Source organism: Diadema antillarum, unplaced genomic scaffold (assembly GCF_040938485.1).
Source record: "Diadema antillarum isolate AM-2024a unplaced genomic scaffold, OU_Dant_1.0 seq00001851_RagTag, whole genome shotgun sequence".
NCBI lineage: Eukaryota > Metazoa > Echinodermata > Echinoidea > Diadematoida > Diadematidae > Diadema > Diadema antillarum.
In genome coordinates, this window is record NW_027272523.1 from 143202 (window position 1) to 287380 (window position 144179).

Consider the following 144179-nt stretch of genomic DNA (forward strand, 5'->3'; position numbering starts at 1 on the left):
GTTGCTGTTGTTCGTGTTGTTGTTGTTACTGTTATGTCTTTTGTGTTTGTCATTTTTGCTGTTGTTTGGTTGTTGCCTCTTCCAGTTGTCGCGCGTTCTTTTCTACGAAACTTTCTGATCTCACACTATACGTCTCAGAATCGCCGCCTCGAAGTTCTATTAACATTGTGCCCCACCACCCCCCCCCCCCCAAAAAAAAAATAATGATAATAATGTCAGGGCTATGGATTGATATAGAGACCTGCCAACGGTATTGACCTACATTCTTACCCTCCACTTTTTTATATTTTAGAACTAAGAAGTAACATTTCAGTTTATATGGGAGAATAAGCCAGATAAAATTAATAGGAAACAAGTGGTTGGTACACATGAAGAGGGGGGTCTTAGAATGCCAGATGTTAAGTATTTTTGTATGTCATTAAAACTGACATGGATTTGAAGAATGGTTTTAGGAACATGTAATGATGTTAATTATTTAATGCAGTCATTTATAACAAAGCCATCTGAAGTAGGGTTTGACGATGAATATTTGTTAACTTTATCCCACGAAGTTGCAAATTCATTTTGGCAAGATGTATTTTATGTCATGTCCTTATCATGTCGTTCAGAGGGATCCGATTTTTTAACTTATCCATTGTGGAGATATAGTTCAATTCAAATCGGGCATAAAACTGTATTTTTTAAATCTTGGCATGGAAAAAGGTATCAGCTATATCAACGATTTGGTTGATAACAAGGGAAATTTGTTGACCTGTGAACGGAAATTTTGTTTGAAACTTAATTACCTGTCATATTATTCGGTAAGTCAAGTACAAACATGTTAAAATACTTCTACAAGAATTAAACGGATGTAGGTGTATTTATAAAGCTCTTCTTGGAAAAACAAAAAATGGGAACGACATTTGGATAGTCCCCCTGAAACTGAATAAAAAAATGGAAAAGTATCACACTATGATATTTCGTTTTACTGTGAACATTGGATTGACATATTTTCAGTATAAAATAGTAAATAGGATTTTGTTTAAAATAAGCAACTGTACAAGATGAAAAAATTCAGTAGTGATAAATGTTCGTTTTGTAAAGAAGAGTTGGAAGATATTGTACATTTCTTTTATGAACGTGAAACTATTAAGTCAATCTGGAATGAAACTGAAAAATGGATAAATGAAGGTTCTAGAGCACAGATAAAATTTAGTCTGGAAAATATAATTTTTGGTTTTAAAGAAAAGAGAAATGATGCTCTAAATTGTGTCGTGATTTTGATTATATAAAGCAACAACTGTATGTGCAAAAGTTAAAAAACAAAGTCCCCAGGTTTAACTCTATGAAGAAAAAAAAATATTCAATACTATGTAGATGAGAGATAAATTTATTCTGTTTCAGGTACTCTCAAACAAGTTCAGTTTAAAGTGGCAGTCACTCCAACATTTGTTTAAATAAATGTTTACGAGAGAAATGTTAAGAACAAAAAAGAGATTATGGTTGAATATTTTGAGTTTGTATTAGTTTGTATTACGTTGATATGGAGATAATAAAATAGTCCATGGAGGACTAAAAATGTTGGGAAAAAAGAGGTAACATGAGTAATATCCAATTTGCTTTCCATTTTCTCTCCAACAAAATAAGGAGAATATTATGAATTTTTTGTTTTGTTTTCTTTGTCACGTTTATACTAATTGTGCTATTATTATTATTGTTATCATCATCATCATAATCATCATCATTATTATTATCATTGTTATTGTTATTATTATTATAATTTTTATTATTATTATTATCATCATCATCATCATTTTCATAATTATTACAATTATTATTATTATTATTATTATCATTATTATCATTATTATTTGATGATCGATGTAACAATTTTTGATAACAAAAAAAAAACAAAAACTGCAAGCAAAGTTTGATCAGGGGGTGAGACAACACCCTGGCTAGGTGAGTCGAGGAAAAGTTGATGTCACATGCAGGTGTTTAAGCATGACTATAATCATAGTGACCTGTGACATTTTGGTAATGCCCCTTGTAGATATTGCACAAAAATAGTGTATATTTTCAATTTCGTGGGTATATGGTGTAACCAGTAACATCCTCAGGCCATAATCTTCCAAATGGATGGCTGTTGCTTGATTCTGATCCTCTCCACCTTTTTTTTTTTTTTTTTTTTTTGGTAAATACAGAAATCTGGAGAGAAGAGTTTAGTCTAAGTGATAGATGGCCCTACAATGACAGTTTATTCTATATCATTCCATTACCATGGCTCTCTTCTCCCTTCTTCTCTCACTTCTCCTCCTCCCACACTTCTTCATCATCATAATCATCAACATCATCGTCATCATCATCATAATCATCATCATCATCATCATCATCATCATCATTCTAATCGACATCATTACGTCCTCTTCGTCCATCTCCTCATCAGCATTACTGCATTTTCTAGCAAACACAATCATTTATCTCCTGTTTTTTCTGCGTTGTCTGCTTCTCTTTCTTTCCTTATTTTCTTTTTTCACTGCTAGCATCAGTTAGATAACCGATACCACCATTACTATTGCTACTACTACTGCTGCTAATAATAATAATAATCATAATAACACTACTACTAGTACTATCTACTGCTACTACTACTACTACGACTATAATTACTATACCCGTATATACCATTAATTCCACTACTAATACTACTACTAATACTGCATTTACTAGCTTCTCCTACAATTACTGCGACTACTCTTGCTGCTGTGATTATTGCTTGAACACCTTCATCAACTTTTCCTCTTCATATTTTTACCCCCTTCTCTCACCCCAATCCTTATTATCACTCTGATCATGCATTCACTGACATCATCAGACATTTACAATACCCGCATGGCTGTTAGTATTATTACTTTCATCATCATCACCATAGAATTTATTTTTGTCCTTGACCTCATCTCCATCATCATCCTTACCAATGCTGTCGTTATCGCATCGTAACCCCGTTATTTGTGTCATCGTTCCCGTTGGTGTCATCACCGTAGTCCATATCAATCGATCAACAGAAGCAGCAAGGATGATTACATTATCGCCATCACAACTCTCGCTTTATTTTTCTCACTATTCTCTCTCACTTTCTCTCTCTTTTACTATCTATATATCTCTCTTTTTCTCTCACTATTCTCTTTCTCTTTGTCTCAATATATTTCTCTACTCCCTGTTGCGTGTTCGTTATTAGCAGATGAAGATATTCATCCACCCACGCCGCACATAACGACGCTCAAATCATACTTGGCATAGAAAGTCTTTGCAGTTATTGACATCGTCATAAATGTCTACCTTACCCCTCTAGCAATGAAACACTGGTATTGCGCAAGTGTGCCCCCATCAAAATATTTTCTTCTTCTTCTTCTTCTTCTTCTTTGTCTTGTGTCATAGGCCGTATTTTTCGTCCGCTTCTTTGATCTTTGCATGATGACGTCCTTTGCAACTGCTCTTACCCTAGTTTTACTTCACGCATGCGCGAAAACAAATGCATTCTACAGGTTGGTGATGTTATAAGACGAAAAGACTAGAGAAGACCTCACACAATGATCCCAGCATTGAGGCAGCCAACGCTGATGATGTACGTCACTCTCGTGCTGTGCGGCGAACTTCGTCATTATAACAAATAGAAGAGACAATGTACATAGCGTACCGGATTATGCTCTGCGTATAGATCATGGAATTTATGTTATCGTCAACTACAGATAAAGGACCATTAGAAGTATTATCAGTCACTTGTGGTAAACGGAAGTAATATGATTTGTGTATTGGAATCAAATTGATTTCGCTGTGCCTGGGAAATTCAGGAAATATCACATTCAGTGTGGTGATGATGAAGATGACGCTGACACATTCTGCAGAGAATCGACCACATCTGGGCGATTACAAAGGTAAATTCATGAGAGCGAAAGCATCCCGCACAGTTTTGGTGGCAGTGTTGATGCCTGATTGGATGAAGATGATGTTTTTGTAGCATGGTCTTGTTAAGGTGGCGGTAGGAAAAAAACACACAACCATTTGTTGGAGAATTTAGGAGCTCGCGAAGTGAGAGGGATGAAGATCTAATCTAATCGAAAGAGAGATTCCTGTTTATGAAGATGGCATCATCGTATCAGTGGCAGAGTGGCGTTGGGTGCACTTACTCAATGAACCTTACAGTCGATCTGGTCGGTGGGTTCTTGTACGGGAAGGGCCTGACCCTCTTCTGCGTGCTCGTTCTACCACTGGTCTTCGTTGTCGGCCTCATTAGCAACATGGCTTTCATCGTCGTCGTCATACGCGTACCGCGGATGCGCAATCGCACCAACTGCTACCTCATCAATCTGGCAATCACCGACATCATCTTCTTACTGTCCATCGTCGGTACGGACATTTTGGCCTACATACTATCCCCGATAGCCGGAGATACGTCCTACCTTGGATGGCAAGGTTACATGTACCTGATGGTGATCGTTCACACCGTGTACTTCGCGTCGCTGTTCTTCATCACTCTCGTGACCATCGATCGGTTCTACGCCCTCTGTCGACCGTTGAAACTCCGCCACGTCAACCAGACGCGGCAGACGGCTGTCCTGACGACGACGTCCTGGCTAGTGTCCTTCCTCATCGCCTCCATGCTCTTTGTGCCCGGTTGCACTTCCCGCTACATCTTGTGCATCACGTGGCCAGACGTGGAGCGATTCTCGAACTTTCCCTCGCACGTGCTGAGCTCGTACGTCTCCACGTACTTCCTCGGCTTCAAGGTCGTGCCGTACGCCGTGACGCTCGTCCTCAACTTGACGCTCTACGTAAAGATAGTCAGCGGAGTGCGCGCCTCGGGCGCCCGGCTGCGCGTCCACAGCGACACCAGAGACAAGGATAAAGCCCAGGTCATCCGACTGGTGATCGTCAACGGGGTGGCCTTCTTTCTCCTCCTTGCTCCCTTCGAGATCAACGCCACCGTTCTTGTCATCAAGACCCTGCTTGGAGACTACTCCTACGCGACTTTTCACAAGGTCGTCAGCTTTTTCGCTCTCACCCTGACGTATATCAATTCGGTGGTCAACCCGCTGATTTTTGCGTTCATCAGTAAATCCTACAGAGTGGCCTTCAAAGAAGCGTTCGGAGTATCGAAGTGGCGTCAAAAGAGGAATATGTCAACCTCTACACTTAGTAGTTACAAACAGAACACCAGCGAAACCGTCATTGCGCCCAACACGTCGTAAACATGGTAAAATTTTACCACCTACGCGATGTTTCAAGTAGTAGTGGATATTGACAACTCGATGTAAATTTGCCCTAAAGAATGCTCTTATATCTGCATGTTGTTGACAGGGCATGCGCTTGGCGTTTGACAGAGCTTTCTTAATCATGTGTACACATTAATGTATATACCAATGTCAATTACTATTTAACTGTCTGTAGGTTCTAGTATTTATAGATATTGAGTTCAATCAAAGTACGATTCCACATCAAATTCAAGTTAGCATTGGTTTACGTAAAATTAAACAAAAAGAACTATACTAGTTTCATCCAGTGGACCTAAACTAAGAAAGTTATGAAGTCTTGAAATTCCCCGTATTTTACAAAACATTGATCCTGTTTGGCTAATTAAAATGTCTAGCGTCGAAGTGTGGAATCCAATTCTTGTTGGATTCTGAACAGATTTCGTTTTTCTTTTAATGGTATGATCATTTTGAGACAGTTGTGTATTGTCTATATACGTAAAATATTTTGCAACATTGCCAATGCAAGCTGAAAAAGCATGACGTGCCTATTATTGTGATACTTATATACACGACAAAAAAAAGTAACTCTCACCTAATCAAAAGAGATTAACTTTTTAACAAAATGTTTTAAGGTGAATAATTTGGCTGGTTTATATCTTCATGAAACGAGTCACGATAGGTGTGAGGGGGTCAAACGATGGACGATAAACGACGACGGCACTTGAACATACACTAGAAACACAATGTTTCACAAGCCCCTTGAAAAGTACCTTTTGGACTTTTGGAAAAGTGACCATTTTTTTTTTTTTTTTTTGGTCTTTCATGTGTGCTAACTCATGTATTACTAATCGGGTTAGTCTCTCTTTTTTCTTTTTCTCTTCTTTTTCTTTTTTTAAGCCAATAAGTTAGCCAATAAGCAATGTGTAAAAATACCCCTGCTAAATTATTTGTCTCCTAATCTTTTTTTCCCGTAAGAAAGTTACACTCTATTCATAAAAGGAGATTTATTATTATTATTATTATTATTATTATTATTATTATTACTATCATTATTATTATTACTATTACTATTATTATTATTTATTGTTTTTATTGTTGTTCTGTGCATTTATACTTTCTCATGACAGTCTTGCATGTGGTAATCGATAACGAAGTAAGAAACTCGGAAATACCATTCATGCATCATTTTTCGTCAAACATTTCATGGCAGGTCCATGCTATGTTCATATCAACAAACGAAGTGATACCAAGCAAACCGACCTTAAACCTTTATATGGTAGCTACATTAAAATTAAGACATCACAAGGGTAACATTGACCTGAAAGGAATCTTTCACAAGATATTTTAATTCATGCCATAAAAACTGGGAGAAAAACTCCCACTCTTCCTACCAAATCGTCGTCGTGGTGCAATGATCCGTCAATGACGACTTTTAGCATGAAATGGTCGTAATTACTATAGCTAATTTAAAAGTATTATCTGTATGTTGGTTCGTTTGTTTGTTGTGGGTTTTGTGGGTATTTGTGGGTCCTGAGCTAATGGCATCATAACCTTTAGAATTGTATAATGCGATTGTGACCGATATCATTATTCGCAGAAAAACATCTGAAACTTTACATTTCTATAAGTTTCTTGTTTCTTCAGTGATATTTTGATGAAATATCTATCTGTTTCTCTCTATTCATGATATTTGACTATATTCTATCGAAGTTAACTTGAAAATCGGCGACAGATGATTTAGACTGTCTTCATGGCAAAATGTTCAGGGGAACCTTCTAAAATATATGATTTTATCATCATGAGTGTTTAAACGCACTATTTTAACAACGTTTCCCGTTTAAAACTCTCCGCTGCATGATCATGCCACGGTCTGTGATGTTACGTAATTAATGAAGCTATGGAAATGTATGGTGGAAAATAAATGCTACGTGCTTAAAAATGGCAATCTGATTTAGCAACTGAATTTTCCATACTCAATATTTACATGAAACAATAAAGATGTTGGAATCAGCAATAGGATTAATGGTTTGTCAGGATGGTAATAAAGTATGAGGTCAGAAGGGTTTGAAGATTTTGATCTCAGAATGGATTAAAGGGATTGTACACTTTTGGTTTAGACCTAATTTCAGGTTTCTAACATTTTTTGATGAGATAATGAGAAACCACTTATGAAATATGAAAGGGCATGTAATTCTATGAGGAATTCAACGTTTATTTGATGAAAATTGGTTTTGAAATGGCTGAGATATCCAAAAAGAGCGATTCTAATAAAGTGTGGGACCCACACTTTATCACGATCGCTTTTTTTTTTACTTTATTTTTTGATGTTTTTGTCATTCCAAACCCGACTTTCATCAAATAAACTTTGAATTCGCTATCATAAGTGTTTTCTTGGTATCTAGCAAAAAGTTAAAAGCCCAATTCTCATCTCCACCAATACTGTACTATCCCTTTAAGTGTCTTTTCTAAACATTTTAAAGCTATTTCATAATCAGACAAGAGCAATATACCTTTCCAATGATACCTCACATGTTACATAGCAAGGAATATTTTCGAAGTTATACAATTAGATATGTCCAATTTTCAAGCAGCTTTAATCCCAAATATTTAAACTAAACAAGAAAGGAGTTAACTTATTTTGCAATCAATCTCTTCATGTTTATAATTATGAAATATGTGTGTGCGTGCGTGTGCGTGCGTACGTGCGTACGTGTGCGTGTGTGTATATAAAACTGAAAGAAGATGGCATAATTTAGCATTTTATTCATATTGATCATATTTCATGAAGAGTTTAAGGGCTCTTTGGTACGCATATCAATTTACTTCAATTCATTTCAATTTAATTCAGTTCAATTCAATTACACTTTAGCTCCGTTCAACCAATGATAATGCAAAGTACGAAGTGTTGAAAAACAATTTATATAAGTCACAAATTACATACTTACGCATGAGTGTATACTAAGGAAAAGGATGCATATTTTGAAAATGCCTCTGTGCAAGCAAAGCTGAGAGCTGCCAAGTCTTACCGATTCTATAGGAGGCTCTCTGGTCCAACCGTTGTTCCTCAGTGGGTGAGATGACGGGTTCTAAATCATGACGTCTCTGGTTCGAATCCTTTTTAAGTCATCTTGCAATAACTAACGTCTGATTGTTTGTATGATATGTACTTATACAATCTAACTGGTCGCGAAAATTTCAAATTTCTTGAAGGAGGACGAACGATGAGCTTGATCTGTCAACGTGGCGCAGTTTACGGGATAGAAGTTAAACAATATATTAGATTCTGCGGAAATCGAAATTCAAACTCTTACTTCATTCTGTTCAACCATTTCTTCTGATCATGAAACCAACCAAAAAGGACTCACACGATAAATGTCACACACACACGCACATCCTCACACACATATCCATATTCAAAAAGGGCCTGAAAGTGACAAGCCGCAGCTTCAAGCATATGTATTTCCTTTTCTTCACAACGCAGAAGTACACAGTACTGGGTGTTGCTGCATGAAGTCTAGGAAACACTTCCGTGTGTTTTCGCTCCACTTGTTGCGTGCGAAGAGGTGGAAGTGTCGGCGGTCATCACGTGAATGCGGAAACGTAGGATGTAAAATTAATTTCGTCATACGCCCTCATTGTCTGGCTGTGAATTTCGCGGTAAATTTCTTGCATTCTTATGTATGATAAATAGACATTTCTTAATTTTGTCACTCTTGTTGATGCTATTTCAAAGGAAATATTTGGCACTGATCCCCACGAGTAAACCTTCCGTTACGCATAATTTGATACTACGAAATTTCGTGATATTATGTTAGACTGCTTGTTGAATTGACTGACTAAATGGTGTTTTATTCACTTGCAAAATACCGAGTTAAGTTTCAACTTTTTCACCTGTTAATGGGTAAAACTCTGCGATTCCCCAATGCAATTGATAAGGAGATAGACAACAGGTGGTATATTTATGGAGTTGATCAAAACAGTTCAAAATATTTCCAGACGGGAAGAGTAACACGTTCGAAAGACTGATGTGAAATGTCGGCCGTATTGGTGGATATAACGGATTGCCTTATCGATCAATGGATAAGATGACATCACCGTTACGTCAGATATGGAATCGAGATTACGTGATTAAATTTCGGCCCAGTGAACGGGTGAAATGTGAAATGTTAAATATCAGTTCACATTGATCTGTGCATGAGATATTATAATATCAAACTGTTTTTCTTTCAATTGCTTTTCTTCTTCTTTCTTTTTGCGTTCGCGTTGGAAACCTTTACTGTGGTTTTTTAAATATGACGCAGAATAAAGACGGATCATTCCGCAATACCTACACGCAAGAAGTTTTTTAGCTACTTAGTAATTGTCCTGGTTGCTACCAACACATGCAACATTCCAGACAAAATGATGGTTACTATGGGAATAACATGTGAGCCCCCATACCGTCAAAGTTACAACAATAATGTAAATGTCTCAAAGTATAGTACATTTGTTTGATATCATGAACAGGTAGAGTAGTTCCCACAATATTGGAGGGGGTAGAGAGAATGCGGTGGGTACATTTATTTTCCATAACAAACCTGTATTTAGGTTTGTTTGTTTTTTCTTTTCTCTTATTTTTTTTTCTTTTTGGATATTGGAAAAAACATGATTACAGTGTCATCATGGATAATATACCCGCTTATGAAAGACCAATAGATTTTGATATTTATGTACAGGAAATGACGTAAATCATTGAGTTGAACTTTTTTAGAGATAAGCAATGAACCCTACAGAGAACATCGTTATTTTTGATCACCGATTTTATGTGCAATACTAAATATGCAGTCATGTTACCGGTAAGTTAACCGCCGTTCGCATAATCTTTACTACTAGTTAATGACTTGATTGCGAACGACATGGGAGCGGCGTCATTTTTGATAATCGTCAACCGAACTACTAATGAGGCTTATGGAAAGGATGATCTTGCATCGTAAATTCTGAGAATCATTCCATATCACAGACGCCCTGACGCTGCAGTACATTTATCAAGATGCATCTCCTGTATGTCGTTATCTCGTGTTTTATTATTATTATTATTATTATTCTTTTCTGCCTCCTCCTCCCCATTTCCCTTCGCTTTCTCTTTTTTCCCCCTCGTCCTCTTCCTCTTGTTCATCTTTCTTCCTCTACTTCCACAGCTCTTCATCTCCCTCCCCTTCCCTATACCCTGTTTTTTTTTCTTCTTTTTCTTTTTCTTCTACATAACCGCTGCTGGAAGTTTGATATGCATTGGATGTGATTGTAAAAAGTGCAGCTGTGCTTATAAAGATCTAAATAGCTTATTTTGACATTTTGCCGATAGGTGAAAAATGGCGGGGGAGGGAACATAAATGTTTCATCTAAAAAGGTTTGAAATTGCTTCTGCCTGCATGAAGGCAGTAGTTATGAATCTTGAGACGAGGTTTCTGGATTTGTATAACTGCCCGCCATCGAGAAACCACTTATCCTCACTCCTGAAATGCTCTAATGTTTCAATCATACACATACACACATACACACAAGTGCACTTACATAATCTTGCAGCAATATGTTTCTGCTCGGAGTCTCGAAGATGTTGTATTCACAACAGTCGTGACAGTAGCAACGAAAAATCCGTGTAAGACATAGTTTTAACAACCACGTCTTACACTTTATCCTTTACTACTGTTTTGAATGTATATATGCATATATATATATATATATATATATATATACATATATATACATATATATATACATATATGTATATACATATATATATACATATTGTACATATATATATATATATATATATATATACATATATATATATATATATAGAGAGAGAGAGAGAGAGAGAGAGAGAGAGAGAGGGGGGGAGAGGGAGAGGGGGGCGGAGAGAGGGAGGAAAGTGTTTTTCACGCATTCGTAATATCTGTCCTATTTCTCCGTTTCTTGCAATATCCACTTGATGGCGTCATTTGCAGAGGCACAGGGGGAATCCCCCATCGCTGATAGAACTTTTATTGCCCGCTATGGGTTATGAGGTCGCCCATTCCCGCCCCCCCCCCCCCCCCTCCACTTCTCTCCCTTTCTCTCCCTTCCTCTCCCCCTCTCTCCCTCCTTCGCACTCCGGAAAACTCCCCCTCGTCTGTTGCACAATTGAGCATGTCTCCAACGATTACTATCTCATTTTAGATATTACTTTTTTCTACCCCTACCCCCCCTTCCCTCACAGACACAGACACACACGCACACACACACACACACACACATACACACACACACACACAAACACACAAAATGAGCGACCCTAAACATCACAAAACACAAAGAAGTTGACAAATAAATGCCACGGATTGGGGACTATATATACCGTAAATTCCATGAATTGATTCTGTTGCGTCTTCATGAAATATCAAGCCTCGAAACACTCGGTGAATCCCAGCAAGTTCAAATGTAAATGTCGAAGGTATTCTGCTGACAATGGGTCACGCATGATTCTTTTGAAATTTGCTACAATCATACTGCTGACAGGAACAACCACTGGAGATCTGTGGGAGTTGTGAAAATCACCTGTGCAGTTTGTCTTTGTTTTGTTCTTTGTTTTTATCCACTGACTGACATACGTTCACACCACTGGATCCCATTCGAGGTTCTGTCATGACGACACGAAGCCATCAACAATACAAACTGCTGATATTTCTTATGGTGCAAAAAAAAAAAAAACACCTTAAAAAAGCTTCACATTTTCTCCTACTCCTAACCAAACACTATTTAGTAAACTTTGACTTAATGTACTATATCTACGTTACCACATCCTACTCCAGCTTAAAGGGCTTGTATAGTATTGGTTGAGGTGAGGATTCAGCTTTTAACGTTTTTAGAGATACTAAGAAACCACTCAATGGAATGTTAAGGAGCATGTGATTCTAAGAGGGATTCAAAATTTATTTGATGAAAATTGGTTTTGAAATGGTCGAGATAGGGCCTATCCAAAAACAAAGTAAAACGAAGCAATCCTAATAAAAGATAGGTCCCACATTTTATTAGAATCCCTTTGTTTTGGATATCTCAGCCATTTCAAAACCAATTTTCATCAAATAAACTCTGAATTCCTCTTAGAATTACAGGTTCCTTCATATTTCATAAGAAATTTTTAATTAACTCACACAAAAAAGTTGAAAACCTTAAGCTCCTTCTCAACCAAGGCTATACCAGCTCTTTAATTAATGTTTTGCCAAGCGAAGCGGTGTAGAGAGAAATCACGGATGACTAAAACTTAAAGGGGAAGGCTAGTAACTGATCAGTGGGAATCAGTGGAAATGCTGGGAGATGATTGTTCCAATCCTTATGGGATTCATTCAAGAGTTCATTGTATATCTATTGTTGTGTGAAAATGATTTGCTTCAGAATGGTCTCATATTCAAGTAATGTGCAGTTTAATGCTTCCAGGTTAGCGTCCCTGGTCAGTGACGGAGCATTAATCTGCACATTACTTGAATATGAGACCGTTCTGAAACAAATCATTTTCACACAACAATAGATATACAATGAACTCTTGAATGAATCCCATAAGGATTGGAACAATCATCTCCCAGCATTTCCACTGATTCCCACTGATCAGTTACTAGCCTTCCCCTTTAACACTGACGTCACACTCACACGCACTTTTTTTTCTTTCTTTTTTTCAGCTCACCTCCCTTGAAAAATATCTACTGGTATACGGAGGCTGTATCACCCGCACATATCAATTTCAATAACATTTATGGCAAAGTGGCCATGCAAACCAATCATTCTCAGCACGAGAGGCACGATTTTAATTTCAACAGCTCTTTGTAACCTAAGATGGATACACTCAGAATACACTCAGCAATCATTCTATACATTTTTACCTTCTTCTCTTTTCTTTCTAGGTCTTGGTCAGATTTTTAATTTGTTGCGAGTTTCTTTCTTCTTCTTTTTTCTTTTTTCTTTCTTTTTTTTTGCACGGTGACATCATGGAGGCGGGGTCCACCTCCTATTGTGACATCATTACTATAACCGTGGGACAGTCCTCGATCTTGGCTTAGTGTCACTCAACCTTTTGACTGTGCGACCCTGATATTGAGGTGTTCATCCTGTTTTCGCGGTTGGACTACACAGGAAGCTTGCCCCGCTGGAAAGAACAACAATTAGAATCTGGCTTTGCTATATAAGCGTCGACGGTGTCAAAAATTCCTCGGGGACACGATGCATGCATAGGCAGTGGTAGGAGTGAGGAAAATGTGTTTCTGAATTACTTTCAATACTCAAGTACAAGCTGACAAGCGGATTATTGAACCTCAGGTATAAACCGGCAACGATGTATGCGGGCGAATTTATTCAACTTTATTAGGGTACTGATTGTCCAGGCGAAGAGATCTTTAGCTACTGTGCCATTTAAAGTGCGTTTTATATCGGAACATTAACTGAATTTTTATCATTGTAAACTGTGGCCATAGTGAGAAATGGATTCAATATCAGACGGAGTTTATGGCGGAAACGTCACTGTTGTTGAAGATGCTATCTGCCACGCATACAGAAATGTCACTGTAGAACAGCTGGACCTGTGGCTGTACGGCCCAGGTTTGACGTTGTTCTGCGAACTCATCTTGCCCATCATATTCACAGTCGGTCTCCTGAGCAACTTGGCATTCATCTACGCAACCCTGCGGGTATCTCGAATGAGAAACCCAACGAACTGCTACCTCACAAATCTGGCGGTTACAGACATACTCTTTTTGCTGATCCGCGTCGGGTCGGACATCTTGGCGTACATCATCTCGCCTATATCAGGAGATACGTCTTACCTCGGTTGGCATGGTTACGTGTATTTCATGTTCGTCATCCACACGGCCTATTTCGCGTCCCTGTTCTTCATCACCCTTGTGACTTTCGATCGGTACAACGCCGTGTGTCGACCGATGATCACTCGACATACGAGCAGAAGGCGACGTGCCGCCATATCGTCTACGTCTTCATGGATCGTCTCGACCCTCCTCTCGGCAACCCTCTTCATTCCCGGTGTCACGTATCGATACTCAATCTGCCTGACATGGCCGAACACCGAGACGACGAGGAATCTGCCGCATGCAATCATCGACTCTTATATCTCAGATTACTTCGTTCTCTTGAAAGTCGTCCCATTTCTTCTCGCACTTGTCCTGAACACGACCATGTATGTCAAGATAGTCTACGAGCTGCGGGCGGCGGCGTCAAGACTCCGCGCGCACGGGGACGTTAGGGAGAGAGCGAACCGTCGTGTTATCAGAATGGTGATCGTTAACGGCATCGCCTTTTTCGTCCTGCTCGGGCCGTTCGAGATCAATGCCACAGTGCACATAGTTGCGAATTTCATCGGGCCATATCACTTTAGACCCGCGTACAGGGTGATTAATTTTATCGCTTTTACGCTGACCTACCTGAACTCGGTGGTAAACCCATTCATATACACTATCATGAGCAAGACGTATCGAGACTGTGCAAAAGAGGCGTTTTGTCTCAACAGGTGTTGTGAAACGAGAAAAACGGTGGAACCAGTCGCGGTCTGAAGTGGAAGCCACACGAACAGAATCGATGTCTTAGTATAATGTATGACATTAATATTTAACAAACTGAAATGTGTTACGCAGCTTTCGTCTGTATCATCATGTTGTACTTCCAGGGGCAGCACCCAGCAAACTGAAATACAGTTTTTATCTGAAAAAAAAAACTAGCAAAAAAAAAAACCAAACCAAAATACCTTCAGTAAGTATTCTCGAGCGTGGTTCAAACAATTATAGGCATATTATAAGTTAGCTTTGTCCGTTTATGAGTAATAGATTTTTGCCGGTCTATTTCATATCAGTGAAATCTTGATGCATAATAGCGTGACGATCTACCTGCCACTGCTGTTTCGATTAAACATGAGTTATGATTTTAACAGGTAGATTAAACAACAGCAAGTGAGGATGGTATATGGCAGTCTGTAAGGGATTAGGCAAATGGATCCACGAATTAACCCCTCGTGCGCTTTGAGTGTGGATCGGCACAGAAAATCCTAAGCCATTGTACACACTGCCCAAAGTCCCTGGCACAGAAAGTGGTAAGTTCTGAAACCAGGAATCATATTTTGTTTCGATCAACAGTATGGACGTCAAAACACAACAGATTTTTTGTTTGACTAAATAATACTGTTGTCATGAAGCATGATTCTTGTCTAAGGATTCTGCGATCTTGGAGCTATTCCGATTTCGTGTTAGTAAAGGTCACACAGTCCAATAGAAAATAATGAGGTTGCACACCCTCATTTCATTCCATAAGAAATGTAAAATATTTTTTCCTCTTCAAGGTTTACACTAAATGGTGCTAGATAACATAACATTTTTCGAAAGAAGTTTAATGTATAAACCAAGCATACATGATGTGTTATTTAAAAAGCGGTGTTGTCTCACTGTTTTCCAAAACAATCCTGTGGATTGTACGAGGGAAAGAGATCTTAAGAGATCCTAAGAGACTAATGGCCTGATGCACGGAATGCTCTCCCTAATCATCTAGAGCAAGTCACATCTTTTTTAAACCACTTTGATAGAAAATTAAAGGAAGCAATGATAAATAAATATTGTGTTTAGAACAAATGATAAAACCTATGATATATTGAAATACATGGTGTATTGACAATTAAAACAGGAACGCGTATTTCCATATGTTAATTTATGTTCACTTTAAGCATAAACACATTACTAGTAATTATTTTCTTTTCAGGTAGAATAAAACCTGGCCGCTCGTGAATCTCTCCCCCCCCCCCCCACGCACTTGCTCTCTATTCCTTTTCTTTCTGTAAATTCTAGAGAACAGTTTTTGAGTCGTTTTGTCGAGAGGAAAGGGCGGTCATTTCATCATTGTGCATGTTTATTATCACGGCCCACGTATGTCTCGGGAAAAAAAAAAACATGTCGAAATTTACTGTATCTTGTATTCATTTATTGAATTTGCTTATGAAACTTGATTTCTTGTAGGAACTTCTTTGTTATTTTTGTATTTTTGCTTGTATACAATTTATTCTTGGCAGAAAAAGTTGCTGAAATATATAGAAATTGGAATCTGATATTTCACGTGATACAATAATGCTAATGAATATCACTTGACTTAAAAGTTTGTCATAGCCTTTTTCAAGGGCCCTCTTGTTTTTATCACTGACAATTGTGAGTGAAGAGATCCCGACCACGTTATCTCTCGCTTGGGTTTATCTCTCGGTTGTGGCTGAACTCTGCGGTCTCACTGACGACCCTCTGTTCAGGGCCTTTGACAAAGACAAATTTTATCGACAAGTCAGTCGATTTTCTAGACCCAAATTGTGCACTAACATCATGTATACACACAATTTTGAGCATTCTATTATTTTGTCTCTTGTGTTCACCATTTAACTGCAAATATAAATTCATTTCTATTTGACAATGCATACAGCTGATAACATTTTCTGTTTCGTATTCTGCTTTTCTCTCCTACATACTAATCCGAAGTCGAATACATGTCTATGTTATGTCTTCTGATTCATTTCGTGTTATGTATGCCGAAAAGAAAGAAAGAATGAAATAAATGAAATGAAATGAGATGAGATGAAATGAAATCCATGGCAACCAATTATTTCTCTTCGTAGGTCCTAGAGCATCTTGATAGCATAAAACATGACAACATTCAACGAAGAGTTTTGCTCTTCAATGTGAGGCAGTGGTTATTCTTTCCTACACTCTTCCGATATTAATATATATATATATATATATATATATATATATATATATATATATATATACAATATTTATATATATAGAGTTTGTTTGCAAAAACCGATAAGTCCATATTTGCCAAATGGAGATATTTGCGATTAAAGGTCAAGAAAAATGAAGAGAATAATAAGAAATGTTTTGCTTCTTTTGACCATAACTTCAAAAATATACCTTTTATGTACTTATCAATATATCATTTAAAAGGTATTATTTTGTACTTTATGACAGAGATCGTACTTCAAAATCTTCAAAAATGGACTTATCGGTTTTTGCAAACAAACCCTTCATATATATATATATATATATATATTCGTCTCTTTGACTATTCACTACGTACGCATCCTTTATACATCTTGTCCAAACTTTGGGCCTATATCCGTCAATCGATTTGGCCATGGGGGAGAAGATCCTTAAACCTGAGTTTATCTTCTCTGAGCTCTTTAGTATCTAGGTCACCCTTAGATATTACCCTGGTGTGTGTGTGTGTGTGTGTGTGTGTGTGTGCTCTTTATTGCCACTATCCAAAAATACCCAATGTCGCTTTACATTACGTTCTCGTGCTGAACTGAAATCCCAATAAGTTCGATCTGTTCGAGACTCTTCCCCTCCTCGATCCACCCCCATCACTTTTTGTCTTCTTTATCATGAGAAATGTTACAATCAAGAACCATCCAAAACCAAATGTAGAGGAATGAGTCATTAATTTGACACATATCGGTCTCGTTTTTCCATTATTATTTCCTCTAAATGTTTCATAGGTTGAAGTTATCTCATGATTCATTTCATTTCATTTCATTTCATTTATTAGGTTTCCACACAAATCATACAGTGTTGCGTTAACAACATCCATCAATGACAATGTAAAGTGACATAAAAATTCTAAGTTATAAGTTCCCCATACAAAAAAAAAACATTTACATAGCACAAAATCTATCAAAATTATTCTAAAGGGTACATTCTTGACGGATAAATAAAATTGTGTGTGGAGGTGAATTGATCCCCTCTGTGAGGGTTTTTTATTGTTCTTTTCATAATTCTTCGTTTTGCTGGCAGAATTTGCAAAGCCTTTCATAATCGCTAATTTTTACAAATTAATGCATTCTCAGATTGGCAAAACAACTCAGAATATCCTGTATTCATAAAAGGAATGTCTTACGGCGCTCAAAAGTCACTTCCAGAGCCTTTAATATTAAAGCCCTCCTTCGCTCTATCTCAAACAAGTTTGAAACAGCCATGCAGTCACATCTGTAATTGGTAACTCATTCACCGGCACCTGAGCAAGGGCACCCATGATGATTAGTGACGAGCGCAGCAGTCTAGGAAGGAACAACAACAATCAGGGAGCAATTGGGAAGAAAATAAATGCAAAATGCGGAAGTAACTACCCTACTGCCTCTGAATCACAGTAACCAAGTGAAGAGTCCAACCGAAAAAGGAAAATTGGCCGCATCTATTCGACATCAGGCGCGGAGGGCGGGAAGCGTGACAGCCGGGAGAGGTGATATCTACAGCGGTGCGTGCCCCCACTTGACTTCGCAAAAGGGGAATAACCTCGAATAACAACATCGATAAACTAGCTGTAATGTCGATCTTGAAAAGGGCACGCCTCTCCCTCCCCCCCCCCCATCTTCTCTCTTAGGGATTGATGTTGGACAGTATATATGAGATGATGAATTACTGCCCTCGACGATTCCGAGCTGACAGAGTTAAGTGACATTTCCTTAGAGTTTATTGCGCTTGCCGTGATCGACCAACGACGAGAGGACGGTTGTGTCCTGCGCTTGGACGTTGCTATACATCTTGAAAGCCCTGAGAATTATTAGGATTATTGGAACATAGAAACATATTCCATAAATGACATGAAATATATTATATTCCATGAAGAGAGAACGTTATCATTACCGCAGAAGAAAATATATATATATCTTCATATTAATAGTTATTAGTCATGGAGATGCCACACTGAGGTTCGAAAATAACATTCTAAGGAGCAATAATTTGTACCATCTGATCCTATAGGTCAATATTTACAAACTTACTAACCATTTTCCCTCTCCTCTTTTAAAAACAAATCAATTCGTTCATATCCTCAATCCTATGAATTCCAGTTGCCATCGACTTTGAAATATTTTAACTAAATCTATGTTTTCCTTTTCTGACCCTATAGATTTTGGGATTCTTTCAATAACAGCATGAAAGAAGTGTAAGTGTCAATATTTCCACTTCTAAACTGTCATTTTTTTTCCATCCCTACATAGCAGAAGTTTTACATCATTAGTTGTACAAACCCAAATTTTAAGTCCTTATCTTTTTCCTCATAGAAAAATTGTGACTTATCTCAAAACAAAATCTTCTCTCAACACTTTACAGTGAGCACATTCGTCGTGTGTCTCTCTTGCAATGGTATTGACCCTTCAACTCCTCCCCCCCCCCCCTCCCCCTTTATTGTTAATGAGAGGACTGAAAATGTCAAACCATGCTTTTTCTTATAAATGTCACGGATTAAAATTATATTTCCGTTCTCTGAATTTTCCTTTATCACAATGGTGTATGTATTAATTGATCTTACATAACTATGTGCGATACATAGATATCTGACTCTAATTACACTTTTATTGGAAATGAAAATTAGTGAATAAATGAAGTAAAATGCAATCATGGCAAAACGGTAAAATACCTCTGGTATAATATTTCATAAACATTGTGCCATTAAGCTAGAATACGTCCCGAAAAATGCATTCCCACAGGTTTTTTTTTTTAAGAGATTCATCTTCACCAAACACGCTTCACCAACGTAGGCAATACTCTCTCTCTCTCTCTCTCTCTCTCTCTCTCTCTCTCTATCTATCTATCTATCTATTTCTGTGTATATGTGTATGTGTGTGCGTGTGTGTGTGTGTTTGTGAAAATTTGCGGAGTCTTGATCAGAAAGAGCGACAGTATGACTCATGATGACGAATTAAAGTGGAACATTGACTTGAGGAATATAGGCAAAAAGGGGAGAGAAACATTGATTGATGTACGTTAAAAATGATGTAATACACATAACAGTAAACATGATATATTTTCTATATAATGTATCATACATTAGGTCATAAGTTTGTGTCTTCATACGTAATAGCAAAAAAAAATGCTTATTTATTTATGTATTTATTTATTTATTTATTTATTTATTTATTTATTTATTTCGTTTTATTTATACAAGGTGGCCCCGTCAGTACTCAGTATCTATACTTAATATGTAAAATATAGTTATATTCATGTTTGTCTTCCGTTGTTTTATGTTTCGCAATTGCCAAAGATGTTCCGAAACTGTTATGTTGAAATCACGTTTTTCATTCTATTTCATTCCTCTGTTTAATTTTTATTTCATATTATGCTTGATTAATACTTTTACCTCATGCATGCACCTTGGTTTATCATGTTCATGTTCAAGTACTGACAGTGACTGACAATGAAGCTGAAACATATAGATACCAAGAGTCAATAACTTCAACCAATCAAGCGGGCAATATATATATAGATAAATGGACATATAAATAGATTAAACTTTTATCTTTATTACAGAGATAGGGAGGTGGCTGGATATTCAGATTTGTGAAGGAAGTGGGCATATATATTTATACCCAATGTAGATACAATATTTAAGGTCAAAGTCGTGCATATCAAGCTCTGAGACCACAATAAAAATACACAGATATTACGTACTTTGAACCCACAGTTGCTATGTTGTTATTATACTTCATGATATCGAGAGCTCCTATTTGAGGCCCACAGACAATATACTATAAAACAAATTTCTTTTTGCTCTTTTCGGCCTCTTCTCTTTTCCTGTGAAAATCGCCGAAGTATTAGCATCATATGAACGTCTAATCACTTTATATCTCCGACAAATCCTTGTCCTTGAGCATCGCAGAAAACAATTTAAAGAGGGAAATGGAGAGAGACGGAAAGAGATAGGGATGTAGATTGAAGGAGAGAGAGAAGGGACTTTTAAAGATAGAGAGATGGAGTGAGTGAAGGACAAACAGAAGAAAGGGCAGAAGAAAACCAACAACAACAGTCACTACAATACTTCCGCGAAAGCACGGACGGAGAATCAATCTCCGAAATGTCGGAGGAGACAACGCACAATTGCCGTAATAATAACCGCCGCATCACCATTACCCGCCACGATGTAACTCGGTTCATCTGGCTTTAGAGGGATGGCTGGAAAAAAAGTGCAGAGCACAGTTTGTGTAATCAAGCTTTTTCCTCTTTTTCCCCCGGCATTCTACGCGTCTTCTACACGGAAATGCTTGAAGACAATGTGACGCCACAAGCCACGACGATTACTCGACCAATCTGAAGAACTCCTAAAAACGCCAACGCCAACGTCATCACCCAACACGAATAACAGCAGCATCAGATTATATAAAAATAAAGCTGTTTATGACCGTTTTATTTTGATTTGTAACCAATATCTACACACAAACACACACACACACACACACACACACACACACACACACACACTGGCCATTGATCGGCACGCACAAACACATAGAGCACATTATACACACATTGACACATTCAAATACGATCTCATAACAGGTCGGTGTTCCACTATACTGCAAAGCGTCATCAGAGTCATCAACAACAAAATTGACGCCAATAACGAACAGCTGTCATTTTCGAGGCAATTTATTTAAGGAGGGCACGTTAGCGAACACAAGAACGGCCGCTTTTCCAGGCTCGAAACCATGAAATTGTCACGAATGTTTAGAGTAAGGTAATTCAAAATGCAGAACATTCAGTTTTTTTAAAACACAAATACTTCAGTCAGTCTTGTCAGGCGATATTATGAGTATCCATATTGTGCACATCGGTTCCCATAAACTCCGGTGTTAACCTCATTATGTGAGCAGGTAATGAGAAACTGAGCAATTCAAGCTATTAAAAGCGGTGAATATAAACGTGCTTTGAACACAACGATAAAGAAAAAGTGGAGATATGACAAAAGCTTGTATTAATCATTATGATCATCACCATGACACATTTTTCTGAACACTCACGATATGAGAAAAAGTGGAGATATGAAAACAGCTTGTATTAGTCATCATAATGATCAATTCGACACATATTTCTGAACACTCACGATATGAGAAAAAGTGGAGATATGAAAACAGCTTGTATTAGTCATTATAATGATCAATTCGACACATATTTCTGAACACAACGATTATGAGGAATAGTCAAGATATGAAAAGAGCCTTATTAAACATGATCATTATGATGAAACATATTTCGCAGAGTATAGTTTGCCCTGTATTTTTCAGTCAATCTCTAGACAAGTTGGGGGTGACACCAGCTGCAGCTACGGGAAAAGAAGCCATGGCCAAACGAGAAGGCATGGAAAGTGATTCTACAATGTGATGGCACACAGGCAATGACAGGAGTCGGTGGTTGAGCCAAATTATACACACCATAGCCCAGCGAATGATCGCTCATTCGGGCCCGACCTCTGCGAATGAAAGCACACAGGAGAATTAATTATTTTGTCATGCAGTCAGACAACGACAAAACGAATGCGGGGGAAAATGATCCTCCTTATCCTATTTTATATCATGTTACCAATAATAGATTCACTTACCAATACATTGGTAAGGAGATGATGATGATTATTGTATTGATAAGAAATTTATTTCATTTTTGTTTTGTCTAGACAATGTTGATATTATAATAAGATTGACAATCCGTATAGAAAATCATTGATAGTAATTATAGTAACAATGGTAAGCCTGCTTATTAATGTCACATGAGTTGATTTCAGTAATGCTTTGGGCAAATCATTTTTCAATAGGGTCATATGTATTTCATTCCAATAAACAACAATAAAAACAAACAGACCAAGATTGTGAATGAATAGAACACTTTATATACACTCAGCAAAAGAAAAGAAAGTAAACACTTTTTCCGTTACATATGTTTCATAGAAGATTTGGGTAAAATATTTTGGTGTTATATACCATATTAAAGGTTATTTATTAGGCTCTCAACCCAGTAGGGTGGTACAACGGGAAAAGTTTACGCATGAGTGAACACATTCGTTTTTGTATTCCAAGGCACAAAAGTAAAAATTGCAGAAATTTACATCTTGTCATTCATACCATATTATATAAATGACCTTCAAGATAGCATTGAAAACAAAAGATCAGTTTAACACAGAAGAGACATGAATGAATAGCAAAAAAAAAGTTTTTGTTCCCTTGTATCTTTTTAAATCCTCAAACAGAAACAAAGTGGGAAACTAAAGGGGAAAAAAGTGTGGGGGGGGGTTGTCAACTCAAATTCAAAAGAGCTATACAGGAGGTAAGCCACGAAGGTGATTAGATGGAAGGGAATTTCTGAATTTCATTATTTTGATTTAGGAACTTTAGAATTCATGAGACAAATTTAAAATCAAATATCATTTTCATTTTCCTCAATTTGAAATAACATTTCAAATTTCTACCTTTTTGTTGATATTGCCTCTTTTCTTATGTCATTTGAATTTGGATTTGACGGAAGATTCTTCCTTTTTTTTTCATTACTTTTGCCTTTCTTTATCTTTGGGGGCTACAAAATCTTTATAGAGATCAGTGTGTGATTTTTGCAAAGTAATTTGTGCTTCTAAGTGTGTTAAATTTGTTTTTGCTCTCATTGTTATATGGACAAGCACATACGCATGAATAAGAACTTGTCCATTTTTGCAATTTTTACTTTCGTGTCTTGGAAGAGAAAAACGCATGTTTTCACTCATGCGTAAAGTTTAATGACCTAACAGGTTTAATAGCCAAATAAATTACCTTTAACATGGTATATAAAACGTTAACATTTAGCCAAATATTCTATGAGAAATATGAGCTTGAAAAAGTGTTTACTTTCTTTTTTTGCTGAGTGTAGATCATTTCATTCGCAATACACACTTCGACCAATTATCGAATTACTGTAACTTTAGCTCTGCCCATCGTCCATCGTCCATATCGTCCATATAAAAATGAAATTTTTTTAGATCAACTAGTCAGCAGCGACTGATCTCCACATTGGGATTATCACTGTCCAAGTGAAGTGTCGAACACTAATCGTAAAGGCCAAAAGCTGCAAGATGTTTGTAGTCCCATGTATAAGGAGACATACCCAAAATGATGAAAAGGTTCGTTAATCCTACACACACAAAAAGTGCGCACCATGGACCGCGGGAATCACAAACCTTTGGAATTACGAATCTTGCTAGTATCTCGTTGTTTGTTTGTTTGTTTGTTTGTTTGCTTTGCTTTTTTTAGTTGTTGTTTTGTTTTGTTTTGTTTTTGTTTTGTTTTTGTTTTTGTTTTTTGTTGTGTTCACGAACCTTTGGAGTAACGAACTTTATATACCCTAAAAGTCATACCTTGTGTTTCGCAGTGTGTACCGTAGTAGCCTGAAAGACAAGTGCAGGTGTAGCCGAACCATAAATAGTCTGTGCATTCTCCGCCATTCTGGCACGGATTCGACGCGCAGTTATTCGTGTTCACTGGAAGGAGAAGAAGGATAATGTTCCATTAATCTCAATAATGTTTAATTAATCTGTAAAGTTCATTATAAATTAAGTGTCTCGTTTATGTGCACTGTAAATCATTTAATATGATAACGTTTGCTTGTCATTGGTTAAAGGGGAAGGCTAGTAACTGATCAGTGGGAATCAGTGGAAATGCTGGGAGATGATTGTTCCAATCCTTATGGGATTCATTCCAGAGTTCACTGTATATCTATTGTTGTGTGAAAATGATTTGCTTCAGAACAGTCTCATATTCAAGTAATGTGCAGATTAATGCTCCGTCACTGACCAGGGACGCTAACCCGGAAGCATTAAACTGCACATTACTTGAATATGAGACCATTCTGAAGCAAATCATTTTCACACAACAATAGATATACAATGAACTCTTGAATGAATCCCATAAGGATTGGAACAATCATCTTCCAGCATTTCCACTGATTCCCACTGATCAGTTACTAGCCTTCCCCTTTAAGACAGAGCCCGAGTAAACGAACTGTACAAACATAAGGAAACGTTTTTCTGTAAAAGTAAGTAATGTGAGCTCTAAATTATAAGCAGTGAATATTAAAAAAAAAATGATGCTCTGTGCATGCGTGAGGCAACTGTTTCCATTGTTTTGATATCATTACTATCACTTAAAAAGGCCTCAATCTTTTCATATCTTCTCTGGATGTATAGCAAGCTGTAAAATGATGACACTCGTCAGTTTCCTACGAAGCAGACAAAACTATTAAAAGAGGAAAAGTGAATAAATAGAGACAAGGAGAGAAAAAGATTCACATTATTTACTCCAGGGCTTTCTGTCTAGCCTATATTTTATATAATTATACAACGCCCCATTTTAGAGGAACGCTTCCATCCAAAAATCACGTAAAATATTTTAGTTCTCTTTATCAGAACATGTGTGGCTGTGTGTGTGTGTGTGTATGTTTTGTGTTTGTCTATTCAATTTTTCTGTATGTATATGCATGCATGAAAAGTGAGAACACATTTTTTTTTCTTTTTTGGTTATCTTTCTCACGGAATTCGCCTTCGCAATCGAAACCGTAGAAGCCTTCGGGACACAGGCAGTGGTACTCGGTGACTCCGCGCAGCACGTATTCCGAACACTCTCCGCCGTTCAGGCAAGGGCTTTGGTCACACGGACCAGCTGTTGACAAAGATCGGATGGGGGAGGGGGTGGGGAGGGTAATTAGTAACAACGTCAACTATACACCTTCTTTGCATAAAGTGCATAAAACACACAAAGAAAGAAAAGTTAACAGCGATGACGATTAGAATGATAACTGTCAGTGACAGTGACTCTTTTAGGGGAAAAAAATCCATTCCAAAATTTCATTAATTTCATAAGAAAGAGAAAAAATCCATGCAGAGCAGCGCAAACAAAATGATTAAAATCGGATAAGAAATACGGAAGTTATGACATTCCGAAGAAATGTGAAATTCCAAAATGTAATATCTTCTTCATTTCTTCTCTTATTTTTGTCATTTTTGGAACGTCCTGTAGGGTAGGGAATTGTTGTTGTTTTTCTACTTCTTTTAAAGTTTATTTATTTTCGGGGTGGATTTGTTTGTTTGTTTGTTTGCTTTTATTTCTGCATTCAATCAGATGCAATTTGAATGCAAACTTCAAAAAGTACAAAGACAAAGAATAACAAGTGCAGTGAAATAAATCGATAACAGTACATAAATAGATTCACATAGGTGATTGCATTGAGCAATGTAGATACACAGAAACATAAAATAAAATATACAGTATTTTTCAGTAAACAACAGAGATAATTGAATGCAGGAGACCACCATCATAAGCGATTAAGCTTGAAATGGATGGAGGCCTTATCTCAAAGGGAAAATTCTAATTTCGAGTAAAATTTTATTGAAGACGAAATGTTGTGGCTTTTTTTTCTTGGCCTTCGTTTTAAGAACTGATTCTTGCCCAAGTTGGGGTAATAAGCTTGTTCAGAGTTAGCTCCTCTTTACATATGTGTAATATAAACAATATTTATCACAATTGGTTCGACTTCACTCGCTTTCAAAGCGACATAATACGAAAGCCTGCGTATGCCCAACACGTCACATTAATGGTCCTGTTTGCCTTTGGGAGCAATGATTTGAAAAAAAAAAATAAAGATATCATATTTGATGCATATGCGTAGGTCTGTTGCACCACAAAACATCCTACCATATAAAGTTTTCGCAATAAAGCATAAAATATAGGGAGATATATATCAGTGTTTTTCTCAATAAACCGTAACTGTATACGGTATAATCTGGAAACATTTCAATAATAGCTATTGTTCACATTTTGTATGAATTATTTAACAATACTTAAAATCAATTCAACTGGTTCAAATTTTTACAGTGGTTGTTTCTATCCCTAACGCACATTTTGGAACTATTTTAAAGCATTAATGCTGGGTTTTTGTTTCATTTGCAAAGAATGGTGAATTATGCCTTTAAACATAACTTGAGGAAATGGCTGACTTTATTACTACTCCTACTTCTATTTCTATATTACTACAATTAATAATAATAATAATAATAATAATGAAATAATGATATAACGATTATACGACTACTACCATGACTATTACTTCTATGCTTGACTACTACTACTTTTGCTACTTACTATTGCTACTACAGCATCTACTTTTATACTATTTCTACTGCTACTCCTATACTACTATGCTACTGGTAGTACTTATAGAACTACTAATTAAATGACTAAGACTATACTGGTTGATTCTGCTGTCCGGAACAACTATTTGTACAATGAAACAAGTATCTACAACGTTTTGAAGAAGACCTGTTGGAGATGGGGGATAACAGTATACTTTATTTAACGAATGACCTATTCATACGTTACCACGTGCAGACTGAATGAGAAGGAATGAGCAGAAGGCAATGAAACACAGCGAGATCGCTCGGCTAGCCATCCTTTTCTTCGATATTTTGGCGACGATTCTGCTGAAAGATGATCTACAAAGTGTATCCGGTAAAGTTTGTGTGGCGCTTTCTTGATCGAGGTATAAGCAGTGACTGAGATGCCGAGCAGATTGTCTGCGCAGTTAAAGGGTCGAGAGCTATGCGGGGATGTAACGCGCGTAAACCAGTCGTGTATTGTAAACAGTCTGCATCATCAACCTTAATGCAATAATCCGCAGCTGTAAAAATACCGACTCGCATTGCAAATTTTATACTCGTGATTGTATATGTTTTAACAGATTGAACACACACAGATGGATGTTAATAATTACTTCGGAGTATGAATGTTTCACCTTTCTCGTGTTTATATCGATATATGTTTTCCAGTTTTATCGGAAGGCAGACGTATATAATCATATTGACTCCCGTCTAACGAAAACTTTTGTTGCATGTTTGAACATAGGCTCCCGTAGAGGGAGACAGTGCCAGTTCATTAAATTGTAACTGGGAATTCGATAATACTGGTCGATCAACGAAGTTTGAATTGATTTTTCTTGCCGAATACTTTTGTAGTGTTTAAGTGACGCATATCTCTTTACGATTGAAGAAAACATCAATTCTATACCGCCACGTAAGCCTGAATATCATTTCCACTTTCGAAACCGATCCAAAGATAAAGAAAAGTATACAGCGTTAGACTAAAACAATGAATGTTAGTTTAATTTTTTTACCACTCAATCGATATACATTATTATGATTATATGCACACACATATATGTATGTATATTATAGGCCTATATGTCTATAAGCTTTTGCCATATTCTTCACGAAGTTTGATACAAAGTAGGAAGAATAAGCCTAAATGATTTAAAATTTGATCTTTTGTCATCACATTTGACTGCTTTTTGTGAAACACATCCTCTTTTCAAATTCTATCTGTGTATACTGTGGAAAACTCTTGTACAATCGAAGAAAAACATTTGATTTTCTTAATCAAAGAAACCATCAGTAATGACAGCAAAGACAAACAAACACAAAACAAAACAAAAATACAAACTTAAAACCACAGTAACATGCATGACTGTAAAACAAGTTCCTAATTTTAAGAATCGGAGTGAAGATGATCAAAAAAGTGTATCGGACTATAATAGTTGGTTAATACAGCGTAAAATCTGTTCTGATAAGATATAGCTTGCATTTCATTTTTGAGGATAATGATGTTTCACTTTGTTATAGACCACTACCTCGCTAGAAAAAAAAAATCAACGAGCGTTTTTAATTTCGCAATCCAGCTAGAGAATTACAAAGTTTACGGCCTGTGTAAATGAATGTATTTTGAATCATTTAATTCCTTGGAAGAGGCAAAAGAAATGATACATTTTAGACTTCCTACGTGGATGTTTATTGAATTATTCATTTCTTGCTCACAGAAAATCCATCTGTTACAAAAACAAGAATGCCAATGTTGAAGGAATGACAACTCAAAATCAATACCTTTGTTTGCCGCCATGTTCCCGTGACGTGAGTGTAGTGACACGCAATATCACCTGTTATCGCTCTTTGGTTTATAAATTACACAAAAAGACTGCATGGTATGTCGTATTGAAAACAGGGTTTTGTTTGAGTTAATAATGATATGCAAAAACAGGATTGTGCACACATCATCTGCGTCATGAAACTTTGGTACATGTGCACGTGGATGCAAAGTTCTCAGCGCTTTTGTCTTCGTCATTCCATGGAGCAAAAACATGGGGGGAGGTAGCAGCAGTAGTATAATTACAGTAGTAGTAAATGTCGATTTGTATAAGCATTGAGTATATTTTAAAAAAAGGTTGTACATCAGTATCAGAGGAGGTACAAGCAAGGGAGTGGAGAGTGAGCACTGTCAGTGCTGGTTTGAAATAATGTATCTATAGTGATCGGGGTATGTAAAGGCCTTGAGCACTCACTCTACTGCAGAGTGGATTTAGCGCATTATAAGTGACTTGTACTATTATTATTATCATTACTACTACTACTACTTTTATAATTATTATTGTTATTATCATTGTTATAATTATAATTATCATTATTATCATCATCATCTTCTTCTTCTTCTTCTTCTTCTTCTTCTTCATCGTAATCATCATTATCAACATTATTAAGTGGAAAACGCATTCTGATATTATTATCTAAAAGCTATAGTGATCATTATTTGCACCTTGAAACCTGCTGAAATAGACCAAAACTTTCCAATCAAACTAACACACAACATGTATTTCAAACGGGTCTAGAGAAAGACAAAATGTAACGTCCATCTTGTTAACTTTTTCCAAAATCAACCGCTATACATTCATACTGCCCAGATATGAATTACTGCATAATAAGCCAGTTCGTCATTTAAGGACAAGCAAGTTCACCTTCATAGACATGTGGATTGAGGGAATGTAGCAATATTAGCAAAATACGTCAGTGAGAGTTTGAAGAAAATCGGACAATCCGTTCAAAGGTAATAATGAATTTTTTAAGTTTCTGCTCAGTCACTGCTGGATCAGAAGACTACTACCAGCTGTGATGTCACATGTATACTACAACACAAAGAAATTATCAAGAAAATCCAAGATATGTTCATTTTTCTCGCATAATAAAAGAACACGTGACTTAATCCTTTTTCAGAATGCAGATAGAATAATATTAACATGCGTCAGTGATATGTCGAGAAAATTTGAACTTTTTTTCAAAAAAGTAAAATTTTGTGAAATTCTCGTCGTATTTTTCTTATATCGTTGTACGCATGTGACATCATACACTAAAGTAGTCTTCTCATCAAGCAGTGACTGTGCAGATGATTTAAAAGTTCATAACTATACTGAACGGATTGTCCAATTTTCCCCAAGCTTTCACTGATGTGTTCTACTAATATTGCTACATTCACTCAATCCATATGTATAATAAGGTGGACTTGCCCTTTAACTCACATGCATGCAGGTTGGTCCATTGCTGGGATCGTTCTTTTGGCTTCTGGGTTTGGCTAGCCTCGCTAGCCACTTCACTTGTCCCCAAAGCATCTTAATTACGAAATTTCCCCGACGTAACAATAGGCGTTTTCACATCAGCCCGATAAAAATCCAAGCTCGAGAAATTTTTCGCGATTGCGAGTTTGCGCACTATTTCATTTCTTATTCACATCAGCCCGAAGAGAATCAGCCCAAATTTTTGTCGAGCGAATTCGACAGCTGAGTATGTGCAAATAGCATAAGTAATGTGTGTGCCCTCTCAAAAATTCCTCGTGATTTGTGTGCAGTTTGCCTCGATCGATCGGGTCACACACGCTAGGCATAATGGGATGCATCGCGCTAATTTCTCGAGTCGTTTTCACAATAGGCGTTTTCACATCAGCCCGATGAAAATCCAAGCTCGAGATATTTTCCAATTTCCCAAGTCAGAAAATAGCGCGCTATTTCGAAACATCGGGCTGATGTGAAAACGCCTAATAGGCGTTTTCACATCAGCCCGATAAAAATCCATGCTCGAGATATTTTTCGCAGAAAATAGTCAGCAAAATAGCGCGCTATTTCGAAACATCGGGCTGATAGGAAAATATTTCGAGCTTGGATTTTTATCGGGCTGATGTGAAAACGCCTAATTATCAAATAGCGCGCTACTATCCGCTACAGTCCTGTATTTCAGAAATTTCCCGAGTTGGAGTCGAGAAATTTTCTCGATCAGAGCGATACAATTAGCGCGTTAATTTGTGTTCACATTATCAAATAGCGCGCTATTTCGCTCTCGGGAAAAATTCCCAAGTCAGAAAATACCGCGCTATTTCGAAACATCGGGCTGATGTGAAAAGGCCTAATGTATAGATTAGGCCTACTTATAAGTAAATTTATAAATCAACGCGCTGTTGGTAAACAATTTTTTTTTTCTGCTCATGCGCTTATCGGAACTCCGAACTGGCTTAGGGTAACGATCACTAACAGATAACCATTGGTATTTTATAACTCTTCTTTTCTTTTTATTGGTATTACCATCACAAGTTTGGATTGTGATTATTATTATTATCATTATCATTAGTGGGAATAGCATATATGACCATTAGTGATATCACTAAAATATCATATTGATAAACACTATCATGAATAATTATCAATCAGCATTCGATTTCTTAGAGGCCCAAAAATGATTACAAATGTATAACGAAAGGTAAGGTTGCCTTATACGAGACATGCAGCAAAGAGGGCGCTGCTTTACTTTCAGCTCAACTTCGCGTTGCTGAAAAGAACAGTTTTCGTATAAAATCGTATACTATTTTCTGCTCGCAGAAATTCGTGACTTCGCGTGAGTACATACAACAGTCGAAAAGCAACGTTTATCGGTATAGTCATCATTACTCCATTACCACTGTCTCCTACGAGTTGTTTGATTCGTCTAGCCGACAAGGAGAACAAAGCTTTAATTGTACGTTAGTCCATTTTATTATTTTTTTTTTCAGGTAAATAAGGATGTATTGTGCATTCCGGCTTCATCACCTCGTGTAAGCCACAAACCAAGATACACATAGTGACTGTCATGCTGGACTGTGACTCTCCCTCTCTCATAACTGCGTTCGACAATGGAAGTGAAATGCAACTGCTCAGGGAAATCTAGAGAATATCATTTAAAAAATAGAAAAACTAGGAAAGAGAGGGACAAAGACGTCATTATCAAAAAGAAAGGTACACATAGCTGTTAGCGACTACACATTCAACCTTCTTCTTTCATACCCGGAATAAAAGAGAGTATTAAAATCATTTCAGCTCTGTAGAGGTAGATATTAGGTACGACATATTGAAAATAATTTATTCCACAAAACGACTTCAGGCTGTATGGTTGTGTTTGTCACATTTGTAACGTTTTTCATTGTGTCACATTGAACTTTGTCCTTGATTATTATATCTGTTAAGGGAAAGGCGGTGACTCTGATAAGTTGGGCATTGTCTAAGCTATTATACCGCCAAAACGTTTGAGAATATCGTATCGGACATAATATTATTGAAATGAGGTATAAACATGATTCCTACTCTCTTAAAAAAAATCGAGTGAAAATGTTCACTCTTAAAGGAGTGAATACATAAAAGAGTGAATTTAGAGTGAATTTGGAGTGAATTTGGAGTAAAAATGCTCATTTTCACTCGTTTTAGAGTGACCTCAGGGATCACTCCAAAATCTTTGAGTGATCCCTGAGGTCACTCCAAAACACTGGCGTAGCCAGGGGGGGGGGGGGGCGATGGGGGCGATCGCCCCCCCCCCCCCCCCCCCTAAGATTTGGACCGGGGATTTGGGAGGCGGAAAAAAAAAATGCGTGTATACTGTATATGCATGCACATGAAGTGGGTCTCCTTTGCAACCTTTCATCAAATAAGATATTTTTTGAATATTTCACTCAAAGTGTGCACCAGATCGTTGAATTTCAATTCAAAATATGCAAAATCTCTCGTGCTTGGGAGGGGGATACCCCCTCCCAAACCCTCCCCCTCTGTGCCTCTTTCCCTAGCTTAAACACTTTTTAGATTTACAAAAAATTATGAATAATTCTGAGTGCACAAGACTTATCACTTATATTCCGAAAACTCAAGGTTCCCTCATGTATAAGGGGAATTTCCCCTTTTAATCGACTTTTTCCTCCCTCAGCCCCCCCCCCTAATCAGTTGTGTGTGTGTGTGTGTGTGTGTGTGTGTGTGTGTGTGTGATTTCCCAAATGTTGATTCCATCAAAAATGCGTAGATGAGATATCTCAATTTCAACCTTAAAAAGGCAAAAGCTCGATCGGAAGGGAAGGGTAGGGATAACACTCGCCCACGCCTTCTCCCTGCTCCCCCGCCCCTCCCCCCTTCCACCATGCATAAGAAGTATAGACTGTGTGTGGCTATATACCCAGATCGCTTTATTTCAATTCTAAAAACGCAAAAGCTCCGCGAGCGGGAGGAGGAATCCCCCTTCCTCTATATACCTCACTAGACTTTATACATACACACAGATGGTGCACATTCGGAATAAGAGCTAAATTCCGTGATTTTATCACTTCGATGAAAAAGTATTGCACCAAAAATTTGCAACAGATCGCTGAATTTCAGGTCTGAAAACGCAAAATCACCTTCGTGTGGGAGGGGATATGCCGGCCCTATGAGTTCTACACCCTCGTGTGCATGCTTTTTCTGTTTGACTGCTGAACAGATGGTGTTCATGATATTCAGTGTAAGAATTAATACAAGAAGATTATTTAAATGATACCATTTTATAGGGAAATTGTTCAATAATAATATACACTAAATTATACTGCAACTTTAAACAAGTGGGACTGTTTCATCACGTTAAAACACGCAAAAAACATGCATCAAATTGCACCATTTGCAACATCAAAATGCAAAAAGTTCTCACCGTGGGAGGGGGTACACCCCCCTCCCACACCCTCCCCTCTCCCCTCGCTCTCTCCGCTCTCTCGGGTTCAGTCGCGTTCATGATATTCAGTGAAAAGAAGTAATACAAGAAGCGTATTTAAATGATAGCATTTTATAGGCAAATTGTTCAATGATAATCTACATCAAAATATACTGCAACCTTAAACAAGTGGGACTGTTTCACGTCGATAAAACGCGCAAAAACATGCATCAAATTGCACCATTTGCAACATCGAAATGCAAAAAGTTCTCACCGTGGGAGGGGGGACACCCCCTCCCCTCCCCCCTCGCTCGCTCTGCTCGCTCGGATTCAGTCGCGTTCATGATATTCAGTGAAAAGAATTGATACAAGAAGTGTATTCAAATTATACCATTATATAGGCAAATTGTTCAGTGATAATCTACATCAAAACATACTGCAACCTTAAACAAGTGGGACTGTTTCAACTCTTTAAAACACGCAAAAACATGCATCAAATTGCACCATTTGCAACATCAAAATGCAAAAAGTTCTTACCGTGGGAGGGGGACACCCCCTCCCACACCCTCCCCTCCCCCTTCACTCGCTCCACTCGCTCAGGTTCAGTCGCGTTCATGATATTCAGTGAAAAGAATTAATACAAGAAGTGTATTTAACGTATGCCATTTTATATGCAAATTGTTAAATAATAATCTACACTAAAATATACTGCTACCTTAAACAAGTGGGACTGTTTCACGTCGATAAAACGCGCAAAAACATGCATCTAATTGCACCATTTGCAACATCACAATGCAAAAAGTTCTTACCGTGGGAGGGGGACACCCCCTCCCACACCCTCCCCTCCCCCCTCGCTCGCTTCGTTCGCTCGGGTTCAGTCGCGTTCATGATATTCAGTGAAAAGAAGTAATACAAGAAGTGTATTTAAATCATACCATATTATAGGCAAATTATTCAATGATAATCTACATCAAAATATACTGCAACTTTAAACAAGTGGGACTGTTTCAACTCGTTAAAACGCGCAAAAACATGCATCAAATTGCACCATTTGCAACATCAAAATGCAAAAAGTTCTCACCGTGGGAGGGGGACACCCCCCTCCCACACCCTCCCCTCCCCCTTCACTCGCTCCGCTCTCTCGGGTTCAGTCGCGTTCACGATATTCAGTGAAAAGAGTTAATACAAGAAGTGTATTTAAGTTATAGCATTTTAAAGGCAAATTGTTCAATAATAATCTACATCAAAATAAACTGCTACCTTAAACAAGTGGGACTGTTTCACGTCGATATAACGCGCAAAAACATGCATCAAATTGCACCATTTACAACATCAAAATGCAAAAAGTTCTTACCGTGGGAGGGGGGACACCCCCCTCCCACACCCTCCCCCCCCCCCCCCCCTCGCTCGCTCCGCTCGCTCGGGCTCGGTCGCTTCGCTCCCTCGCAGACTAACCGCCCCCCCTAAGATGAAATCCTGGCTACGCCGTTGCTCCAAAATGAGTGAAAATGAACATTTTCACTCAAAATTCACTCCAATTTCACTCTAAATTCACTCTTTTTTGTATTCACTCCTTTAAGAGTGAATATTTTCACTCGATTTTTTTTTAGAGAGTATGACACGCCACACATTCATGAAATAGCGGATTGAATTACGTGCAGCTCCCAAGAACTGAACAGCGAGATATTGTCCCCTATTCCGGATGAGAAAAACACATAAGAAAGGTTATAAACTTAAAATAGGTTGGTGGCCGAATTGGGCCACCAAAACATGATGTATAGTTTCTATTCTTAAAAAGAGGATTGCCCGATATTTTTATCTTGTAACCCCGGGCCAACGGTCCACTGCTAATGACGGACGTTACAATATCCATTGATACGTTTCCTGCTGTGAGATCGAGCATGTGTGTCCCAAACCTCCTGCCTGTCTGTTGTTCTACCAGTAAGTGCTACAAAATATTTCTTTGTTCTCTTAAACCATTAGATTTCAACACATAAAAATGGAACTTGATACTGCACGCAAACGGTTTGTCTACTCTCTCGACAGAGTATTAAAGGTGCTGTTTACCTTTGGGAGCAGGGATGTAAAAATGTAACTGGTAAGAGCTATCACAGTTGATGCATATGTGTATAGGTCAGGTGTATCATAACACATCCTACCATAAACCATTTTACAATAAAGCCTAAAATTTGACGAGATATCAATATTTTTTTATTAAACCATAACTGTAGACGGTTTATTCTGCAAACAATTTTTTTAAGTATATGCATTGATGTTTGGTTTCTTTCATGGCAAATTAATCAAGGTTCGCGTTGCCCTGTATAATTAAAGATACCTTGTCAGTGACAACCCGGACTTGCATGCAACGCCACATTTTCAAAAAGTAGAATATATTCAGATTGATGTCATTTATTTGCATTGAAATACTCTCCTCTTCTCCCTCTCTTTATCTATATATAAATGCATATGAAGAGTTTGTTCGCTAAAACCGATAAGTCCATTTTTTGTAGTTAAGTACAAAATAATACCTTTTAAATGATATATTGGTCACTACATTTAAACGTACATTTTTGAAGTTATGGTCAAAAGAAGCAAACATTTTCTTATTATTCTCTTTATTTTTCTTGACCTTTAATCGCAAATATCTCCATTTGGCAAATATGGACTTATCGGTTTTTGCGAACAAACTCTTCATATACATATATATATATATATATATATATATATATATATATATATATTATATACATATATATATATATAATACATATTACATCTTAAGAGTATTTATCTATCTATTGATTCATTCATTTGTTTATCAGTTTATTTATGTATCTCATTTATACAAACTGTATGATTATATGAAGTATATAATTATAAATCTTTATAACAGATTATAATCACACGAATAAAGTTTTGATATTCTATATTCATATCTCTGTAACTAATATCCATTGGCATTAAGTGTCATCATTCATCTCAATGTACATACACGCGTTAAGCCTTGTTTTTATGCAGGAACAGTCACTTTGAGGTGCTGTGTGGAAAGATTTTAACCAGAAACAGATGATTTTGTCAAGATTGAGTGGAGGCGTTTATAAAAATAATAACAATGCCATGTATTATCTCTATAGAGGGCGGCAAAGCCTAGTCTCGAGGACTGAGCTTGTTGCACAGCGAATCGGACAGACTTTGAGTGATTTTGCAGGTGTGTAACAGTTGTTGTGGTATGTTTTGTTTGTTTTTTGACGAAATAAAAGCATTGATGAAAAAAGGTAAGCACGGCTTAGAAAACAATTAATATACAGAGAAAATTAGGTCTTCAGACAGGAAAAATTACTTTGTTCTGAGGAGACTTTGTTACATCGTGTCGTACATGACAGCAAAATGCCTACCAGCTGTAGGCTTTATACTCATGTGAAAAGCTGGATATGGAGGAGCAACTTACACAAAGTCTCAATCTCTTCATTTGGTTGAGACCTAATTTCAGGTTTCTAACATTTTTGGTGAGATAATGATAAACCTCTGATGAAATATGAGAGAGCATGTAATTCCATGAGGAATTCAACATTTATTTTATGAAAATTGGTTTTGAAATGGTCGAGATATATCCAAAACAGAACGATTCTAATAAAGTGTGGGACCCACACTTTATTATGATCGCTTTGCTTCACTTTGTTCTTGGATGTTTCAGTAGTTCCAAACTCGATTTTCATCAAATAAACTTTGAATTCCTCTTAAAACGGTATGCTCTGTAGTGTTTTCTTGGTACCTCGCAAAAACTTGAAAGCTCAATTCTCATCTCCACCAATACTGTACTATCCCTTTTTAACCTAACTTTGCAAGGCCTTCATAGGTTCAAAAAGATAAGTCTCCTTTTGAAATACTTTGTCTTAAGTTATGGGAGTTAAAATGGTAAAAGCGTGCTAGTGTTCTTTGTTGTATCACCATCATCAAATTACTGATGTAATTAGTAGGCTTATTACAAATCAATTCATGCATATCATTATGTTTGCTAGATAGAAATGATACAGACTTTTAGAATATCATATGTGGGTATCAAATATGTTTAAATAATCATCATGATGCTATTTCAGACACGGATGCTATTGTTTAAACATACAGTGTGTATTCTTAAGAATCGAATTACGAATGCACACATCACAAATCACACACATATACATGCACATACACCCCTGATATGTTCTACACACATAGAGTAAATATAAAAAGAACATGTGATAGATAATAAAGACTTCAGTGTGTATGAGTTTACAATCCACAGGCCGCCGGAAACGGAGGGGAGGGGGGGGGGGAGGGGGGGGGGGGGGCTCGCCCCCCTCCCCCCCCCCACACTTTTTTTTTTTTTTTTTTGCACAACACATGAGAATACATATAGGGTGTAACCACTTTGTGCCCCCACACTTTTTTGTGTGTGTTTTTATGTACCCTGGAAGAGGTAAGCTTTTGGCGAATGCAAGTTGTACCAGAACGATTTTTTTTTCTTCCAGCCAATGAAACCTTTAAGTGGGAACGTGGTAAGGCCTTTTTTTCATCACCTGAAGAAACCCGGAAGTGGAATAAGTGGAATCTGAAAGTTGTGCTGAAGTCTTTTTTTTTCCCCTTCTTGTTGGCTGATGAAGCCCGAAAGTGGCATCAGAAATATAAACTGTCCCTCCTCCTACTTTTAAGAACGTGGCGCCGACCGTGTGCAATATTTTGATATTCACAATATTTTGCATTATATCTTAAAGGTATTTATGTACGAGCAGTTTTGTCTTTTTTGTGTGTCTGTATTGCATAATAATGTTTGTAGCTTGTTTCTTTTTTGTTTGTTTTTTTTTTTACTCTGTTAAATTCACATTGTTTTATTCATACGATTTCTATCACTAAAGAAAGTGAGTTATGTATTAGACACCTACGTTATTCTTTTTTGTAGTTTGGTTTTTTTTTAGGTGTAGGCCTATAATTAGAATAAAAGCATATCTTCAACAAGGCAGATGGATCCAAATTATGTCTTGAAGTTTATATGTCATTTTCCAGGGATTGACAATTACAGTGGAAGTGAAAACTTACAATTCTGGAAAAATATTTCCGGCATCTTATAACAATAAATTATTTTTGAATCGTGAAAAGCGCAGCTCTCATCCTTGTAGGAGGACAGGATCCCCGTAAATACTACCAAGCTCATTCCAATTTGCAATGATTACTGTCGTGTTTATAAATGGGCTCGGCCCACTTCCGTATTTTACGCTGCTTCCTCTTCAAAATTCGTTCTTCCATTATGCGAAGGCACTCTGAGCATTGAATTACGGAGTCAACGGACAGAGTCTCTCTCATCCTCCTGGCGGTGTGTCTTCTTTTGGCCGACAGCTGTACAGATATCCACGCACGCCGCGCCCATCAATCCAGGCAAACTACCGTTACGTACTGTACGTACGTGAGATCGCGTGGCACATATACACACACGTTTTATCAACCATATCCAGCCAGAGTTACATGCTTACGGCTTACAGTACAGCATACATAAGAGCACAGTGGGCAGTCCAGTGCAGTGTATGCCGTGCCGTGAGGAAGTCGTGTCTCTTTCTATAGGCAAAACAAGCGAAACGGTGGAAAAATGTCGGGGAGATTTGTAAGAGACAGCAAGCTCCGGAATGTCTTCGGACAGGCTTTCAAAAAGGACCTCTGTTTCGAGTCCATTCAAGTGTCCAAACACCAGAATGTCGGCATGTGCTGTGCAGTCAACACCAAGTTCCTGGCCGTCGTAACAGAATCTGGAGGTGGCGGCACTTTCCTCGTACTTCCGCACGATAAGGCAAGTAAAGTTAACAATAATTCACTAGGCTCTAACGTTAGGCCCTTTTACCTGATTACTTTATAACTTAGTACGCGTACGATACTGTTAAAACTGCCAAAATCCGTGTCGTGGGGAAATCTAAGGAGGTTACAAGGTGGAAAAAAGTAGGATGACTTTTGGTTTCATTTGTTTCATCACACGTGCTGAAGTGAATGTTTCTCGCCTTCTCGGTATTAATTTCCTCCATGATCCAGAACATTGACACTCACTTGCTCACTGACTCAAATTTAGGTGCCTACCACTGTCTAGCGCTAACGTTAAACTGAACTCTATCTTCCCATCCTTGAACCCTTTTTTGTTTTCCCTTTATTGAAAGTCCAAGGACGAAGGACAAGGAGATAATGATGACTGATATTCATGTAAATTTTAGATATCAGTTGACTAATGTTAAAATTTACTGTAAAAGTGGTTTCTTTCGCGTACAGAAACTTTCATGGTTTCCATCGGTGCGGACTTTTTCATATGTATTCAAATTCGCGGTCGGTAATGATAGCGTTGTACAAGCGACGAGTTCAAAACATTTTCACGTGATGTTAAATTCGCGGTTCAACCTCAGAGCGTGAAAAGCGCGAAAATAAAGCCACCGCGAAAGAAACCACTTTTACAGTATACTGGCCTGCATAGCCATAGGCTAGGTCTCTTAATCTAGATCTACTGATGACATGTTGTGTCTCTAGACTATATTAACACTAACAGTAAGGTAGGTACTAGCCTGACCAGACACTGTGCTGCGCACAGGGTCTGACATGTGTTAGTGTTTCAACGTTGTAAACGACCGTCACTATTGACGGCAAAATCACATAAAATACCTTTTATTTTGTATGATTTTAAGAGTAATATAATTTGCAACACTGTACCTACAGCGTATTTTCCTGATGGTTGAGTTGAATTCGGCGTTTTGTTGGTATCCAGACCTTATTGTTGAATTTTTCGGAGTAGATCGTGCGGTGGCATCTTTTCCTTCGAGAGCTTCACAAAAGCAACAAACTACTACGCATGCGCATTCAGAAGTGGTTGCTTTTTACGTACGCCCGTGCGCCCGTGCGTTTCATGTGTTACGTAAAGCTTGTAGTAGATCCGCGCGTGCTGCACCGGCAATGATTTGAACTTTTTTAGTCGGGGTCATCCGACTATCTCATCACTTCCGCCCCGACTACCTACGTTGTAGTATACGAGAGTGAATGCCATTCATATAACACGCAGATGAGGAGTGAAGCAGTAAGGACGTTTACAGACCTGATTTCAGCCATAGATTTCGGTAAGTTTTAGACGTAATTAAACAAAAAATCGCATACCGGTTATTGAATGATGGTCATAGATTACGATAATTCCTTATATTTTAGTTTTCCACGATTAATAAAGATATTCATGAAGGAAACAGTGAACGATAACAACGTCCGCGAAGGAAAAGAGGTGCAGCGCTGTCGCCAGCGCTGCGTGTAGTTAGGTAGGTACATACTTCATGATTATGAAGCCGAAGGTGCATCGGCAATCCAGGCCAGCCAGGACAGGGGTTTATACGGTGTAGTTACACTATGCCCATGGACCACACAGAGTTTTGACCTCAAAATTACATTAGAAAACCTTCTCTATACAGCAATTGTGCACTTTATGGCCCTATATCAGATACTTTTCGATTCGGGTGAACAAGAACGATGTGGTGCCAACTGCAGGCGTATCTCAATCAAGGTGTCGCCACATCCCCACACACGTTGAGCCGCTGCTGATAAACTTTTCGATTTCAGGCATCACGTCTTGTGATGTGTGCAGTACATACAATTGTAGGCTACCTGTGCAGATGGTGCATGATGTGGAATTTGTGACTTTTTTTGTTTACTTTTGATATTGACTTTGTCTTTGACTAGATGCCGAATTAAATATCCTCCCATGGGATAAACTACAACTACATGTACAGCTGTATGTGGATTATAAAACGTGATGCAAAGTAATACAATGCACTGCGCCAGGCCAAGCACTGAAACGTGATTGCATGTACAGCATCTCGTGTAAATGCATGTGTGGGACTATGGTATGCAGTTGCAAATTGCAGGACAGTGAAAGCAGACAAAGTAGGTACCAGAGGCTGTAGTTTGTATGTCAGCTGTGCTGCTGTGACGTATCAGGATCATAAACTCTCATGTAATTGAAAATTTTATTAATGTTCTCTTAAAAAAAAAAAAAAATTGGAAAGACAGGTGAATTGAGCACTGATTTGCTGAGAGTCATCACGATCTTTTGCACGATTTCGTCTATCGAGAGAGGAGTTTGACATCATAGATAAGGCGGTGTGAGTGCAGAGCGAGTGAATTTGGGTGGACAGTGATAACCGGGGTGAACGCCTTCGAAAATTAGGTGTGTAGCGAGTATGCTGTACGTAAAAATTACATCATGTCACGGTGACGCCGGTGTCAACGTGCAAATCAAAAAGTGCCTATTATTGGTAGTGTCTCATTCCCTGCACTAATGCCATGAACCACCCCGCACTGAGCAACTGGCGAGCTTCTCTTGCTGTATGGAATAAACGCCGTTTGACTAGTGATAAGGTCACTTAAAGCCCGCCTCACTCACTGCGCTTTCCAGCTGTGCAATTGCGACATCACACGCCTTTGCTCTTCACTGTGACAGGATTGTGGAGCTTTACATTTGTAAGGTTACATCGCAGAAAATTGCCATGATCATGGCGCAAAATGTGAGAAAGTTGGCATTAAGTCATTTCTGAACATCCTGGGGCCCGTTTCATAAAACATGTCATCAGTGACAACTGCCACATTTCTATGACAAATTTGCTCTCAGCCAATCGGATGCAAGGATTTCAGTAGCTTGTCACATCTATGACAACTTGTCACTGATGACAAGTTTTATGAAACGGGCCCCAGCTAGCCACAACAGTTACGTGAATATTTATATGCCTCTGTCATCCATCCCGACCCCATCACAAATTGCGCAAACCACCCATGCGGTGCGGGCGAGGCTTGTGTACAATGTATGTGATACACAGCCCTGTGGCTGTACAGTGTTTGCTTTGCACGGTGTCTGGTTGGGGCCGATCAGGCGAGTCTGTAGTTCTGTGTAGAGGATGATAAGCACAGCAAAGTGATGAATCTGGATTTTTTTGTCATTATTTCACAGAATAATGTCACCAAGGCGGTTAATAGACATAACGTCCTCTGCGATCAGATGAAGTATTGATCTCCTGCTTGAGATTGCATGAGAGGTCATCATTCACAACTTGACAAATAGTGTGCCCAGTCCAAGCACAGTGAAATCTTGTACGGTACCTACCATTCACTTTTCTCACACATCACAAGCAAGAGCCACCATGATCTGCATGTATGTGAACCTGCATTGAAAGTGAAAGTTCTTCATTGTTCCGGAAAGCTACTCTACACTTTTGTACCATATATCTGCTGGCTGCGTTTACACCACGTTCCCAGCACCCACGACTGCAGTCACATTTCAGACACCATGGACAAAACTTGATGGATGTGAGACAACGCACAGGGACAGGATGGGCAAACGTGACAGGCTGTGATTGCAGTGGATGCCGTGTCAGATTTTTACACTGTCAGAAAATTTGCCACGGCAGTCCCAGTGCTATTAATGAGAAACCTTGTAGGCCGTAATAAAATGGGGTAAACGCAACAAAATGTGACAGCACGTAATGGGCAGTAACAATAACTTGGATGGAAAATATTGTGTAACCCTAGCCTGACCAAATGTCGTAAGAACAGTGTCTGATAGCGACGTGTTCATCAGAGCAAGGGCCGGAATGAACAAGACTGGAATACAGAGGTGAAAAAACAGAAGGATTATCTCATCCACAAATATGTGGTGCCCTATGTTTTGGGCAAACAGGGCTGCTGTGGCCACCGGAAACATGGTGTAAATGTGGCATTAAGGTATGGAAGCTATCCTGCACCAAACATGAAAAGATCCCCCCCCCCAAAAAAAAATAATAATAATAAAAAAAAAAAATAATAATAATAAATAAATAAATATGATATAAAAATAATATAAAAATAAATAAAGTAAAATTAAATGGATTATAATAATACCATGTAATAATAATGTTAATAATAATAATAATAATAATAATAATAATAACAATAATAATAATAATAATAATGATAATAATAAAATGAAAATGTGTTTGTAAATTGTTCAGTTCACTCAACAAGTGCTAGTTACTATAAAACAGAGCTTAGGGTTCAGGTTAGGGTCAGGCATCAGAACTTGGCTTGGACTGTAGAGTTTGTATGTCATCAGGCCAGTTTTTATGTGAAAGGGCATTTAAAATTCCCATCAACGTGTATTACAGTAGTAAATACTGTACATACTATCATTTTCATGTGGTTTAAGTGAAGTGAAAGCAATTTGCCACTAGAAGTAGTTAAATGCTGCTCGAGGGGTGCTGTCCACTAAATTAAAGGTTCTGTTTACCTTTGGGAGCAGTGATTTCAAAAATGTTCAAGATATCATTGATTCATATTCAAAACAGCTGTATCCGTAGGTCTGTTGTGTCACATACTGTAACATCCTACCATACAATTTTCGCAATAAAGCCTAAAATATTTATAAGGAGGTTATCAGTGTTTTTCTCAATAAACCATAACTGTAGATGGTTTAGTTTGGAAACATTCTTATTATAACTATTGTTCACAGTTTGTGTATTTACCTATGTAACAACACTTCACATCGATTGTGTTTGCCGTTATGCTGTTTTCCCATCTTTGTCGTTTCATACAGTATTATCTGCACAAGATGAAATGCATGCCAGTTGGAAGTGTGCCTATTTTGTTGTTCGAAGATGCTATCTAGACTGCAGACAGCAAGGTGTTCTTCTGTGTAGGTTGTATTCCAGGACAATGTTTTATGAATGTTGTCAGCCTTGACAAGTTGTTAGCCTCTGACAATCACTATGGCAACATTCTGTGACCAGAGCTTCTCAGCCAATCAAAACCAAGGATTTTGCTGAAATTGTCAGAGACTGACAACTTTCGTGAAGTGGTGCCCAGGTCCCATTTGTACACATGTACATTGTGGGGAAGCCAATAGCGGGTACTGTGTGTTGGTAAAAAATGCGATGTACATGTACATGTTTGTTACAGAGCAAGTTGTTCACTTCCCGATGAAGGGGGACCGGCTGTAAAAGCTTCAAGGATTAACAAGCACCGGAGGGTTTACAGAGAGTCACACCCCTGCCACTGATACCCTTGAACCCTCCCCCCCCCCCACTTCCTGCTTATAGGTGGGACTAAAGGCTGAACTAAATGTGTGAATAATGTATGTATTTAAACATACATTTTACAGATAATATGGCCATGTTGGAAGTGAATGCAAGTTCAACTACATTGTATTTGTAAGCTTGACTTTGATCATATTGAGTAGAAATCATCCAGTTGAAAGGCTTCAAGATACAGAGCTCTGTGCCTACACATTCTAAAATTAAGCGATACAACTGAAAACACCTCTTGACCCCACTACGCTGGCTACACAAGTTTGAACTCAACTTTAATAGCTTTTTGACTTCAAACGAAAAAACAAAAAGCTGTGATCAGCATCACTTGAGTTTTTAAACCTGTGTGCAAACAAGTCCTCTACACATCTGAAACCTCTCAGTTTCTGAATTAATTAATGTCATGGAATCAGATACAGTATACGCCGAATATTTCGCGAGGTTTTTACTTTCGCGATTTCCGTGAGTCAGGTGCTATTTGCGAAATTATAGACATGCAAAAATATTGACTCTGATTCCGATGTGGATGTGACGTACGCGTGTACATTTCTCCGTTCAGTACAAGACTCCACGATCGCGAATTTAACCATTCGCGAAATTGTCGAGAATTCCTGATTTACAAAAATTTAGACTAGCGATATACACTGTAATGGCATTTACAGTAAGCTCTGACCTTTTAATAGCTACGTGTACAGAGTATTCTCTGATTTTGAGACCATATATAAAGTACCCTGTGCTAGATTACGTTGTACATTCTCTGGAAGTCACACTGGCTTTGCTGATTTATGCTTTGTGTGTTTGTGTGTTTTGTTTGTCATCCGGAATTGATTATGCAGGTACTATCCTACACACACTTACCTTGTACATGGCTACAATGTAGAACAACAACTAGAGCTATAAAACTTCCTGCTCATCCCCAGTAAACACAACTCGATTTAACCCCTGGCCTGTTCACACCCAATTTGTCTGATGGTCATACAGCACTACTGTACAGTGTAGTTGTTGGTCAACTGCAAGAAACTTTCTTTGAGTTCTACAATGAAGCCCTCTGAGAGCACAGACCTCCGCCAAGCAGCTCATTTCCACCACTGATCTTGTTCTCCAAATGAGATTAGTGATTTCCACTCCTTGTATTCATGCTGAAATTCGCCCGATTTCCCAATATAGAAGTGTTTTTGTTACAAAGTATGTCATCAGTTTCCAATGCACGGCCCCTCACCTTGTAGGCCGAACAGAAACTAGAGCATGCACGTCAGTGTGCGTGGGCAAACCTCAAATTATACATTGTATACGCATCTTGAACTCCAAAGTTGATTGACCCTACTTGCCAAAATATCGAAAATCCTTCATGAAATCCATATCATATATACCGGATCACTACCAAAATTTAATCGTCTATTCCTTATGTCATTCTCAGCCTTTCCTACAAGTCTCATCCAAATCTGTACACAACTTTTTGAGTTATTTTGGAGACGAACAAACAAGCGAACAAACCAAATAAATGAAAATGAAAACATCCCCTCCTCCCATCGCAGAGGTAATGCTGATGGCCAGTTGATGTACTACAGTAAATCAAAATTGACCTTCAGCGAGCACATACAGTAGAAGGGTTCAGCCTGTAGAGCCCCTACAGATTTTAAAAAAAGAAAAGTGTTCTAAAATTGAAGCAGAAACTTTGAATATTGAAGGAGGTGCTCATTTTACAACTTGTACAACCGCACAGTTCTTTAACCATCTTGGTACTGATGCATCAAAATCTCACTTTATACTGGGTACACTGTACACAAGTTGCCCACAGGACTGAGAGGGTTAAAGGCAGCATGCCATTCATACAGAACATACAGTACATTGTATGAGTCTGCGAACTTCAAACCAATCCTTGCGCAAATGCTATGTCATAATGATGTATAATGAGTATGTTGAAGCCTGTATTAAGGTAAAAGGAATGTTCTGCATCATACTTTATTGCGCACTGTGGAATTATTGCTCATAGCTTGAACCTTCATCAAGACCACTGGCACTACCATTGATGACAATTGCCATATGTGCCAATTTCTACCACAAGTTACATACACTGTACGTTGTACATTGTAGGTTACTACATGTACATGTATTGTAAGCAGCACTGTATACTGCACAAGTGAGTCGTACACTTTAGACCCCGTGTACAGTGCGGGGCTGGGCCGCGGCTGGGCTGCGGCTGGGCCGCGGCCGAGTCCGCCTTCATTTCAGTGTAAACGCTCAAAAGGCCAAATGCGGCGCCAAAATTGGCCGCGCATTTGGCCACGCTCTTGAGGTGGTCTCGGCCGCGGCCGAGCCCGGCCTTTTCTCAGTGTAAACGCAAACTGGGCCAAATGCGCGGCCAATTTTAGTCTGGCTTCCAGACCCTCTGCCCGTACTATTTCGCTATTCAGGATATTAAACTAGTATAGTTTCAGGTGGTTTTGTCCTGCAAAAGATTTTTCCTTCGGCAAGGGCCTTTGCCCGAACGGCGACTTCGTCACCACAGAATCCAGTTGGCAAAGGGTCTGAAAACCAGACTATACCTAATTGCATTTGTTTACAAGCAGAGCGCCACTACGACAAAATATTGAAAGGTTTGAATGAAAAGCCCGGGCCGAGCCCCGCACTGTAAATGGACAGAATTGCGGGGCTCAGCCCCGCAATTGAGGCCGGGCTCGGCCGCGGCTCGGTCCAGCCCAGCACTGTAAGCGGGGTCTTACTCAATCCTGAAGCTCATCATCAAATTGATGTCAAGATGATCCATACTGTTACCAAGATGCTCTTCCTATTTTAAAAACCCTCCTGTTATTTTCTTTTCTTCTTCTTCTTCTTCTTCTTTTTTTTTTTCTGATTCTTTCCTCAAAGGGGCGTGGGATAATTTGCATCATTGTCATTCCATGTTTTCTTGGAGTATTGTCATCTGTAGCCAAGGAAGTGGTTGGTTCACTGTCCCAGTCGGGCCAAGGGGGGCGACGTGTTAATTGCTGTTGCGGTGATCTCGAGTGTCATGTTGGGGCGTGAGATCTCCCCCTTACCCCCCTCCCCCCTCCTTCAGGAGTGGCCGGTGAATCATCCTCAATGGATCAATTTGTGGTTTGATCTTCTGGGTTAATTTCCCCCCAAAGTGTGTGTACGATACCAGGCTCCTACGGCTGCAAAGAGCATTGATTGTACAAAATTTAACTGGGCACAAGCATGTGAGAGGATTATTTTTACACTGATAAAATCATCACGGTAAAGAGTGAGAATCTCGTTGAATATTCAGCTGTGTGGTACAGTACATGTAGTGACACGTGTCTGCAGTGCTATGCCGGGTGGTTTTTGGAATAGGGTGGTACCCACATTCTCATGCTACACGAATTTGATTCATCGTTCCTTAAAATTAAAAACAATGGGCAATGCTCATACTTGGTTTACTTCTCGAGTTTGTTACTGTGGAGAATGTTTCATGGAGAATGCAATAATAGGCATTAAACTACAAAAGACAATAATGATCAAGGTATCATCATATGAAGTGATTTTCCACAATCATAATTTATTTTTTTAAAAGATAGGAGAGAAAAGGCTATTGAAGCGAGATCCACAGCTTTAAGCTGTTGCGGTTTATCAAATTGTATGCAATGAACATACAATGTAAAATGTACAATGTATTTCTTTATATAATGTACGCTGTAGGCCTGTTATGTAGCCTATATTAAAACAAATATAATTTTTTTTTTTTTTTTGATAGGTTGAGCAATAAGCTGATACTGGACAGTGTACATTGTACACTGTATTCTCACTTGAAAGTAAAATGGAACACAGAATCAAAGATCCATATCAGAAGAAGTCATGTCCAGCCTGGAATTAAGGATCCTTGAGGCAAATTCAGGGAATACTGTACATTTTACATGGAGTGCTTGGAGAAAGTAATATTTTGAAAGGGAGATGCAGCGTAACTTAGTGGGATAGCACTGTGTGTCTTATCGGCATAATGGGGAGAGTAGAGTTTGTTATCAAGTGTACATGTACAATACCTTGGAATATTGCATACATTGTACTTCCCTTCAAGAATGTATGTGTTGTTGTTGTTGTTGTCATAGATCGTTATCAGTTACAAACGTACCTACAGAAAAAGAAAAGAATACTTGAGCTCCAATGTAACCTTACTTGATACAAATCTATGAAAGAATGTAAGGCATACATGTACATTGAAGTCCTTGAAAGTGTGTGTAGATTAGGAAGAATTTTCTGCCAAGAACTTCCCCCTGGGACTATGTGTCTGGCTAGATGTGAAGACTGTCTAGTCATGTGGTATCACGCTGCAGTGACACAAATCCCCGGCTCCACGCTCCAGACTTGTCTCCTTAGAGAGGCGACGCAGGCGCTGCTACGCCGTGGCCCGCTTTTATCACACGTGCCATTATCACTGCCCGTGCTATTATGCCAATGTCGGGGTTGTGTATCTTCAATGTAAAATATACATATGTTCGTAGTACATTCAGTTCATGTACATAGGCCCTATACTGTACAGAGTGTACAGTGTATAGTGGGCCTTGTGAATAAATTATTAAAAAAGGAACTACAATGTTATGATTGAATTTGTTGCCTCATGGGTATAAACTGTCTACAAGACACTTCCTTTATATGGATGACAGAAAATTGGTTGGAAAGTGGCTGAGACGTCGTAATGAAAGATGGGACTCACCTGTCATTGGCACCTCTTTGTTTCACTTTGTTTTTTGATATCTCAGACATTTCAACATCAAATAAACTTTTGAATTCCTCGTTTATAATAATTGTATGATCAATATTTTGTAAGTGGTTTTGTAAAGTATAGATCATAAAATAAAGTTCAAAACTGAATCCCCATCTCAACCAGAACATTACCTTCTGTTCATTAGGTGTGTGAATTGGTGCTTCCTTAATACATCCAGAACTTCTGCATTATTCTATAGGCCTACACTGTACAGTGTAGCTCTTAAATGGAGTATTTTTTGCATCTTTATAGAGAGAAAACAGTGCCAGGATATAACAGCATCTTTGCTTGGCCCATTTCACGTGGACCTCAAAACCCCCAAGATCCCTCTGCCTGTCGGACCTGTTTGTACAACATAAATTGTACTCTGAATCAAGCTGGCTTTACCATTCTTTCATTGAAAAAATGACAATTTGGATATTAATTCTATAACCGCAAGTGCTATCAAATCAACCGTCCTGTGCCAGTGCTTACATAGAAACTGAAAGCATCTCAAACCAGTGCTGTTTTCTTAGTTTTAATAACTTGTTTGCTCTGCGAAATCTTCCCCACTTCAAGTATGAATGTACTAGAGCTGTGATTGTAGGCCAGACATTATATACACATTTCCCATCAAAGAATTTGGAGCTGTCTGTCATTTGCAAGCCTTTTGAATTCGTCAAAGTTTGATTACAATGTAACTTTTGGTGCAGAAAATTAATGTGCGATTGTTGTGTGATTCAATAGCAGGAAGAGAAAAGAGGAAATACTAGAAATGCCTTTTTAAAATAGCGTGACTTCTCCTGGATGTCACAACCATGTATTGATAAAGACACAGAGCTACAGTATATAGCATTCATAATGTCAAGTGAATACACCAAATCAAAGTGATCTTTTTTACTACCTACATGTACACTCAATTTACGTCCAGGCTGTAATCCTTAACCTCTAGGATACTAGTAAGTTCCATGGGGCGCCAAGTGTCGCATGGTCGATTTTGATATAAAATCAGTCAATTCGTGACGAAATTAATTGACGCAGTTGAGGATTACCATCTGAACGTACTGTATACGCTATAATTTTCGCGTACATAAATTTTCGCGAATTGCCGCTGTCACACATTTTCGCGAGTGGTTAAATTCGCGATTGGGGGACTAGAGAAAATATGAAGTGGCAAAGAAAGTGTGAATTTTCAACTTACTAGCAAATAAGAATGATACTTGTAGTTATACACTGCATGAAAAAGACTTGCCAAACTCTGTGAACTAGTAAGTTAGAATTCAACATTTTTGAAGTGGTTAAGTCCATCGCGCTAGATTTCTGACAAGTGGTCCCCTAGATTTCTGACGAGTGGTCCCCTTGCGATAATGGATTGGCTCTCTACAGTATTCGTAAGTAGACGTGGACGTGCGTAAACAAGCTCAGCCAGTATGGTTTGTTCGGTAAGCCGTGACATGGTATACTAGTACTAAAATGTTCATATCATCAAGGCAAGGGATTCATTTTGGAAGGTAATATTTTCGCGTGTTGTTAATTTCGCGAATAGCTCCCGACTCGCGAAATTCGCGAAAATAAAACCCCCGCGAAATATATAGCGTATACAGTAACTCATGTGTGACATGTTCCAGCATTATTTCACAAGGAGCTCAAAATCTGTCCCAAATATGCAGCTTTGAATAAGTCTGAAATACTGTCTCCAGCTGCTGGATGCATCAAGTTCTTTACACTAGTTTTGAATGTTGGATTTTTTTTTGTTGGCAATATTTTATTTGATCGCAACACCTTCAAGGGTCATAGTTTTGTGTATAGCTGTTACAAATACTTATAAAATATAAGAGTGATATTGACTGTTTTATCTGTTCTCACCTGTCATTTTAAGTAGATTATAGTTTGACTTTTTTTTTTAAAGTCCTCAGTCTACTATGCAGATCTATGTTTATCTTTGTTTAGATTAATGATTAGGACTCAAATGGTATGTAACCAATCTGTCGACAGACTATAGGATTGTTTGTTTTGTTGCTAGCAACGTAAACATCGACCAGCACACAGAAACACACACACAAACACACACACACCCAGACATTCCAATCATTAGCAGTGTAGCAGTTGAAGATTTTGTCAAATACGTGAGACAAATATCCAGCCGCAAAGTTGCCGGCCTGTAAAATGCTGTGAAGCACATTGGTCTACAATACCACTACCAGGAAGTGCTTCCCTCTTTCCCTGCTAGAAGTGTTGCCCGTACTTATGTGAGTCCTATGCAAAGTGACGCCCTGCCCACAGTTCTAAGGGTAGAATCTCTTCTCCTTTTTTCTTTTTTTTTTCTGAGAGGGCATTTCCTGCTTGATAATTCATGGACGTTGGACTGGTGTTGCAGTTTAAAAGTCGGTGTACTGTTACACCGCTTCATGCTCATCATTCACAGCATGTGAATTTTGATCTCATGAAAGCTCACAGTCCAGTTTACTGGAATCATAAAAATTTCATTCAAATCAACCATCAACAATCCATCATGGAACAATTCTTTTCAGTGCAGTCAGACTTGTGCTGATAAGAGCTTTTTCAATTTTTAATGCCCACTTCCTCCAAAGTGTAACATCATGTCCATGGCAACCCCAGAATTTACTCTTGAAACAAGCCTTTTCCAGAAATGGCAACAGCCATGGTGTATTAAGCAAAAAAGGCGACAACAACAAACAAAACTAAACGAACAAACAAACAATCAAAAAAGCCTCAAAAGTTTATTCACAGAAGTACAGTGTAGAGTTGGAAGAAGTAAAATTGACTTGTGGCAGGCTCTGTAATGTTCAGCTATTACAATGCTTGTCCAAGAGTTCAGTCTTTAAAAAAAAGTAGAAATCAGATGCTAGTGTATAACTTGTGTCTCAGATTTAGGAGATGGTACACAACTTTCATAATTAAAGAGGAAATCCACCCAAAAACAAATAAGCTCCAAAAGAAAGAGAGAACCATTACCTACAGAACATTCCAAAACTGACAAAAAAGTCGGGTAAAAAATAAGGAAGATATGACAATATACGTTTTGAAGTTTCACATCTTTTCTGAAAGCATTTCTTGACCAGTCCTTATGAATATTCAAATGAGCGAGTTGATGATGTCATGTCCTCACAACTTTTCATGTATAACTTGTACATGTGCCATATCGATCAGGCGCAAGGTACGAATAGAGTGTGCGCTGATGGGCTCACAAACTCTTTTGTTATACACGTAGACACACCTGAATGGGGTCAGGGAAATTAAATATCTTCTCAGCTCAGCGTTGACTACTTTGTACATCTGTATACAAGTTTTACAGCAAAACAAATGCCTGGCACATTGGAGTATTAAAAAGGCAAATAATACTGCCATGTACATGCAGTTTTCATACAGAAAGAAAAAAAAAGATATTGATAGAAGAATCTCTAATCTTTCTATTAAAGCTATTTTTCTGGGCAGCATAACACAGATTAATATGAATTAATGCCACAAATGCAGGCACTGCTGTCTTCATTTTTGGAACCTGGTATACCAGGTTCCTGTGATGAAGGTGTTAAATCAGTAAACAAAATAGAAAAACAAAACAAAGGTCGTATATTTGTCTCTGGGCGTAGCCAGGATAAAATGACAACTTACTACCAGTATGTTGTACATGGTGGCCAAAAGAATCATGAAAGCCCAACTGCTGCCCTTACGGCCCACCATCAGAAAATTGATATGTTGTCTTCTTCGGACATCGTAAAACCCTAGTTCAGAGTAACATACTCCTTGTTTATTCTCCTCTTGGTCCCGCATCAAGGGAATGTCCTGTGCTGTAGGATTTTTCCCTTCCGAAATCATAGTCTGGACACTTGCCCAGGCATTTCCCAATGTCCCCGCGAAGTTTGTGGGGTCCTGGGACAAAAGTGATCTTGTATTGGGCTCATTGACAGTGCCCAGATACTCTATGTACTGTAAAAGTGGATGTTTTCGCAAGAGTAATTTTTCGCGCTTGGCTGGATACGATGAATTTCCAGTGTTTTTAATTCCGCGGAATGAAGACATCAACTACAGAAATATATGGCTTGCAAAAATGTTTGCATGCTTTTATTTTTGCGCTAGTTTCTGGTTGCGCGGAATGCCTGAAAATTTCAGCACCACGAAAAATTTCCACTTTTACAGTATTCATCAAATGTGCACGTATGCAAGAATTCTGGTGTCCGATGGCAGGGCTCATTCCATCAAGCCCTGATTGACCCCAGAGCTCAGGGACAGTGGAGAATGCAGTGTGAATGGTCAGTTGTAAAAAGAGAGTATTAAAGACTTCCAATGAGTGTCTCCACAATGCAGGACCCAGTGTGAATTCAGGGTGACTGTTCTATCAAATATTCCTGTATGTTCAGCATACAGTATACTTTGCCCACGTACACCGTTCATGAACACTTTTGGGAACTGACTTGAGTTACAATGAATAGGGTTCTTTCGTACGCGTATGTTCATGTACAATACAAAGCAATTAATTTTAATTCATAATTGAAATAATAACAATCAGGACACTCACAATTGGTTCTGTAAATTCATAACTCGATTATACTCACTTCGACCACCTGCCTGCATGTTTGCGTTCGCTTGACGTGGAACGTTTCAGCCATACGCCCCCGATGACCATGTACAGTAAGTAATGCAGGGCTGCCAACACTGGAAACTAGTTGAGAGTGAGACCCCCATAGGCCAATGCTATAATTTAGGAGTCAAAATGAGTGAGATCAATAGAAATGCATGCAAATGAAATAAAGTTTTAGAGTGAGAAAGGACCAAAATGCATGAGAGTTGGCAGCCCTGCAGTAATGCTGACTGTCTTTCTTGCTGCTACTGTGTGCTTTCTGATTAGTGGTGTTTCCGTTCACAAGGAATATTGAAAAACACATTTTATCTACAAATTATGTACATGGTAGCTACACAAATATACACACATAGTTTATTTGATTCATTTTTATGGCTGTGTCCATAATAGGTTTAGTATGGCCTAGAAATGCAATTCATATTACTTTAATTCTCTCATATTCTTTAATTCTCTCTTCCTTATCCCTTTTTCTTTCTAAATTGTGTACCTTCTCATTGTTATTTTTAATATGGGTTAGGGGTAGCTTGTATGAGCAGTTACTGTAAAACACGATATATTCACGGCACGGAAATTTTGCGAAATTGGAGCCGACAGCCTTTCTGGCGACATTCTTGAAATTTTCGCAAATTGCCATTGGCATCCAGATGCATAATGTGTAGGCAAGAACTTTTGCGTGCATTTTAATTTTGCAAATTTTGCCACTCGCAAAATTCACGAAATTAAAATGCACGCGAACGTTCCTCGTTTTACAGTACTCTGAACATTGTTGTTGCTGCATAATCTCTTGAAAGCCTACAATGTAGCTCTTTCAACAGCACTCTGCCCAGGATACTGTCCTACAATGTACATTTCAATACCATGCTAAAGTGCATGTACAAATGTATAGACTGGCACTCAGTAAACAACGAGGGAGCCCTTCCCTCCCCCCCCCCCCCCCCACTTCCCAGAGACTCCAACTCTCCCGTTTTCGACGGGAGATCTCCCGCCGAAAACCCATTTTTGCAAAATTTTCCTTTCTCCTGCTTATGATTTAATTTCTCCCGCCCTGGCTCTGTGTCTTCCGTTGGAAAGGATTTCTTACTTATTGCTATCACATGTTGAAAAAAATAAGCCTTACAATGTAGGTAGTAGCACCAGAGAGCATCTAGAACCCTGGGAATTTCGCGCTTCGCACACATCAACTTTGAGTCTCCCGTTTGCTAGGGGTTTCAGGCGGGAGAATCTGCAGATCAGAAGGTGCTTTGGGTTGGAGTCTCTGACTTCCATCCATGATGATGTGCAGATGATGCATTGTTTGAGTCAGTTCATTGAACAGACAGCAAACAATACAAAGCTATCAAGGTGGCATGTACACCATGCAGTGTATGTCCACTTCTAGAAATCTGGGAAACCTGTTAGCCATACAGTAGCTGCTAGGCCAAGCATAAAATGTTCTCCTGTGAATTTTTGTGATGCAACTCATTCATATAACATGTACTGGATACAGCAAATATTTTGTGAAGTTTTTATTTTTGCAAATTTAAAGACACTGTATAAAAACATTGTCGCTGAACCTGATATGAATGTGATGCGCACGTAATATACATAGTACATTTCTCCGTTTTAATAGTACTGGACTCCACAATCAAGAATTCAACCACTCTCGAAATCGTCGCAAAGTCCCGATTAGCAAAAATTTTGACTCACTAAATACTGTTATATGGCATATGTACAGTAAAGTAGACAATGTACAAGTAGACTGTAGTTTGTGTGGTATTCAAATTTTAATAGTATACGATTGTATACAATGTGTGCATACAGTACAAATGTACCAGAAATTTATGGATCATTGAATGTAAAGGTGTACAGTGTGCCTTTATACACTGTAGCTCCACATTCATCTGTTTTTCATCATGCATCAAGCATAAACTTTTAACAATTTCATCTTCTTCTTCAATACCCATAACCAATTTTGACCAAACTTGGCATGTAGCATTCCTAGAGGGACAGGATCTCAATTTGTGTGTGTGTGTGTGTGTGTGGGGGGGGGGGGGGGGGGGGCTCCATGTCCCTTGGGTCTTTTTTTTTTTTCAAGTCCAATTCTTAAAATGCATATTAAATTGGTCAATACGTTTAAATGGGTCTAGGGCAATTACCCCCTGGGCAATTAATTACCCCGGACCCTTTCCTTGGCCCTAATCCTACATTTGTAATCCTAATCCTAATCCTAAACCTAAATCTAACCCTAACCCTAATCTTTATTCTAACCTTACCACTTTTAAACCAGTATTTCGATGGGGGGTAATTGCCCGGATACGCGTTTGAATAATAATAATACTATTAATATTAATAATAATAATAGTGGCTACTTGTATAGTGCACAGGTCCGCTTTTCAGTGCTCATGGCGCTTCAAAAATGAAAAGATATCATATATTTACATGCATTATACATATTCAAACATTTCAACAAATAGGAAAATGGTAAACAAAAACAAATTTATACCAAATAAAGAATACAACATATATACCAATTAAAAATACAGTATTGATCGAATATTAATGACATACAGCAATTACAGTCCTCAGTATGAAAGGAACAGATAAGCATGTTTTGTGTGGGCAATTTATAGTTATGAGTCTTGACCAAAGTACTAGTGTGTGTGTGAATGAAAAATGCATGCAGAGTTAATGAATGAGGCCATTAGATATTGCATTGTTCTCATTCAGACAGGAGAGAGGAGAGTAGAGAAGGAGAGAAAGTAGAAGAGAGAGAGAGAAAAAGAGAGAGAGATAGATTAAGATAGATAGTGATAGAAAGGGAAAAGGAGAAAAAAAATATCTTAGTTTCAATTTCAGGAGTTCAGTTACATTTGTACAGTGTATCCAATAAGCCAGGCACTCACTTCACATAATGTGCATGTGTGGTTGTGAAGTCCCACTTCTTGTAGCCATATTATCTTTGTGTGTGATAAATAAGTCGACGATTTTAAGAGGAAGTGCCAGTACCATGGGAATGAAGTGGAAGCTATCAGCGTAGTAACTATGCTGGCGTCATTTTTCAAACAGGTTATTACAGAAGCTCTGAATTGTCGCTTTATACTACATATCACTCGCACAGACCGTGTGCTCTGTGAAAAGCAAAACCCGCTATTAGAATTACAAGGAAGGAAAAACACAACATACATGTAGCTTGCCAGAGAATCAGCACTACTGTTCAATGTGTGACAGATAAACTGGAGTCAATACCGTGACCATTCGGGGGTCATGCATAAAAAGACACTGTCAAAGAAATTGTCTGCAAATGATTTGAATACAATTGTCGTAGAAGTTTAAAATGATACTGTACGAAAGTGTTGCATTTGGGATCATTTCCTCATAAATGTTAAATTGAACCCATCGAGCTCCAGATGAGAAGCAAAATTTCTGTGGTTTGGTGCTGTGTTTTACTTTAACAATGTGACTGAAAGAATTAAAGCATAAAATTGTCAACTAGAGAAGCACTCTGAGAGCGCAGACCTCCGCCAAGCATGCAGTTCATTTCCACCACTGATCTTGTTCTTCCATAGAGATATCAGTGAATACCACCCATACGCACTTATAGCATGCTGAAAGTGTTTATAGTGTGCTGAAAGTCGCCCAATTTCCCCATAACAAGTACATAGAAGCCTTTGTTACGTCATAAACCCTCAGCTGCACGGCGCGCCTCGCCCTAGCAGAAACTACATGTAGAGCACGCACTTTAGTGCGCGCATGCAAACCTCAATACGCGCAGCCTGAACTCCCCAAGTTCATTGACCCTACTGCCAGAATATATAAAATCTGTCATAAATTCCCCCAAAATTCTCGGATCACTACCAAAAGTTAATCGTTTGTTACTTGTGTCATTCTCAACCTTTCCTGCAAGTTTCATCCAAATCCGTTAATTACTTTTTGAGTTATTTTGCACACGGACAAACTAACTAACTAACTAACAAACCAACGGTAACGAAAACATAACCTTCTCCCTTGGCGGAGGTAATTAAAAATTTGAATGGAGAGCATTGTGACACCATAATTATGTTATCACACTATGTTTTTAGGCATGTACACAAATTTGCTACTCAGCACAACTTCGTTAGAACATACATGTATGTACACTGTGTACAGGTATACTGTTATCTGACAGATAATTTTCATTTTTCTTTCTTCTTTCATTCATAGTGCATCTGGGAATAAGATACGACAGTATTATAACTATATGTAATTAAAGATACCAGGTACGTAAAATGACATCTACAGTATTTACATACGCTGTAGATGTCGCAATATCAGAGTAATGGCATTAAAGTTAACTGTTCTGTTGCTTAGAAGTACATTGTAGGTGCGGTGTCAGGGTATGGGTATCTTAGTTTCAAGATGTATAAAACTTAAAGTCGCTTTTTAACATTGGGAGCAGTGATTTTTTTTTTAAATTTAGAATAATCACATTTGATGCAAATAGTTCAGTTGCATCACAAAACACCCTCCACACAAAAATTTCACAAAAAAAGCCACAGATATGATGTAAACTCTAAAGGAGATATCACAAATTTCATCAGTAAACGGTAACTGTACGGATGGTTTATTCTAGAAATATGGTTTTTAATAAAACTATTGTTCCACATTTAAGTATTACAATAGATTGATTATGCTGATTCGTTTTGGTTATTTGTATTCCTAACTCAAATTTTAGTACTACAGGTACAATGTATTTTGAAGCACTGAAGCTGTTTTTTTTTTTCATAGTAAATGTTAAAAATGGCATGGAGCTTTAAAGCGGTGTACATGTGTTGAGTAGAATTCATTCCATGCTCCAGGAAGAGTTCATGCCCGTGGTAGTCGTTGCGCCAGTCGTTGCGCCAGTCGGGGGTTTAATAACGTGTCCGTCTGAGGATCAAGCATGGTCCTATACATTGTAGCATCCTGTTTGTTCCCATCTCACATGCGTGTGAGAGCGGCAGCAGCATACTGTACACTTCCTGCATTAGCAGGACTACTAGAATGTTCAGTTAATGATGCCACATGCGTAGAACGATATAAGGAAGATATTAGGGAATTTCATAAAATTACATTTTTTGAGAAAAAAACAAAACATTCCATTGACTAGTGGCTGATATATCAAAAGGGTATTTATTCTTCTGCCTTCTGAAAGATGCAAGTCAGGTGCTCTTTTATTCAATTCATACATATATTCAGAGCATAACATGGAAAAGTACACAAAACAATTTCAAAACAGATAGTACAAGGACTGTTACCATAAAATAGAAAAATAGTAAAACAGTAAAAAATGCAGCAGATGTGAGGGAAAGACAAAGGCCCTTGGCCTATCAGAGGTCAAACCCTCTATTATTATACAAGAAAAGTGTAAATACAAATGTATGTTGAATTTTCTTTATATCTTTCTACACATGTGACATCACAAGCTTTAGTAGTCTTCTCATCCAGCGATGGCTGGACTGAAACTTTCAAAATTCATGACTTTTGAACAGATTGTACTAATTACAGTTTTGTACACTGTATTCTCAAACTTTTTACTGATGTGTTCTACTAATTTTGCTGCATTCTCTCAATTCACATGTTTATGAAGGTGAACTTGACCTTTAAAGGGGCGGGGAATTGACAGTTTGAGAGGGAAGCAATGTGAAGATAAATTCATGATCTCACATGGTCCAGTGTGTGAGGGGCGGAGACGCGCACCCCAGGCACAAATCTCCAGACGTGAGGTGGATGTCTTCTCAGCCAACATTGGCAGTCAACAGACTGAATGATTGCAAATCCACCGGTATTAACTCCGTCATTAACTCACTGTCATTATCCCTTTAAGCCCAGCTACATGACGTCTCAGTTCAGTGATTTAGAATAGAGGTCAAGAAGGGGTCGAATAACAGGAAGCTGTTCAGAATGATGGGAGCAAATTATCTGTGTTTATGTGTGTGTGTGTGTGTGTGCGTGTGCATGTTTTTGTGTTGAAAGAACTTTAAGTCTGGTAAAGAATATCCCTTTACTTCGAAGTACAATGTGATATATTATGTAAACATTACCTGGCCCCTATGATGTTGTCATGGCTATGCTTTTAGCAGTGTACAATGTACACAATTTTCCCATGGTGGCAAATTAGTTTTTGTTCAAATCAACTGGACCTACATCATATATGTACATGGGATGTGAAGATCATATCAAAACATCAATCAATTGATGGTTGATAAATTGTTGTTGATAGTGGCTAGAGTGCAAAAGAAAAAAAAAATGTTGCTGAGTAACAATCTCAGAGTTACAAAATATGATAGTAATATATGACATGTTGGTATCTGAACTGATATTTCTTAATAACTGCCCTCATAACAATATCCCCATGCACAGATATTGTAGGCTTCAGGGTGGGGATGATCCCAGAACATGGCAACAGTAAGCTTTCAAATGTTATTTAGGATTTGAATGGCTGTACCTACATGTATATGAGATGTCTGAAGACGGAAGTCATTGGACTTGCTTCCTTGAGTGCACTTTCCAGTGAGATAGGCTCTTTAGTGGTTAACCCTTGACCTTTTGGGACATAAGGTCATGTTCAGAGTTTGACCTTTTGCTTCCTCCATTCTTCTGCAATGTCTCAAAGCTTATACAATAGTTTGCTGTCATAATGACGTCGACTCGTATTATATCACACTGCTTGACTCATCTTTTTTTAAAGCTGTTTGGTGAAAATTCACTGTGAGTTGAACAAGTTGTGTTGAATATATATAGATCAAAGTGAACGTACAGACTGTATTAAAATTAGAAGCTAATAGAGCAGTGATTGCATGATGAATACATACACAATCTGTCAAAGACTAATCAAGTTATGGAAATCTAAAATGGTATCAATGCTAGTTCTTTTGAACACACTTGGTTGCACTTTGGTTGCAGCTTCATGTGCAGTGTTTGCTGCTTCATTGAGCTGATCAGTTGAAAGGATGTACAATATGTAATATGCCTCCATGACTTTCATACAGCATGCCTGCACTGAAATCAACAAGATAGAGATTTTTTTTTTATTCAAATATAATAATATCATCTACAGCTGTATTTCAAATTGTTTAGGAGATTAATGATTCAACAACAGTGAGTTTTGAAAGGGCTTAGGATTAGTTGCTGAATTATAAAGTAAAAGCATTGTAGTATCAGTATATAATAGATAGCATCATGATTTCACGAGCCAATAGGTACATTGATTTGCCATATTCCCCTCTTTCATTAAAAAAGGAATAAATTTAAAAAAAATCTTATCCTGAAGAACAATTGACAATTTCTTGCTGTTTTCTCTGACTTTAATGTGACCCTGCATGTAATGTTAATCTTATTAAAGTCCACTGATCAAGGCACAAACAAAGTGAACCTTCCCGTCGAGAGCTACACGTTCAACCAATGAACATGGAAGGAGTGTGGGAGGTTTGTGAGGGTTGCATCAACAACCTTTGCAAGTGTAGCTGCATTGTGTGGCTTTACCTGTTTGATCACATTGAAATCTCCTTTTCATATGGATGTTTCTTGAACTTTGTGCTCTCTGATCACACTCCAAGTTACAACTGTATACATTGTATATGCCATATATTTCGCGAGTCTAAATTTTTGCGAATCGGGAATTCCCGACGATTTCGCGAGTGGTTAAATTCGCAATCGTAGAGTCCTGTACGACACGGAGAAGTGTACACGCGTACGTCACATTCACATTGGGATCAGAGTCAATATTTTTGTGTGTCTTTATTTTCGCGAATAGCACCTGACTCGCGAAATTCGCAAAAATAAAAACCTTGCAAAATATTTGGCATATACGGTAGATGAATGTTCTTTTATACAATACCTAAACTGATCCTTGTCATTTGATTACTTGTTTGACATTGGTCATTTGACGCAGTGTACTATTACACCTGTACGTCATTATTTGTGAAATTCGTTTGTTGAGAATGAGAAGGGTGTTAAGTTGTCTCAAACACTATGGTTTAGTGGCAACTTACATGTAACACCCTTTAGTATCATTCTCAACTGACGAATTGTGGCTCCATTTACCGTGCAATCTTGAATTCATATGTTACGCTCCATTTGCACGCAAGCTAAGAGTCCCGGCACACAACATACATAAAACGCTTGCGTTTGCAGTGTACATGCAATCAAGCATATTGACGCAGCGCGCTAGCGTATACAATGTATAGTGCACAACACTCTCTCAGTCATATATATATATTTTATCTCGCATATTCTTACTTGTTTCTATTAAAATTCATAACACATCATTACAACAAGAATCAATATGCGGGTGTTTAATTTAAAACAAATAATTAATGTTTTTTCATACATTCAATGGGCAAGATTTTTTATTCAGTGAAAGATGAAATTACTGATGCATTCAATGAGGTGTAGCCGAGTTGAATAGATCAATTCATCTCTCATCTCAAGAAATATTCTGTCCATTGCAGTCATAAGCACATTCATTATTTTTGTATGTGCCATTTAGTACTTAATGAAAGAAACTTGCACATCTCTTATGTGTACATTTACACCAAGAAAGGGTTAGTAAATGTATGTAATTTTGTTTTGATGGCATGCTACCATTCTTTTTTTCCTCCCCTGCCGCAGACGGGACGCCTGGATGCCAACTATCCTCAGGTGATGGGCCACCAAGCGGCCGTCCTCGACCTCGCCTGGTCGCCCTTCAATGACAATCTCATCGCCAGCTGCGACGACAACGGTGTCATCAAGCTGTGGCAAATCCCGGACGGTGGGCTCACGGAGCCCATGACGGAGAAGGACGAGCTCATGGCGGAGCAGGTTCACCAGAAGCGGGTGTCGGCCATTAAGTTTCACCCGACCGTCGAGAATGTACTATTGACTGCTGGTGAGGAGGGAGGATCTGATCAACCCTGATGGGATCCTGGGAAGATTTTTTTGCTCTCTCTCTTTTTCCTGCTGAAATTGTCATTTTGTTTTCAGTAAATCGGTACTTCTGAATTTAAAAAAAAAAAGAAAAAGGACTGGTTAAGAGCATTAGTTGTCACCAGAGTAGTGTTAAAACAGTAGCAGAGTTTATCTGTAATATACAACCTTGTAGCTCTTAACATTCAAACCTGGTACAGTTGTGTATGTATGTAAAGTCTAGTAGGTGAAGGGAGGATGAGGGGATGGCGACTTGAATGAAAATCGTATTATTGTTCTGACAAAATAGTTTGTCTCACTTCCTCTTTTTTTTTCTTTTTTTCATGAATTTCTGGTGTCGTCCAAAAAAAGGTGTGGACGGAAAAATTTGCATATGGGACCTGGACTCCAATGAGATTCTTAAGGAATTCGCCACCAGCAGTGTCGTGCAAGACATATGCTGGAACTACGACGGCTCCAGGATCGGCTACGTCTGCAAGGACAAGAAAGTGCGGGTCCACAACGCAGTGACAGGAGATTTGGTAGCGGTGAGTTCCTTTTGTTTGCGAACACCATCTGGACAGATCATTCAAAATGACCTCAAGCCCATCTGTGCCGCTGCCTTGTGACGATAACAGTGACTTCCAATGAATCCCCGTCTTCTGAAATTTCAGTTGGAAGTCAGGAAGTCTGATTTTTTTTTCCCTCTCAGATTTCTTCTTTTACGTTTCTGTGAAAGCACTGGATGTCAACCGCTTGCCCCAAGCTGAAACTGGGCAACAGGTGGTATTTTCGATCAAGATGTAAGCTTGATTTTGTTACCATTGTAATGTGTCTGCTGCTCAAGAAGTAAAGTTACAGTGTAGAACTCTTTTTATACCCCCACCCACACATAGTGTGTAGGGGAGGTAATATAGGAATCACTCTGCGGTCGGGCGGGCGCGCGTGCGGTCTGTTGCAAAATTTTGTGGATCGAACTACTCTCTCATTTTTGTCGCGCCCACCGGAGGTGAAGGCGAGACTAAGGGATCCAAATGGCGTCCGTCCATCGTCCGTCCGTCGTCCATCTGTCGTCCGTCCATCATCCCTCCGTCGTTCGTCCGTCGTTCGTCCGTCGTCCGTCACAAATGTTAAAGTTTACCTGCAAGACTCTCTGTGCGTAACTTGGCAACTGTTACAGCAATGGCAGCCACACTTGGGTGATAGAAGCACTAGGGGTACCTTCATGTTACGGTGTTGTCGGAGGTCATGTGATGATGTCAAAGGTCATTTGAGGTCATATATTAAGGAGTATGTGCATGACTCTCTTTTCTATGATAAAGTTTACCTGCAAGACTCTCTTTTGACAAATAACTTCACATAAGTTGCTTGGATTACAACCTAACTTGGGTCATAGATGCACTGGGGGTACCTTCATGTTATGGTGCCGTCGGAGGTCACAGGATAAGGTCAAAGGTCATTTGAGGTCATTCGTTAAAGTTTACTTGCAAGACTCTCTTATCACACGTAACTCGACACGTGTTGCTACAATGGCAGTCAAATTTAGTGATGGATGCACTGGGGGTACCTTCATGTTAAGGTGCCGTAAGAGGTCACATGATAAGGTCAAAAGTCATTTGAGGTCATACGTTTAAGTTTACTTGCAAGACTCTCTTATCACATGTAACTTAGCACATGTTGCTACAATGGCAATCAAACTTGGGTGATGGTAGATGTCTCTTGGGAAGTTGAAGGTAACCACAAGGTCAAAGGTCACAGACAGGGGTCAACAAACGTTTAGGGCCCAATGTTAAGTTTTTAGGGCGCATTTCATTTATGGCTCATAACTTTTGATCCCTTTGTCCGTTTGTGACCAAACTTGGATGGAAGATGTCCCTTGGGGAGGTGAAGGTCGTCACAAGGTCAAAGGTCACAGACAGGGGTCAACAAACTTTTATGGCCCCAATGTTATGTTTTTAGGGCACGTTTTGATTGTGGCTCATTACTTTTGATCCCTTTGTCCGTTTGTGACCAGACTTAGATGGAAGATGTCCCTTGGGGAGGTGAAGGTCGTCTTCACAAGGTCAAAGGTCACAGACAGGAGTCAACAAACTTTTAAGGCCCCAATGTTATGTTTTTAGGGCGTGTTTTGATTGTGGCTCATAACTTTTGATCCCTATGTCCGTTTGTGACCATGTATTGGACGGTAGATGTCCCTTGGGGAGTTAAAGGTCATCACAAGGTCAAAGGTCACAGAAAGGGGTCAACAAATTTTTAGGGCCCAATGTTAAGTTTTTATGGTGCGTTTCAATTATGGCTCATTACTTTTGATCCCTCTGTCCGTTTGTTACCAAACTTGGATGGTAAATGTCCTTTGGGGTGTTGAAGGTCACCACAAGGTCAAAGGTCATAAGCAGGTCAATTAACTTCTGGGAGTTATAAAAGACATTAATTCCTTGTACGCGAATGGGCGAGACACAGTTTGGCACTTGCCTTGTTTGAGCAATTGACCCCAAATTTGGCATGTGTGACCACTGTCAAAGGTAGATGTGCAAGATACCTTTTTTGTTAGTATTGCATAATGCATTGCTATGGTAACAGCATATTTTTATGAAAACTTGTGGATCGAACTACTCTCATTTTTTGAGCAAATCACCCCAAATTTGGCCTGTGTGACTGCTATCAAATGAAGATGTGCAAGACACCTTTTTCGTTAGTATTGCATAATGTGTTGCCATGGCAACGGCAATTTTTAAAGAAATCTTTCAAAATGTTGCTGTTTGAGCACTTGGCTTAAAATTTGGTACATGTGACTGCTAAAGTATGTAGATGTGCAAACTTTTCTTTTGTCATTGTTAATGCATTGCCATGGTAACAGTATTTTTTCACTAAAAAGCGTATAGAAATGTTGTGGATTCAGCTTACTCCCTTAGTCTTTTAGCCTTTAGCTTGAATTTTGGCACGTGTGACCACTATGGTACATAGATGTGAAAACTATCTTTCGTCATTGTTGAACAATGTGTTGCCATGGTAACAACATTTTTTTTCACTAAGAAGAATACAAAAATATTGTGGATTCAGTTAACTCCCTCAGTCTTTGAGAATATGGCTTGAAATTTGGCACATGTAACGGCTGTGGTACATACAACGTAGGCTGCGTTTATCAACTTTCCCCTGTTTAAACGGCTTTCGATTGCCCTTTCGATAGCCCTTTCGAAAGCCCTTTCGAGAGCCCTTTTCAAAGCCCTGACTGCCTGTACTATTAATGTGCCGCTTGTTTTCTAAGAAGGGATGGCGAAAAGCAATTACCATCATAAAGACATATCTTCCTTTGAGAGTGACGAGTCATGATGCAATCCCACATGAATCATTTGTCTTCCTATCTGTGAGGCAGCTCCAGTTTAGCACATACTTCAAATATTTCTGAGTGGCGGCATGAGACTTTGGCTGCGTTTATCAACTTTCCCCTGTATAAACGGCTTTCGATAGCCCTTTCCAAAGCCCATTAGAAACGACTTTCAAAATAGTTGCGTTTATCAACTCTCTCAACACGATTTTTTAACTGGCCTGTCACTGCACAGCTGCATTGCGCAATTCGACCCGAGGAGAAGAGGTCATAAGGCTTGCATTGTTCGTAACTGAAATACAATACTACAAAGCCGTTTCAAAACAGCTTTGCGTTTATCAACTTCCAAAAGGCTTTTACAAACAGGTTTCTGAAAACCTGTTTAGGAAACCTGTTTGGATAGCCACAAATTTGGGGCTTTCGAAAAGGCTTTCCTACAGGGCTTTCAAAACAGCTTTGCGGTTATCTACTCGTAAAAGTTCCTTGAAAGCTGTTTGGATAACCTGTTTCTGCCGAGAAAGGAGAGTTGATAAATGCACTCTTTCGTAAAGGCTTTCCTAAAGGGCTTTCAAAACAGCTTTGCGTTTATCAACTCGTAAAAATTCTGTGAAAGCTGTTTGGATAACCTGTTTCTGCCAAGAAAAGGAGTTGATAAACGCACCCATAGATATGCAAACTTAATCTTTTGTGGGGGGGGGGGGAAGATTGTTGCCATGGTAATGTCACTGGTTTCAGGGCTGCCTTGGGCTGACTTGTTTTTTAATGTTTTGTTTTGTTTGCTCTTTGTTGTGTTTTTTTTCCTTCCCATGTGCCTGCACACATAAACCTCGCGTGTAGGAATTTGAGGGACACGAGTCGCCAAGGGAACAACGTCTGGTGCTCCTCAAGGACAACCGAGTCTTGACAACCGGCTTCACCAGAAGGAGTGAGAGGGAGTACAAAGTCTGGGACCTGGTAAGTCGGGGACGGATGACTGCACGGGCAGTAATCCTGAATTTGAGCAACGGCTCCACATACATGTACAAGTTCATCTCATTGAAAGAGGAAAAAAAAATACACATAGAGGCAAAGGCTGCATGTATAACCCGAGAAAGAGAATCACGGTTCAAAATGCATTTTGAATGGCGCTAGCGAACTTGGTTTGAAACACGATTCTCGGGGTGCCGCATTTTTAAGTAAACATCATATAATGGCGTTTCAAGCGTTGTCTTTGTGGAGCTGCTTTGCGCCGTTGAACCTGGGAAGTAGAGGTCAACTGAAGTGCATGCTGTTTTTTAACAGACGGCGAGTGCAGTATACTGAAGTTGACCGTGGCAGCTTGGAGAAATAGGTTTTAAAATGGCATTGCGTTTATCTACTCGCAGAAAAGCAATGGTGATCTCATGTGCGTTCCGAAATGCCCTTTGAATGGCGGTTTCAAATACCGTATTCGCCGGCGCAAAGGCTGCAGCACCGTGTTAGCCGCACCCCCGATTTGTGCAATGCAAAAAAAAAAAAAAAAAAAACACTAGGGTGAAAACCTGATGCTTGAAGACGAACGATGAAGACACTTTACGGTAAACAAATGAGTGGGTACCATACAAAGTACGATGTTCTCGCACACTCATAGATGATCTACACATCGTCCAATCGAAAAACTCGAACAAACACTCAAACAAAAACTCACCTCCAAATTTTTGCCAATGAGGTAATAACTTAACTAAAATGAACAAAACATGCTCAGAAGTACGATTGTACTCTGAAAATAAAGGGGTATAATGATACGAAAGCAAAAGAGAGAAAATGAGAGAAAGGGACAGGAAATCTAGAGAACATACGCCACACGGATCGTATACAGCGATCTTCGATTGTGCGAGTCCTTAGTCGAGTCATCTAATAGACAGGAACAGTGTAAATAGACAGGTACCGTCATAGACATGTACATTGTAATAGACAGGTACATTGTCATAGACAGAGGTACATTGTAATAGACAGGTAATCATGTAATAGACAGGTAATCATGTAATAGGTTCTGACAAACACTCAATTAGCATAGCGCTGTGCTTTGAGCTTAAGTTTTATTTTTGCCTCATTAAAATTTCATAGAAAAGACAAAGAGGACATACTGTTGAGGGAAGTCAAGTTGTGAAACAAACATGGAATGCAGCTTTGCTTGTAAGATTTGTATACTGGTATTCATATCATGGGAGGATGGTTGCCTACTTGGTTGCCTATTGTGTAGTCCCAAACATGTATAAATGTGTTAGTTTTTATGCCTCCACCACGAAGTGGTGCTGGAGGCATTATGTTTTCGGGTTGTCCGTCCGTCCGTCCGTCCGTCCGTCCGTCCGTCCGTCCTTCCGTCCGTCCGTCCTTCTGTCCGTAATGAATTTTGTGGACAGGGTATAAACTATCAAAACCTTTTAAGGTATGTGTGTTATGTGTATGTGTATGTGTATTAGGGGGTGGAGTTGTGCCTATCAACTTTTGGGTGCACATGCTGAAGGTCAAAGGTCAAGGTCAAGGTCAAATACATAAAATTGCACTATTTCCACCATAACTATGCAATGCCTGAAGATATTTTCTTGAAACTTAGTGTATACAAATGTGTACATGTATTACCCAATTAAGATTCTCTGGTGAAAGTTTGGGTCATGAGGTCAAAGGTCAAAAGGTCAAGTAAAAATATTTAAACTTCACTTTTTTCTCTGTACCTTGGAAATTGTTTAAGGTATCTTTATGAAACATGGTATATATACATGAACTGACTGGCAGTGATCATCTGGAAAATTTAGGGTTCATGGGGTCAAAGGTCAGGGGTCAAAGGTCAAGGGAAACACTTCAAAATTTTACTATTTCCGTCATGTTTATGCAATGCTGGCAGGATTATTATATTTTTTACACTTGGTGTATGCATGCATAACCTAATAGAGATTCTTTGGAATTTTTTTTTCTTTTGTTTTTGCCTCAAAGGTCAAAAGGTCAAAGATCAAGTGAAAGTGCTGAACTATGCTTTTCCTCCATATCTCGGAAGTGGCTCAAGTTATCTTGAAACGTTATATTTATGCATGTTCTGCCTGACAGTGATTATTTTATGAATTTTAGGGTCAAAGGCCAGATGAAAATGGTAACAATTTACTATTCAATACAGATATTGCACTTTTTCTCCGTACCTTGAAAATGACTCAATGCATTTAAACATACACGTTGTATGAATGGGTCAAAGTCAAGTTAAAGTCCTTAACTCCCAAATACATGCTCTCCTATTCATCAAGTTAAACCTAGGTCAAGGAAGATGAACATTTAACACATTTGTGACAAACTTGTTGTTTTAATATTTTCCCAATTTTGTGAAAATGTAATCACACATTGTCCACATGTACTATCTTTACCTATGAGGAGAATCATGCAGTATGGCGGAGGCATACCAGTCACCATAGCGACATTTCTAGTTATTTCTGATTTGCCGGGATGCAGGGACCAATTTTGGTTTTGCCGCCAGAAAGGCCGCACCCCGACTTTTCATTTTTATTTTTCTGAAAAATACTGCGGCCTATACGCCAGCGAATACGGTAAGCATTTTAAACGCTTTTGCAAACACGGTTGCATATCAATACATATCTATTGCTCAAAAGTGCCTCAAACGCATTGAGAATCATAACTCTGCCTCAGAAAAGTTATGGATAAATGCACCCGAAGGATAGTAATTATTTGCATTGAACTGTAACATTGTTTATCAACCGTTTCTTGTGGTTTTGTTCAGTATCTTAATTCCTATTTCTTTTGGTTGTATGATTTTAAATGTTTTGCTTTTTTAGTTGTTTTTTTCTTGTTTCCTATACTATGTATGATATGTTGTATTTTGTATTACTGTATGTTTTTTAAACTACACAGACTCACAGAAGAACAGCCATAGGCTGAAGTGAGTGACCTGTGGTGAAATAAAATAACCCCAAACTTACAAACTCAAATGCAAGTCTAAGAGAATTAAATGCTGTAATACTCTAAATGATGTTCATACTCGCACTTCCCAAATTCAATGATGGATGTCAAATCTTTGTAGTTTATGATCAGTATGGCTGTTGGTATTTCTCTATTGGATAGAACGCCGTCTCTAAGCCTCTGGTCCACGAAACCCTGGACCAGACGAACGCTCCGCTATCGATACTCTACGACCCCGACTTGAACATGGCATATTTTGTTGGAAAGGTGAGTATCAGCACTCTCCAGAAGCTCACTGCACCTGGCGTGCACTCGGCTTTTAAAGGGAAAAAGTGGATGAATGGATGAATGATCGAATGAATGAATGTGAGTGAATAGTAAATGTATGAATATAAACATGCATGCATGAATGAATGAATGAATGCAAGAATATGAATGAATGAATGAATGCAAGAATATGAATGAATGATTAAATGCATATGAATTATGAATAAATGAATAGTTTAAAGGACAAGTTCACCTTCATAGACATGTGGGTTGAATGAATGCAGCAATATTAGTAGAACACATCAGTGAGAGTTTGAGCAAAATCGGACACTCCGTTAAAAAGTTATGAATTTTTGAAGTTTCTCCTCAGTCACGGCTGGATGAGAAGACTGCTATAGCTTGTGATGTCACATGAGTACAACAATATAAAGAAAGAATAAAGAAAATTCAACATATTTCCATTTTTAATAACATAACATAACAAAAGAACACTCGACTTCTCTCTTTCAGAAGGCAGGGGGAATAATATTACCCTTACCATACGTCAGTAGCAAGTCGAAGAAATGTGCACTTTATTCAAAAAGTAAAGTTTTGTGAAATTCTCTTTTTATTTTCCTTATATAGTTGTACGCATGTGACATCATACACTGTAGTAGTCTTCTCTTCCAGCAGTGACTGCGCAGATACTTAAAATATTTGTAACTTCTGAACGGATTGTCCAATTTTCCTCAAACTTTCACTGATGTGTTCTATTAATATTGCTGCATTCTCTCAATCCTTATGTATATGAAGGTGGACTTGTCCTTTAATATGCAAATGAATGAATGAATACCTGAATGAGCAAATGAGCAAGATTGAAAGCATTACTTGATGAAAGTAAGAAGAATGAAATGATATGTCAGATGTTTTAGAATTGGAAGCATGTTTGATGAGGCAAATTGCGAGCTGAACTGCTACAGCAGTCCAGATAGCTCTCGGCTGTGTTTGGACCACGCAGTGAAAGCGGTACACAGTCATGGTTAGATGCTGAGATGGTACCTCAAGGTCTTGGAGATCTTTATACATTGTACCTCATCACCAAAGAACCTACTATCAACTTTTTACAGTGTATAGCAGCAGGATTCCAGACATGTTGGTGTTGCGCTGCGATGAATAATTCTAAATGTCATTTTTTTTTTCCTCTCATCGTTCTCTTTCTTCCATGCTCTCTCTTTCTCTCTCATGCTCTGAAAAGGGAGACACTGTAATACGATACTACGAGCTTACTCCAGAAGCACCGTACATACACTACATTACCACGTACCAGTCCAGCTCTCCCCAGAAAGGCATGGGTTACATGCCAAAGCGCGGCTGTAACGTCAACTTGTGCGAGGTGGCGCGACTCTACAAAGCCATCGACGTCAAAGGCTTCAAGGGCATCGAGCCCGTGTCGTTCATCGTGCCCCGCAAAGTAAGATTAGCTGCCTCCGCAGAGGTATTCACCCCATCCCCCAATGAGGTAGTAACCTTCACACAGTAACGAGGTTGTGTCAGAAGACTGAGACCAACCAAGGTCAAGTTGAGTGCATCAGTTGCTCATCTGGACTGAAATTCCAGCCACTTTGCTTTTGCAGTGAGTCAAGTGTGTACTGAAAAAAAAGCTGTGATTTTTGCATGCAGACATTTTCACGAATTTGGTCACAGATAATTTCGCGCCACAACCAAGCTATTGTAAGTTCACGAATACCTGTCTGTTTACTCCGCAAATTTAGTGCGATAAAGATCAGGTGGTGAATATAATGTTCTCAAGTTGCTAAATTTATGACCCAAAAGTGATATACGACATTTGTGAAAATTAAACCATCGTGATAATAACAGCTCTTGCAGTATTAACATTGTATGATTTCAGAAAATGATGCATATTAGGGCTGGGGACTGAATACTTTCCAAAGGTGACAGAAAATCCTTGTACCTTGTATCTTGTGTTCGTCACTTCCGAAGGGTCCTCTAGGGATTATAGCTAGAAGTATTTGTAACTTGGCGTACGACGAGAGTGGAAGGGAGTGAAGATACCATAATTACATAATTTGAATTGATTTTGAAGTGTAGATTTGAAGGTCATGCTGCGTTTGATGTCCATGGTATGGTGGGGGAGATCATTCCAGAGGTTCACGGCTTCAGGGAAAAAGGATTTTGCGAATGGTGTTGATGAGCATTGGAACACAACTGACTGCTTTTTGTGTGTTTGCCAACTTTTTAGTCTTTTCTTCTGAAGATGCACTAGGTGATAAGCACAATCAGGGTATGCAATCATGACTTTCTCACTTTAAAAAATTGTAACTTCTAAAAAAATGCACCAACTGACTTAAAAATTCGCATGCAGCATGCCAAGACATCAGTAATCACATGTGGTAAGACAATAGCTAATTTCTTCTCATTTACTGTTAATTATTAAAGATTAATTACCAAAAAGTCCCCCAAAACCCATGTAATGCGTCAAAAAAAGCGTTTTACAACTTACGTAAAATCAAGATTTGAGGTCCATATTTTAAGTCTACCCCTATGTGTTTGGTATCAAATTAATGGATTTTTTCCTGGCATTGCTTGCATGCAATAAAAAATAGTGGTTCTTTCAGCTGGAGAAAGTTATAAGGTCTGAAGTCCCATCCTGGTAGGAGTGTAATGCTGGCTTATTTTTGTGACATTGTGACCTTTTAACCCATGCTGTACAGGTATACATGGAGAAACAGCTTATTTTTCTGCTTTTCCTGAAAGTACTGAAGACACACTACAATATGGTGCGCTGTTTGCCAATAAATGTTCAGCCAGTTTTGAGTTTTGAGTTTTTCAAATGCTGAGTAAAATAAGTGCAGCCGTTTTTCAGTATTTTCAGTGAGGTATATCCTAATATGACTACTTTTAAAGAATCTTTTCCCCTTATTGAATATCCTTGTTTATTGTCATGGCTATGTGCTGGTGGTGAATGAAAGGGATATTTATCAGGAATATCTAACAGCAATATCAGATGAAAAAAACATTCTCCTTTTTTTTTAATGAATTTTTCCAATATATTAGTCATTTCAATGTAATTCGACACCCCTAATCTTATATGCTAATTTATGCGCAGTTTAATGCAAAATTTTGACTCTTTCTTTACATGAAATGAAAATTTGAACACTCAGCTACAACAAACAACAAAAAAAGCATTTTCACCAAGTTTTTTCATTTTTGCCCTGTTACACAATTGCATACCCTGATTGTGCTATTGACCACTAGTGGTCTCCGGGTCGGAAACCGTGTCAAACTTGCCTAAAGCAGCACTCTTGATTACGGTCGATCCATCAAGTTTTGAAGCTTTCAGTGAAGTTCAAGACATTTTACATCAGCCAGATTGAGTAGTGGCAACAATGAGAAAGGAGTCATGTGGGTGGGTGGGTGGGGGGGGGGGGAACGTTGGGGAGTATGTGACTATATCAAGGACTACAGTGCAATCAAGAAGTAGTTTGACATATTATTCAAAGCACTGATCCTCCAGTGGGCCTTACCACAGGTTATACATCCGAGCATTGCCAGATACTGGTAAGAAGACATTGTGGGAACTTCCACCTGGCTAAATTTGATTACTAGATCTTTCTGACCATGAGTCCAAAGTTTTTAGCCACTATTATCAAAGTGCTCTCACTTCAGATTTTAGCCTTCAGTGGGCAATTTTTGTATTTTTGTATTTTTGTTTGTCCTTCTAGAGTGACTTGTACCATAAGGACATCTATCCTGACACAGCCAGCAATGAGCCGGCAGCCTCCATACAGGAATGGCAAGGGGGTAAGGCGTGCTCCCCAAAGACAATGAACATGGAGCAGTTTTACATTGCAAAGGCACCCTCCAGTGGCACCGGCTCGGGCGGCCTCAAGTCCGGCGGTCTGAAGGCCGGTGGCGGCCTCAAGCGGAAGGAGCCGCAGCAGGTCGCGGAACCGGCCAAGCCAGCAGCGCCCGCAGCCGTCGCACCCGTGAAGGCCCCGACGCCAAAGGCAGCACCATCGCCTGCACCAGCAACGGTAAACCTCTCACCCTTCTAATTTTTTTTTTCACTTATCATTGGTTCTTGGGGGTAGTGGAATCCTTGGTTTACAAGCTCTAAGCTCTCCCCTCTCCTCTGCATGGGTCCTATCTCATCTCATGAATGCCAGCAGAAGATGAAGATCCAAATGCTTCGCTAATGGCCAATCAAGACTGTGGGTCCAATTTTGCTACAGATATTTTCATCTTTTCGTCATCAAATTGGCACCTCTGAATTTTACATGACTTACACTGAAGAAAGATTATATTTTACAGAAATCATCTTTTCATCATCAAATTGGCACCTCTGAATTTTACGTGACTTACAGTGGTCAAGCAGAAAGATCATATTTTTCAGAAATCATCTTTTCCTCATCAAATTGGCACCTCTGAATTTTACATGTCTTACACTGAAGAAAGATTATATTTTACAGAAATCATTATCTCAAATTGGCACCTCTGAATTTTCGCTGCTTGTCTGTATCTTACACTAGAGGAAGATTACATGGAACTGGTTGAACTTTTCAGTTTTTATCACTAAATCAGAAAGAAATTAGCAATAATTGCCTAGTCGAGGGAGAAAAACAGGAACTTTAATCTTCCTTTGTGTATTGCTAATTTAAGGATCATCTTGATAGCGCAATCAATAAACTTATGAGCTGGAAAAAAGCAATTGTTTATGAGTAGCCAAAGGCTGAAGTGAAAGAGAGAATTTGTTTTACCTTTGACAGTGATATAATTATACAGCAATAGATAGAAGCACTGTATTATAAAAAAAAAAAAAGAAGAAGAGAAGAAAACCCTGCACTTAATCATGGAAATGTGGTTGCTGGGACTTTGTGGGTGAGCTGGCAAAAAAAGAAAATCTCTTGTTCCTTCCCATTTTCACTGCTTTAATCTCCCAGAAACTTCAGTCTGAAATAGAAATGACAACTGATACAGAGTCCCAGGGCCCATCCCAGGCCTGACGCTCAGAGCGTCGCTGTCCTGTTTGCCCAGAGCAACGTCTCTAGCAGTCATTGCGTCGCGTTTGCCCACTGTAGTCCCGAAACAGGCTCCACTTAGGCGCATCTGGTAAACTAGGGACTGCGAGCGACGGAGAGCGACACTCAGCGACGGGGACATATTGCGAGAACAATGAAGTGCGTCGCAGTATGTTTTTACTCCGTCGCTAAGCGTCGGTCAAAGCAGTACGCGCCATCATTTTGATGATACCGCGACGCTTGCCGACGCTTGCTGACACTTGCCGACACCCTCGAAAAAAGCTGTTGATTATTTCTATGTTGCGTGACCTCCGCTCACGCAAGTGTTCGTTTTAATAGTGCCGACGTTTCGGGACATGGCGCTTGAGATGTAGCGAGATTTCTGAATGGTCACAGCCAGTGCTCAAATTGAATAGCGAGCGACGTGTCCAGACGCACCTCTCCAGATTACAAATGATGCTCGTGATAGCCCGACGATGAGCGTCGTGTTCCGACGCTTTCCTTTGTCTCAACATTGGTTATGAGTTGATTTGCGTTTCGTTTGGCTATAAGATGTTGAAAAGAAAACGTAATTATGGGGTGTGATCTCACTGAACGGGGAACACTTTGAAAGTAGCGATCGAAGAGGGTTTATGAAAACACATGTAGGTCTACACTCATACGCGAATGTATGCCTTAATTAGGCAGCTCCATACATGTAAAATTTTGCATGCATGAGGTGAGATCTTTTTTTATCTGTCAAGTGACTCAAGAACTAAATACAGTGTATTACGAAGTCGTCCTATTTCTCCCGTAGGAAAAAGTCAGAATGTTTGCCTTTACTTTTGGAAATGAACAGCGGCAACAATCGGCTCCGCAATATGCTGAAATTAATGTCAGGTGTTTCATTTTAATTTTGGAAATGAATAATGGTAATTTCGTATGATACTAAAATAAATGTCGGATGTTTGTTTATACTTTAGGAAATGAATAACGGTAAGATTCAGCTCCATACGGTGCTAAAATTGATGTCAGATATTTGATTTTGCGATCGGAAATGCATAAGGATAAAATTTGGCTCCGGAAGATGCTGAAATAAATGTCGAATGTTTGCTTTGACTTTCGGAAATGATTAACAATAATATTCAACTCCGTACGATGATAATAAATAAGCGCCGCATGTTTGCTTTTACTTTCGAAAGTAAATAGCAACATTTGGCTCCAGAAGATGCTAAAATAACTATCACATGATTGCTTGTACGTTCGGAAGCGAATAGCAGTAATATTCTGCTCCATACGATGCTAAAATAATTGTCGGATGTCTGCTTTTTAAATTTCGAAATGAATAACAGTAACATTGATTCATTAAAATTGATGTTTGATGTTTGCTTTGACGTTCGGAAATGAATAACAATTATATTCAACTCCGTATACGATGATGAAATAACTGTCTGATGTTTGCTTTTATGTTTGAAAGTAAATAGCAATAATATTCAGCTCCGGAAGATGCTATAAATGCTGGATGTTTAATTTAACGTTCGAAAGTAAATTAGCGATAACATTCAGCTCTGGAAGATGCTAAAGTAAATGCTGAATGATCCCTTTGACGTTTGGAAATGAATACCAATAATATTCAACGCCGTGTGATGGTGAAATAAATGCCGGATGTTTGCTTTAATGTTCGAAAACAAATATCAATAACATTCAGCTCCGGAAGATGCTAAAATAAATGTCGAATGATCCCTTTGACGTTCGGAAATGAATAACAATAATATTCAATTCCGCACTATGATCAAATGTATGTCGGATGTTTGCTTATACTTTCGAAAGTAAATAGCAATGACATTCGGCTCCGGAAGATGCTGAAATAAATGTCAGATGATTGCTTTTACGTTCGGAAGTGAATAGAAGTAACATTCTGCTCCATACGATGCTAAAATAAATGTTGGATATTTGCTTTTACATCTCGAAATGAATAACAGTAACATTCAGCTGCGTTTGATGGGAAAGTAAATGTCTGATATCTGCCTTGACGTTAAAAATGAACAACAGTAGGCCCTACACTGTAAAAAATTTGTTTAGTTTCTAAACACCTAACTAAACACTTTTCTGTGACAGTTTAAAAACACTGCGACGCGTTTATATATTAAACATGTTTAGAAACTAAACACATGCTGTGTTTATTTTCAGCACACCCTAGGTGTTTATCACACACACATGTTTATGTTTTAAACGGTTCTGATGTTTAAAAACTAAACACCTGCTCTGTTTATAGCCTAAACACCAAACGTTTACACCATAATCACTCACAGTGTTTAAATACTAAACACCGCACAGTCACATAATCACACACAATGTTTAAGATCTAAACACTGAACCAAAAAATAAACATGACGCACTGTTTACTTTGTAAACACTGCGACATGTTTATTCGCTGTGACAGATTAAAAACACTGCGACATGTTTATTTGCCATTTTAGTGTTTATTCTCAGAACACATGTCTGATTTTTAGATCGATCACAAAATTGCATACACTAAACATGTGACATGTTTACATATTAAACATCGCAATTTCTCAGTGTTTATATGATACATGTTTACACCTTATACATGCTGAGTGTTTATATGAGACATGTTTACACATCATACATGGTAATTTCCACGTGTTTATACGAGACATGTTTACACATCATACATTCATAGATGCTAATTTCTACGTGTTTAAATGAGACATATCAGCATGCATGTTAATTCCCATGTATTTATTAGTGTACAGTGGATTGTTTCCACTTTTTTTTTTTTGCATGGAATGGGATAAACGCATAACATTATATAGAATTTACCCATATGTACCAAATCATCAGCACACTTACATCGCATAATACCAGGGAAGACCTGGGTTAGCTTTCACAACCATTTTGGCTACAAGAGGCAAAGGCAATTCTCTGAATGCAAGTTATCAAAACATCAGTCAAACTTGGGCAATATCTAATGAATAATAAGTTAAAATCCTTTAAAGGGGAAATCGAGTCCAATAAATAAGATAGTCTGATAAAAAAGAGTAAAATCTTACAAATTTAACAGTAAAAATTTGAATGAAATCGGATGAAAAATAAGTTATAAAATTTTGAAGTTTTGCTAATTTCTGCAAAGCAGTTAAAAGTGGATATGAATATGCAAATGAGTGAGTTGACCATGCCATAACCTCACAATTTTTCATAAACTTGAAATTAAGTAAGTTGTGAGGGAATGACATGCCCACGTTGCCATTTGCATATTCATATCAACCATTCAAGAACTGTTTCCTCAAAAATTAGCGAAACTTCAAAATGTCATAACTTCCTTATTTTACATCCGATTTCGATCAAAATTTTACCAATGAACTCTTGATATTTCACTTTCTTATCAGACTAACATGTATTTGGACTGGATTTCCCCTTTAGATATTGTCATGTTTTGCTATACGACACCATACTGAGTTAAATGCAAGATACCTGGGAGTCACTGGCCTGTACACGAAGACGTAAATGAAATTCTCTCCTATACACACAGTAAAATTTGTATATGCAGGAAATAGCACACAACTCATTTTGGAGAAAAAAAAATATTGCATTTAACAATTGCTTTTCAGTCACATGTAATTCTTGGCCTACTTTGAAGAATTGCCACCTTTCTACTGTATTCAGAACTAATTCTTAGTATTGTAAAACAAACTAATAAACTTGTTGATTGTGAATTGCAACTCGACGCTTCGGAAGCTTGACATGAATGTAACACCTCCAGGAACATAACTGCAGTCTGTGAACAAATACATGCCGACCTTAAAGATTGCATAAATTATTGGCAAAGTGCTTTGGGGTGTACCCGAACCAGATTAGGCTCACGGCAAATTATACTATGCACAACACTATGGTCGTATTGGTACTGATCAGGGAGTGTAGATGATGCACTCCATCATAAAGAGACCCCCCCCCCCCCCCCCCCCCCCCCCAAAAAAAAAAAAAAAAAAAAAAAAATGTTTTCACTGTATTTAGCCTGTGGTGAACATCTGCACTCCCTGATCAGTACCAATAATGGAACTTAAATTACTACATCATATTGTTCTTTTCACTGCGACGATCACTGAAAGTACATGTAGGCTAACAGTACTGTATGGATTTTTCACTTTTGCTATTTTGAGAGAAATATCAGAATGTTAGTGGATATCAAGGGGTGAGTGAGAAAAAAACTTCTACCTTGCTAGAACCTTGGAGAAAGAAGTCAAACTCAATGGGTATACATGAATAGTCTATTAGAGTCTAATCAGTCTCATCATACTCCACATAATCATGGTATGGAGGGCTACTTCCAATCTCGACACAGCAGAATTTTTGGTAAAGACAAGAGGATATGAACAAAGAAAAAATAATGCATTGCAACTGGAGGCGGGAGGGTATGCAAGGCTGTCATGAACACGCGATGTGATCAGCAAGACTCCTCCCTTGTCAAGTTGTCAGTCAGTTGCAAGACTCCTCCCTATTCTCCACACATGTTGTACTACATTTCTAATACCTCTCTCCATGTGACCGATTTCAAGAATATCTCAGAAAGAAAATATTAACTACCGAGTACTGCATTTCCTATCAGGTCTACAAGAAAATTGCAAAGAATTCCAAACAAATGCAACTACTGGCCTCTTATTTGCGTCCAATATCTGCTGATTGTATTGGAAGCACCTGAGGGGAAAAAAATGAAATGGCTGATATTTTGATTTGATTTGTTTTGATTTCTATATTCCTTTTTGCACAAGAATATAACAGAAAGCCAATCGAACAAAGTTCTTGAGTAATATCTTAACAGTGAATTACAAGGACATTGGTTAATGAATAAAATGAAGTGAATAAAACTGTTTTTCTTAATAGTGCAAAACGATTTCGAGAGAGTGTCTTTACATATTAGATAAAATTACAATTTTACGTACCAGCTGTTAAAAAAAGACAATTACACATATCTATGAGCAATAAGAATGCAGGTGACCATTATCGTAAGCACAGAGGACAATAGAATCGCTTTGTTTTGGATATCTCTGCCATTTCAAAACCAATTTTCATCAAAAAAGCATTGAATTCATCTTCGAATTATATAGCCCCCCTACCTTCATATTTCTTTAGAGGTTCGTCATTATGTAATACACACACGCATTTACACACACACGGAGAACTGAAGCCCCATCGCATACAAAACCCTATCATCCCCCATATGATTTACTTTATTCTAGTATACAGGTTTAGATGCACACTGTCAGTGAAGAAAAAAAAAACAATAGAAAGGTTGCTCTAACAGGTGGGATGCCTCCTAATAGGTCTGTAGTGCATCATGACGATGTGAGACATCACATGGCTAGCGGGAAAAAGATTATTAACATTCAAAATTATCCATGGTTCATTTCCTTCATATGGCATGTAGGCCTATAGATATACTGTATATCAGTATATCTTGCGATGTCCTTGTAATCCTCAGATGTTTGCACTTTTAGACAGGTTGTATAGAAGTAAGCGCATGCATCTTTCAGTCTAATCCAGACAGGTTTGGCGTGATCCCTGATCAATTCTTCCATGACGTACTGGTGCTGGTAAAAAGAAATGATTACACAAGGAAAACAAATCAGGTGGATTTGCAATACAATGGACTTAACTGCTTCCATAGATTCTGAAAATGAATGGATAGCAAAGAAGTTGACTGAATCCATAAGCAACTTCAAATTAAAGGGAATGACAGAATCCCTTCATCACATTAGCACTTAGTGTCTTGCGTCAGTTTTTACTTACTTTGCTGAATTTTCTGGAAATAATTCAAGTCTTTTTGTTGTTACTGTTGCTTCTTTCTTATTCATCATCATTATCAAGCAGAGTTACGACCATTACTGTATCCTTTGTCTCTTTGGTGAAGATTTTCACATCTGTAATTTACACTTTCAACAATATTTGCAATAAATCAATTTTCCATATTCATTTTAGCTAATGGATTGGATTCAGGAGTCAGGAGTATATAGGTAATTCCCCCCCCCCCCCCAAAAAAAAAAAAACCAAACAAACAAACAGAAGAACTTAAAGCATCTAAAATCTGCATTTTATAGAAACTCATTTACATGCCCTTTAAGTACAATTAATATTCATTGATTTGGCTCTGCAATTTTGAGTAGACTACTTACTTGATTTCCACTTTCCACATGGGTAGTAGTGGGGTGGCTTAGTGACAAATATACTGATAATCGTGACACGCCGGACAAAAGTGTCATTTTTTCCTCAGACATTTGTATATATATGAGGATCAAAATTAGGGGGTGCTCCAAGAAATCCGCCAACAGAAAAAATGAGAAAATACCCTTAATTTGTACATAACAATAATGTCTGAATTTATAGACTATACACAGGGCGTTCGCCAGGTTTCTGTACAATGCAATGCAATGTACATGGTTGCTAGTCTTAAAATTCAGACCCTCAATACGACATATTATGTGCATGTTTACAATAATACACCGTTTTTACTGGTTTTCCTATAGCAACAGGTGGTTTAGTCTGTGTTGCAGACCTGAGGGAGGTGTGTTGGAACAGTCCAGTTTTCTTAAGCACCTTTTCATTAAATGATTTGATATTATTTCTGGTAAAGGATTTTTTTAGTACTGTCTACCTCCTGTAGAGAAATGGCGAAGAGTGAAGTGTGACTCTGGCTCAGATACTTTAAATCTTGGGCAATGACTGAACCAGGTGTAGGACGTATGTCACAGCTCATTTTTTCTCCCAGTACCACTACTTTACCAGTAGAAGAGCTGCATATTCCATTGAGAACTGAAGGTTTTGGGTATTGCCCTACATATTTCCAAACAAATTTAACCCGTTTCCTCCAAGATTGTGTGAATTCCATATTAGCGCAGGGATTACCGGTTCCCGCAAGCAATTTCTATAGTCCGCACTTCCCCTCTCTATATGTTTCTTATTTCTTATGGGGGTTATTCAAATGTTCAAAAAGGGTAAAAGTTTGTTTTCACAGATGAAGTTGAATTTAGACAATTTGAATATCTTTAAATATATATTTATATTTGTAATTTCACTCATAAAGACTTAAAGCGGTTTGAATATTTTTGGTGTGATAGCTATGTATAGACATGTTATTCAAAAGTAAAAGCAATGTTTGATTGGTTCACATTATCCAAAGGGGGTGGGATGTAGTTGGCTTGTGAACAAAGTCTATGGGGAAGTTTACAAAGTTGATAAAAATAAAACAAAATCGGCATAGAGCAGAATCTAAATCACAATATAATATGACAAAATTCCCAACCCCAAAGGCGGTTGATTCTATGATGCTTTGTGTCAAAGTACAATGTACATTCCACCCAAAATACATGTGATTGATAGGAGGAAAAAGTATGGTACATTAAAGAGAACAATAGTTCAACTAACCCCTAATAGTCCAGCAGCATATATGATTGTTAAGTTTTATCGCCTTGTCAATTGAAGATGATGTTACATAATGACAATTATCAAAGTCAGCTAGATCTACTTGTATATATCAAGAAACCAAAAAGAAGGGGTGGGATGGGGTGGGGAGAGAATAATGAAGTAAGTTATCGGTATCCGTAGTTTTGGTTTTCAGTATATTCATTTTAATTTCCTTAATTCCCGTTAGGTCACCATGGATTGGAGAGTTTGTGTACTAGTACTCTGCCAGGAACAAACACAAGAAAAACTTAAAGGTCCTATGTATACTTTTGGGAGAGTGACTTGAAAAATTTTTTCAGGATATCACATTTGATGCATAATATGTGTAGGTCTGGGGGCATTTCATGAAGCATTTTGTCCGACGAGTTGTCAGACAAATTTGCTCTCTGCCAATCAGATGCAAGGATTTCTGTAGCTTGTAACAGTTTGTCAGAAAAATATCCGACCAAACTGCTTCATGAAATGCCCCCCTGTTGTATCACAAGACATCCTACCATACAGTTTTTGCAATCAAAGCAAACATATAAGGAGATATCAGTATTTTTCTCATTAAAGTATAAATTTCGGACGGTTTAGTCTGGAAACATTTTATTATAAAAATATTGTACACATTTTGTGTTATTAACAATACTTAACATTGATGTTTATACAGATTCATTTTTTTTAACAGAGGTTCTTTATATCCGTAACTCACACTTAAGAATAATATTATTTTCAAGCACTAATTCTGGGTTTTTGCCTTTAATTGTCCACAAAAAGGAGGACTCAATGCATAAAAGGTGTATGCTTTGTTTTTGGAAAAATGTTGAGGAGATCAGGAAAATTACGTATATTGATGTAGATTTTGGACCTGAAGGAGCAGTTGAAGCATTTTTACGAAACAATGCCTTGTGGCATCGTTCTTATCATCAAAAATTAATAATGAATAACTCAAATGAAAATTTGAGGGGGGAAGAAAAGACGAACATAATGACATGAGACAGCTTCGTAAAGATTAAACGCTAAAATAGACAATGCAGCCTCTTTTCTTAGTTCATACTTATCCAGAGTGTGTGCTTTCTTTCCAGTACCGGTATTATTATTCAGATAGGTTAGGGGAATCCATTTGAATTGAGTGATACATCATTTTAAAACTTAGAGTCTGCTCTTTCAGAAGCTGTCCTTCAAGGACAAGTCCACCTTCATGCGCACGTGGATTGAGTGAATACAACAATATTAGTAGGACACATCACAGAAAGCTTGGAAAAATCGTACAATCCGTTCAAAAGTTATGATTTTTTAGAATGTCTGCACAGTCGCGGCTGGATGAAAAGACTACCACAGTGTATGATGTCACATGCGCACATTGTAAGGAAAATAAAAAGAGAATTTCACAAAACCATACTTTTTGAGTAAAGTTCACATTTCTTTGACTTGCTACTGACGTATGTTAAGGGTAATATTATTCCCCCTGCCTTCTGAAAGAGAAGTCGAGTATCCTTTTGTAAGTGAAAACATGTTGAATTTTCTTTATTCATTCTTTATATCGTTGTACACATGTGACGTTACAAGGTACAGTAGTCTTCTCATCCAGCCTCGACTGAGCAGAAACTTCAAAAATTCATAACTTTAGAACGGATTGTCCAATTTTCCTTAAAACTCTCTTTGATGTGTTCTACTATTGTTGCTGCATTCACTCAACCCACATGCTATGAAGGTGAAAAATCTTTGTCTGGCGACTTTTTGTTGATCAATTATACCAACCCTGATGGAAATCTCTTCAAATTCATGGACGTTCTAAAGTCTCCTTTAAGTTTAACCAAAATCTATATATGTAGTTGCCATGGCAACGTACCACTGAACACTAATCAAAAGTATTTCAAACCTCTATACATCCCGTCGATCAGTTGTACCTATTCAAATGGAATCTCTTCCAAATTGAAAAATAGCCTCCTATATAGTATAACTAACTTCAACTAAAAATCCTAGTTTTGGGTTGCCATGGCAACATACAAATCAACAATTATATTTGACCCCTGCTTTATACTCTTGGTACCTTCTATATAACGTTCATATCAAATTTTGTGAAAATTGAATCTTCCTACCTGGAGAAATAAACAAAAACATGATTTTTAGAAAAAGTTCATTGACCTTTGACCTTTGACCTTTGGAAAATTCACTCCAAATTCAATCAAAATATTTTACTTGTTCTCAATATTCTTCCTGCCAAGTTTTATCCAGATTGGATATTCCTGACCTGAGAAATAGCCAAAAAACCTATTTCACAAATAAAGGTCATTGACCTTTGACCTCTGACCTCCTTCCCAGCATCAATATTTTTGGAGCACCCTATTTTTTGAGAAGGTACATCATGAAGTACCTTTGGTGAAAAAATCATGCTTTTGTCCGCCGTGTCACGATAATTTCACTAAGCTACCCCACTATAGTAGCTCTATACAGTGATGTACTATCCCCAGTTGATTTACTCGTTGTCTGCCAGCAGAGGTAATGCCTTGCAGAATTTATACAGTCGTCAGGACATCATCGTCATCCACTTTGGTGCCATCGGCATCCCTTTCCAACACATCCTAATGGGCTCTACATTCAATATTCACCACCTGTTGAGTTATGAAGAATTTACAGGGAATAAAACTGAATTTCACACAAAATATAGAGTCTAGTCACTAACTCATCGTCATTCACATGAAAGATACTTCATAACCTCGTAAAATTAAAGATACCAGGTACAGTGAGTTTGCCCGCTTGGCCGAGTTTACCCACAACTACGGTACCGGTAATCTGTAGAGTGTAGGCCTATTGTATTGATTGTAACGTTAACAACACTAACACGTTACAGTTAGAGCGTTCCCCGTTCTAACGTTAGATTTAGAAATAGAAAACTAAAACAAACGAGCAAAATCTTTTTGGGCGTAGCCTATTTCTACGCCTACTACAGTTTTACATTAAACGAGGGCAATTTTGCAATAAATCTTGTTATTCACCGACTTAGCAGACTTAGCAGACTTACCGCTTTCATGCAGACCGGCCAGGCTAGAACTTTATCGCTTCGACGCCATCTTTTATAGCTAGATCCGCTCCTTTATGCACCATGGTACAACAGTCAGTGCATGCAGTCGATCGAGTCGTATTGTACAGTGACTAGTGTATACGTAGTGGACGGTATACCAAGCCTAGAACGAATGCGCACGTATTGTAGGCCTACGCACATCACACGCTGCTAGGGCAGCACCAGCCAGCCAATCAGACAGATCCATCCGTACAGGTACGTACGCGCACATCTCCTTTCCCGCCAATTGTGCATTGATTATGGTCATAATTTATGCATAGCACGAGTGTGCGCTAGAAGCGCACGCACAGGGCACCACTGCGTGCGTTGTGGCCGCGGCATGTCACAATCATGCGCTGCTGACTTGTAGAGTACGAGTATCACAGTGTTTATGTTAAACATGTGCGGTGTTTAGAACGTGTTTACGAGGCGTTCTAAATGTAAACGCGTCTGTTTACCCTGACAGTAGAAGTGTTTAGGCCTAAAACCAACAAACATTTGGGTAATGCCCTAAACCATGAACGAAATCATTAACAAAGGCAACTCCCATTTTTTTCTAGCAGTTAAAATATAGAACTGTACATGCGAAACAAAAATTTAAATTTATTACAGTTGTATTACATATTTTTAGGTTATCCTTTTTCCTTATTGATTAGGCATTTCCATGAAAGGCCTAAAACATGAATTATTTCATAGTGCATCTTGATGTCGTAACAGTTTCCACTTTCTCCTGATAAAAGGAAACTACGAAATTGCAATTCACACGCCATTTCCAACACTTCTCCATATATATATATGGACATATTGAGATTAACATAGCGTGACCAGAATAAACACTCCAACTAAACACTCCAAGCTAAACACTTTAACTCTCAATACTTTACACGTGCTATACACACCGGGTGTTTAGATGTTAAACAAAGTGTTTAGATTTTTAACGCTGTGTTTAGTTCATAAACATGTCGCATGTCGCATTTTTTACAGTGTACTTTTCGGCTCCGTACGATGCTAAAATAATATTGTCAGATGATTCATTTCACTTTCGGAAGTGGACAGCAGCATATAACATTCGGCTCCGTATGATAATGAAATAAATGTCGGATGTTTGCTTTTAAATTTTGAAATGAATATCAGTAATATTCTGCTCCGTACGATGCTAAAATAATAAGAGATTGTTGCTTTTACATTTGGAAATGATTAACTGTATCAATCGGCTCAGTTAGATGCTAAAATAGATAGCGGATGTTTGCTTTCACGTTCGGAAATGAATAAGGATAACATTCAGTTCCCTAAGATGCTAAAATGAATGTCGGTAGTTTGCTTTTACATTTGAAAATGATTAACGGTAACATTCGGCTCCGTAAGGTGCTAAAATACTAGTAAATGTTGCATGATTGCTCTTACAATCGGAAATGAATAACGGTAACTTTCGGCTCTTTATTGTGCTAAAACGTTATGTCGGATGTTTTAAATGTCTGCAAATGCTCCCACTTTCTCATTTCAAACGTAAGTTTTGACCACCTAAATAGGCATCAACTTTTAAGTAACTAGTGTGTGGGATTATTCCGAAGGCGCCTTAGTCTGAACACTCTTAATCCGGCACGAAAATTTATTTATTTATTTATTATGTATGTATGTATGTATCTATCTATCTATCTATTTGTTTATTTACTCATTTATCTTTTGAATTTAACAACGATTTAATATCGACCCCCGTTTTGTTTTCGAGTCGACGATTCTTCAAAAAACGAAACTTTTTTTTTCCCCCTTGTTCGTCAATTTGGAATTTACGAGCCTTCGGAATGACTGTAACTACGTTTATTTTTTTTTATTTTTTTCAGTCGATTAGGGGATGGGGGGGGGGTAATTCAGAAAATAAATATAGAAGGGAGTGAAAATCTTGAGGCAAGGAATACAAGTAAGTGAAATTCTCAGTTTGATATCGTTAATTTTTTTTTTGCGTGATGTTTGTATTCAGGAAAGAGTCACGTACTTATTCCGTTGGTTCGTTCCTCCGAATCTTAGCCTTCGGAATAACGAACTTTAAGTAAAGAACTGTAACTTTATGTTTTGTTTTGTTGTTTGTTTTTCAGTCGAGCAGTGGAGGGGGAAGGGTAATTCAGAAAAGAAATATATAGACGGCATCAGGGAAAATTTTGAGGCAAGAAATCAGTTTCTCAGTTTGACATTGTTAATTTCTTTGCGTGGTGGTTATTATTCCAAAAAGAGTCAGGTATATGAGATGATACTAGGTGTACTTATATTCCGATGGTTCGTTCTTCCGTATCCGAAAATCGCAAATTCCATGTTTGTTACTATAGTAATCTGAAAGTGTACTAGGGTTTGTTAATCCGAACATTTTGTGACATTCCGAAGGTTCGTTAATCTGAAAATGGGAAATACGGTTCGTTAATCTGAAAACGAATAATGTGGTCAAAAATTTGTTTTGTTTTCGGATTAACAGCATTTAGAAAACCAAACCTTCCTTCGTTTTTGAATTGACGAATCTTCAAATCAGCAACACAGTTTTGTTGTTGCTTTTATTTTTTTTTCGAATAACGAGACTTCGGAAATTGCAAACTTTCAAAGTAACGAACAGTTACGATTTTTTGTTAATCATTAAAGCGAGTAGTGGGGGATAATTCAGAAAAGAAATATAGACGGGAGGAATAATCTTTGATGATGATGTGGGTCATGTTTCTGAATGTTTATAGAAAAAGGGTGAGTGATCTGAGTGATGGTGATGATAAGTTATACTAATGCGAGTGTAAAAGACAGCTTGCAGAACATACTAGAGTACTTCTTTCCCTTCCGGCCCATGAATGATGCAAAAAAAAAAAAAAAAAATACATACACCTCACAACAAAAAGAACCACGTGCTCGCAACCTTCGTAAAGTTAAATCTAGAAGTTCATTACCAGCAAAGGGGAAAAACACAACAGTAACTGAAGCAAAGAGATTGTGTAGGCACTCTCTGGCATTTACGAGAAACTTGACACCCCACCCTTCTCCCCTCCTTGTGGAAAATTTCCACAAAACCAGGTGCCAGACCGAAGGTGCCAGACGAAAGAATGCGCGCACTGGAATAAACCGCGTGTCAATAGCCTGGAAATATCGATCGAAGAACTAGCTCATGAGTTGTCATCGCAAAGATCATGATTCTAATTAGTCTTTCTTTTGACCGTTAGTAGAAATATCGAACAGTTTATTATTGTGTACTTAATTGAGTATTCTAACTGTTTACTGAACTACAAATTGTACAGGAAGGGATTGGTTACTCACAGAAATATACGAAAGGCCTCGTATGCCCACACAAATTCACTACGAGTATGTGATGCAGCCACTACCCGGTTAGACAGCAAAATCCTGACAATTTCACGCTCAAAAGTACGTATTACTTTGGAAAATTTGAAGGAACTTCACCTACGAACTGTGAAGTTATTTGGCTATCAACATTCGTTCGTTTTTGTTTTTTGTTTTGTTTTTGTTTTTTCCTCGTTTAAAAGACATGATTTCTTCGTATGGAACGTAAACTGTTTAGCGAACATCGTTATGGCAGACTTTGTGATATCAGTCAGGGGGAAAGAAACTGGAATAGTTAAGATGTATAGAATCCAATAAATAACATGAAAAAGCCTGTAAATAACACATGACTATGTTTTATAGTAAACAATAACTGAATATACCCAAAACATTTTGCATTGAAAGAAAGATATTATTCAGAGGGGTGAAGGTTCAGATGCGAGTTTCTTCACTTTGTCTCCCTCTACAAATTAAATTTGTTAAGATCGCAACTGCTGATCTGTAAATCAACAAACACGTACATCGCGTACAGTAGCTCAGTATATTATACGTAGTACTCGAGAATCTTTATAATCGTGCTGCTGGTACACAAGCTGGACGATACTATTACTAAGGCATACTAATACATTGTATGTCGTATAATGTTTGCTTAGTCAATTTTTTGCGGACTAGCCAAAATTGAGTCAGGGTAGTGATATGACAACAGTAAGTGAATAAAGACAATCTGAACTTACTCGTTGCCCTATTGTGATGTGGAGCGAGTTTTACCTTGCATTTTAAAAGGCGAGTTTTCTTTCTGTTAGAAATCATGTAACTGATCTCTGCAATATTAATGTACGAGTAGGCCCGATAGCTTCTTACTTAGTCTAAACACGATTTCAGTCGATTTTGCTATTAACAGTTCAAGTTTTTGAGTTTGTAAACGGCATTCACTGGTGCTTGCTTGTTTGCTTGCTTGGTACATTTCTGTCATGCGGCTGGCAGTTCGTGACTTATAATTTCCACCTCTCTTTTACGGTCAGCAACGATTTGATAAACAAATTCATAGGGTTCATCAACAAGATGGTGCACATAACGTGATACAATGCGTATTCAGCACATTGGCGTGGTGGCATAGAAAATTAATGAACAAGCACTAATCTGTCTTTTTTTTTCACGCATCGTACTGTGTCTTGCAAGGAAGGTGTCTCAGTGACCGCCTACACCACAGACTTTCAAGTACATTGTACAGAGTAACTTTGATCAGAGACAATTACGGCTTGCCGATTTCAAAACAGAATGTCCACGCCACGCCTCGTGCGAACAAAAGACGGATTAGGAGGCAACTCATTCACTAACTACCCAGCCCTTGTCGCTGCATAGAATTGCACTGCGTCTGGTCAGGCTTACTAGCAATTCCCTCAGAAGAAGGTGACGGGCACTCTCCACAGAACTCTATAAGAAGTTCTGTGGCACTCTCCCGTTTCGGGACAATTTTGTGACTGAAAAAAAAAAAAATCATTTTTGGGAATGAACTGGATGATGACACATTTGCTCCTGCGATAATTGTTCATGCATGTATTTTGTGCATGTGAAAAGCGTTCGAACTTTGTTTCCAGTGTAACGTGGAAACTCGATTAGGCATAGGAGATCCTGATGTAACAAAATAATACCCGATATAACAAACTAATTTCTCCTGTCCAACGAATTCATTTTCTGTTTTGTATTGTTTATTGTGTACTGATAAAGATTACAAAGAACAAAATATGTCTGTCTCAAGATCTCGTCATAGCGAGTTGCCACGTGTTGACTTTGTATAATTTTCGCGTGGTGTTCGGTGCTGCAAACTTCGGCGAGGGCCTTTACTTATTGTTTTATTTCCGCTGTTTCTCATACCTCGTTTGGTACGATTTCTTTCGTTTAATGTCACTTTATTCGTTCCCTTTGTTTCGAAGTACCGGTATGTAAAAATTCTTTCAGGTGTCTCTCTGGTTACAGCTCGTTATTCCGAAGGTTCGTTATTCCGAAGGCTCTTTATTCCTAAGATTCGTTATTCCGAAGGTTCATTGTTCCGAAATTCAGATTCGGATTAACCAATCTTCGGAGTAACGAACCTTCGGAATAACGCCACAAACTTTCGGATTAACGAACCTTTTTCATTTTCGGATTAACGAACCTCTAGGTATAGGGAATTTGCGTGTTTGCGTCTGATTAACGACCCTTCGGAATAACGAACCTTCGGAATAGCGAACCTTCGGAATAACGAACAGCACCCGTCTCGGTTACTGCACATGCATTTTCGTAACGGCGATTTCTCCAATTTGCTGTAGTACTGCATATTTCGAAGGAAGTTCGATCCCAGCCTCTTCGGTGTGCTGCGTGATATTTTGTAGTGTTTGTGTTGTTGTCTGAGAGGTTGTTGGTACTTTGTGATTAGTTTGCTTAGGTGTTATCTCGAGTGATGATGGTGGTCGTGTTCCTTAATTTTGATACGAAATGGGCCAAATGATCTGAGTGATGGTAATGATATTACTGATGCTGGTGTAAAAGACAGCTTGTTGAGCTACTTGTCCTCCGTCTGATTTCATTTCTCCCTCTTTCACTCTTCTTCTCTTCCCATGAATGATGGGAAAAATACATACACCTCACCTTCGTTAAGTTAAAACTAAATGTTCATTACCAGCAAACGAAAAAAATAAGGGGAAAAACACGAACGGATTGTATGCGGTCGACCCCCCCCCCCCCCCATCCCCCTTATATCCTTAACTTTTCCACAGCTGCGTGCAGTCACCAGCTGTCCGAAATACTTCCACAATCCCCTTTTCCGTTTCTCTGTCCAGCGTGTAGGCACTCTCTTTATCTCTTTCTTTCCCTTCTTCCCTTAAATGTGTTTTTGCTAAGGGTATTCCTTTCAATCGTATCCCCTCAGTTTAGTCATGTCATGTTGTTGTGCCTCTGTTCTTTGTTTCATTTTGTCTCATTTTCTGTATTATGTACATGTACTTGTAATTATAATAAGTATTTTTAAAGATATTTTAGAGTGGTCCACAATCTACAAGCAATGCTTTTTAGTGGACCCCTCAGTTCTCATTTTTTTTTAATCCTTCAAACATAACTTTGTAATTCCAGTATGTGTGCATATCTTTGCAAGTTTGTTGATTACCATAGATTGTTATACTTTGTAATGTATATTATGCTTATGATTGAATTTGTGATTTACTTTGTGTTATGTTTTGTGGAATGAAAGAAAAAAATGAAAATGAGAATGAAATAAATCAAATCAAATCAATTCAAAATTCAGAAGGTTCGCTATTCTGAAGGTTCGTTATTCCGAAGGTTCGTTGATCCGAAATACGCAAATTCCCTATATCTAGAGGTTCGTTAATCCGAACGTGGCGTTATTCCGGAGATTCGTTAATCGAAAATGAAATTCGGAATAACGAACCTTCGGAATAACGAGCTATAACCTACTTAGTAGCACGTAAGGGACTATCACAATTTGCTGAAGGTCTCAAAGAACGCATTTAAGAGAAGAAAACGAATCACGTTTTACTTCCAAATCCGTAGTGTTTAGAGTAACTTTACGCTTCATTAAGACATTGTAAGATAATGATTAATCTACTCTTCTTTGTTTGCCAGTACAGTGTAGCGCTTTCTATTCATTAAAAAACAGCAGTCGCCATTGAGAGAGGGACTCCTCGGGACGCAATACATGATGACGCACATTCAAGCAGAAAGCAAAATAAAATGTGATGAATTGTATGCTGTGGCGACGGACATCCAGAATGCGTCCGGCATGCAGGCATTCTCTACTTTATTCCCGGTCCACGCATTCTGCCTGCACTGAGAATGCCCTATTGTTCCTCCCCTCAGCCTTGTGAATAGAGGCATTCCGTCGTATTCCGAGAATGGGGATTATAAAATCCTCTATTCAAGGCGTCCGGAATGCGTCCGAGAATGCAGACGCGTTACTGAAACCATTCATTCACGAAGAATGATAGCGGCCTCGTGCACCTCTATAATACTATCGTCTTTGACCTTCAAAAGAACATCACACGCCGCCCTGTTGCGTTGTGAGAAAGAAAAGTCGCGCCATTATACACGTTGTGTTTCAGTGTGAAAAAAAAAAATGAGTAAAAGTGTGTCTGGAAACTGATTTCTAACACAGAGATTTTGTTTTTGTTCGATTTTCTGTACTGGTATGTTGGTTAGTTTGTTTTTTTACGATATAATACTCGTCGCCTTAAGTTGCGTTTCGTACCGCAGTTCGATATACATTCGTATTTTTTCTTGCCAGATTGAGACGCCAACCCTGTTGCTAGGAGGTACCTACCAGGTATACCGTCAGGTCTCGAAACTAGCGGTGGCCCGGGGCCATCAAAAAACGCACGTCGGGCACCAAAATTTCATATATGAAGATTTTGGTGGACCGATCGGGCCAACAAGAAAAGTCGGATGTTTGCCTTTATACTTTTGGAAATGAACAGCGCTAACAATCGACTCCATAAGATGCTAAAATAAATGTCGGATATTTGTTTTTATTTTCGAGAAATGAATAACGGTAATATTCGACTTTATGATACTAAAATTAATATCGGGTGTTTGCTTATACTTTTGGAAATGACTACAGTAAGATTTAGCTTCCTAAGGTGCTAAAATTTATGTCAGATATCTGATTTTGCGTTCGGAAATGAATAAAGATAACATTCGGCTCTTGTAGATGCTGAAATAAATGTCGCATGTTTGCTTTTACGTTCGAAAGTAAATAGCAATAACAGTCAGCTCCGGAAGATGCTAAAATAAATGTCGAATGATCCCTTTGACGTTCGGAAATGAATAACAATAAAATTCAACTCCGTACGACGATGATATAAATGTCTGATGTTTGCTTTTATGTTCGAATCTGTAGCAATAACATTTACCGCCGAAAGATGCTAAAATAGATGTCGGATATTTGTTTTTAATTTTGGGATATGAATAACGGTAATATTTGACTTTGTATGATACTAAAATGAATGTCGGATGTTTTCTTATACTTTTGGAAATGAATAACGGTAAGATTCAGCTCCGTACGGTGCTAAAATTAATGTCGAGTATTTGATTTTGCGTTGGGAAATGAATAAGGATATCATTCGGCTGTGGAAGATGCTGAAATAAATATCGCACGTTTGCTTTGACGTTGGGAAATGAATAATAATGATATTCCACTCCGGACGATGGTAAAATAAATGCCGGATGTCTGCTTTTATGTTCGAAAGTAAATAGCAATAACATTCGGCCCCGGAAGATGCTAAAATAAATGTGGAATATTTCCTTTAATTTTCGGAAATTAAAATATTCAACTCCGTACGATGATAAAATAAATGTCACATGTTTGCTTTTACGTTCGAAAGTAAATAGCAATAACATGCAGCTCCGGAACATGCTAGAATACATGTCGAATAATTTTCCTATCTGTAATTTGCCCGTTTGCTTCATGGCTGTGAGGGTAGCTCGTTAGCCACGCTGGTCTGTAATTTCATAACAGCCCTGTCACTTTAAAAACGCTTTGTAATGCATTATAGGTCCTGCAGTATAAGATAAGTAACTTGTAATCATTCGTAGTGACGTAGAATGCGTTTGTATTGTAGCAACAGCACTGATTTTCATATTATTATTCATATCAGTTCAATTCTGTTTGATCCAAATCCGGTTAATTTCACATGATCGGCATTTGATGACAATAATAATGGAACTGTAAAAAAGTATAGGAGACAACATGCTCAGCAGACGATTCCTCCTTTTGATTCCCCTCTCCCTGTCTCATTCCCTCTCAGCTCACTTTGATCTTTCCTCTCCCCAGCCCACCCGACAAAGAAGAAGTTCGGTACAATACAAAAACAAAAACAAAACAAAACTAAAACTAAAACAAAACAAAGGAACATGTGCTAGCTGAATAAATGGGAATGATACCTATGCCCCAGCCAGGCCAAGCTTGTGGAAATTTCCATGAAAGCAGAGTGGATCAATCAATAAGTTAGTGTTGCCTGCCAGCAAAGGAATGCGCGTATGCATTCCTTCACACCCCACCCGTGTTGTAAACCACGTGTAGATATCAATTAGACAGTCTGGCCTGGGAGTGGGAGTGAGCTAGGGACATGTCTCTAGCACTAGTCTTGAGTAAAAGCCCCTTTTGAGTTCCTGTAAACGTCATATGACACTGTTTTGTCTTTCTTTTCGCCTAAAAAAAAAGCATATAGCGAACAGACCTCACCTCCCTGGTATCATAAATGTTCACGTAGCCATGCAAAAGGATTGATTTATTCCTTCTAGGCGAAAACTGAATTAAATGTCCTTTGATAGAAAATTCGAAATCTAGCATGCCTGTATAAAGACTACCTTGGTACCTTCGCAATACTAGTACCAGGCCAGCTAGAAATCCAGCCACATATACATGTTCGATCGTTGAGAGCTAGCGAAGGAAGCAAAACGGTGAGCTAGTACTTAGCGGCTGTACGTATACTTAATGCACCTCATTGGTGAAAGCGTGGGGCTGATCGAATGCGTTCTAGAAGACAAAGGCTGTGAACCCTGGCAAATTAATCCTGTTGGTAGTGTTACCGTTAGGTTTTATCAGACAATAGAGAGATTAGACAAAGTCACCCTCATTGTTGATGCATTCTCAGTTTCATTCCGGAATGCCCGGCTTATTTCTAGGCCCTGTTGTAAGCTGAGCATTCCCAGGCGACGGCCGGAATGGGTACTGAGTATAGAATGCGCGCATTCTCGAGTGCATGCCACTGAGATAAAAGGTACAAGGTGTATTCCGAACGCATTCTGGAATACCAACGAGTGGATGTCCGTCGTGCCTTAAAATGACAGTAACAAAAGTTGTTGGGACCAGGGCTCGCTGGCCCTGTGAGAGATTTGACTTGCAACTGCAAATAAGTAATACAGTTTTGCCTGAAACTTTGCGTTGAATTAGAAACAAACGCAAATTGGCATTGGATTAGTCAAGGTTGCGTTCGATATTTTCCCTACGAAATCGAGCGTCCGCTTAGCAATGAACTTGCTTGTCGCTCTCGGGCGGGAACTTGCATGTGTTGATGCTTTGCCTTTACCTCTCACAACTACTTAAATTTCCCAAGCTTCAGTGCTTAGATTATGTGCACTATACCACACGCTATAAGTATACTTAGTAACACATACAGTAATACTTTATGCGTATCGGGGATTTTCGGAACGATATCGGGAGTTGTAGCGAACGAGTAGCGCGAAACGGTAAATTCGCGATTTTTGTAAGCATCGGGCAGCAATTCTACCTTCATACTTAATGCCGAATTTGGTTCGAAACTGCACTGCTGAGGAGCTGAATCATGTTAGAATTCATTTCTGTAACCTAGAAAATCAGTAAGTGTAATTTTCAGGTCAAAACAGTGCGTAGCCCCAAACACTGTGGCTTCTCCGCTTCATCTGCTAGTAATATGTAGCACTTTCTATTCCATTTGATTAGTGAAGGTTGCGTTCGATATTTGCCTACGGAATCACGCTTCCTTTTAGCAATGAACTTCCTTGCGTTTAAATGAAAATTTACGTACGGTGCGGGGACTTGCATTTGATGTTTTAGCTCTCACAAGTCACAGCTGTGCTTCATAAAATTTCATCTCAAGCCCAGGGCGCAGATTGTGTGCCCAAGTATACTCGGACGCTGGACTACGTACACGCACGCGTATCGGATTCGTATGATTAGCGAGCGAGTAGCGCTAATTTAACGGTAAACTCGCGATTTTTTAAGCATCAAGCAATAGTATATTTATGGCATTTCCTCCTTAATACTAATTGCCGAATTTGGTTCGCAATTGCATTGCTGAGGAGTTGAATCATGTCACAATTCACTTCTGTAACCTAAAATACATTAATTATTTTGCACATGTATCAGTAAGTGTAATTTTCATGTCAAAACAGTGCTTGGCCCCAAATCCTGGATTGCCGATGGCTTCTCCGCTTAGCACTAGTAGTAGCACTTTAGTTTTCTATTCATTACGAAACAATAGTCGTCATTCAACGAGGGACGCCTCGAGACGCATCGGGACGCATCGGGAGGGTAGAGGGAAGGAGCTTATTTCGCGGACGCAGCGAGACGGCCACCAGGTAAGCTCCTTTTCGTACATGCAACGGTCCATTTGTGAGGGCTCGTCTTTCACAAGTATACTTGGGAGTTAGCCGACGCTTTGCGACGCTCGGCGGCGCCCGCCGACACGCAGTCTAAACTAGTGATTGTACGCCGTCGCTAACCGTCGCTGGGTGTCCTTTGACGTCGGAAATTGAAAGAAATTTACAGAAGCGTCGCACCGCGTCGCTCGCCGTCCCTAGTTTACCAGGTGCGCCTTAGTTTGTGCATGTACATACTCTCCCATTGTAAAGAAGTCATCCTTATTATAACTTCCCTCCCTACCAAATTCAAAAATCCCCTTCATTTGGCCCTGATTTGGTCCCATTACAGTTACAATAAGATGCAGTAGGTGAGAGCCTGTGCAGAGCTCTGGCAGTGGGCGTCATTTAGAGACTGTCATCCCCTCTGCTGTTTCATTCAATGCATTCACATCATCTCGGCACTCGTCTTATTGCCAAGCAAAACCCAAGACATAAATGAAGGCAAAACATTGCAAATCCCTTCTCTGATTGATCTGTAATTTATTTTTATGCCTCTGCCAACGAAGTGGCCAGAGGCATTATGTTTTCGGGTCGTCCGTCCGTACGTATGTCCGTCCCGTTTTGTTTTTGTCGACATCTCAAGAACCATGTGGTAGTTTTACATCAAACTTGGTATGAGGGTATATCCTGGGGGGATAATACTTTGTTTGGATTTTAGCATCACAAGGTCAAAGGTCAAAGGTCACAGGTTATTTTGTGAAAAAAAAGGTTGAAAATTCATGTTTTTCTCCATATCTCGCGAATGGTTCAAGGTATCTTCATGGAACTTATATGCTTGTTCCAATGGGCAGTGATTATGTAGGGAAGTTGGGGGTCATGGTTCAAAGGTCAGGGGGTCAAAGGTCAAGGTCAACTCCTCAAAATATCACTACTTTCCTTATATTTATGCAATGCCTGAAGGTTTTTTTTTTTTTTAACTTGATGTATGCATATCTTACCCGATATATATTCTGTGGGAAGTTTCTTGCCAAAAGGTCAAAGGTCAAAAGGTCAAAGGTCAAGTGAAAGTGCTGAATTGCACTTTTTCCTCCACATCTCAAAAGCAACTCAAGGTATCATCATGAAACTTACATATTTATGCATGTTCAACCTAACAGTGATTCTCTTTGGAACTGTGAGGTCAAAGGTCAAAGGCCAGGTTTAGATAATGCTATTTTCCCATTTGATACTGAAATTATACTTTTTCTCAATACCTTGAAAATTACTAAATGCATAAACTTATAAAAGGGTCAAAAGTCAAGTAAAAATCATCAGTTCCCCAAATACCTGCACTCTGACATTTTAATCATTCATCCAATTGAACCTAGTTCTGGGAAAGTGAACATTCAGCACATTTGTGGCAAACCTGTCATTTTAATATTTTGCCAATTGTGTGAAACTGTCATCACACATTGTCAAGACATTGTACTATAGACCTAACTAGGAGAACCATGCATTATGGCGGAGGCATATCAGTCGCCGTAGCGATATATCTAGTTTTCTATTCATTCAAAATTATTATAATTTTTTTTCATTTGCTGTCTTTGCCCATGGCATGATTTAGATGAAAGGGGAAAAAAAGTATGGCAATGCTCATGTTGTTGATTGAAACCCATGACTCTAATATCTATGATTTTTCTTTCCCTATCAGTGGATAGGAATTGCACGGTAAGGCCTACCAAACAGTCTATTGCAGGTTTGCCTGGCCTATCTGTTTCACAGCAGTGCCGATATATTTTTCATATCATCTCTGTCTAAGCGTTTTTTTGGTGACACCAGACAAGACTGTTGCATGCCACCGAATGCAGCCTACTGGAACACGGCTCCAGAAGACAAATATTTATGGCGCCTAATCGATCTTGCGGCTTTCTCCTCATATTGTGTTGTTGCTGCAGTTATTTTTTTTTTGGGGGGGGGGAGGGGAGGTCTGACACAAATGCACTTTCATATCCTAGTCATGTTCTGCCCTTTCGTGCTATTGATTGTCGTTAGATTTTGCTACAATGTAGAGTAACATGTCACAGATTATTCACCAAAATTATAACCAAATCGGGCAACTAGAAGTGCCATTATTAGTTTGGAACATTGTCGTCGCCATATACAAAATAACTGTTCTGCAAGTTGCATACCCCGTCACCAAAACCTTAAACTAAATCTAAACCCCTAACACTATGACAGAAATCTTATAAGACCGTAAAAATAAGCCTAACCCTAAACCTAGTCCTGAAGTCGTGTTTTGATGGATATACAAATGTACATTCTTAGCACCTGCAGCCTATGTCCAGCCTGATTTACTGAATGGGCAAAATACAAAAATAGGCAAATTCACACATTGCAACTATCAGGCGTATCACTGGCCACGGAATACATCCACCTTCTTTAACCTTTACGGGACTACAGATATGAAATGGTCATTACTCGTGTACAAGTGTACATGTTTGCTTTGTCTGTGAGAATGAGAAGGTTAATAAAGTCCATGACTCATGACATACTGTAGTATGTACATCCACATACATACATGTATGTACATCTCAGATATGAAATATTTCACCTCTCCCATTTCCTTCAAGATTCGGAAATTACCCGAGTCCTCGTGCTCACGACACCGGGCCAGTTGATTCCTCAAACTGCATACTATCTAGTATATACATTGTATATCTGAGCTATGAAAAGAGGCAAAGGTTAGAAAGGAAAAAGCATGAATGTGTGAATTTGCACATTTGTGTTCATAATACTCCGTCATTAGGCCCCCCCCCCCCCAAAAAAAAAAAAAAAAAAAAAAAATTGTCGTATTGGCGTAACCCGCCCGGCCCTAAAAAAACCCCAGACCCTGAACTTTTCAACAAAAAAAAAAAAAGGAAATACACATTTTTAACGAGAGAAGACGCGATACGGGTTTGCGAATTATCAAAAACAACAACAACAACAGCTGGTGTCGGAAAATGTCCGCGCAGTACAGCGTGTCGGCGACCGGCAAGTCCGGTTCGAAGATTTTATTTAATATTATTCGGAGAATCGATTTGTCTGTGGCGCTGGGTGATTTAGCCCAGGAATTTGTTCGTTCGTATTCCGACCGGTATGTCGTGACGGCTTTTAAACCGGTGATATAACAAACTTTGGATGCAACAGACCCTCTCTATCGAATGGGGTTTTGTTAAATATGAGTTTTACACGTAAAATGCAGATAGCAAAAAAAAAAAAAATCTGCCCGCCCGACCCTATTTGAAAATCTCATGTTACGCCAATACAACATTTTTTTTTTTTTTTGGCCTTTACAGTGGTTTTCTTTTAAATGACGTTTTTTTCTTTTCTAAAACATTGATCGCCTTCTACAAAAACTTTGCTGCTGGCAGTATAATTGCACACCATCAATTCTGAATTTGCTATTAAACATACAATACAAGTTTAAGAATTTGGATGGCTCATGCTAATACACCATTAGCCAATGTAAGTTTGGATTATAAAAAGAGAGCAAAGGTATGCAGCATGAAGGTCAGGTGAAAGTCAAGCCCTTCAGACGGCTGTGCAACTTCTTCAGATTTGTTCACCCAGTGGTTGGGGATTGTTCTTGGAATGAGGCAACTCTCAGTTTCGAGGTGCAACGGGATGCTCGAGTTCAAGAGGCACTTAACATACAGACACACTGTATTGTAGGCCTGCTACAGAGGAAGAAAAGTTTTATTTTTTTTATGTGAACAGATGAGGTGCTATGTATTAAATGCAGTGGCATTTACAAAAAACAGATCTCTTTATTCTCATGCATAGTTCACAGAGTCTTTAAGATCACTAGGAACAGCTTTTTGCACTGTCGCGTTCTGTTCTTTTTCTGTTTGTTTCATACAATATAGTCTGACACGAAATTCACACACAAAGGAGATAAAAGCAATGAAACAAAAGACAAAAGGCAAAATATCTTTAGATATTTTGGTGGCTATTCCTGGCAGGGCATAGGCCTGTTCCATGCTGAGATCCCCATGGCCAGTGTAAAGGAAGGACCAAACCAGCAAATGGCTGAGAGTCTAGTACCAGAAGTGATCTATGGTGCTTGCTACACCTCTGGCCACAGACACTTGGCCTTATGTTTTTTGTTGTCGTTTTTTTTAATCATTTTTTAAGAAGCCTTTTTGCTAATAGCTGCTTTTTTGAGTGAAATCAGTGTTGATTCTATGTTTAATTTCTACCTCTTACTGTTTCTGCACAGTTTGTCTAGATTTCTGCTTGCTCTGTTTATATTTGCTACATGTATACTTTCTGATGTGCACTCAACTGATCCTCACAATGCCTTTGATTTTGTTTTTGAAAATAAAAACAACTTTAAAAAAAAAAAAAAATTCCACGCACACAAAACAATGAATACACAAAAGACCAAGGACAAGCCAGAAGGAAAAAAGTCTGACCCAGAACCAGCACCGGAACCAGAACCCGAACCCAAGCCAGAGCCGAAGCCGGAACCTCCCAAGCCTAAGGTGGAGCAAGTAAAGGAGCAGAAACAGGAACAAAAGCAGGAGCCAAAGGAGGTCTTGGAGCCAAAGAAGGAGTCGAAGCTGGGGTCGGAGAAGAAAGAGGCGGCCGAGACCAAGCCTCCCATTTCTGTATGTTCTTCCCTTCTTTCTCTTTGTCCCTGCGACAGTTCTTCTTCGCATGCGTTGCTCATGTTTGCGTGTTTAGCCAGCCGGATTTGGCCTGTCTTGGATGTAGCCATAGATGTATAGACTAGTGGTTGATCATCCCGTCACTTCCACCATGGTTATCTCATCACGGAATGTGTGTAATCGATACACCTGTGTATATCCATACTCTCTCACCGAAGTACATAACATACAATGTACTAGTATATTGCTGGCATTAACTGTCCACTGTCTTTTCTGTCTGTCTGTCTGTCTATCTGTCTATCTGTCTATCTGACTGTTTGTCTGCATGTGTAGTGTGTTGCAGGTCTGTAGAGATTGGTCCGGAACTTGTTGCTACATGTATGTGCTCTGTCCACTTCTCATGTCCCTGCTGTAGGTTTCAGGGCCCAGCATAGTTTTCATGTTCAAATAAGAGACCTACCCTGTGCGGGCAAGGACAGTTGAAATGTACACAAGGTACATTGTGTCGCTATGATTAATTGATTGATTTCAGTCTTTTGGAGCATTAGTGTTACATGGTAAGAGTCAAGGTATTTTGTTTCCAGAAGAAAAATGTAAAAAAAGAGAATATTTAAACTGCAAGTTTATTGTGCTTGGGAATAACATGACGATACCACAAGTCAGAAGACATTCCAATGCTGTGCGAGCTCAAGAAAACAATCTGTTGGCACTTGATATATATCTTTTAAAGATCAGTGTAATGCCTCCTTGACTAGCGTACTTGAGGTGTTACTTGTAAACCTCCTCTTGAATTATTTGCTTTAAAAAGAACAATCACTCTCCCCAATTATTCCCCATGCCGTTGAGGAATGTGCAGATATAGAGCCCTGGTATCGTGAGTGTGTGCGTCTGTGTGTATGTGCGTGTTTTTCTACTAAGATGGCATCTCACATGGCGTTTAGTTTGTGAGCGGGCAATGTATGTGAGTGGGAAACGGCACAATTACATCCAGCTGGGCGGGACGGATACATCAAAGTGGTCTCCCTCCCTCACTTTGGCACCCATACAACTTGGGTCACCACCTCAACATTTTCGCAACTCCGCCCATCGCTCTCATCTCAACGTTGTTGCTGTTGTGTGTTTTTTTGTTTTTTTTTTTCAAGTGTGACCTGTCGCCTTGTCGACTATTGATTTATCTGACTTGGGTATCTTTTTTCATTTTTTGTTCTCACCTTAAACTTTCAAATTAATGATACTTCATAGTGAGAAAATGGGCTTTTAAAGTCAGAAGCAATCTGTATTACAGGACATGTAATAGACATGCTTTCTTACCTGGAGGGGATGGATCAAACAGTGTAAATCGATATAAATGAATATCTGGGTGTTTTTATTTCATGTCATTGCAGAGTCCTTCCAAAATCAGAGAGAAAATGGCTAAACATATTAACGAAGTACAAGTGTTTATGTTTGTAATCAAGAAGTGCCCACACTTAACTGATGAGATAATGAAATGCTGAAAAGAAAATAATTGTGGAGACAATGAATGAAAACTGAAGAATATAAAGATTGTTGGGTCATTGTGCATTTGGAAAGCTGTGATTGTCTGTTTCTGGGTTGTGAGGAGATTTTATATCTCGGCTCATAGAAAAGCTGGATATAACCCTCTCGCCTGATGGCAGAGGTGTAGATCAACCGGCTGCGAGTGCACTTGTGAATAGAGACTGTCACGGAAGGTTCATCTGGGAAGCTTGGTCATTGGTGATTGTGAAGCTGTTCATATCAAATCATGAGAGGTCACTGTTTAGATCTGTTTCTTTCATTCATTCACTCACTGACCATTTTCTTGTGAATAAACATTCATAACAGCTCTTCATTGTACATCCCTGTACAGATTTTTGTGAAATTCAACAGCAATGTGTATTCATACATCATATATCGTTATCAACTGAATAACCTGATAATTTCTAAAAGCTGTTAAATCTACATGTATGAAGTTTATGTGAACTTTGCATGAAACACGACATTATACACATGTATCTGTAATGTAGATGAAAAATCAGACTGACTTTCCTTCAGGTGTGTAGCCTCATTTAACTAACGAATCTGTACTCTTCTCACCGTGTGCCAAGTTTAGAGTTTTACACACTTATTTATGGTATGATATGACTCTACTAGAGTCAACCATTAACAGGAATGCCCCTAATATACTGTGAGGTGTGTGCTGTCCATTTCACATGATTGGATGTCGTTACTGTTGACTACGCACGACTTTGTCGTTTCCACGTGGATCTCCCATGCGCAGCTTCTCTCACCCATTCGGTTGAGAAGTTGCGCAAACAGGCCAGAGAAGACTGTAATGTGCAGACGGTCCACGTAACGTATCTGTCCCGTCATGCCAAGCATGTTTCTGTCAGTATAAATGTAGGCTGGGCACGGTTTGTCTTGGAAAATAATTATACATGTATCTTGTGTGTTTACAAACTCCAATTTGATCTTCGCACCTGCCCTGTACCTCTGTTATGCCTACAGTTGTATTTCCAAACTGTGTATTCTTTTGTAAAGCCCCAAATGTCGTGTTCTGGTGTGGCAGAGGCGAATAGTATTTTCGACCACCCGATCATCTCATGGGATAGACTCGGAGGAAGTTAAACGGCCGATGCCTTTTCATGAAATACATTGTAATCATAGTAAAGAATGTGCGCAGCAAGCTCATTTTCCTGCACAGGAGTTAGGCACACTTCACATCACTATGGTAGTCTCAAACATCAAATCATATTGGAAATCACTTTGCAAGAATAGTTTGAATTCAGAAAGCAAGGCAAATAGAGCACTCTGTTTTTCTCTTGAGAAGACATTCTTACATGGCATTGAAATGTCACAGGATGTGACTTTTTTGCTTTTCACTCAGATACTCCATTTATTACAGATATTGCAACGTAGTCATGGTGACTTGTCAACAAACATTTGTAGTCAAGCACAAAGGGCCAGTGATGCGTCAAACTGTCATCAGGACCAGTATACATCAGTGCACACTGTACAAAGTTTGGTGAAGTGGTATCAAAGTAAGCTGCTCCCCCACATTAAGTGGGCAACAAAATGCTACACACACCCACACATACAATATGTATCCTCTCTTGCACCTCTATGTACGTCCAAACAGCCCAAAACACCCACCCCTCCCGTAGCCAAGGTCAACAAGACGCCGGCGCCAGTACCCGAGAGCAAGCCCCTCCCAAAGACAGGCTCGGTAGCCACGCCCACCAACGGCAGCAACCTCCCCATCGCGGACATCCTGCGAGATGTGCGCGACCTGCGGAGCACCGTCAGCAAGCACGAAGCGTGTATCGAGGCGCTGGAGGAACTTCAAGCAGTAAATCACTTTGTATCCCTTCCTCTCTAACTCTCTCTTTCTTGCTCACTTTCTCTCTGTCTGTCCGTGTTTCTTGTTTCTGCCCCAAGCCTCCCCCCCCCCCCTTTTTGCCGTCTGTGTCTTTGTGCAGCCGTCCCATTTTCGTCCTGACTTCTATCTTGGGCATGCTTGTCTCTGCGTCCGTGTCTTTCGTCACGCTCGTTCCTCCAGGAGCACTATTGTGCTCTGAGGCCCTTTTCATCAAGAGCTTAGCAATTCCAGAGCAAGGTGCAATGATTGCAGTTGCTATGGCAACAACCAATGAGCCTTTTAAATAGCGTTTTAGCTGATGTTATATAGTAATAGCAATTGTTGCACTTTGCCGCATTTGCAGGCATCTTGATGAAAACGGGTCTCCGTTCTGTCGTTTTCTTGCTGTGTTGCTTATCTTCTCTGATATAATCCTCATTTGCAGTTTCCACTAACGATGGATTTTACTGACGTTTTTTCGATCAATTCTCTGCATCCCCCGACACGTATCGATAATCCTGTGTTTGTGAGTTACGAGTTTTGTTTGTGTGCATGGTATGAACTGTGTGTACTGTACTCTGGGATGGTCTTATGCACCAAAGCCCTAAAACCCAGAGGCGTTGTTGTTGAAGTCTAGTCACGTGTGTTTCATAGGGTTGTCCTGTTTTTGCATGAGCACGGAGTGTTCTACGTCTGTCTGTTTATTCATAGTCATTGCTCTACACTTTTTCTTGCCTGTGCAAGGCCTTTTTATCTACAAGCTGAAAGTCATTACTTGGAAATTATACACATGTAGGAACTGCAGGGGAAAGAAAACCCTTCGCTATTCTTATCTATGGATAGCCACACAGTATCTTTATATCAGGTTTTTTTGTTTTCATCATCAGAGATTAGAGGAAGGTTGCCATGACCAAGGAACCAGAGACTCCAACCCAAAGCACATTCTGATCTGGAGATTCTCCCGCCTGAAACCCCTAGCAAACGGGAGACTCCAAGTTGATGTGTGCGAAGCGCGAAATTCCTAGGGTTCTAGATGCTCTCTGGAGTTATCTAAGGCTTATTTTTTTTCAACATACAATAGCAATAAGTAAGAAATCCTTTCCAACGGGAGACACAGAGCCAGGGCGGGAGAAATTAAATCTCAAGCGGGAGAACGGGAGATTTTGCACAAATGGGTTTTCGGCGGGAGATCTCCCGTCGAAAACGGGAGAGTTGGAGTCTCTGAGGAACCATCCTGCTGAGAAAATTTCCTGCAATCATCCCGTGGATCATGGTGTGCGCTATTGTCTCTTTATCACCGTCATTCTCTCACATTGTAATCGTCACGCAGCTTTTCTCGACTCTGTACCTCGTATAAACAGTGTAGATGTATGATTAATCTCACAATGAAAGCACCTGCATAGAATGTGACTATTGCATCACCTGGGAGTATAGTGGACTGCTGCTACAAATCGTTGGTTGAGAATGATAAGGGCGTTAAGTGACCACAAAACCCATAGTGTTCGAGAAGACTTAAAGCCCTTCTCTTTCTCAACAGACGAAATATACCCAGTAAAGCACATATTTTTCTCTTTTGATAAATTAGTAATATGCATCAAATCTCCCATCGCAAAAAAAGTATGTAGTCTCATTGTTTTGGCGACTAACATCAAGACTAAATTTTGCCACACTCAGGTCTATGCAGTTTGTTTCTGTGAACGAAATGATATAAAATATTTTGAGATGAATGTACAGCTTATTAATGCTTAACTGCACCTATTCATCCCATTATTCTCTGTGCAGGACATTAACCTGTTGACGACGGGTGATTTTGATATTAACAGGCACCTCCCATAGACACCTGCCCGAGCATAGTCAGGACTAATCTTCAGTGTTTTGTTTTTTTTAATGTCAAAGTTGAGCTTGAACCATAAAGTGTCTATTAAAGTGTGTTGCCCTAGCAATTCATCATACAACCTCACCTAGTCTGATTACTGAATATCTATCTGTGAATGCAACAGTACACATGTAGCTAACAATTAATGCTCATTTCAGATTCCAGCCCACTGCCTAAAATAGTGAAATGAATTGAAAGTGGAATGAAAATGAAAACAATACAACTTTGTGCAAGGATGTTTTGTTTGGAACCAGCATTGAGCTATTACAAAACACTGTGACATCACTTCTGTACTCTAGCATGTCTTACAATCAATGCAAATTTTGCTCTGTTTGAAAGTTCTCTGATTGAGAAAAGGAAAAAAAAAAGCTACTTCATTGAAAACATTCTGCAGTAATGAAGATCACAATTAAACCGTTGAACATTGCATCACTAATTTTTCCATGAGTATCATAGTATTGTAATGCATGTAGAATTTCCCTGCCACTCTAAGACCCCATTCAGACTCAAGATCTAAGGGCAGTCTTGCAACCAGCAGTAACCTTCATGAGATAGGAGTGCCCTCTTGGGGCTGCTTAGCTTAAACATTTTCTTTAAAGGGCACAGATTGCAGGAACTTTGAAGTGTGAAAGCACCTTATTGTAAGCACAGTATGACTGTATTGCAGCGTATTTGCCAATGCAAAAAGCCCTTTGGAGCACCAAAGAAGACTCTTCTATATACTGTTACAATTAGGATGGCAACATATTAAAACCAGCATGTTGCAGATGTGCTGTTACTGTCAATGGTAACTATAACTTGGCTGATGAAGAACAACTGGTCTTAAGTGCAGTATGAAATTGGGGCTTGTGGCTCATTGAAGGGACTATAGTGATTATCCATCTTCTTAGAGAAGCATGGCATACTGCTGCTCGAACTGGCCCTTATAGTTTGAGTGTGAATGTGGTCTGAACTTTTTTGTCCTTCAAAGTTGGAATCTGCATAATTTGATGTGATCTGATCTTGTTTGACTCAGAGAACATGTCAATATCCATTCAAGGATTCTTCAACTGGAATGCTAGGTCATGATCCTGATTCTTCACATACTGTAAAAGTGGATATTTTCGCACGTCAAATTTTTCACGCTTGGCGGGGTTAGAAGAGTTTCGCGTGTTTTTAATTCCGCGGAATGAAGACAACTACTGGAACATACGGCAACCAAAAATATTTGCGTGCTTTTATTTTCCCGCCAGTTTCGGGTTGCGCGAAATGCGCGAAAATTTCCACTTTTACAGTAGATGGATTATAATCTTCTGAATTATATTATGAGACAACTTTGCCATGTTGCTTTGTCTGTGTTTATTGGCAATTTTTCATGTATTCTATACTATACCTGCACAATATTGTAGACTCACTCCAATGTACTGGCATGGCAGAAAATGCATAATTATCAAACAGTTTTTTTTTTTTTCTGAATATGTATATAACTGGCCACATTGATATTTATGTAACAGTGAATCCCCAGTGTGTGTGTGTGTGTGTGTGTGTGTGTTTGTGTGTGTGTGTTTGGGGGGGGGGCACTCAATGGCGAAGCACCACTATAAAGGGGAAGATAGAAATGTGGACAAATAACATTTGACATTTCAGCACATTGGAGCCTTATCTTCATTCAGCAATTACAGGTGCAGTGGGACATTATTACATTGTATACTAATACATGTAGTTTTGATGCATTGCAGTTGCATTTCACGTGTCGAATCCGGTCTGACATCGCGCCAGTCTATGCATCCGTCTGAAATGTTGATGAAAGAGGGTATCATTAATCTCTTACAAGTTGTATATATGTTGGTTGTAGTTTTTTTACTTCTTTCTTTCTTTCATTTATTTCATTCTGTTGTTGTTGTTTTTCTTTGTCCTGCATCTTGCCGAATTTGATTGACCAGGTGCATGTTGAGAATCGTACGAAATAAGGAGTTGTAGTGTATGAAATACTAATAATTCTTTTGTTTTTCTCCTTTCTTTATCTGTCCAAACATCACCTGCCTGGTCTGTTTTCCCTGTTTTTCTTATATCCCACTGTATGTCCACCCTTTGCGTATCTGATTTTTTGATTGTCGTTTTCGCCCCCTGCGTTCTGTTTATTCGTACGGCACATCTTATGCCCCCTTTCAACTTGATGTTTGTCGTTTTGTCAATCTTTCTGACGCTTTCTCTTACGTTCCTCCTGTCACTACTAATGCTGTTGCCTCACCTCTACTGGTACATGTACTTCACACCTTGTGATATCCAATTCACACGTTGATATCGTGTTCATATCTTTCTCCCTTTTCTTTCTATCATTTCTCACTTTTCCTCCCCTTTCTCGTTACTCCCTCTCCCGACACCACCCACTGTAAGAACCAATCTTTTCCTTCTTTTTTTTTTATTTTCTGTTTCCTCTTCACCTTCTTTCTTTCCTCCAACGTTCATTTTCCTTCCTCCCTTCGCCCTTGTTACAAGTTTTATTCATTTCCTCACCTTACATCAATGAAAACTTTCGTTCACTTCTCTTTCTGCCCCTTACCTCTCCTCCCCTCTCCATCATGAATTTATTCTTATTTTCTCACATGATGTCGTTGCCTTCCTATTTTCATCCTTCTGTCTCTCGCTTGCCCTACTGCTCTTTTCCCTATCCCCGCCCCCTTTTTTTTTTCTCCAAATTTGATATTTTTGTATTTCCTCGCATCTCATTGGTTCTTTACCCATTTGTTTGTTTGCTTGTTTGTTTTTCCATTTTGTTGCTCCGTCCTCGCCTGTCTGTCTCGGTCCGTCTGTCTGTCTGTCACGTTCGCTCACTCTCTCCGTCTGTCTCTTTCTGTCACCCGCCTGTCGTTTCGCTGCAGGGCCAGAGTCAGCAGATCGAAGACCTTGTCGCCGAGATCGCCAAACTCAAAGCCACAGTCGCCGAGCAGGAGAAACGCATCGCTGTCCTCGAAAGCCTCCAGGAGAGACCTTAGAGAAAAAAAAAAAAAATCACGCAAAGCCGTAATTGGGAGACCCTGTTTAATCCCCCAGATTCCAACGTATACTAATATCTACTCTTTTATCATTTGTTGGTGTATTGGAACAGGATGTACATATATATATTTGGTTATTCACAAATGAAAGCAAAGATGAAACAAAAGGACAGGTTGAAAGATTTTAGTACATTATTACAAACTGATTTGAATGTTTTGTCGAAATGTAGAACTCCTGGGTACTGTGTACTGCAGGTGTAACACCATAAAAGCTGTTGATGGCAAAGGTTTAGGTGCGAGTAATTTATTGTCACAGATTTTAGTTTGTGGTTAGACTTTCCTATACTGAGACATGTTTAACATTAAAGAATCTTATTCGCTTCATGCATTGTACTATCATTTCGACGACACAATATTAAAAGATTAATAGTATCACCAAAAATTCTAACACTTTACTCCATAGATAAAGGTGAGGGTAATTTGATGTCTTGGATCAGCAGTGGAATGTTAAATTTCAGCATGTCAAATGGTATAAAATCATTTCTCGGTATCGTTTGTCCATAAAACTACCCACTTGTGTCTTACCTGTAATGAAGTTGTGTAGTGCCTTAGTCCCATGCATGAAAAAGCAGGTTGGAATCGTGCCACTGCCCTCTATCTGCAGATTGAGGAGTTGCGGTACTAGTGTACAGTCACCATTGATCAAATCAATTTGCTACTGTTGTCAACTGATGTAATGTAGGAAAAAGGCAAAAAAAAAAGATGCGTAATTATCCTTTTTTTAACTTTGTCGAGAGTACTACTCCACACCTTGCAGGTAGTTTCTTTGTTAGCCAGTTTGTATCTTACTTTAGTTTGTGTTTGGAAAATTAACATGACAGACTTTATACAATAGCTTATTTAAGTGCAAAGAAAGCCAGACATATAAATCTCTTTGTTGCACAGCAGCCAATCTCAAATGTCCTTGAGGAGTTAATGAGGAGACCGTGAGTGTGAGACAATTTCCCTTTTCGTAATTCCTTTGCTGCTATAATTGAATGAAATGCCTCTGTCTCATCATGCCATGGTATCATCGTGGACCTTCATCTTTTACTGCAGTAGTGAGAAGACACGCTTTAAACAAGATGGGAAGGATTTTGTTTTGAGTTTGTGTTTGATGCTTCAAAGGAGATTCTGCCACCTCACCAGTCCCGATGCAGTCAAATTTGTGTATTGTTAGCTTTAAATTCTCATGGCACGGATGAAATCATGGCACAGATGAAATAGACTACTTTTTCTCTTCTTATTATTATTATTTCTGTTTAGTTGCACATGCCTCCATCAATCCTGAAGCTCCTCGCAGATAACAGAGTTTTTCTTCAGGTTCAAACGAAACAAAAAATAGATCATACAGAGATTGATTCATGGAACCAGTGCGGTGTCCATGTAGACACTGTTAAGGTGCCGGCCAGATGAATTATGTCGTCATGGCGATGCATTCACAGCATCAGCTGGAACGTACCAAAGAGGAAATATAATGCTAAGGGAGGAAGTTGTATTAAAATGGTGATAACGCGTAGAGATTTATAGTTCGCGAGTAGTAAAGATGTCTCCACATGCATCGATCAAGAGGATGTCGTAAACTAGTGTTGTAGCTTGCCTCGTGCACAGAAAAATATTGTAAGCAGATTGAGGATCGTGTTAATATCCAAGGCACTAAAAATTGGTAAAAACCATGCCATTGTCACATTGATGTAGTAATTGAGTATAAAGATGATCCCTGGCATTGAGAATGTACACAATCATTATCAGTAGCAGCTGTTTATAGTAGTCTAAGTTGTGTTTCAAGCGAGATATACATTGTTTTTACCTCTTTTCTTGATAATTTACAGATGTATGCTGATGTGTCTGGCATAATGTTACACTTCTGTAGAACTCGGACTACAATGTTTCCGCATTCGGTCTTCCTTACGATATGAAATATTGTTTGCTTTAAGCAAGTCTTGACATATCTATTTTCACTTAACAGAGTTTTTAAGAATAGGCGAGCTCAATAGGCGTCTGGCGTATGCGTAGTGCAAGTATTAATTTTTTTGTAGCACGTGATTTGGAATTTAGTGATTTGCTGACGATTGCGGTCTGCAGAGGGTGATTTTTGTTTTTAATGATGGCAGTGAAAGTATGTAGTGACAGCGTCTCTCTTCCTATGCAAAACAATGCGTTAGTTCACCCTGCTCATTTTCTGTGTGACTTCACTTGAATGATGCTTTCTGTTCATTGATTCTCTTAAGCAGCTCCCATAAATGGACACGTCTGCATTCGGTAGAATTTGTCGATTGAGCTTCCAGCATTTTGAGTGGGCTCTGCCCGTTTGCCTCCTTGAGGCAGTAGATAGTAAAGCAATGTGTAGCTCGCAGTGTTTTTGAGAACAGGCTTTAATACCGACTATACCTCCTCACATGCAGAGCTAATGTGAATGATTTAGAAACAAGCTTTGCATAATTTGGGTGGGTATCCGGCTGAGGCAGCATTACAAATTCGAATTGGGGAGATTAACACATACAAGTGCATATTGTCTTTGAAAAAAAAATAGTGGATTTGTAACAAATATGGATGAAGTGTGGTGTGTTTGAACAGACACGCTCAGTGCGAGTATTTATCATTTTTATAATGCACTTTCTTTGCATGGATTTACTCACTATTTTTTCTGAAGGTGTTAGCTGTTGTAGATTTGTTTTTCATGACAACGGGTGGTAGTTGGATGGGAATTTGAAGACGGCGAGCCAGTTCTAAAGATTTGGATTCTCTGAAAGTGTGCTCGCAATTTGAGAATGACTCGGACAAAATGAAAGATTGATCAGTGCACACCTCAATTTCCACCGTCGAAAAATTACATGTATGTCCAGACAAGCATAGTGGCAATAATCATGCATAGAAACGTTTTCGTAGTAGACTGAATAACTTCCATCCATCTCTTGGGTCACTTGTGTAATTCTTGGCAAGTATAAAGTGAAGTTAATGAAATATCATTTATGCCCCATGTATGTACTGTCCGTTTGTCACAAAAGAGAAATTATCTTTGTATAGTAGTGTTTTGTTTTTTGTCAATTTTGCATTTAGGTCATAGACAATGCATTCTTGAGAATTGTACATCCTCTAATTTTATTTCAATGACCTTAAATATATTAAAACTAAAAGATTATACTCACCAACTGGTGTCGTCTCCTTTATATACTTGAAGGAATACACGACTTGTGGTATCTGAGAATAAAATGATCCGCTTTTCAAGAAAAATCGCTCACTGTGCTGTTTGCATCCAACGTTTCCTTTGCGTCGGCATGGCAGTGGTTTGAGTTGGGGATGTTGGGTCTTGTGTTGCAATGGTTATGTTTGGCGAGTGGACCGAGCTTGTCGGTCGTGAAACGTTGTTACATTCAGGACCTTTGAACTACAAATTATTGGGGTTTAGTAAAAAACAACTAAAGACATACCGTGGATACAGAGTTTGGACCAACAAAGTAACTGTGTAACCACAGGCTTGTGTGTATATAAATGCACTCTTATACATTGTATGATGGGATTCCACTGCATTGTTTGCTGTGGGTTATTATAAAATGGAGCTTTAGTATTAATTTGTTGCCATGTCTACATGAAGACAGCAGGGATGCGGAATGCAGACTGTACCGCATTCACAGTCTATGTGCGAGTCTGTGGTGATTTTAAGTTGAGACTGCATATGTCATATGCAATTTAATAGAAGTGTCATAATGAGATACTTGATACGGTATAACAAGGCAATTTTGCAGGTCCTTTCATTTGTAAATTTTCTTTTTTTTTTAATCCGAGAGCCTGATATAACTACATGTAGATGCCCACTCTCACAAAATTTCAGTGGTCCCAAGGTCATTATAATGAGGTTCACCTGTGTGTGTGTGTGTGTGTGTTGTTGTACATGTATAATTATGTAAGTATATATAATGTTTGTGTTTGTGTGTGTGTGAGTGTGTGTGAACTATGGGCTATATCACATCACTTTGTACAATGTAATGACATAATTGACACCATAGAATATACAGCGAGGTTGGTTTTCCTGAAATCATGAAGTCATTGATATCTTTTATTATTTCAGACTTTGGATAAGAGTAGGCCCATATGACAGAACAGACAAGATGGCATACACGTCTCCAATACACTTACATACTGTATGCGCCATACATCTCACAAATTGGTACTTGTGATACAATTTCGCAATTGAGAACTGCACATGATGAAATGAGAAACAAGTATGTTGTCCGTCTTCAAGGGAAAAGTTAAGCGATTTCTCGCATTGAATGTGATATACAGTGCATTTCTGTAATGGGAGGTAACATCCTGGCAGGTCACTGATTTTTCACTGACTTCGTTGACTCACAAGCACCGCAAAAATATTAACGCTGCAAAATATACCACATATATTACATATATAGTACATACAGTAATATCATCTGGTCATGTATGATCCAGTATGTCCCAAACTTTTCCTGCTGATTTGAAAAAGTGCATTTGCCATGAGATTAATATATTATTAACAGAATCTTTGATTTTGCTTTGTCTATAACATAACTTACGCGGCATTGCAATTGAGCTCAACAAATAGTACAAGCGTTGGAAATGGCATTGCAGCATGGAAGAGCACATTAAAATGCAAAAAAAAGGGAAAAATTTGGAAATAATTCCCACCTGTGCATATTACATGTTTGATCTTTGGAAGCTATATCCACACTTTGTCTTATCAAAGCAAATTTTTCTCACATGGAAGCAGAAAAAAAAAGTGATACAGTTCCACCAGAGTTCATAAATATATTTCCATGAAAATTTCTATTTGATCCAATTGAAATGTAAAAAAAAAAAAAATGATTTTGCTTTGGCATAAGTGTTTTCATGATTGCGGTAAATCTTTTTTGTCACATGCAATGTTTACTGTTAAAATTATGAGCACCATGCTCTTGGCAAGAAATAATTAAAGCATCATTATGAGTATACCCTGGCCTTTCTACAGACATGTGTAAGCAGAATTAAAACACACCATGGTACACATGGCTAGCCATTAGACGATACAATCAACAACATGGGCAGCTTGCACTGCAAACCTGACATAAGAACAACTGCTAATGATCACAAGAATTATACCATAGTCATTGCTACGTATGGTAACAAGTGAAAATGCTGCAAAGTCACTGTTTTCTTCTCTTTTTTTTCCCCTGTTATTTCCACTGATCTCTATAAGAAGAACGTTCTTGACACCTCACTGGCCAATCATTTTGAAGCCACTGTGCCAGCATCTTACTATGGCACATCACCCATACACTTATGCATGGAGCTCACAACACCATGAGATCTTGGTGAAAGTCTCTGCTGGAAAATGTGTGCAAATCTGCATAGAGTGTGCCTGGGAAGATGGCAGCACGACCGGTGGCTTCACTTGTTTGTACAATGTGAAAGGTCCAATGAGATATCCACATTCTTCCTATGGATGTCAGTGGATTCTTCCCAATGCCAGCTAGTCTGTTATGAAGGTGATGAGTCTTTAGCAACAAGAGGCCCTGTTGATTTGTGATCTACAGGATGAAATCTCTCTAGAATTCTCACCTTCCCGAGCGCGTGTTTGATCTTCACGTACCTTCTCGCTTCTCTGCTGAATAATACAGACCTATACTAACTTCGCAATTACATCATCACATACATGTTTTACAGCATCAACGTATAATGCATAAATAATTGTTATGTAATCATCAGCACACCCTGTGAGAATATTTCAGTGGTGATATGTGCATGGCATATAATGAGAGATGGTGGAAATACATGTACTGCAGTTTCTCATCATACATTTTTTTTTCTTTTTTGAACAACCAACACACAAATCATTTGAGCTTTAAATGGTGGAGACTCCTGGACTGTACTCACATAGGCAGCAAATCTGCATTGAACACATCCAAGGCCCGTATTAACAAAACTATTTTTGATTCAAAATCCACAGCTTAAATTTAGTCCATGGATAAGCCCAATGTGGGCATACCTTGCACATGTTCATGCACTGTTGCAACAGGTGTCCATTGGCGTATGTGGCATGTCACATGCATCGATCTACACAATTGGAATTTATCATAATCCAAGGACTAGATTTACACTGCTTTTGTGAGTTCTGGTCATACAGTTTCAAAAATATGCATATATGCTGTGAAGGAATGTTTGTGAACAGTGCGTGAAAGCACATTTGTACACCAACCAACAAATTATATTAAAGACAGCAGCTAATTCATCATTACTTGTGTACTGGTACCAGATGGGTGCTCACTGGATAAATTAATTGTACAGTGATTACAGTTGAAATGTACGAGTACAAACATGTATGTCTATGCAGCAAAAGCTATTACTCTAAAGCGATTAGTCAAACACTCGGTGGAATTTTGAAAAAAAAAAAAAAAAAACACTCACAATTGGTTCTAAAGATAAATATCTCAAGTGTTGGTGACTTCCATGTCCCACCCTCTTCCTGATCTCCAGATAAAAAGTCTGTGACAATTTATTGTTGAGTCACAGTATAATAGGACATTAATGGAAAGAATCTTGCAAAAAGGTAACTTTTTTTAACAGCTAAACAACACATGACCTTGCTCTTCCAGACAGCATGGCTAATTAATACTTGACTCAGCGTACCTTATCTCAGAAACCAACCTACGTGTACAAATATGGATGATGACTGGACAGTTGACTTAAATTGTAGTGGGCTATTATCAGGAAATCGCTGCTAACTTTAGAAATCTCATTCAACAGGTGACCTGGATGCCTTTTATCAGTGTGTCGGTTACAGTGTAAACAGAGACAACTTAAATCCTATATAATTATGACCTCTTATCTTAAGTGTATCTCCAAACTGACCTCGTGGGAAGTGTATGATGTGACCTACACTTTTAATAGTAAAATGTCTGCAGGTTCTCACACGTGATTTCTGTGACAATTAAAAGTTGCCTATACCATGTTCCTATGTGTGTACAGGATAGGCCTATGTGTACATTTCTATGCATTCATGTATGCGAGTTACCACTATGCTTTTATGTGTGTTTGCATGGCATGCATGTGTGTGTGTGATTGTGTGTTAAAAGCACTGTGTACATCAGTTCTGGTCGAGGTGAGGATTTAGCTTTTAACGTTTTGCGAGATATTCAGAAACCACTCTATGAGATGTCATAGAGCATGCAATTCAAAGGGGTATCATAAGTTTATTTGATGAAGATCGGTTTTGAAGTGGCCGAGATATCCAAAAACAAGGTGAAACAAATAGATCCAAATAAAGTTGTGGCCTGTAGTCATTTATTATTTTCACTTTTTTGGTTATCTCAGCCATTTGAAACCAATTTTCATCAAATAAACGTTGAATCCTTCTTAAAATTACATGCTCCTTCATATTTCATAAGAGGTTTCTCATTATCTCACTTAGGAATGTAAAAAACATGAATCCCCACCTCAACCAGTACTGTGCAGCCCCTTTAATGTATGCATATATATCCATTTTTTGACAAGCTGCCTTCAAAAAGTGATGTTCTTACTCACACTTATAAATCTGATGCAATAGGCATTTATGTTATCTCTGGCCAAAAGTTAATGGCAAGAATAAAATTAAGTCATTATTTGCCAATAAATGTCGCCATCTTTGAGGTGCATTTTTTTTTTTCTAAACAGTCGATTGATAGTTACTTGGTGCTACACAAAATAAATGATAACTATGGTACACAATCATGTACACCGTGTAACATTTGCATGGCTGTGATAATACAATGATGTATTTTGTTGGCATTTGATGGCAGTTTCATATTGCAAACACTATCATGATAGTCTACATGACATCCACATAGGAAAAAATATCTTTAAAAGATTAATTACAAAAAAAAAATGTTTTGACAGAACACATGACCAGCAACATTTACATACATGATTATACCGTCATATCATAGCTACAGGTAAAACAAAATCCCTTACCCTGATACGATAATGATGTACTTACGAAGACCAATTAAAAACAAACATTTGGAAGCAACTACTTGTCCAATATTCTGAGCATATAAAGAACTTAGAATAACTTAAGAATCAAGATAGTGACAAGATAATCAGACATAATTCGATATATGATTGTAAAGGGCATGGCAGTAACAAAAAGACATATATGATCAACGTAGGTTACGGAGTTTCGAACAATATTCATACATCTGACGGAACAATGAAGGAAGAACTCAGGCCTCCACAGTCGATTCTTAGATGATAGAATGGCGTCTGGGTGATGGAAGAGGGCGCTCTACTTGGTTAATCTCTTGTAGAGTCGTACACATTCTATATCACCCACGGTGCAGGTCTGTGCAGACAGAAAAGTGAAATACGTGTCCCATTATGAACAAAAGTAAGAAGAAAGGCAATCAAACAACAACAAACAAATAACATGTCAAAACTGATAAAAATGATAATGATAATAATCAAATAATGCTCATTTCAGTGTCTAAGAAATATCAATTTTTGTGTAATTCTTTATGATAACTTCTAAATTTTTTGTAACATTGTGACATCCCGAATTGTTGCAGAGTTTCCATTTAGAGATGGTGCCACATGGATCATTTAAATCCAAACTTTGAAAGTCCATATCTTTTCAATCGATGGTCCAAATTTCCATGCATTTTACTGTTTACTGACAAGTTTTACTGGATGCACTGCATCCAATCACATGTATGTGGGAAAACTTCCTCTTTAGTCCATAAATTTTCTTCAAGATGTCACAAATTTTCACAGGTTTGACACAGGGTTCAGGTTTTCGGTTTGTCTTTGATAGCAAAGGGTCAAGGGCAACTATTTCCTGTTTATAAATGTCAATTTCAATCAAATGAAAGGTAAGCCGATCAAACCAAATATAGATCCAACAAGCAAAACACTATATATCTTTCATTCCAGTCGGGCAAATGATAAGAAAGTTCTGGAATTCTAAATTTTCCCATATTTCCACAATGCAGTCACACCCTGCCACAGTAAAGTTGATCTCAACCATCTCTGGTGTAACACACTGCTGAACCTTGATATTCTGAGCCGTCACGTACCTGCATATATTTGCATATCTTGTCATTTGTTTTCTCTCTTTTTTTTTTTTTACAACAATATGGACATGATCCATCTGAGCTGACAATTTAATGACAGGGTACTATCAGATTACAGTGTTTTTTTTCCAGTTTGCTAGATCCTGCAATCAATCTAACTGCTGGCCTGTCATATCCTGAATACTCATAAACTCTGTTCTACTAGCATGGGCATCGTTGATGTCTTCACACATAGGCCAGTAAGATTCAAATAAAAAACACCCACTGAAACTGGTAAAAAAAAAAGAACAAAGATGACTTATGATATAATATGTACAGAATAATATGAACAGAATGATGTGACCCTGCATCTCAAAACCAACAAAATGTCGCCAGACATGGATTTTGAGTTAAGAACAGATTCTGAAAGAGCAGACTGAGCCTTAAAATGATGTATGACTCAATTCAAATGGACTCTCCTAACCTATCCTAATATTGGAAAAAAAGCACACACTCTGGAAAGTGTAAAACAAGAATAGAGGCTCTGAAGTACCGTACAGAATCTCATCATGCACTTGATCTTTACCCAAGCCGTGATTGCTGTGCTATGAATGGAACAAAAAAGAATGTAAACCACTGGAGCAACAATGAAAGCACTGAGCATGCTTTATTAACGCATTCTGTAGATAATTAATGCCAACTTTCAAAGGAGTAGCATCATCCTTTCTAAAGTTATTAGAGTTGAAAGTGAATAGTATGGACATGGTTTTTAAGAGATGAAAAGGGGACTCTATCAAACACACCTAATCACACTATTCTACCAAGAAGTGTTCGAGAAAACCTGCTAAAAACACAATTTCCTGTTCGTTTTATGATCCCAAATTTTAGTATTATCTAGAAGAAGTCTTGCTCTTTCTGAAAATATGAAAAAAAATCAAGATTGGCTGGGGTGACCCATTTCACCTATTCTCAGTCCTCACACAAAATCAGTGGGTGCAACTTTTTGTTGGTTTTGTGATGCACGGTCACAGTTAATATGAACAGAAATGAGAAGATAAAGAAACTGGCATCAGGGTTTCAATGGTTGCTGGAGTTCTCAAAAAGGGATTCTAATCTTTGGGTTTCAATTCATATGCCATCTCCACAGAATACATTAGAACCCTGTTTGAAAGATCTTGGATATATAACAAAACCCTCTTATAACAATGTGGTATTTTGCAGGTCCAAACTGTTTATATTTCTCTGTTGTTGTTGGGTTTTTTTTTTGTTTATTTGTTTTTTGTACTCTGTCATAGTGATAAACTTGATAAAACAAGACAATAGTCATCATGGTCTTTAGGTCCTCAATATAATGAGGCTCTGCTGCACTCAAGCACTGGCACAATTCTCCCCAGAGAGTGATGCACACAAAAAAGTTATATCTCCTTTACTGTAAAGTGGATTTTTTTGTGAGACTAATTTTTCACGCTCAGCCTGGTAAGACGAGTTTTGCGTGTTTTTAATTCTGTGGAATCAAGACTTCAACTACTGGAACATATGACAAGCAAAAATATTTACATGCTTTTGTTTTCATGCTGGTTTCTGGGTTGCGCAAAATGTGCAAAGATTACAACACCACGAAAATTTCCACTTTTACAGTAATCGTCGCGTTTGAAGGAGGCAGATTATCCTAAAGAAAGAGAAGGAGGAGGAGGAAGAAGAGGAGGAGGAAGAGGAGGAAGAGGAGGAGGAAGAGGAGGAAGAGGAGGAGGAAGAGGAGGAGGAAGAGGAGGAGGAAGAGGAGGAGGAGGAGGAGGAGGAGGAGGAGGAAGAGGAGGAGGAAGAGGAGGAAGAGGAGGAGGAGGAGGAGGAGGAGAAGGAGGAGGAGGAAGAGGAAGGAGGGAAGAAGGAGGAAGAGGAGGAGGAGAAAGGAGGAAGAGGAGGAGGAGGAGGAGAAAGGAGGAAGAGGAGGAGACGGAGGAAGAGGAGGAAGAGGAAGGAGGGAAGAAGGATGAAGAGGAGGAGGAGAAAGGAGGAGGAAGAGGAGGAGAAAGAGGAGGAAGAGGAAGAGGAGGAGAAAGAGGAGGAGGAGGAGGAGAAGGAGGAGGAAGAGGAGGAGAAAGAGGAGGAGGAAGAGGAGGAGGAAGAGGAGGAGGAGGAGAAAGAGGAGGAGAAAGAGGAGGAGGAAGAGGAGGAGGAGAAGGAGGAGGAAGAGGAGGAGGAGGAGGAGAAGGAGGAGGAAGAGGAGGAGAAAGAGGAGGAGGAAGAGGAGGAGGGAGAAGGAGGAGAAAGGAGGAAGAGGAGGAGGAGGAGGAAGAGGAGGAGGAGAAAGGAGGAAGAGGAGGAGGAGGAGGAAGAGGAGGAAGAGGAAGGAGGGAAGAAGGATGAAGAGGAGGAGGAGAAAGGAGGAGGAAGAGGAGGAGAAAGAGGAGGAAGAGGAGGAGGAGGAGAAAGAGGAGGAAGAGGAGGAGGAGGAGGAGAAGGAGGAGGAAGAGGAGGAGAAAGAGGAGGAGGAAGAGGAGGAGGAGAAGGAGGAGGAAGAGGAGGAGGAGGAAGAGAAGGAGGAGGAAGAGGAGGAGAAAGAGGAGGAGGAAGAGGAGGAGGGAGAAGGAGGAGGAGCAGCAGAGAGACGTATATTGCACTCACAATCTTGAGGTCATTGTTAGCATCTAGCTCCCTGATGTAGACACAGTTCTTTGACTCGTCGTTGCCCTCCAGGGGGTACTCCTTCTGCACCAGCTTTTTGTCCTCCAAGGTCACTGTCGACTGCCAACACAGATCAGAGTGTATTTCAATTGTCTGTATACTTCTTCTTACGATACTAAATTCAGGAGATACGCCACTCCATGCTTAAAATCACTGTACCTAGGGGAGAACTTTTTTTTTCCCCCTGGTAATATAAATCAGTACATATCATACACATAGAGATACATATCATACAATACATTGGTATTGTATATTGGCGTGAGAATGAAGAGTTTCATTGCAAAATGAGCTAAGCGCCATTTTCAAACATTTCAAAGTAAGTCCAGATAGAGCAAAATTAAACCTTTCCAGTAATACCTCACTTGTAACATAACAAGGAATAGTCTAAAAGTTGTGATAAAAAATATCCCATATTTTCATAATATTATCTATGTTTTTAGCAGTTTAAAGGGGATGGCTAGTAACTGATCAGTGGGAATCAGTGGGAATGCTGAGGGATGATTGTTCCAATCCTTGTGGGATTCATTTAAGAGTGCATTATATATTATCTTTTCTTGTGTGAAAAATTATTTGTTTCAGAATGGTCTCATATTCAAGTAATGTGCAGTTTCCAGGTAAGCGTCCCTGGTCAGTGACGGGGCTTCAATCTGCACATTGCTTGAATATGAGACCATTCTGAAGCAAATAATTTTCACACAACAGTAGATTTTAATGTACTCTTAAATGAATCCCACAAGGATTGGAACGATCATAACTCCGCATACCCACTGATTCCCACTGATCGGTTACTAGCCATCCCCTTTAATCACAAATATCTCAACTTAACAAGAATGGAGTTAGCTCGTTTTGCGATAAAACTCTTCAACTATTTTTCTGCCAATCCAGATGTAACTACTTCTTTCTATCTTCACATTTTCATCAAGCTTTTGTCCCTTCGTAGCCTTCAACAGGACATGCTGATGAGCTGTGTGATGGTTATTGACATGGCGACCTGTGGCGTGTGGTTGCTTGGTGTGACTTGAGTGTGTGGTTAGGTGTCGTGTCACACAACAGAAGCAGAGAACCTGTTTGTTTGCATGCTCCCGCATTTAAATGTCATTATGGTATTACAACTGGGGAAGAGAGGTTTAATATGAATGTATAAACAGTGGCCAGAGGGGGCATCATTCTTCCAACAAACTAGTTAGAGGTACCCTTTGCATACTGCGATTTAATGGGGAGCAATATTGGCCCTAACTCGTGCACTATTCCCTTGCTGGTATCCCATTCATTGCCATGCAATATAACATCAATATTGTCCTTCAACAGTTTTAGTACTTGAATGCTTTGCCAAGTCGATGGGTGAAACTTACCCTGACTTTCCTTCCGTCAACGGTAGTCGTCTGGAATTCCTTGTTGAGGTCAAATTCCAGGGTCGTCGTCTTGAAGGTGGAGACCGAGGTCAGTGTGACGTGGTCATTTTCATTCGAGATGGTCAGCTCGGGGTAAACGGAATTGCCCACTTTGCGGAGGACATACCCTACACCTAAAGATATAAGAGCAACAAAAATAAACGAGGCATTCTACATGGTTCATTTCACATACTGAGTCATCATACCATTCATTACGTTCTTGCTTCATAGATACATTTATATGATACAATGTATATCATCATCTATCATCTATCACATGTGTACATGTAATACAAGCATACAGATTACACATCTCTTATGTACTCACACACACATACATAGGCACATGATTTGGTACTGGCAGAACACCACCCAGCATATGGAAGTTTGTTCACAAAAATGGGTAAGTTCAATTGGTTCAATTCATTTAAATCCAGCTTTTTTGTTAAACTATGTCGTCATATAATGGGTATGATTTAGAGATCAGAGAACTCCCATATCGACTTATACAGGTAGCTGTCTTCCCAATTACGTTTTAGATAATCTCATCTTTCAGTTTTTGAGCTGACGTCATACAGTGTATTTCTCAGTTTTAGGCCGGAAATCACGTGATTTTCAGATTTTTGATATCTACACTTAAGAGCACATTATCGTAATGATAATGATCACCACACTGATGGAATATGTAAGGAAAAGCCACCACCTGTTTTGTCACTGCCTTGGGCCCCTGCCCAGCTGGAATAATGTGAATAGTAATACGAGTGACTCATTAGCTGTAGGGCAGTTGAAGGACATAATTTGTTCCACAGTACAGTATGGTATGATACACTAATTGACTGTATTGTGGCAACATCAAGTGATTTTTTTATATCCTTTACATTAACTTTGCTGATGTCTACCATGATAAACCTCTCTTTCAAAATCAAGTTCTTAATTAAGTCAACTGGACCCTATCTTTTACATTAGTAGTCTACAGTCTCTTGATCTTGCTCATATGATAATGGTTAAAAAAAAAGAGAATCCTGGTTAAGTTAGCTTTGGTTGAGGCTAAAGTCTACAGTCTGGCATGGTACAGCATGGAATGATCGCTGGACCCTGGACTTTGTAAAACACCAGCAGGGGTTTATGCAAATCGGGAGTTTATCACGTACTCAAAACCTCTTCGTAGCTATACAATAAACCTCCATTTTCTCATGAATTCATATATATCTCCCTTTATCTGTCAGTTTTACACAGTAGATGACTGATGAGTGAGTGAGAGAGAGAGATTGTTCATGTAATCTCAGTGACCTTTATCATACAGATTACTCAAGTGCATGTTAAGCAGAGATGGGATTTGTGTGACCTGTAATGTACATGCACCTCTGTGTTAGCGAGTCAGAGTCCAAAAATAGGTTCAGGACACAACACACAACCCTTTCTATACTCCCTGCACATTCAAGAAAGCCCAGAGTTATATCTCCCTAAACTTTGCCTTGATGTCTATAATAAGCCTCACTTCCTATTATATATTTAATCATCCTATCTATAAAGTGGACCATTATCTTATTTTAGATTACCACTAAAAATAAATATGTTTTGATTAGTCCAATCTCTGTGAGATAAAATCTGGCAAAGTACTTGATGATATGCAGCCATGACGCTTGTTTCTGTATGAACTTCTCTGTGAAATTAGTCTAGAAATCAAAGTCCCTTTCTACATTTTGATAGTGAAGACAACATACAGCTAGATCAGCATATCACTGCACACCAAGGATTTGAAAAAAAGGGGCTTTATTTACTTAAACTTTTGCTGTGTCTATGAATAATCCTTCTTTCCATATTTACTTGTCTTAAATGGGTAAATGTTTATCTGTTTAAGTTGTTTTACTAGTGACAAAACTGAAGAGAATCAGTGAGACTGTGAGAGAGAGAGAGAAACACAAGTAAAATGAATCAAATCTTTTTAAATTTTTAATGCACAATTCTTGCTCCATGGGAAGATATAACTATGTTAGCATAATTATAATATCCTAACCTCACTTCCACTTTAGAAAGTGCTCAGGTAGGTAGAAGACCCTGGATATTGTAGTCTTTGTAATAAGTAATACACATCATATCTGGAATTAGATAGAAAAGGGCCAATTTGTTTACCATTGTTATTACCATTAATCATTACTTCTGCCATTAAAGGACAAGTTCACCTTCATATACATGTGGATTGAGTGAAGGCAACAATGTTAGTAGAACACATCAGTGAAGTTTGGGGAAAATCTGACAATCCGTTCAAAAGTTATGAATTTTTAGAATATCTGTACAATCACTGCTGGAGGAGAAGACTACTACAGTGTATGGTGTCACATGCGTACAACGATATAAGGAGAATAAAAAGAGAATTTCACAAAACTTGACTTTTTGAATAAAGTGCACATTTCCTCGACTTGTTACTGACTTATGTTAGGGGTAATATTATTCCCCCTGACTTCTGAAAGCGAGAAGTTGAGTGTTCTTTTATTATGTGAGAAAAGTGAGAATATCTTGAATTATCTTTATACTTTCTTTATATAGTTGTACTCATATGACATCACAAGCTACAGTAGTCTTCTCATCCAGCCGTGACTGAGCAGAAACTTCAAAAATTCATAACTTTTGAACGGATGGTCCGACTTTCCTCAAACTCTCATTGATGTGTTCTACTAATATTGCTGCATTTACTCAACCCACATCTATGAAGGTGAACTTGTCTTTTAACTACTACACAACTACCACTACTATTTTATTTTGTAAGTGCTGTCTAAATACTATTTCCTTCAAAACCTGTCATTGCTTGGACATTTCCACATATTGTACTTTCTGTGATGCCACGCTGCGGATGTAAAATTTTGCACATTATTTCTGTATTCATTTTTTCATTCATTTGAACTTATCACTATGGCCAGTCAGTGAACTTAAAACAGGTGTTATACATCTTCTAAATGCATGGATGTAAAAAAAAAAGACAATGGGTTTAAAAAAGTGATAAAATTGATAATGAAAGAATTATACTGTGTCTTCAAGCATGAGAAATATTCCTTACTCATCATGACCAGGAAGTATGACAGGAAGGATAAGAGAGAGACAGAGAGAGAGAGAGAGAGAGGGAGGGAGAGAAATATAAACGATTTATAAATGCCTGCACTCATGCTGATCAGATGGAGCAGTATTTATACACTGTACTAATGAAGAAAACATATGGTTAACAAACGAGCCTTTGAAACTAATCATTCATGACTTAAATCCATCCACCTGCTGGTTCAGCAATATTACACAACAGAAAAACCCTCCCAATTATGCTGTAAGGGATAATAAAAATGTGACCGTGCACCTCAAAACGAACATAAAGTCGCACACACTGATTTTGCGTGAGGACTGAAAATAAGTGAAATGGGTCGACCTAGCCGAACTTGACTTTTTCATCTTTTCTGAAAGAGCGGGTCTTCTTTTACATTATGCTAAAATTTGGTATCATAAAACGGGCAGTAAAGTGTGTTTTTTTAGCAGTTTATCTCGTACATTTTTGGTAGAATAGAGTTATTAGGTGTGTCTTTAGAATCCCTTTTTCATTTCTGAAAAACCTTGTCCACACTCTTCACTTTCAACTCTAATAACTTTTGAAAGAATAGTGCTACTGGTTTGAAAGTTGGCATTGATTATGAACAGAATGTGTTAATGAGGCATGCTTAATTTCAGTTTAATCTGATAATCCCTTCATTGTTGTTACTCTGGTGGTTTACTTCCTGTTTTTTTTTGTCCCATTCATTGCACAGCCAGCACGGTTTGGTAAAGATTAAGCGCTTGAATAGACACTGTACTTCAGAGCCTCTTTTCTCAATTCAAACTTTTCCTGAGTTTGTGTTTTCTTTCCAATATTTAGATAGGTTAGGAGAGTCCATTTGATTTGAACTGTACATCATTTTAAAGCTTAAAGTCTGCTCTTTGAGAATTTGGTCTTAACTAAAAATTCATGTCTGGCGACTTTTTGTTTGTTTTGAGGTGCAGGGTCACAAATGTTCTGTGCATTGCTTCTTTTTTCATGGGCTTGGGAACCACAAATTTCAGTGTTGGTGGTGTTCCACATTGCTGCTTTTTTCAAAGGAAGAGTAATCTTGGAAGTGCATGTTTTCGAGCTTCATGCTTCCTTTATGTACATGTCAAAAAAAGCAAAACTTCTGTTCTCTCATTGTATGCCTGACTGTCTCATCCTATTCACTGGGAACATTGTGACTCAAGGAGTAGTCTTTGAAGCTTGAATCCTTTCCAAATTTGCTCAGAATTATCTTAAACTAAACTTATGATGTAAAAGACCCATAAAGTCAGCCTTGGAACCAGTGGCTTTCAACCACCAATTTTCATGAATATACAAAAATACATCAATTACATTAAAAGAGTTAATATACTGATGGTTAAAAAAAAAGTGCTCAGCAAGATTACTCAAAAGTATCCATCCATTATACTAGTAGTACAATGTACTATGATAGCACGGGTCAACTAACATTTGGGCAAGTTATACAGTGAAATAAATTTCAAAAATACTAAAACAAAACAACAAATGAACATTGCACTAATCTGGCAGAGGGTAACTTCAGATATTGAGGATTATCATAGTTGTTGAAGAAAAAAAAATGGCACAATTAACCATCATAAAATAGCATCATAACAAGACATTTATTAATTCAACATGAACATTGGTGCAATTTGTGCAAATTTTTCACGACCTATACAGTCCTATACATGCACTTCCAGTTTGGTATGTTCAACTCAGAAAAAAATGAGTGCTTTACAGTAAGTCATGAAGGCTGGGAAATTCATTGTTCAAGCCAGAATGATAGAACAGCCTTTGTTGAATAGGAAAATACTCTCACGGAAGCTACCTGGAGCATCAAATGACAATATGCTCAGTAAAGATTACATTACATTTTTTTTTCTCTCAGTGAGGGGAATATACACATGCCATGGCAATGGGCCAAACTTTCTCATTATCCACACAGGAACTGGGTACATGTAGGGATTCTAGCATGGTTTTACAAGTACATGCAGGACACTCATTTATTACACCATCCAGAAACAAAACACCATCACACTCTAACACAGATCTGCTGATTAGTGCATACATTACACAGTTACACTGAATGCATTCATGTGCTATAAATAGGGCCTACAACAGCCAATTTTGTCTACCCCATCTTACTTTCAGATCGTATATGAAATAAACATTAATTCATATATAATTATATTCATCTCTTTCTATCTCCATTATATAATACAGAGCTACCAAGTCTCACGCATTCTGAGTGAGACTCAAGCATTTAGGGGTTGTCTCACGATCTCACGCACGACACCCATTTTTCGCACGCATCGGGCAAAGTCTGCAATTTGGGCCCGTAATTAGGAGCATACATGTAGCTCAAAGGATTAAAGTGATAGTTACAATTGAAGGTATATTTTCCTTTTGTCTTTCAAAATAAGTGAAAAATAGTCACTTAAGTATGCACCTGATTGCACCATTAAGAGCTAAAAATTGAAAAAAGTCCCTACCGTGGGAGGCCACGGTGGTGTGTGTGTGTGTGTGGGGGGGGGGGGGGGGAGGGACCCCTCCCGCACCCTCGCTTGCGCGCACATTCGCTCGCCGAGATGCCGAGTCATGAAAATCTCACTCATAAAAAAATTTTGAACTTGGCATCCCTGGATTATATAACCATCTCTATCTCCAGCCCTATATTATATGCACATGTAAATAAACATAAGGAGAATGAGCAAAAGATATAGAAAAGAAAAAAGATATTAGTGTATAGTAGTAGATATCAAAATCTATGGAAGATGTACCTATATCTATATAAAGAAAACATAGTGAAGTGAATCATATGATTGCATATATGCTGAGAATATAAAAGATGGATTCATGGATGCAAATCATAGATGGGCAGGTAGTTACCACATGGTTATATAAAGACAAAATGCATCTTGGTTATATAAAGGAGAGGCTCCAGTTAGCAGCTAAAAGGATACATCTATTCTTTCCTTATTCTTCTCTTTATATATCTTTCCTGCTTTCAAACAAAGAGATGGCAACTATAGTGAAAAGGGCAAGTTTCATATTTGATTTCTTGCATTCAGTTATTAATACCTGGCCCAGTATATGCGCAAATAAATGAGAACAATCAATATCATCATTATTTTCATAATGCATTTCCTAGCTAGCATGATATTTTCTCACATCACAAATATCTCTGCAACTGTATCTAAAGTCAAAATTGCTCTGCGCTGTGCTCATTGTATTTACATTTACTATAGTATCACTACGAGATATACTCGAACATATAAACCGGATATACCCACACACCTTCAAAAGAAATAGAAAGATATTACTACATTTTATCTGATGCACAAGCACGCTACCCATAGTACACCATCAGGCATCAGACTACGAGTGTCGTTCATATACGAGCACTGAGGTGCGTGGCGAGTCACACGGGCAAGGCTCCCGAGATGCGAGACATGGTTGGCCCTAGCATACACATGTGATGATACGGTATTCACCCACATTTTCGTCTCCACAAGGAACCATTTTCTCACCTAGTGCCTTCATAAAATCGTCGAAATTGTCGCTCTTCTCGAGCTTGAACTTTCCCACGAATTCAGCAGCTGCCATAGTGATTGGTCGAAAGTGAAGCTAGCAGACGATACCACGATCTCGAGGAAGCCGGATAAGTTTATTGTTACAAAATGCTCGCTCCAGTGGCTTTCAATGCAACCTCTTTAGAGATGCAAGCAATTGTCCTTCACGTACGGGCGACGCACGCTTCACGTTGAACGTATCGCAAGCAGCATGCATGCAGCACTCTCAGCGCAGCCGCAGCAGGACAATGACAGACTCACATTATTCGAGTCAAGATCAGGCTGCTTTTTCCATAATAAATTGATCTACGCGTACATAATGGATGTGAATGAACCTCGAAGTTATCCCGCATTCTGACTGGAGATGGCGCTACGGGAAATCCAAGTTCAAGTACACATTATAGGCCTGTTTTTCTGAGTTGAGGGTAGCAGCAGCAAGTGGAAAGTTGTTAAACCTTTTTTTTTTTCAATGAAATATTAATCCTCTATAGTGATGGGGGGCGAGCCCCCCCCCCCCCTTCCTTTTTTTTTTCCACTAGTGCACTAATTGTGAAATGATGTCACAACTGAAAAGCTATCGTTACATTACAATACAATTATGAAGTCGCGCGCTACTTCACTAATTTTGTCTTTATGAAACAAAGTGTCAAAATAAGCAATTGTGACATCACAAAGCAATCCCGACATCGCGCACGGCCAGGCGCTGCTTCACTTTATGACATGTAACGAAGCAATTGTGACATCACAAAACAATTCTGACATCCCGCATTGCTTCGATCGTATGGCCAAAATATAACAAATTGTGACATCACAAAGCACTTTCGACTTTGCGCGCTGCTGCGTGCGACCACAAGTTTAAAAAAAAAATGTGACATCACAAAGCAATAATTCTGACATCTTGCCCTGCTTCGTACGGTCACTGACTGCATGAACCCTCCACAACATCGCATCACCACACGACTTAAATTCTCGCCTCATCTAGCCGCCCTCCCCCCTCCCCGATCCTTTGTCTTAATTTGTGATCTATGATATATTAAATCAAATATACTCTACCGAGCCTGTTCGGTGTTTCCAACAATACAATATAATTTCGTGGCTACGCCCCTCAGTAACAGTACATGTACTATATCAATTTTTAGTCACCACTGCTCAAACTTTAACCAGAAACTCTCAAGGCAAAGTATCATTTGTTTTATTGGTATCAGACTGCTGTCTAGTGTGACTCAGGCTACTGCAATCGAAGTAATACTCCACCTTATTAATGTAACCCTGAACAACTTTTACTTTTCTCTTTTAATCTCACATTATGTAGCCATCTTTCTGTCTATAGGCCTATATATACTCTCTATACCTATCTACAATATACCTTTCTTTATCTATTTATGTGCACAATCATATCCATTGATATTCATATATCTATATATTTATTGTATATATGTCTAATCTTTCGCTTTATTTGACTCTCTTGCAACACCATCTGCCGTTTAGGCCTTTTTTTTTCTTTCATTGCATCGTTTGTCAAGTATGTTGTTGTTCTTTTCGTACTTTGTAGGCCATATCTACTCCCTGTCCTAGGGTATGAAATTTAAGACTTCTTTGACGATAATAATTACATGTGATTAGAATTTGTAATTACCCTTGTACGGCCAATATTGCTGAAAAAGCATATACTATTACAATGTATTTACATTCTGTGAAATTCTTGCTATTTCTCGTTTCCTTGTGCCTCTCGATCCTCCTCCTTCTCTTCCCCTCCTTCTAACCTCCCTTTTTGTTCTTCGTCTGCATCATACCTTCCCTCTACCTACGTTCATAATGAAATACCTTTAACCTCATTTTTTTTTCGTGGAACAGATTCACATTATTTCAACACAACGAAAATAAAATGCACTTCCTGAACACTAAAAGATAGTACAACAGACTGTATTATGCAGTGGGATAATAATAGAATGAAGAGTTTGTTCCCGAAAACCGATAAGTCCATATTTGCCAAATGGATATATTTGCGATTAAAGGTCAAGAAAAATAAAAAGAATACACTGTAAAAACATCGGTGTTAGACTTAACACCACGGGTGTTAAATCTAACACCGGTCAAACTTCAATAAAGGACCACACCCACAGGTGTTGAAAATGCACTGTGATGGTGTTAAAAAGTGTTCACCTGACACTTCGTGGTGCTAATATGACACTGTACCTGGTGTTATTTTGACACTGTACTGGTGTTAATTAAAAAATGACACCACATGGTGTTGATTTGATATTTGTTGGTGTTAATATCAATGGTTTAACACCCGTCCAGCTTCAAGAAGAGACCACACCAGCTGGTGTTACTGTGGTGTAAATTTATTTTCACATTTTTTCAAAAATCTAGTATTTTAATGTAAAATTCTTGATCGTCTTGTTTAAATTAAAAATCAACAAGAAATGCAGTTACTAAGATACTCTTCAAAAAACAGTTTAAAATTTGGAAATGACACCAGGAGGTGTTAATTTAACACCCTAAATGAGCACCGAAAATTTAATACCAGCTCGGTGTTCACTATTTAACACCGGACTTTTTGCAGTGTAATAAGAATTTTTTTGCTGCTTTTGACCATAACTTCAAAAATGTACCTTTATATGTAGTGACCAATATATGAAGAGTTTGTTTGTAAAAACCGATAAGTCCATTTTTAAAGATTTTGAGTTATGTTCTCTGTCATAAAGTACAAAATAATACCTTTTAAATGATATATTTGTCACTACATATAAAGGTTTATTTTTGAAGTTATGGTCAAAAGAAGCACAAATTTTCTTATTATTCTCCTTATTTTTCTTGACCTTTAATCGCAAATATCTCCATTGGGCAAATATGGACTTATCGGTTTTTGCAAACAAACTCTTCATATCATTTAAAAGGTATTATTTAGTGTACTTTATGACAGAGACCGTACTTCAAAATCTCTAAAAATGGACTTATCGGTTTTTGGGAACAAACTCTTCAAATAGACCATTAACAATGGTGATTCCGTGACTTTTCCCCCAAACTTGCGTTCTCTGACCAAAGTTATTATTATGATTTTCACTTTGTTGTAGCCATCATGCACACTTGCTAGCCTTACTCATACTGGCGTGGATGGTGCATGGGGGCTCCAAATTTACACAGAAATGAAATCAAAATAAAAAAATAAAGAAAGAATGGGGAAATGAAATCATTTTATTTCATATTCTATACTTCTCTTCTTTTATCGTCTATCCTGATTAGAAGGCATTTTGGAACAGGGAGAATTTCAATCGCTCTGCAACCGGTGTTGTTTGTTAATTGCCTTCATAATCGTTTTAAGACCATTTTGTTTATTTCTGGGGTGTTGTAGATTTTATTGAGATTATTTTGGTCATTGGTAGTTTTTATTATGGATTTTTTTTCTGTTGTTGCTGAAGGTTTTGCTCAATGCAGAAGATAGTCTGCTATTTGTTATAGATGAAAGTGTTTCAGTTTGATAAAAGAATATACAATTGGAAATCCTGTACTTCCCAAATCTTCGCAGATTCCTAATTCACAATTATCTTCAGATATTCACTTGGTATCGTAATGAGCGAAAGCTTTTAGCAAGACTACTTGTCCAGTCTATAACAAGGAAAAACTGAAAAACACCAACTGACAATCTTGTTTGGGGAGCTGAGGGGGCCCGGGGCGCGTTTTTTTTAAGACGGCACAGATTGGGGCATGGCGCGTGTTAAACTTATGGGAAAAACGTTGGGTTAGGGTTTTTGGTTAGGGTTAGGGTTAGGGTTAGGGTTGGGGTTAGGGTTAGGGTTAGGGTTAGGGTTAGGGTTTGATGGTTAGGGTTAGGATTAGGATTAGGGTTAGGTTTAGGGATAGGGTCCCCGATAGATTTTTAGGGTCCCCAGTCTGCGCCGTCTAAAAAAAACACGCGCCCGGGGGGGCGGGGAGACTACCCATAACTCAGTAGTGCCGATAGAGGACGCTACATCAATATGGCGGCGCCCATGGCAAAAAGACCAGTAAAAAGACAACTTGACGATCATGACGATCGAGAAGAAAACACTGCTTGTGATCAAAACTCTAAGCCTTCCAAAGTGCTGTATTCAGACTGTGCTCGATTCTTGGATTGGTGTAGAGAGCAGGGAATTGATGTTAACCCTAAGGTATGGAAAACGTTCTTACTCTTAGCCTTGTTTATCAGTGACCAGCGAGCTACATGTAGCTACAGACTAACAGTTACAGTAAGGTAATCACACCCACAGATCACCCCATCCACGATCCACGAGCCACACCGCACGCACCGTACCGGTCGCGGTGACCACCTCGTGCTAGGCCTGCCATACCAGCACGTGGTTTGCCCTCAGCCACGCTGTCAACGATAACACGGCCCGACCAGTTTGCAGTCGTTGTTTTGTATAGACCTCATCAAGATTTAGAAATTTTAATGAAGTCAATCAGAGAAGCTTTGAAGGAAGTTGGTCTATCTCTCAAGAAAAGTTCTATTACCAGGGGGATCCACTGTAAATTTACTGTATTGTAACTATACGTATACACAGCCCAGTCGCTGTGTAAGTAGCACAACAGGGCTGTACCAATGGACCGACAAACACGAAGAGAGTTCAGCGATCGCATGGCGATCGCTTTGAATTTTGATACTTTAGTTCATTTTTTATCACCTCAAACTCATCGAACGAACAAAATAATAATGAGACTTCATATATAATATGCTATCAAAATTGAAATTCACATTTTACAACTTACTGAAAATGATGATTTAATATGCAGCAAGTGCAAACGGTACATCTGATAATCGGCAGTTCACTCGATCTGTCGACCGTGCGTGCTGCTACCATAGAGCGCACGCATGCAGTAGATCACTGCACTTCCAGCCACGCACGCCCACGCATAATTTACTGAGTAGTCACTCGCCATTTTTGCATTCTGCAACGATGAACCCCGATGGTCGGGGACTCCTTCGCTGTTCTGCTGCGCTAGAAAGTGCTATTTTTTTTGTTCAATGGACTTATCGTGAGGGCTCTCTATGTGGACTTATGAACCTTCTGTAATACAAGCATGCACTTAACGTGAGTAACATATAAATTTTAATAAGTTTTGTAGTCGTGTTGTGGTTCCCCACTTTGAAGGTGCGTGCCTCGTTGGTCAGACGCTGTATTCGCACAGCGTACTACAGCATCTGGTTGGGCTAACTGTATTGTAGAGTCTAACGTTAGCATTTTTTTTTTATAATGAGAATTTATGATTACTGACTCTCTCATTGAGTCATTGTGATCAATGGCAATGTGAATTGGTTGTAAACAACCTCATTACTTGGATACAAGGGACTTCTCTCTTTCCTTCTCTTTAATTCTTCAAATCATAATATTTAGTTCAGATTTTAATACAATTTTACTATTTTTAATTCAAGATAATGAAATGTACAAATCAAATTGCATTCTAGTCTATTTGTTGGTTGGACTCTAACTGCGACCAGCGTGAACATGAAGCGTTCGGGCTCCATCTAACGTGCATACAGTATTAGCATAGAGTCTAGGGGTCTAGATACAATATGATAATTTCATATTTGCCAACATTTTTGAAGAAGTGCTAACGTTAAAGCGGTAGATTTGCAAGGGAGCAAGGTGACTGAGACCGAGTGTGCATTGCGTGGAGGGGGGGGGGGGGGGTGGGAGAGTGGTGTCCCCCTGCCCACGTGGCGCGTTTTGGTTTTTCAACTTCAAAATATGCACTTTGGTGCTTGAACATACTTCTACCTGTTTTCGAGATAATCAATGCGCAAGGAAGGGGAATTGTGACCTTCACTTTATCTAATATGACAGGTTCGCTACAAAATCGGTATAGGCCTATTTGAGTAAAATATCGGTATCTGGCTAAAATCTCTAAAAAGCGGCAGTCTACCGCCCGTGCCCAAATCAGTAGAATTGGCACGTATATATAATTTATTAACATGCTTATAGTGATGTATCAATTTTTTTTTTCTTTAAATTGCTGGAGGCTGTATTTGGCCATTGGCCACCCGTTCATCATTTTTCCAGGTGACTGTCAACAGGCATGGTTCCTGTGCCCAGTGTGGCATGGTGGCTGTGGAAGACATTTCCAAGGGAGAGGTTCTCTTCTCAGTGCCAAGAGCAGCCCTTCTTCATCCAGAGACTTGCTCCAGTATCCTAGCTTCTCATCTAAAAGAGGGTAGGCCACCTACGTTGCACTTATATGTAAAAAAACCGCACGAAGGTTTGACCTCCCGTGCCAAAATTCTACTGAGCGCAAAAGCATAGATTTTTACATGTCGCCGACGGTCGAATTTTGGATGGCGTTTTGGGTCCAATTATGGGTGGTTTGCTTTAGAGTGTTTTCTATCATGGCGGTTCCCTATTAGTTTGAGTGAAGATGTGCTTTGCTACATCGGTACATGTAAAACTGTCCTTACAATAGCTGAGTCATCATACTTCGTAGCAGTGAAAAATTGTACTTTTTTTTTGAAAATTAGTTTTATCCTTCAGAAATATCATGTCTCATTACTCACAATGTTGCAATGTCTTTGTAAGTTTAAATACTAGATCACTGATTCGTCATTGCTGGTAAAGTAGTACTAGTATTGCTATTTTAATATCAAACTATGGTTGTATTGTTTTCTTGCTGTTTCAGAATCCATTACTTGAAAAGCTGAAATTTTTGGCGCATTTCGCACACCTTGAAATTAGCGTGAATAATTATGCAGATTTGTTGCTTGTCATGTGTCTATACTGTTTTATGTTTTCATTCCGTGGAATTAAAAGCATGCCAAATTCATCTTACCCTGCTGAGTGCGAAAGATAACTTGCTCAAAAATTTCAGCTTTTACAGTAGCCTGTTCATATGGGCCATGTACATGTACTATGTGACCGTGCATCACAAAACGAACAAAAAGTCGCACGCACTGATTTTGTGTGAGGTCTGAAAATAGGTGAAAAGGGTCAATATGGTCAATTTTGGCTTTTTTATATTTTCTGAAAGAGCAATTCTTCTTCTACATTATGCTAAAATTTGGTATCATAAAATGAACAGGAAAGTGTTTTTTTTTAGCAATTTATCTCGGAACACTTTTTTTTAGAATAGTGTGATTAGGTGTGTCTTTAGAGTCTCCCTTTCATTTCTTAAAAAACCCTGTACACACTCTTCACTTTCAACTCTAATAACTTTAGAAAGGATGATGCTACTGCTTTGAAAGTTGGTGTTTATCATGGACAGAATGTGTTGATAGAACATGCTCTATTTCAGCTTAATCTGATAATCCCTTCATTGTGGTTAAACCAGTGGTTTTCATCCTGTTTTTTGTCCCATTCATTGCACAGGTAGCACAGCATGGCGAAGATTAAACGCTTGAATAGACCCTGTGCTTCAGAGCCTCTTTTATCAGTTCACACTTTTCAGGAGTGTGTGCTTTCTTTCCAATATTTAGATAGGTTGGGAGAGTTCATTTGATTTGAGTTATACATCATTTTAAAGCTTGAAGTCTGCTCTTTCAGAATATGCTCTTAACTGAAAATCCATGTCTGGCCACTTTTTCTTTGTTTTGTGGTGCAGGGTCACATATGTATGCAATATTGATATTATTTTGGAATGAATAGATGAAGGGTACTTTGGTAATGCTAAGAGATATTCAGAACTTTGCAAACTTCTTCCACTGATGATGAAAGTCAGGGATGATTCATATTTAGCACAGTGCAACAGTCACATCCAAAAGCTCCGCAAATCCTGTGCTGTTTGTATTAGAAAGCAGCAGCAACAGAATACGGAGGTAATACATGTAAGTGTTTGAATGCTTGTGATCATCTTGCATCTCATGTAGTAAATGCAGAGAAGTGGTAGTCTTGGTTGACTTCAAGCTGATTTTTCACGCTTTCTTTCAGGTGCCTCAGAACTCAGAAGCGCAAGTGGATGGGTCCCCCTCATCTTGACTGTGATGTACGAGTATGGCAACGCTGAATCAAAGTGGCGACCTTATCTTGACCTTTTCCCAGATTACAACGAGCTGGACCAGCCAATGTTTTGGGACAGGTGGGCCCCATTTAAAATGATACGGTTTAGTTTTGTTTTTCTAAGAAGGAGGAGACAATGGAGAAGAGAAGAAGATTCAGGAGGGTATTTTAAAGGGTTGGTATAGTTTTGGATGAGATGGGGCTTCAGGTTTCCAATGTTTTTGTTTTTTATAACAACATTTTGAGATAATGAGAAATCTCTTATGAAATATGAAAGAACATACATGTACAATTGTGAGAGGAATTCAAAGTTTATGTGATGAAAATTGGTTTTGAAATGGCTGAGATAGGCCTATCCAAAACAAGGCAATCATAATAGAATGTAGGACCCATCTTTTGTTACAATCACTTTGTTTTACTTTGTTTTTTGATATCTCAGCCATTTCAAAGCCGTTTCTGGCGTGTGTAAGAATCCAGGTGAGTCTTCTGAACAGTGTTGAATGTTATCATACCGTCTGCTCAAGTAGAGGCAAAACACTCTGTCCCTGGGATAGGGCATTAAATGGAGGTCCCATGTTCAAGAGCATTGCAACTCATGTAAAAGATCCCGCTTCGTTCATTCATCCCAAAGAGCATGGTGCATAACCTAGTAAAGTTGCCCCCCCCCCCCCCCCCCCCCCCCCCCGCCATTATAACCCCATGGAAGACCAGCTAGTGCAAATGAATATGGGATATTCAACCATCTTTTCTAATTTCAGATGGAAAATGACAACAATACAAACAAAAACACATCTGTTAGGTGAAAGGAAGGAGGCACCTTTTAAAGTGTCCATCACCCATATGGTCAGTTGGCTGACAACAGATATGTTGCATTTTTCATATAATGGCTACTATGGAATGACACATTAAGCGCAGCCATGCTCTTTTCCTTGAAATGCAGATGCAGAGATTGACACGTCTGCTACTATCTAATGATGATATGAATGTAGTCTGAAAACCACATATTATTGACTGGTTTTCAGATTTTCCCTTTGAAAAATGGGCAATCTATTCCAACTACATAGCTTGCTCAAGCATTGCTGAAGGCTTGCCTCATCTAATAATGGTAATAACTATAAATTTATGCTAAAGAAAATCTAATCATACACTTTGTAGAAAGCTAATTGAAAGAAGCAGATGACATTTTTACTTTGAGAGTAATGTGAGGCAATGGGGCCAGAGGCCCCAGTAGATTTTAAGATACAGTCAACCTTACCTAAGTTGAATCTAGAGGGACTGATGAAAGTCTTATGACTAACATGAATTTCAACTTACACAGGAGAGTTAACACATGTTTAAATACATGGGGGTAGAAGCTTTCTTCAACTTAGTCGATTTTCCAAACTAGACGAGGTAGACTGTTTAGGGAAAGCACTATTCTGCTTTATACTTGGTATTTTCTTGTTCCTCTTCTTCTCAATATGCAGTTTGTTCCTGAAACGGGAGCTGCAGGGAACGGGGGTGCCAGAGGTCGTAGCGGGAGACATCCACAAGATGACGCAAGAGTACGAAGAAGTGGCCCTGCCCTTTATCAAGAAGAACCCAGACTTATTCAGGTACATGGGGTTTGATGGACAGTCATTATCATATGTGGCTTCTGTTGAATAGGATAACAGGCGGACATGAAAAGATCATTGCCGGTGCTGGGTTTTTAAAAATGGGGAGCCCCAGTCTATATTTCTGGTGCCACTTGCAGGTTTAATCAACAGCCCCGTGGTTGCGACGGCCATGATGACTATTATAGAACCAGAAAAGGTGTCTGAGGGAATCGTGTGTTATAACAAGATCAGCCCGTCCTCAACAGGTTAAAATGGGACCCTGGCTTGCTGCAAAAAGGCATACACATCAATTTGAAGCAGAGCATCAGGTTTAGATTAAATTTGGTTCCCAATCACTGAGAATCCGAAGGCTTCTTCTGGGGCTTGTGCATGATTTCGGTGCTACTGATGAACTCCCCAAATGTAGTCTTGTGAATGAGGCCTGTGATATCATGATTCTGTGCTGTTACATTGAGTGACTATAGATACAATATGTGACCATGCATCACAAAACCAACAAAAAGTCACCAGACATGGAATGTTAGTTAAGGGCAGATTCTTACAGAGCAGACTCTAAGCTTTATAATGATGTATAACTCAATTCAAATGGACTCTCCTAACCTATCTAAATACTAGGAAGAAAGCACACACTCTGGAAAAGTATGAACTGAGAACAGAGGCTCTACAGTACAGGGTCTATTCAAGCACTTAATCTTTACCAAGCCGTGTTAGCTGTGCTATGAATGAGACAAAAAACAGGATGTAAACCACCTGAGCAACAACAATAAAGGGATTATCAAATTAAGCTGAAATTAAGCATGCTCTATAGACACATTCTGTCTGTGCTTAATGCCAATTTCTAAAGCAGTAGCACTATCCTTTCAAAAGTTAGTAGAGTTGAAAGTGAAGAGTGTGCAAAGGTTTGCTTTTTTTTTTAGTGGAAAGAGCCTCTAAGACATACCTGATCACACTATACTCTACCATAAAGGGTTGTAGAAAATCTGTGGAATACCCACTTTCCCATTATTTTATGATCCCAAACTTACGACTAATGTAGAAGAAGAACAGTATGTAGGTCTTTCAGAAAATACAGAAAAATCAAAATTTACTCGGTTGATCCATTTCACCCTTTTTTAGTGCTCTCGTGAAATCGAGGGGTGCGACTTCTTCTTGGTTTTGTGATGCACAGTCACATATGGAACAAAAGGGCTTGAAATTTTACTTGGTCAACTGTGATCACGCTAGCCAATTCACGCATCTGCCCTGTCTATGTATTTGCATCGTGATCGCAGCGGACAAAGGTCACCTCGCACTATACCATGGAAGCCAAGGGTTTATAGTACATGTATAAGTACGTACGTAAGTACTTCTATGTTCTAGAAGAGGGCGGTTTAGTACCATGGGGTGGGGTCCTATGGGGCAGTTTGGGCACTACGGGGCTGAAGGCACTTACTTGGTTTATGCTCCCAAATTCACCCAATCAGACTAGAGGAGTCATCAATTGAGGTAAAGAAATATTGCATAGAAGAGGTCAATAGGAGATAATATTAGTTTGCTTGGCTTTAAGGTTCAAACAGGTTTGTGCCATACATGTGTGTGAATAGTAGTTGGTTCTTCAGGAATAAGAACTCTTCATCTACCAAATATATAAATCTTCAATACATATCATTTTACTTGATGAAATTATTGATAAGCTGGAGATTTGCACTTCAACTGTGTGCAAAAGTGCAGTGAGAATTATAAATTTTGTTTTGGTATATAGTTTGCTACTTACCATGGACCTTTATCATGTAAGATGCTTTTGTCTGTGAAAGTGCAGGTAGAATTTCAAGTTTTATTTGGCTTATAAAGTATGTTATTTCCCATAGACCTTTATTATCAAAGTTGTTTCTTTTTGTAATGCAGCAGAGTTCTTGGAAAGGGATAAACATGATAGTGCTCTAAACTTTGAAAATGTAATGTAAATGCAACTTTCTGCAAGGAATAATCAAGTGCTATAGATAGAGTTGCAGTTATGTTGTGTATGCGGTGTAGCCAAGCAGTCTTTATCAATTCATAAATAGGCAGTGAGGGCCATTATCATCAATCATGCCCTTTTTATCATGACAGTACTGAAGTCCACACCCTCGAGCTGTACAAGAAGGTTGTCGCGTTCGTGATGGCGTACAGCTTCACAGATCCTGGTAACGACGATGACGAGGATGACGACGCCGACGATGATGATGATGATGATGATGACGATGACAAGGTGGGGAGAGGGTCCTCCCGCGACCCGATGATGGTTCCCCTGGCAGACGCCCTCAACCACATCGCAAAGAACAATGCTCACCTGAACTTTGGGAAGGAGAGCCTGACCATGGTGGCAGTGAGTGATATCAAAAAGGTCAGTCGATGCATAATTACTACTCAGCTTAGTGCACTGCTGATATGACGAACAAGGTTGTAACGAAATTCTCATTACAACAAAGTTAAAATTCAGGTCCCAAGTATTAATCATCTTTACAGCTGTATATTCTTTAGTGTTTGGCCATATCAAAATTTTGATATAACAAAAGTAAGCTGCTGGTCCCCAAGGACTTCATCATGGCGGGTGTTGCTTTTATACAAATAATGCACAGGTCTCGGTGCATTAGTAGGAATTGTGTGCACAACGTAACTGGATTTGTTTAAGCCATGCTGCGCAGCTGAGTGTATTTAGACTAATTTCCATGCTTTAATACCAAATGCACATTATTCTTGCTGATGCATGAAGAACATGTGCATCTGTCTTGTAGAAAAATGTGAAAAAAAAAGATTTGCCAAAAATCCATATTTTAATCATATGTCTGCTATTAATTACTGACACATAGCAAATAAAGTGCATGCACTGGAAGCTGTACATTTAGTAATTACTGGATGCATGGCTAACCATCTCTTGCAAAGTGCACAAACTCTTGCTACAAGCAAATGATAGCATGTTTACAGCATCTATCATCATCGTGATCGTAATCGATATCAAACTTGTGTCCTGTAAAAAGTCAATGCACTGCTCTCGACCAGCGCACAGTATTCTTGACCTGTTCTGTGAATGTTATTGCTCTATTTGAACCTATTGACAGCAGGTAGCTGCACTATCACTCCCGCACCATCGAGCATCGATATTGCCAATGTTACATAATCCTTCCATATCTGTTGAATGTTTGCAGTGCATTCTTATGTGCAAAATAGTAATGGGTTTGTCAGAAATATTGCTGTAAATGTCCAAAGCAGTGTTTATGTTTCACCCAATGGAATGAATAAAAATCAAGTTCCATAATTTGATTGAACTGGCATGGTGTAATCAGAGTAAAAGAGTAAATAAGAAGTGATGAGGATATTGCAAGGCATACAAATGTACTCTGAAGATAAAGAAACAAACGCACAAATGTAAATGATTATAGAAAATCTTAGCCATTACTGTTCTCATCTTTTTCTTTCTTTCTTTCTCTGAATTAGGGTGAGGAAGTGTTCAACACCTATGGAGATCTTGCAAACTGGGAACTTTTGCACATGTATGGTTTTGCCGAGGAACATGCAGAAAACTGCTATGATACTGTGAGTACTACTGGTAGTCTTTTTGAGAGTTTAGGAATCAGTTAATTATTAGCTGTTTACATTATTTATACTATCACATCTTCTCATGCAAAAATATGTTGTTGATTTTTTTTTGATTTTTTTTTTTGGGGGGGGATAGGTTAATGGTTAGTTCTAATCAAAACTTAACAGTCTAAAAAATCCAGGAAGAGGAGAAATTATTGAAGTCACAATGTTCTACAAAACTGTATGTTAGGATCTCTCTCAAACTTATGTTTATTTCTGTTAAAGGTGCATGGTCCCGGTGTTTTACGTTGTAGTCAAATGCGCACGCGGGCGCTCGGCGCAAGTTTCCTATAGAGACCTACGCTATGGACTCCTCTTTAGCGCTTACGCTGTGGCCCACTTCCCCGAGTCTGAAGAAGTCCAATTCACTGTAGTTAGTGATCCGATCACAGTTCGGCTCATGATTCGGCTGAGGGGGATGACCGCTTTAGCAAACTTCTTTTGTGATGTCATAACAACAAGCACATATGCACGCACCCTGGCATTACTACAGACTGCGCGATGCGCAGAGATGGCAACGAAGGCAACGTTACTTAGCAACACCTACGCACTTTACTCTTGATGACAGCTCAACTTCGGTAATCTTCGTATCAATGCTAACGGTGATCGGCTGTATCATCAACAGTGCCCTCTACACTACCAGGACTATGCACCTTTAAGGTTTTATACATGTCTTGTTTCCTTTCAGTCACAAACTCAGGTGTAATTGCTTGCTTCCTTGACATGTTTTGTTGAATTGAAATACAATATAGTAT

At 38.7% G+C, this 144179-nt stretch overlaps 6 protein-coding genes across 6 annotated transcripts in view; 4 read left to right on the forward strand and 2 right to left on the reverse strand.

Moving 5' to 3' along the window:
• The first annotated feature begins 4121 nt into the window (after window positions 1-4121).
• On the forward strand, window positions 4122-5228 carry LOC139712768 (somatostatin receptor type 5-like). The gene has a single exon (XM_071624561.1). The coding sequence runs from the start codon at window positions 4122-4124 to the stop codon at window positions 5226-5228; it is 1107 nt and encodes a 368-aa protein (XP_071480662.1).
• An 8489-nt stretch (window positions 5229-13717) lies between these two features.
• Window positions 13718-14800, forward strand: LOC139712769 (somatostatin receptor type 5-like). Its single transcript, XM_071624562.1, has one exon. The coding sequence runs from the start codon at window positions 13718-13720 to the stop codon at window positions 14798-14800; it is 1083 nt and encodes a 360-aa protein (XP_071480663.1).
• A 6896-nt stretch (window positions 14801-21696) lies between these two features.
• LOC139712765 (protein delta homolog 2-like) lies at window positions 21697-27626 on the reverse strand. The gene is made up of 4 exons (XM_071624557.1): window positions 27439-27626; window positions 25594-25722; window positions 24423-24545; window positions 21697-22517 (listed from the first exon to the last, which is right to left on the reverse strand). The coding sequence occupies exons 1-4, from the start codon at window positions 27506-27508 to the stop codon at window positions 22501-22503; spliced, it is 339 nt and encodes a 112-aa protein (XP_071480658.1). The 5' UTR covers window positions 27509-27626; the 3' UTR covers window positions 21697-22500.
• An 11805-nt stretch (window positions 27627-39431) lies between these two features.
• LOC139712762 (coronin-6-like) lies at window positions 39432-110883 on the forward strand. Its single transcript, XM_071624555.1, has 8 exons — window positions 39432-39714; window positions 62920-63178; window positions 63568-63743; window positions 67358-67474; window positions 70604-70708; window positions 71943-72158; window positions 74431-74742; window positions 110372-110883. The coding sequence occupies exons 1-8, from the start codon at window positions 39517-39519 to the stop codon at window positions 110483-110485; spliced, it is 1497 nt and encodes a 498-aa protein (XP_071480656.1). The 5' UTR covers window positions 39432-39516; the 3' UTR covers window positions 110486-110883.
• Window positions 110884-118740: 7857 nt separating this feature from the next.
• Window positions 118741-130494, reverse strand: LOC139712763 (fatty acid-binding protein, liver-like). The gene is made up of 4 exons (XM_071624556.1): window positions 130224-130494; window positions 123594-123766; window positions 122182-122301; window positions 118741-118850 (listed from the first exon to the last, which is right to left on the reverse strand). Exons 1-4 carry the CDS (start codon window positions 130297-130299, stop codon window positions 118794-118796), a joined length of 426 nt encoding a protein of 141 aa, XP_071480657.1. The 5' UTR covers window positions 130300-130494; the 3' UTR covers window positions 118741-118793.
• A 3751-nt stretch (window positions 130495-134245) lies between these two features.
• LOC139712770 (N-lysine methyltransferase setd6-like) overlaps window positions 134246-144179 on the forward strand; it is a 13248-nt gene continuing 3314 nt past the window's right edge. Inside the window, exons 1-6 of the mRNA XM_071624563.1 lie at window positions 134246-134416; window positions 136307-136457; window positions 138161-138308; window positions 139696-139824; window positions 141916-142189; window positions 143281-143379. Of these exons, the coding sequence (XP_071480664.1) occupies window positions 134246-134416; window positions 136307-136457; window positions 138161-138308; window positions 139696-139824; window positions 141916-142189; window positions 143281-143379 (972 nt within the window). The remainder of the gene's footprint in view (window positions 134417-136306; window positions 136458-138160; window positions 138309-139695; window positions 139825-141915; window positions 142190-143280; window positions 143380-144179) is intronic.

Excerpts from the sequence above, each read along its gene's own strand:
- LOC139712769 (XM_071624562.1), top strand. The coding sequence starts at position 13,718 with ATGGATTCAATATCAGACGGAGTTTATGGCGGAAACGTCACTGTTGTT.
- LOC139712762 (XM_071624555.1), top strand. The coding sequence starts at position 39,517 with ATGTCGGGGAGATTTGTAAGAGACAGCAAGCTCCGGAATGTCTTCGGA. Across the intron at positions 63,744-67,357 it reads TGACAGGAGATTTGGTAGCG|GAATTTGAGGGACACGAGTC; the intron begins GTGAGTTCCTTT and ends CCTCGCGTGTAG. Across the intron at positions 67,475-70,603 it reads AGTACAAAGTCTGGGACCTG|AACGCCGTCTCTAAGCCTCT; the intron begins GTAAGTCGGGGA and ends TCTATTGGATAG.
- LOC139712763 (XM_071624556.1), bottom strand. The coding sequence starts at position 130,299 with ATGGCAGCTGCTGAATTCGTGGGAAAGTTCAAGCTCGAGAAGAGCGAC. Across the intron at positions 123,767-130,223 it reads CGATTTTATGAAGGCACTAG|GTGTAGGGTATGTCCTCCGC; the intron begins GTGAGAAAATGG and ends TTATATCTTTAG. Across the intron at positions 122,302-123,593 it reads TTGACGGAAGGAAAGTCAGG|TCGACAGTGACCTTGGAGGA; the intron begins GTAAGTTTCACC and ends CTGTGTTGGCAG.
- LOC139712768 (XM_071624561.1), top strand. The coding sequence starts at position 4,122 with ATGGCATCATCGTATCAGTGGCAGAGTGGCGTTGGGTGCACTTACTCA.
- LOC139712765 (XM_071624557.1), bottom strand. The coding sequence starts at position 27,508 with ATGGCTAGCCGAGCGATCTCGCTGTGTTTCATTGCCTTCTGCTCATTC. Across the intron at positions 25,723-27,438 it reads TCTCATTCAGTCTGCACGTG|CTGGTCCGTGTGACCAAAGC; the intron begins GTAACGTATGAA and ends CTTTGTCAACAG. Across the intron at positions 24,546-25,593 it reads CGATTGCGAAGGCGAATTCC|TGAACACGAATAACTGCGCG; the intron begins GTGAGAAAGATA and ends TTCTCCTTCCAG.